This window comes from Salmo salar, chromosome ssa19, assembly GCF_905237065.1.
Source record: "Salmo salar chromosome ssa19, Ssal_v3.1, whole genome shotgun sequence".
Classification (NCBI taxonomy): domain Eukaryota; kingdom Metazoa; phylum Chordata; class Actinopteri; order Salmoniformes; family Salmonidae; genus Salmo; species Salmo salar.
The window spans coordinates 32232377-32366768 of NC_059460.1; the positions used below are offsets into that span (position 1 = coordinate 32232377).

Genomic DNA, 134392 nt, shown 5'->3' on the forward strand with positions numbered 1-134392 from the left:
TTTGGTCAGGACGTGGCAGGGGTATTTGTTTTATGTGGGTCGGGGTTTAATGGGATATGTATTTATGTAAGAGGGGTGTTTGATTTATGTGTTCCGGGGTTTTTGGGTAATGTTCTTGTTTTGTATTTCTATGTTTTTCTATGTTGTGTATTTCTTTGTTCGCCTGGTATGGCTCTCAATCAGGAACAGCTGTACATCGTTGTTGCTGATTGAGAGTCATACTTAAGTAGCCCTGTTTTCACCTGTCCCTTTGTGGGAAGTTGTTTGTGCATTGCTGTGTGTAGCCTGCATTACTGTGCGTTTGTGCGTTTTCTTGTTTTGTTTTGTTTGTGTTCTAAATTAAAAGTTAAAATGAGCACTCAACCCGCTGCGCCTTGGTCCACTTCCTACGACGTCCGTTACAGATAGGCTATGTACAGGTGCAGTGATCTGTGAGCTGCTCTGACAGCTGGTGCTTAAAGATAGTGAGGGAGATATGAGTCTCCAGCTTCAGTGATTTTTGCAGTTCGTTCCAGTCATTGGCAGCAAAGAACTGGAAGGAAAGGCGGCCAAAAGAGGAATTGGCTTTGGGGGTGACCAGTGATATATACCTGCTGGAGCGCATGCTACAGGTGGGTGCTGCTATGGTGACCAGTGAGCTGAGATAAGGCAGGGCTTTACCTAGCAAAGACTTGTAGATGACCTGGAGCCAGTGGGTTTGGCGATGAGTATGAAGCGAGGGCCAGCCAACGAGAGCGTACAGGTCGCAGTGGTGGGTAGTATATGGGGCTTTGGTGACAAAACGGATGGCACTGTGATAGACTGCATCCAGTTTGTTGAGTAGAGTGTGGGAGGCTATTTTGTAAATGACATCACCGAAATTGAGGATTGGTAGGATGGTCAGTTTTACGAAGGTATATTTGGCAGCATGAGTGAAGGATGCTTTGTTGCGAAATAGGAAGCCGATTCTAGATTTAATTTTGGATTGGAGATACTTAATGTGAGTCTGGAAGGAGAGTTTACAGTCTAACCAGACACCTAGGTATTTGTAGATGTCCACATATTCTAAGTCAGAACCGTCCAGAGTAGTGATGCTGGACGGGCGGTCAGGTGCGGGCAGCGATCGGTTGAAGAACATGCATTTAGTTTTACTTGCATTTAAGAGCAGTTGGAGGCCACGGAAGAAGAACTGTATGGCATTGAAGCTCGTCTGGAGGTTAGTTAACACAGTGTCCAAAGAAGGGCTATAAGTATACAGAATTGTGTCGTCTGCGTAGAGGTGGATCAGAGAATCACCAGCAGCAAGAGCGACATCATTGATGTATACAGAGAAGAGAGTCGGCCTGAGAATTGAACCCTGTGGCACCCCCATAGAGACTGCCAGAGGTCCGGACAACAGGCCCTCCGATTTGACATACTGAACTCTATCAGAGAAGTAGTTGGTGAATCAGGCGAGGCAGTCATTTGAGAAACCAAGGCTGTTGAGTCTGCCGATAAGAATGTGGTGATTGACAGAGTCGAAAGCCTTGGCCAGGTCGAGGAATACGGCTGCACAGTATTGTCTCTTAACGATGGCGGTTATGATATCGTTTAGGACCTTGAGCGTGGCTGAGGTGCAACCATGACCAGCTCTGAAACCCGATTGCATAGCGGAGAAGGTACGGTGGGATTTGAAATGGTCGGTAATCTGTTTGTTAACTTGGCTTTCGAAGACCTTAGAAAGGCAGGGTAGGAAAGATATAGGTTTGTAGCAGTTTGGGTCTGGAGTGTCTCCTCCTTTGAAGAGGGGGATGACCGTGTCAGCTTTCCAATCGTTGGGATTCTCAGAATCCTTTTTTTCCATTAACGAGTCTGACGAGCCCGATGCGAATGATATACTGCTTTCTCGGGCACAGGCCCAAATCCCCGTGATTTGCGTGAAGAGGAGGCGGAGAAAAAGGGGCAAAAGGGCGGGCTGCCTTCTGAGAATTCATAGGCGATCGAATAAACCACCACTTCCTTCCATTCTGCTAGCAAATGTGCAAACTTTGGAGAATAAAATAGATGACCTACGTGCAAGATTAAACTACTTCAAAACTGTAATATCTTGTGCTTCACGGAAGTCGTGGCTGAACGATGACACTATCAACATACAGCTGGCTGGTTATACGCTGTACCTGCAGGATAGAACAGCGACGTCTGGTGAGACAAGGGGCGGCGGGCTATGTATTTTTGTAAATAACAGCTGGTGCACAATATCTAAGGATGTCTCGAGTTATTGCTCGCCTGAGGTAGAGTATCTTATGATAAGCTGTAGACCACACTATATGCTGAGAGAGTTTTCATCTGCATTTTTCGCAGCTGTTCACATACCACCACAGTCAGAGGCTGGCACAAAAACAGCATTGAATGAGCTGTGTTCCGCCATAAGCAAACAAGAAAACGCTCACCCAAAGGCGGCGCTCCTAGTAGCAGGGGACTTTAATGCAGGGAAACTTAAACCAGTTTTACCAAATTTCTATCAGCATGTTAAATATGAAACCAGAGGAAAAAACTCTAGACCACATTTACTCCACACACAGAGACGCATACAAAGCTGTCCCTCGCCCTCCATTTGGCAAATCTGACCATAAATCTATTCTCCTGATTCCTGCTTACAAGCAAAAATTAAAGTAGGAATCACCAGTGACTAGATCAATAAAAAAAGTGGTCTGATAAAGCAGATGCTAAGCTACAGGACTGTTTTGCTAGCACAGATTGGAATATGTTCCGGGATTCCTCCGATGGCATTGAGGAGTACACTACATCAGTCATTGGCTTCATCAAAAAGTGCATCGATGACGTCGTCCCCACAGTGACCATACGTACATACCTCAACCAGAAGTCATGGATTACAGGCAACATCCGCACTGAGTTTAAGGCTTGAGCTGCCCCTTTCAAGGAGCGGGACTCTAACCTGGAAGCTTATAAGAAATCCTGCTATGCCCTCTGATGAACCATCAAACAGTCAAAGCATCAATACAGGACTAAGATCGAATCGTACTACACCGACTCTGACGCTCGTCGGATGTGGCAGGGCTTGCAAACCATTACAGACTACAAAGGTAAGCACAGCCAAGAGCTGCCCAGTGACACGAGCCTACCAGACGAGCTAAACTACTTCTATGCTCGCTTCGAGGCAAATAAACCTGAAACATGCATGAGAGCATCAGCTGTTCCGGAAGACTGTGTGATCACGCTCTCCGCAGCCGATGTGAGTAAGACCTTTAAACAGGTCAACATTCACAAGGCCTCAGGGCCAGACGGATTACCAGGACGTGTACTGCGAGCATGTACTGACCAACTGGAAAGTGTCTTCACTGACATTTTCAACCTCTCCCTGTCCTAGTCTGTAATACCAACATCTTTTAAGCAGACCACCTTAGTGCCTGTGCCCAGGAACACTAAGGTAACCTGCATAAATGACTACCGACCCATAGCACTCACGTATGTAGCCATGAAGTGCTTTGGTCATGGCTCACATCAACAGCATTATCCCAGAAACCCTAGACCCACTCCAATTTGCAAACTGCCCCAACAGATCCACGATGATGCAATCTCTATTGCATTACACACTGCCCTTTCCCACCTGGACAAAAGGAACAACTATGTGAGAATGCTATTCATTGACTATTCATTCAACACCATAGTGCCCTCAAAGCTCATTAATAAGCTATGGACCCTGGGACTAAACACCTCCCTCTGCAACTGGATCCTGGACTTCCTGACGGGCCGCCCCCAGGTGGTAAGGGTAACAACACATCCGCACACTGATCCTTAACACAGGTGCCCCTCAGGGGTGCGTGCTCAGCCCCCTCCTGTACTCCCTGTTCACTCAGGACTGCACGGCCAGGCACAACTCCAACACCATCATTAAGTTTGCCGATGACACAACAGTGGTTGGCCTGATCACCGACAATGATGAGACAGCCTATAGGGAGGAGGTCAGAGACCTGAATGTGTGGTGCCAGGACAACAACCTCTCCCTCAACGTAATCAAGACAAAGGAGATGATTGTGGACTCCAGGAAAAAGAGGACCGAGCACACCCCCATTTTCATTGATGGGGCTGCAGTGGAGCAGGTTGAGAGCTTCAAGTTCCTTGGTGTCCACATCACCAACAAACTAACATGGTCCAAGCACACCAAGACAGTCGTGAAGAGGGCACGACAAAACCTATTCCCCCTCAGGAGACTGAAAAGGTTTGGCATGGGTCCTCAGATCCTCAAAAGATTCTACAGCTGCACCATCGAGAGCATCCAGACCGGTTTTATCACTGCCTGGCATGGCAACTGCTCGGTCTCCGACCGCAAGGTACGACAGAGGGTAGTGTGAACGGCCCAGTACATCACTGGGGCCAAGTTCCCTGCCATCCAGGACCTCTATACCAGGTGGTGTCAGAGAAAGGCCCTAAAAATTGTCAAAGACTCCAGCCACCCTAGTCATAGACTGTTCTCTCTGCTACCGCACGGCAAGCGGTACCGGAGCACCAAGTCTAGGTCCAAGAGGCTTCTCAACAGCTTCTACCCCCAAGCCATAAGACTCCTGAACGCTTAATCAAATGGCTACCCAGACTATTTGCATTGCCCCCCCTCTTTTACACCGCTGCTACTCTCTGTTGTTATCATCTATGCATAGTCACTTTAATAACTCTACCTATTACCTCAACCAACCGGTGCCCCCGCACATTCATCCTGTACCAGTACCCTGTATATAGTCTTGCTATTGTTATTTTACTGCTGCTCTTTAATTTCTTGTTACTTTTATTTGTTATTCTTATCCGTATTTTTTTAACTGCATTGTTAGTTACGGGCTTGTAAATCAGCATTTCACTGTAAGGTCTACCTGTTGTATTCAGCATTTCACTGTAAGGTCTACCTACACCTGTTGTATTCAGCATTTCACTGTAAGGTCTACCTACACCTGTTGTATTCAGCATTTCACTGTAAGGTCTACCTACACCTGTTATATTCAGCATTTCACTGTAAGGTCTACTACACCTGTTGTATTCAGCATGTCACTGTAAGGTCTACTACACCTGTTGTATTTGGCGCGTGTGACTAATAAAATTTGATTTCATTTGGTGTTAAATTGTGATGTGTCATGACGTAACGTACAGCACGCATAATGCAACTCATTCTGTGTCATACAGCCTCTCTCCTCCAGGTGTAGCGCTTCTCTCACAGATTAAAACAAGAAAAGGACAGGGACAGGGTAAGTGTAATGGTTTTTTCTTAGAGAAGTAGAGGAGTCAGGCGCAGGACACAGGGATCAATGTAAACAAACGTGTTTACTTGAATATTCAATAAATCTTCTCAAAGAAAAATACATATCGCGGAGAAACACCTCCAACCACGCAAAACAGGAAACAATCACCGACAAGACAAACAGGAAATGCAGAGGTTTAAATAATGAACATAATTAGGGAAAATCAAAAACAGGTGTACACAATAAAGACAAAACCAAACAAACAGTGAAACATCGATCGGTGGCAACTAGTAAGCCGGTGACGTCGACCGCCGAACGCCGCCCGAACAAGGAGAGGAGCTGACTTCGGCAGGAGTCGTGACAGTAAGGGGGATACCTAGTCAACTGTACAACTGAATGCATTCATTTTTTGCATCATCACTGCATGCCATCATGACTCTCAAAAGCCGCGACAGCCGCTGTTTACTTCTGAAGATAACTTTTACGCCGCCCTAAAAACCTGATTCAAATTCGACACAAACCTTCAAATAGGTATGTAATGACACATTATATAAACTCTTTATAGTGTTTTATTTACATTTTAGAGGTGATAAGTTGGACAGATCGGGGGAAAAAAGTTGTTTCTCCACACGGCTTATCTCCCCCTTTCCCTATCACGCAGTTTTCACTTCCCCACCCATCATTTTTAAAAAGACCTGACTGAGCTCATTGCCTTCTTCAATCATGCAGAGACGGGCATCATGAAGGTCTTGTCATTGATTTTGCTGGAAAGGGGAGAAATTGCGCTTTACAATGGTATTCATATTACAGTTGACCTGGAAGAATTACGTTTTTTTTGGTCGCTAAAATAAGGTAAATTGTACGTACAGCGCAATGTACAAAACTGCGTTAGCTAACTATATTATGTATTATAATTATAAATTAAATATTGTCTATTGGAGAAATTTGACATTACAGTATTCAGACATAGCCTACAAACGTCAATGGAAAAGATAAACTGCGCTTCAGATCACATAAAGCAAAATACTTTACATAGTTTATCTATTTAGCCTACTACTACGAAGTGGGTCCAATTACATGAGAGATGAAAGAAATGGCAGCCTGTCCTAACTTGTAGCCCTACAGGCTATTTTGCGAGTAGCCTATGAAACCATCACAGTCAGAAAAGGAGAGGAATTTATTTAGCAATGATCATGGACATGAAATAAATAATAACAAATTGATGCCTATTTCTAATTATTTTAGAATGCAAAGATAAAACAAATCGATTCTCGCTCTTCTCACTAACGGTAAATGATTGGATCTTGTTATTATATTTAGCTACCTGTTTTTTTTGTTATGAATTAGAGTCTCTACATACAGTATTTTCCTGCACAAGGCTAGGCTAGTTTTGCCTTCTTGCCATGCAATACTTCAACCACTAGAAACTGTGCTACGCATGGTCCAAAGTATGTGGGAGGATAACCACATTCACGTCAAATTCAGATTTTATAAATGCCAACTTTTGGATGAAAACTGATGCAAATGTTACGATATATTTTGTATGTACGCAATGTTTCTAAATGTGGCCCCAGGTTTGTAGTGGATGGCCAGAACACCTGAATCAGCCTGTCAATTAACACAATAATAAAACCTGTCACTGTTATTATGACAGCTTGTCTGACATACCGTAAATCCCTCAGCACATGGCCCTGTTCGTGGGATAAATTGCAGGACTATAAAGCAGAGGCTCCTATCATCAGGTCATCAGCCCTCCCAGATATAGCAGCTGCCATAGAGGTCAAGGCTATTACCACAGCAGCAGTTAAACTGGACAACCTTCTATTCAACACCTTCTCATTTTCTATTCAACTCATTCACAGGCAGACAGGAACACTTCTCATTTTCCCCATGATTTAATTCCCCATGAACTGTTTCACATCTAGACATTGATCATTGGTGTCGGGCCATCTGGTGGATTGGGCTTCCACTTATCCTGACTCTTCCAAGCTTGTGTTCCAACAGCTGCAGCTGAAGGGAGGGTGTGGGATTCACAGTTTTATTGATGCTCTCTGTTATGGACTTTGTAACAGGTGTTACCAAGAAAACATACCAGGAAAACATTTATGAAACATTGCCCCTAAAATAATAGAAAATGTGAATATATGAAAATAATATGTTGAAGAATGTACTTGGCCAAGACTATGGTGGCATTCCCCTGCTTAGATGTTGCATGCATCTACCAATGGTTGCGTGCCACTTCATTGACTGTGCCGTGGGGAACCAGATTGCTAAAACACATGTGTGGCGGACTAGGGAAACCCTTCACATCATGACAATTTGAAAACTACAAAATGTAAAAAATCCAGATCTTTTTAAGTCACTGAGATATGTTTATCAGAACCAGAGCTATGAATATCTCTATATATTTCCTGATCTTTCTTACAGTATATATCGCTGAGATATAGGACAGACACTTTTTGGGGGGTACTATCTGTTGTTCCATGTCGTGAATCTGTTAAGGCCAAATTCAATGTTTCATCAAATCGTTTTTTTTTTTTTTTTACCATAAGGTGTCTTAAAATTCCAAATCAAAAAACTAAATGATCATTGGTTTGACCATCTTGAATTTGACTTCAGACAAAAAGTAAAATCTGAGAAAATTCCATTAGGTTTTTGTTCTAATTCCATTGAGAGAAAAACACCAAAACTCATCTTGAATGTTTTAAAAGAAATTGTCACTAGATGTATTATTCTTAAAACAGCATCTTCTGATATTGTTCACGTTAAATAATCACTACTATAAATAATTATTTGTCACGGTTGTCGAAAGGAGGAGCGGACCAAAGTGCAGCGTGTGTGTCGTTCCACATTTTATTTACACTGTGAAACTATGCAATACATATAAATAAACTGAATAACAAACACAACAAACCGTGACGCAGCGTAAACATACACGTACTCAAAAACAATCTCCCACAAACCCAGGAGGAAAAAACCCCTACTTAAGTATGATCTCCAATTAGAGACAACGAGGACCAGCTGCCTCTAATTGGAGATCATCCCAAACAAAACCCAACATAGAAATACAAAACTAGAACCTGACAACATAGAAAAACGAAACTAGAAAACCCCCCTGTCACGCCCTGACCTACTCTACCATAGAAAATAACAGCTTTCTAAGGTCAGGACGTGACATTATTATACTGTAAAATAAATTAACAAAATAATAAACAACACATTTTAAAAATTAACATATTAAAAGAAAGTTTGATTTGATCTGTTTGATCTCACTATACTGCACAAGAATACAGGTAACAATCAAAATAAAGGAAACACCAACGTAATGCATCTTAATAGGGTGGTGGGCCACCACGACCCAGAACAGCTTCAAATCTTAATAGGGTTGAGGGCCACCACGACCCAGAACAGCTTCAAATCTTAATAGGGTGGTGGGCCACGATGACCCAGAACAGCTTCAAATCTTAATAGGGTGGTGGGCCGGCCACGACCCAGAACAGCTTCAAATCTTAATAGGGTGGTGGGCCACCACGACCCAGAACAGCTTCAAATCTTAATAGGGTTGAGGGCCACCACGACCCAGAACAGCTTCAAATCTTAATAGGGTGGTGGGCCACCACGACCCAGAACAGCTTCAATGCACCTTAGCATAGATTCGACAAGTGTCTGGAACTCTATTGGAGGGACGTTATACCATTCTTCCACAAGAAATTCCATCATTTGGTGTTTTGTTGATGGTGGTGGAAAACGCTGTCTCAGGTGCCGCTTCAGAATCTCCCTTAAGTGTTCAATTGGGTTGAAATCTGGTGACTGAGACAGCCATGGCATATGGCTTACATCGTTTTCATGCTCATCAAACCATTCATTTACTCATGTGTTTCCTTTATTTTGGCAGTTACCTGTAGATCAATAGGTTTTGAATTGGCATGAATAGAATGCACATTTGATTTATGTAACAAGTTATGTTTTATGTGGTGGGGAGTTGGCCCCACGCACAACCCCCAACCTGGAGGGCCAGGGACTGTTTCCTCCTACTCTTTGACCTGTCCGGCTCAGTTGCACCTGCTGGGGATATATACCTCCTCCGGCCGGTTAAGCTATCAGGATCATTGGAGTGACAGTCCTAGAGGTCTTGTTTCCCATCGTTGCACGAACAGGTTCAGTCTCCCTCAGAGTACCCCACATCACCATGGCCAGGAGGATCTCATCCGCCAGGTTCCCAATCGTTTGACGCTGAGGTTCTTTAAAAAAAACATTGGGTCAAGTTATGTTACAAAATATAGAAATAAAAACAAACTCCTATATTATGCTTTCAATATACTTAATGGGGGACGGCATGTAACCTGGCGGTTCAGAGAGTTGGGCCAGTAACCGAAAGGTCGCTGGTAATGCCGAGCCGGCAAGGTGGAAAAATCTGCCATTCTGCTCTTGAATATATATATATATATATTAAAAATGCTCATTAAACATGTCAAGCAGTTTATTCTTGTCAGTCACATCCATTGAATTTGAGGTCAATTTCAGCGGAAGACCAGAGGAGTTTGTGTTAGCATTCATGGATTTAATGGTTTTCCATCATTTCGTCGGGTTATTGAGGTTTGCCTTGGTAGATTCGAAATAGAAGCTAGATTTACATTTCCGTATTAACAAGGTGCACTTATTTCTCAGTGCCCTGAATAACTGCCATTCAGCCTGGGAATTACCCTTTCTGGCTTTGGCCCATTGTGTATTTTGTTTATGGATCCAATCAGATAATTCCCCTGTAAACCAGGGATTGTCTCTACCTTTTACCTGGTACTTTTTAAGAGGGGCTTGTTTGTTACAGAGAGCAGAAAACATAGAATGAAAATAGGTGAATGCCTCTTCGATATCTGGAATAAGCACAATCCTATCCCAGTTGCATGCATAAAGTTCATGCAGGAATGTCTGCACACAGAACTGCGTAAAATTTCATTTGACTTTGAACCGACAGGGCACTTTGTGGATGTTGGTGTCTCTAATGCAAGCAACTGCACAATGATCACTTAAATCATTAGCGAAAATACCAACAGGCCGAGTATTTATGCAGATTGTTTGTTAGAATAACATCAATAAGTGTTGACTTAGAGATGTCTTTGGGATTGAGTCTGTGACCACATTTATAATTTTAGTAAAATGTAATGTATCGCACAGTTCTCTTATGGCCTCAGAGTTTGGAGTTTAAATCGCTCATAAGGGCCATTTAATTTCCCCCCCAACCACGTATCAGTTCAGCCAGATAATCCAGGGATTCTACTTTTGCAAATCTAAGTTCACAGCTTTCAATAACTGCAGCAGCAATGCTAAAAACTCAAACTCTTTTGGTTTAGATAAAGACCTTAGTTCAGTAACCACATATCTGTCTTTACTATAGATGTCTTGACTGTTCCTAAGGATTGCCTAAAACAAGTCCCCTGCTCCCACAGAAGCTTGTGTTCCAACAGCTGCAGCTGAAGGGAGGGTGTGGGATTCACAGTTTTATTGATGTTCTCTGTTATGGACTAACTGGACAGCATATTCTTGTGACCTTATTAGTTGACCACAAGGTTCTCAAAAAAAGATTTGCAAAGCTTGCTGAAAAACACACCAGCTGCCCATTTGATGCAAGTGTTTATCCTTGTAAATGTATGACATTAATATTACATTTAGCCCTCCATTGACTTCACACTGCACCCTGAAAAGACCTCATAATCTATACTGTGGACCACAGAGAGATCTTATGCAGGCCAGCACATTATTTTGACCTTATTAGTCGACCAGGATGTCCTGGCATTGCTGACATTGGCCCCTATAATAGATCTGCAGCCAGATATGTGACCTGGAAAACAAGCAGAGCTCAGCTGTTTAGTGGATCCATGCCAGAGCATGTGACATTAATTAACATTTTCACATTTAGTTTTAGATTTTAACTGGCTGTTAGCTGTATTGGTATCGTGTAACAAATCCTGACGTGAGCCAAGGCATTGGGTGGCAGACAAACTCCTGTCTGTGGTGATAAAACTATTTGGCGAGCAGAGACGGAGTCATTTAAGGCACTCTTAAATGTATTGAATCAAGTGTTACTGTCCAATCCTCCCAAGGCCCTGCCAAAATACTTCAAATATGTGCAATGACAGTTTTATAGTGACAGTTTACTCAACTGCTTAATGACATCCGGCAGTTATCAGAATATCAACCCGCCCAGAGTAAGTTTGGAGCTTAGAGAAACATGTCCCTCAAATACAAAAATGCAGATCGTATATCATGCAAGATCTTTGAAGATTAAAATAACTTCTCATAAACTCTTAGTCTGCATGGTGTGAATGTCTCTCCACCCACAAACATGTAAATATCTTCCGTATATGATAAATAACTACACATTGAACTGAAATGTAATGAGCTGTTAAACAGTTTAATGACCCTGTTTCACCAGGGTGACAAATCAAACTAAGCAAAGCACGAGGTGAGGGCCAACTCCTTCAGAAGTATGAGGTAAGGGCCAACTCCTTCAGAAGTATGAGGTGAGGACCAACTCCTTCAGAAGCATGAGGTGAGGACCAACTCCTTCAGAAGCATGAGGTGAGGGCCAACTCCTTCAGAAGTATGAGTTTAGGGCCAACTCCTTCAGAAGTATGAGGTAAGGGCCAACTCCTTCAGAAGTATGAGGTAAGGGCCAACTCCTTCAGAAGTATGAGGTAAGGGCCAATTCCTTCAGAAGTATGAGGTAAGGGCCAATTCCTTCAGAAGTATGAGGTAAGGGCCAATTCCTTCAGAAGTATGAGGTAAGGGCCAACTCCTTCAGAAGTATGAGGTAAGGGCCAACTCCTTCAGAAGTATGAGTTTAGGGCCAACTCCTTCAGAAGTATGAGGTAAGGGCCAACTCCTTCAGAAGTATGCGGTGAGGACCAACTCCTTCAGAAGCATGAGGTGAGGGCCAACTACTTTAGAAGTATGCGGTGAGGACCAACTCCTTCAGAAGTATGAGGTAAGGGCCAACTCCTTCAGAAGTATGAAGTGAGGGCCAACTCCTTCAGAAGTATGAGGTGAGGGCCAACTCCTTCAGAACTATGAGGTAAGGGCAAACTCCTTCAGAAGTATGAGGTGAGGATACAGTTCAGATGTGTTTACAAGCAAAATAATTATAACAAATGTGTGAAAAAGTATATTAAGTTGTTGACAAGGATTAATTCAACTAAAGTGTGTCACGACTTCCGCCGAAGTCAGCCCCTCTCCTTGTTCGGGCCCCTCTCGTTTTGTTTGCACTCATCCCTGTGTCCTGCGCCTGACTCAGATACTTCTCTAACAAAAGCAGTACAGAGGGATGAGTGCAAACAAAACGTGTTTACTCAAAACTTCAATAAACTTCTCCCACAGAAAAATAACATGGTAACAACCACAAAACAGGAAACAATCACGGACAAGGCAAACAGGGAAGGCAGAGGGTTAAATAATGAACATAATCAGGGAATCATAAACAGGTGTGTATAATTAAGACAAAACAAAACGAAAAGGGAAACATAGATCGGTGGTAACTAGTAAGCCGGTGACGTCGACCGCCGAACGCCGCCCGAACAAGGAGAGGGGCCGACTTCGGCGGAAGTCGTGACAAAATGCAATCAAATGAGGTAAAATTAGCGGACAGTAACCTCTGCCCAGATCAAGTTTGGAACTCAGAGAAGCATGTCCCTCAAATATAAAAACACCGGTCATACATCATGCAAGATCCTTGCACATTAAAATAACTTGAACGTCATAAACTCTTAGTTCCAGCCTCCTGCTCAACTAGTGCATCTGGCATTTCCCCCCTATGGGGCTTCTTGTATGTGCTGGGTGGACACTGCATCGGAAACAAACAGGGTGTGTTCATTGAGATGAAATGTTCTGAACTAATCCAATCATTTTAATTGGATTTATTGCACCCGTTACTGAAAAGATTGTTCCAGTTAAAATGGCTTAGGTAGTCTCCTTTATCAATGTTCCTAACCCTGACAGTCATTCTGAATGCAAGATGTGAGTGGCTGGATTAGCAATTACACATCACTTTGCAAGCCAGCATAATGTTACTTGCATGCCTGATTTGGCCTGTAAACCATGAGTGTCATGCCACTGTATTAGTGTAAAACTAGGCCTCAAAAATAAGATATATAATGTATTATCATAATATGTCCTAACAGACAGTCATATCCTTTCCTCACAATACATTTCTGTCGAACGTTCTGTAAGGTTTCACCTTATTGAACATGAATTTAGCATAGAACATTTAAACAACTATTTGAGGTTTGAAAACAGAAAATATATGATAGATCAAAGCAGAGTCGTTCTATGTCACTTCAGCCATGACACCCACCATGTCAGATCGTTCTGAAATCGTTTCTGTAGTTAGAAACAGATAAGATTAGCATTTCTACAACAGTATTTTGTTGAAATGTAATTTGATCTTTGAGAAATTAAACTAATTGATTGCACCCAAATTGTACTTTTTTATTAATAGGATTCACATATTAGATACATATAGTACCCAACACCCGATGTGGACCAGTACCCAACACCCGATTTGGACCAGTACCCAACACCCGATTTGGACCAGTACCCAACACCCGATTTGGACCAGTACCCAACACCCGATTTGGACCAAACTTCTTCCTACCATAAAAAAATGTATTATTAAAAAAAGCCACCCACGGACACCCGATGCCCCTCCCACTAAAACAACCAGTATACACCCGATGCCCCTCCCACTAAAACAACCAGTATACACCCGATGCCCCTCCCACTCAAACAACCAGTATACACCCGATGCCCCTCCCACTAAAACAACCAGTATACACCCGATGCCCCTCCCTCTAAAACAACCAGTATACACCCGATGCCCCTCCCACTAAAACAACCAGTATACACCCGATGCCCCTCCCACTAAAACAATTCGTTTTTAGGTCCTCTGAAGGGAGGGTCCCTTCAATTGAAACTTCGATGTCTAGGAAGCGGCTGATTGCTGAACAGCGTAAAGATGTTTCCCTCTGTCACGTCCTGACCAGTAAGGGGTCATTTTGTTATTATAGTATGGTCAGGACGTGGCAGGGGTGTGTTTGATTTATGTGTCTTGGGTTTTTGGGTAATGTTTTATGTTGTCTATTTCTATGTTTGAATGTCTATTTAGTCTATTTCTATGTTCAGGTTTGGTTTGGCCTTCAATTGGAAGCAGCTGTTCTTCGTTGCTTCTAATTGGAGGCCATATTTAAGTAGGGGGTTTTTGTCACTGTGTTTGTGGGTAGTTATTTTCTGTATAGCTGGTAAGCCTTATATAACTGTTTCGTCATTGTTTGTTATTTTTGTTAAGTGTTCACCTTTATCCAAATAAAATAAGGAAGATGAGCACGATACCCACTGCACCTTGGTCCGCTTTTTACGACGTTCCTGACACTCTCCCCTCTTTTTGCTGAGATAAATCCAGAGGAAGAGTTTGATGAAGTTTGTGTGGGTGACTTTGACATGGATGTTGCTCTAACGAGGATATGGTGTTCTCATGCCACTTCTGGTTCTGCTTTTGTGTTTAGCCAGTGTGTTGCCCTGGCTCACAATTTATTTTGACTGTACTTTTTGCCGTTTTGGAGATTGTTTTGCTTTGTTTGGGCTCGTTTCAAGGGGACAAGAGTCATAGAAAAATACATGAGTTTCTCAAAACTTCTGAGTTTGTCAACTTTGTAAAACAAAATATAATTGAATTTTTTTTTGAAAAGATGATACAATACAACAACAAAAAGCATATATATATATATATATACAGTACCAGTCAAAATCTCCACCTGTCTAATGTCCATTGCGCGTGTTTCTTGGCCCAAGCAAGTCTCTTCTTATTATTGGTGTCCTTTAGTTGTGGTTTCTTTGCAGCAATTTGACCATGAAGGCCTGATTCATGCAGTCTCCTCTGAACAGTTGATGTTGAGATGTATCTGTTACTTGAACTCTGAAGCATTTATTTGGGCTGCAATTTCTGAGGCTGGTAACTCTGATGAATTTATCGTCTACAGCAGAGGTAACTCTGGGTCTTACTTTCCTGTGGCGGTCCTCATGAGAGCCAGTTTCATCATTGCACTTGATGGGTTTTTGTGAGTGCACTTGAAGAAACATTTAAAGTTCTTGAAATATTCCGGATTGACTGACATTCATGTCTTGAAGTAATGATGGAGTGTTGTTTCTCTTTGCTTATTTGAGCTGTTCTTGCCATAATATAGACTTGGTATTTTACCAAATATCTTCTGTAGGTCTAGCTACCTTGTCACAACACAACTGATTAGCTCAAACACATTAAGAAGGAAAGAAATTCCACAAATTAACAAGGCACACCTGTTAATTGAAATGCTTCCAGGTGAATAACTCATGAAGCTGGTTGAGAGAATACCAAGAGTGTTTAAAGCTGCCATCAAGGCAAAGGGTGGCTACTTTGATTTGTTTAACTCTTTTTTGGGTTATTACATGATTCCATATGTGTTATTTCATAGTTGTGATGTCTTCACTATTATTCTACAATGTAGAAAATAGTACAAATAAAGAAAAGCCTTTGAATGAGTAGGTGTGTCCAAACGTTTGAATGGTACTGTACGCTGCTGCACTGTTTATTATCTAACTTTATACCACTTTATTATATGTGCATATATACCTCAATTACCTCATATCCTTGCGCATTGACTCAGTACTGGTACGTCTTGTATATAGCTATTATATTACCTCATACCCCTGCCCATTGACTCTGTACTGATAACCCTGGTACAGTATATTGCCATGTTATTACCTTGTACCCCTGCACATTGACTCTGTACTGGTACCCCTTGTATATAGCCATGTTATTACCTCGTACCCCTGCACATTGACTCTGTACTGGTAACACCTTGTGTATATAGTCATGTTATTACCTTGTACCCCTGCGCATTGACTCGGTACTGGTACCTCTTGTATATAGCTATGTTATTACCTGGTACCCCTGCACATTGCACGTCTTGCCTGGGTGAGGAAAAAAGGTGGGAGCTAGTGGGTACTGATAAAGCACACTTTGAGAAATGGCAGCATTAGGTGTCAACCACTGAATGTGCCATCGGAGCAGGTGGTAGCCACGATGAGTTAGCAGAAGATGAGGAGTAGGGTATAAAAGAGGCAGGATTTTTGGGAGAGGTACGACTCTCTTTGAGCTTGTTAGAAGAACCTGCTGCAGGAAGATGATTTTTGCTGTAGCTTTTTAGCTTAAGATATGTTTAGATTTTTATTATACTTATATATATATTTTTTATTTATTCTTAAAATATTATTAATATTATATATTAAATATTAAATATATATTAAATATTATTAATATTATTAATATATAATATTATTAATTCTAGGAGGAATCCTTGAGGTTACTATCATGTCTACTCCAGCTCCCCCTCTCCAGCATTCGACGTTTCTGGTTTACTAATCACTGGCTCTGACTACCATTATTACGCACACCTGGCACCATCGTTACGCGTACCTGCGCCTCATTATGAGACTCAACTGGACTCCATCACTTCACTGATTGCCTCCCCTATATCTGTCACTCCCTTTGGTTCATTACCCAGGCAGTATTTACGATGTGTTTCATGTCCAGATGCACCACTTGGCTTGTATTGGTCATTGTGTTATTAAACGCACCACCCAGCATCTCCGTTACAGTTACCTCATTGATAGAAGTGTTAAAGAAGTTGTTCATTTTTTTTAGACACCAACTGAGGGACGGATCATCCTGAGGGGGGAGACAAAAAGCTGTTTATAAGTTGTAGAAGGTAAGAACCTGTTTTTCTTATTAAATACTTTGCTTCTCATAAAATTGTAATAGACAAAAAAATATTTTATTGGCACACCCCAATGAGGGTTTAGTTAGGGGCGCTGGAGGTGTCTATCAATTTAATCCACAGTTGATTTTTGCTTATCATTGAATGGTGATATTGATTGATTGAACTGGCATTTTTTTTATGCCTGTTTCTGGAATTTTGAATGAACTTGCTTTATTGTTCTGTAACCCTGTGTCATCAAAGAGTCATACAAGTGCATGTCGTTTTACTCTAGGTTTCTGAGACTGACTTGATTCATTTAAGATTATTATTTATTAATTTTTTTAGCATCTGATTAATTAGTCATTGCCATGGCCGTTTTACATCCCAACTCAAGCAGAAACCTCAACGGCCCTCAAAAAATTTCACTGGACTTTATGCAAACTGGAAAACACATATCCTGAAGCTGCATTTTTTTTGTAGCTGGGGATTTTAACAAAGCAAATCTGAGGACTAGGATGCCGAAGTTCTATCAACATATTGACTGTACTACTCGCGCTACTAAGACTCTCGACCATTGCTAGTCAAACTCCTGGGATGCTTACAAGGCTCGCCCTCCTTTCGGCAAATCTGACCACGACTCCATCTTGCTCCTCCCGTCCTATAGGCAGAAACTCAAACTGGTAATATGGCAGAATATAAACAGTGTAGTTAATCACTCCGCAAGGCAATCAAACAAGCTAAATGTTAATGTAGAGATAAAGTGGAGTCGCAATTCAAAGACTCAGACATGAGACGTATGTGACATGGACTATAGACAATAACGGACTACAAAAGGAAAACCAGCCACGTCGCCGAGACCGTATTGCTTCCGGACTGGCACGATTTGAGGATAACACAGTGCCACCGACACGGCCCACTACCAAGGACTGTGGGCTCTCTTTCTCTGTGGCCGACGTGAGTAAAACATTTAAACGTGTTAATCCTCGCAAGGCTGCCGGCCCAGACGGCATCCCTAGCAGCATCCTCAGAGCATGCGCAGACCAGCTGGCTGGTGTGTTTACGGGCATATACAATCTCTCCCTATCCCAGTCTGACGACACAACAGTAGTAGGCTTGATTACCAACGATGACGAGACAGCCTACTGTGAGGAGTGTGGTGCCTGGAAAATAACCTCTCACTCAACGTCAACAAAACAAAGGAGATGATCGTGGACTTCACGAAACAGCAGAGGGTGCACCCCCCCAATGGGTATATGTTGTGTAATTTGTTATATATTATTGCACTGTTGGAGCTAGAAGCACAAGCATTATGCTACACCTGCAATAACATCTGCTAATCACGTGTTTGTGACCAATAAAAATGTATTTGATTAGTCTATCGGGAACACGAGTTGCCGGTATAAAGGAACCTGAGACCCAAACTATATGTACTGAGTGCATTGGTAGGAGTCATAGGAGGGGAGATTCTGGGCTAGGCCAACCCAGAAAGGAGCCTCTCATAGTGGGCTAAGGTTGAAGCCCTGGCCTGGACGATCCTGAGAAGGCTTCGGGTTTATAAGTGAAAGGGCGAGGAAGCAAAGGCACTAGACTCTGGGGATAGCCCACTTTACTGTAAGGCCCTGGGGATAGCCCACTTTACTGTAAGGCCCTGGGGATAGCTCACTTTACTGTAAGGCCCTGGGGATAGCCCACTTTACAGTAAGGCCCTGTTGAGTTTGAGGAACAGTCCCTAGCTCTAGAATAACTCGGTGGTAATGAAGAGTGGCATCTATCAGATCTGTAGGGGTTAACGAGAAAGAAAAACTGAACTGCCTTTGGGAAGCAGGGTCGAATTGAATTGATAATCCTGCAAGTGTCACGAGTGCTAGGAGTGGTGGTAGGAGTCAGGCGCAGAGAGAGCAGAGGTAGGTAACACAATGAGATTTATTTTCTCCAGTAACACGGTCCACGCCAACACATCCAAATAGCAAACTGACGATAAAATAATCCCGCACAAACCTTGGCGGGCTAAACAGGCTTAAATAACCAAAAATCAAGACACACAAAAAGAACAGGTGCAACCAATAAGACATACCAACAGAAAAGGAAAAAGGGAGCACCGCCCGAGCAGGCAGGGGAGCCGCCTTCGGTGGGATTCGTGACAGTACCCCCCCGTCTGACGCGCGGCTCCCGCAGCGCGCCGCCGCTGACCTCGAGGGCAACCCGGAGGACGAGGCGCAGGGCGATCCCCATGAAGGCGGTGGAAATCCCTCAGTAGTGGGGGGTCCAAAATGTCCTTCCTAGGTACCCAGCACCTCTCCTCCGCACCATACCCCTCCCAGTCGATGAGGTACTGTAGGCCCCCCACCCGACGTCTGGAGTCCAGAATGGCGCGTATCGCTTACGCCGGGGACCCCCCAATGTCCAGAGGCCTGAGGAAAGACACATGAAACGAGGGGTTAATACGGTAGTAAGATGGAAGTTCTAACTGGTAAGCTTCCGGCAGGGCAAGCGGAGGGGCAGGTTGGTGCAAACACAGGGGTCTCACTGCGGTGCTGGTCAGCGCTCTTCTTCTGCCGTCCACTCACCTTAGTGAGTGCGTCTTGGACGGCTCTCCAAGTGTCCTTCGAGCGCTGCTCCCACTCCTCCACCGCAGGAGCCTCGGTCTGGCTCTGGTGCCATGGAGCCAGGACCGGCTGGTAGCCCAACACGCACTGAAACGGTGACATATTGGTGCTTGAGAGACGGAGGGAGTTTTGGGCTACCTCTGCCCATGGAACGTATCTCGCCCACTCCCTGGGCCGGTCCCGGCAATACGTCCTTAGAAACCTACCCACCTCTTGGTTCACTCTCTCCACTTGCCCATTACTTTCGGGGTGGAAACCCGAGGTCAGGCTGACCGAGACCCACAACCGTTCCATGAACGCCTTCCAAACTCTGGACGTGAACTGGGGACCCCGATCAGAAACGATGTCCTCGGGCACCCCGTAGTGCCAGAAGACATGGGTAAACAGGGCCTCCGCAGTCTGCAGAGCCGTAGGGAGACCGGGCAACGGGATGAGACGGCAGGACTTCGAAAACCGATCCACAACGACCAGGATAGTGGTGTTCCCCTGAGATAAGGGAAGGTCGGTGAGGAAGTCCACTGACAAGTGCGACCACGGCCGCTGTGGAACGGGGAGGGGCTGTAATTTCCCTCTAGGCAGGTGTCGAGGAGCCTTGCTCTGAGCGCACACCGAGCAGGAGGAGACATAAAACCTCACGTCCTTAGCCAATGTGGGCCACCAGTACTTTCCCCTCAGGTTCCGCACTGTCCTCTCGATCCCAGGGTGACCCGAAGAGGGGAGATTATGGGCCCATCGAACCAATCGATCACGGACACCAAGCGGCACGTACTGAACACCTGCTGGACACTGAGATGGTGCAGGTTCCAACCGTAACGCCCGCTCGATCTCCGCGTCCACCTCCCATACCACCGGTGCTACCAAGCACGACGCTGGGAGGATGGGAGTTGGATCGATGGCCCTCTCCTCGGTGTCATATAGGCGGGACAGTGCGTCGGCCTTCGTGTTAAGTGAACCTGGCCGATAGGAGATCGTGAACCGGAAACGGGTAAAGAACATGGCCCACCTGGCCTGACGTGGATTCAGTCTCCTAGCTGCCCGGATGTACTCGAGATTACGGTGGTCAGTCCAGATGAGGAAAGGGTGCTTAGCCCCCTCAAGCCACTGTCTCCACACTTTCAGAGCCTTGACTACAGCTAACAACTCCCGGTCCCCCACGTCATAGTTCTGCTCCGCCGGAGCGAGCTTCCTAGAAAAGAAAGCGCACGGGCGGAGTTTTGGTGGCGTGCACCGCCCGAGCAGGCAGGGGAGCCGCCTTTGGTGGGATTCGTGACAGCAAGGGTGTTATTTTAGCTTTTACAAAAGGTATTGGGAAGTTCAGAATATCATCAGGCAATAATGTTGTATGATCTTCTGTGTAGAAAATAACATAATCCTTCATGTTCCCCCCCCTTCCCCCCAGTCTGATTTAGTGCCTGGTCTTGTCCACTCTGTTCTAATGAGTCCTGTGTGGCTTGTAGAGGGAATCAGAAGACACATACGTGTTCCTTAGAGTCGTATCTTTCAGTGATGTGGTCATAATATTTGGTACCGTTCAAAAGATGGAGCCACATTTGTCGGAAGAAAACAGAAACAGCTCTGTTTATTACAACCGCATCTGAAGTAACCCCTGGTTCTAAATCAAATCAAAGTTTATTTGTCATGGGCGCCATATACAGTTGTAGACCTTCTGGTGAGATGCTTACTTACAAGCCCTTAACCAACAGTGCAGTTTTGGCATAGTCTGGGTAGCCATTTGATAAGCTGTTGAGAAGCCTTTTGGTCCTAGACTTGGTGCTCCGATACCGCTTGCCATGCGGTAGTAGAGAGAACAGTCTATGACTGGGGTGGCTGGAGTCTTTGACAATTTTTAGGGCCTTCCTCTGACACCGCCTGATATGGAGGTACTGGATGGCAGGAAGCTTGGCCCCAGTGATGTACTGGGCCGTTCGCAATACCCTATGTAGTGCCTTGCGGTCAGAGACCGAGCAGTTGCTATACCAGGCAGTGATGCAACCCGTCAGGATGCTCTCGATCGTGCAGCTGTAAAACCTTTTGAGGATCTGAGGACCCATGCCAAATCTTTTCAGTCTCCTGAGGGGGAATAGGTTTTGTCGTGCCCTCTTCACGATTGTCTTGGTGTGTTTGGACCATGTTAGTTTGTTGGTGAAGTGGATGCCAAGGAACTTGAAGCTCTCAACCTGCTCCACTGCAGCCCTGTCGATGAGAATGGGGACTTGCTCGGTCCTCCTTTTCCTGTAGTCCACAATCATCTCCTTTGTTTTGATCACATTGAGGGAGAGGTTGTTGTCCTGGCACCAAACTGCCAGGTCTCTGACCTCCTTCCAATAGGCTGTCTCGTCATTGTCAGTGATCAGGCCTACCACTGTTGTGTTATCAGCAAACTTAATGATGGTGTTGGAGTTGTGCCTGGCCGTGCAGTCATGAGTCAACAGGGAGTTCCCGAGGGGGCTGAGCACGCACCACTGAGGGCCCCCCGTGTTGAGGATCAGCGTGGCGGATGTGTTGTTACCTACCCTTACCACCTAGGGGCGGCCCGTCAGGAAGAAGTGCTAGGACGCTCAACTGAAAGGATACCGTACGTTTACAGTGTACTAAAATGAACTAATAGTATGTAGTTTATACTCATTAAATATGTAGTATGGGTATTTGAACACAGCTACTGTGCAGCCCCAGCCTCCCACCTACTGTGCTAGTGGGGGGCGACCCGTAGACCTTGTCCTTCGCCCCCGCCTTTCAGGCACGGGTTTTCTCTGGTGCATAGCAGGCGGAAGCGACACTGTGTGCTAACTAGCAAGCTAACACACGGCAAACTAGCATTAGTCGCCCCATGTTCCCGCCTGCTGTGCTAGCGGGAGGTGGGAGCGACAGATAGACATGCCTTCCTGACTGGCCAGAGTACATAGAGATCAAAGACCAGGAGTAGATCCAGGGCCTGACGAGAGCCTGCCAGCTAGCAAGACAAATACGGTTGCTGGCCGGACGCAGTCTTAAGGTTGGCATGACGACAGATGAGAGATTTCATCGTCCACCAGGAGACGATTCGTCACAACGCATACCCTTCCCCTCCTGAGATATGGGGGTTCCCCCAAATCAGTCTGCACCTCGGTCAATAACGTGGTCTGCCATGGCATACCTGACACCCGGCAACTACAAGATGGAGACATTATCAACGTTGACGTGACCTGGTATAACCCACTCCAATGGTTTCCAAGCCATGTCCCTACTTTATTGGACATGGCATAGGCTCCTACTTCCATGGCCACCCAGACATCTTGCACCACGAGCCTATATTGATGGAGGGATCGTTAGAGTTGAGAATCCTGAAGGACAAGTGGACAGCGGTGTCTGCTGACGACAAGAGGTAGGCCACTTACAGCCCACATAGGGCTGAGAGTTACGCCCTAAAAGGCTGGAGAGTTACAGCCTACAAAGTGCCACTGATATCCTTGTAACCTGTGTGCGCGTGTCTGTCTGTGTGTGCGCGTGTCTTTAGGTTGGATATCATAAGGTGAATACACCAATTTGTAAGTCGCTCTGGATAAGAGCGTCTGCTAAATGACTTAAATGTAAATGTAAATGTAAAAGTCCAGGATCCAGTTGCAGTGTTTAGTCCCAGGGTCCTTAGCTTAGTGATGAGCTTTGAGGGCACTATCGTGTTGAACGCTGAGCTGTAGTCCACAAAAGCTACATTCTGAGAGAGGAAGAACAACAAAACAGAGCCCCGCCACTTCATGTATACAGCTGAGGAAGGGGGCAAGGGAAAGGTAACCCCTGTTAAATTCATTGACAGTGCTCTATATGCAAGGACTGACAGGTCATGCTAAGCTCATGAGGCATTTTATATTCTTCAAGGATCAGTGGGTAAATACAACACATTTAAATGACAATTGAACAGCTTTCCAAATCCTAAACTGCAGCTTTAATAGAACATTATAAGACGTACTTTCTCATTCTGAACAACTCGCAGCATATACAGTATGGAATCATAATTCCTTACATACAGGTGGTTCATAGGAAGCTTTGCCAAGATGTCTACTATTCCTCACCTCGTCTCCATCATCTTGGTGAACTCTCTCCTCATGAGGAATCCACGGCTGAGAGCCTGGACCATGCCGACCAGAGAGGCCAGCTTCTCATCTCTCATCTCCTCCAGGACCCCCAGCAGACCGGCTTTGAAGAACACCTTAGCCACAGGTAAATATGGTCAATGGAACCACAGTCAGATGGTAACAGATAGAAAGGCTTGGATCAACAGAGGGGAACAACACCACAGACCATGGGATAGTGTGTTCATAAGTTAGTTGTAAGGTTTTGTCCAGTTGCAGAGGATTTAATGTAAACTGATACAGAACTGCAGCCATACCACTGTAACACGTGGTAGGAGAATCAGAATGAGCTAATTAACATAGATAATTAGATAATCTGCATAATATGCTTATGGTTGAACTCTTGTCATTAGAATGTCTCCTTTCAGACTCTGTCACGTCCTGACCAGTATAAGGGGTTATTTGTTATTGTAGTTTGGTCAGGGCGTGGCAGGGGTGTGTTTGTTTTGTGTTGTCTGGGTTTTTGGGTATTGTTCTATGTTTTGTATTTCTATGTTCTTTCTATGTTGTGTATTTCTTTGTGTTGGCCTGGTATGGCTCTCAATCAGGACCAGCTGTACATTGTTGCTGATTGGGAGCCATACTTAGGTAGCCCTTTTTCCACCTGTCTTTTGTGGGAAGTTGTTTTTGCACTGCTATGGTTAGCCTGCAGAACTATTTAGCTGTCGTTCGTTTTTTTCATTTTGTGTCAAGTTCTCAATAAAGTAAATATGAGCATTCACGTACCCGCTGCATTTTGGTCTACTCACTACAATGGCCTGGTGTTGGCAGCTGCACTTCCTCCCTCATATGAGCCTCAGTCACCTTGGGTCCAGAGAGGGGAGAAGTCAGGCTTGTCTACCACATGTCCCTGTTGCTATGCATAATATCAGAAATAGAAGAGGGCAAAGGAGGTCAGAAGGGAACATTGTTTCCATATGTGAATATGTGTCTTTACCTATTGCAAACCATGTGAAGGGATGGCATGAGTAACGGGGAACCAATCAGTTGTCTGCACAGCGTCAGTCACCCCCTCCTTTTAGCAAGGTGGACACTAAGTAACGAAAGGTGTTCTTAGTACTGAACAAACAAGTTCTTTGTACTGGAGGCCAAGTGCTGGCTGTGTGGGGATGGTGTTTGGAACCACATCATCTCTGAGGTTGCACCTATCCTGAGACGGTATATAACCCAGAGGCTCACTCAGTGGGCGCTCTCTATCCATTTTTGTGTGGGTATTGTGACCAGCTCTCTTATCGTTTAAGTTATTTTAATAAAGTTAATATCCTGATTGGTGAGTTACCTTGTCTCTCCTCATTATTGGTAATTTAAAATATGCACAGGTTAATAAATTGAGTTTCTCTTCTTTACCTGTGATGTATGACTTTGAAGAAAAAAACAGCAGAATGTTTCTCTACCTTTTTTATATTAGCTTAATGAAGAAGAAAGTATAACAGGATGATTGACTGAGAACACATTCTCATCAACAACCTGGGGATCCGTTACAGGAGATCAGATAGAGCCGATTAGGTGGCCATGACAGTATGAGTGCCAGATCAGACATTTAGCCAGGAGACCAGGGTTAATAACACTCTTACATTATACACTATGGGATTTTTAAGGACATCTGTTTAACTGCCCTGGCACATTGGGATCGCCTTTGACCAGAGGAAAGAGTGCCACCTACTGGCCCTCCGACACCACTTCCAGCAGCATCTGATCTCCCATCCAGGGCCCAACCAGGACTGACCCTGCTTAGTTTTAGAGAGAGAGAGACTTCCTTCAGATCCTGATACCCTCTGTTACACCTGAGCTGGTGAATAACCAGGAAGTTCCCCAGCAGACCTGGAAAAACAAACCAAGTCTCTTTAATACTCAAAAACAGGTTCAAGATTTGGCTCGTTAAGGTCACTGATACTTTACTGAATACATACACTACCGGTCAAAACCTCGTTTAAGGGTTTTTATTTTTACTATTTTCTACATTGTAAAATAATAGTGACGATGTCAAAACTATGAAATACCACATGTAGTAACCAAAAAAGTGTTAAACAAATCAAAATATATTTTATATTCTTCAAATAGCCAACATTTGCCTTGAACACTCTTGGCATTTTCTCAATCAGCATCTTTTTTAAATGGGCAAGGCAGTTAAGAACAAATTCTTATTTACTATGACAGCCTACCCCAACGACACTGGGCCAATTGTGCACCGCCCTATGGGACTCCCAATCACAGCCAGATGTGGTGCAGCCTGGATTCGAACCAGGGACTGCAGTGTGTTAGACCACTGTGCCACTTGGGAGCTTCATGAGGTAGTCACCTGGAATGTATTTCAATTAACAGGTGTGCCTTTATAAAAGTTCATTTATGGAATTCCTTTCCTTCGAAAAGCGTTTGAGCCAATCAGTTGGGTTGTGACAAGGTGGGGGGGTATACAGAAGATAACCCTATTTGGTAAAAGACCAAGTCCATATTATGTCAAGAAAAGCTCAAATAAGCAAAGAGAAATGACAGTTCATCATTATTTTAAGACATGAAGGGCAGTCAATCTGGAACATTTCAAGAACTTTGAAAGTTTCTTCAAGTGCAGTTGCAAAACCCATCAAGGATGCATTCATATGAGTTACCAGCCTCAGAAATTGCAGGTCAAATAAATGCTTCACAGAGTTCAAGTAACAGACACATCTCAACATCAATTGTTCAGAGGAGACTGTGTGAATCAGGACTTTATGGTTGAATTTCTGCAAAGAAACCACTACTAAAGGACACCAATAAGAAGAGACTTGCTTGGGCCAAGAAACATGAGCAATGGACATTAGACCGGTGGAAATTTGTCCTTTGGTCTGGAGTCCAAATTGGAGATTTATGGTTCCAACCACCGTGTCTTTGTGAGACGCAGTGTGGGTGAATGGATGATCTCCACATGTATATTTCCCACCGTAAAGCATGGAGGAGGTGTTATGGTGTGGGGGTGCATTGCTGGTGACACTGTCTGTGATTTATTTAGAATTCAAGGCACACTTAACCAGCATGGCTACCACAGCATTCTGCAGCAATATGCCATCCCATCTGGTTTGGGCTTAGTGGGACTATCATTTGTTTTTCAACAGGACAATGACCCAACACACCTCCAGGCTGTGTAAGGGCTATTTTACCAATTAGGAGAGTGATGGAGTGCTGCATCAGATGACCTGTTCTCCACAATCACCCGACCTCAACCAAATGGAGATGGTTTGGGATGAGTCGGACCGCAGAGTGAAGGAAAAGCAGCCACAAGTGCTCAGCACATGTGGGAACTCCTTCAAGACTGTTGGAAAAGCATTCCAGGTGAAGCTGGTTGAGAGAATGCCAAGAGTGTGCAAAGCTGTCATCAAGGAAAAGGGTGGCTATTTGAAGAATCTCAAATATAAAATATGTTTTAATTTGTTAAGGATCCGTCCCTTTTTTTTCCAATTTTCGCCTAAAATGACATACCTAAATCTAACTGCCTGAAGGTTGTACCATTTGCAAGGAAACACTTTGATGTTTGTGGAAATGTGAAAGGAATGTAGGAGAATATAACACATTAGATCTGGTAAAAGATGCAAGAGAAAGGGCAGAATGAATTGTTCTAGCCCAGACGCAATTTAGACTTTGGCCACTAGATGGAAGCACCGTATGTGCAAAGTTTTAGACTGATCCAGTGAAATTTTGCATATCTATTCAAAATGTTGTATCAAGACTGCCCAAATGTGCCTAATTGTTTTATTCATACATTTTCAAGTTCATAATTGTGCACTCTCCTCAAACAATAGCATGGTATACTTTCACTCTAATAGCTACTGTAAAATGGACAGTGCAGTTAGATTAACAATAATTTAAGCTTTCTGCCCATATCAGATATGTTTGTCCTGGGATTTTTTTTGGTTTCTTACAACCTCATGCTAATCACATTAGCCTACGTTAGCTCAACCGTCCCATGGACGGGACACTGATCCTGAATAAGTTGTTAACACTTTTTTTGGTTACTACATGATTCCAAATGTGTTATTTCATAGTTTTGATGTCTTCACTATTATTCTACAATGTAGAAAATAGTTTAAAAAAAAAAAAAAAAACCTTTGAATGAGTGTGTGTTCTAAAATTTTTGACCCGTAGTGTATAATATTTAACTCAATATTTATTGTACCTGGAGTCTTTGACTCGTTGGGGATCAGGCAGCGCACAAAGTGAGGATGAGTGCTCTCCAAGTTAGTCATCAGCTTGCCCAAGTTCTCCTGTAAGAGGATGACAAACCAATTTTATATTAAATCATCTATGATAATCAATCCATCTTTTGAAGGACTGAATATACACATTTCAAAAGATCACCCTGAACTGCGAGGACACAGTCTGCATGGAACCACCCTTCTTCTTGCCTCCTTTCTTGCTTGTATCTGTTAAAACGAGGAAAAGTAAGAGATCCTTATAAACAAGACAAGGTTTGTAGTGACATCGCTAGTGCTGAGATGCAGTGCCTTAGACTGCTGCGCCACTCTAGAGCACCAACATTAGCACAACTGAAGAATTTCTGCACAAACTGTCAGAAACCGTCTCAGGGAAGCTCATCTGCGTGCTCGTCGTCCTCACCAGGGTCTTGACCTGACTACAGTTCAGCAACGTAACCAACTTCAGTGAGGAAATACTCACCTTCAATGGCCACTAGCACGCTGAAGAAGAGTGCTCTTCATGGATTAATCCCGGTTTCAACTGTACCAGGCAGATGGCAGACAGCATGTATGGCGTCATGTGGGCAAGCGCTTTGTTGATGTCAACGTTGTGAACAGAGTGCTCCATGGTGGCAGTGGGTTATTGTATGGGCAGGCATAAGCTATAGACAATGAACACAATTGCATTTTATCGATGGCAAATTGAATGCACAGAGAAACTGTGAGATCCTGTGGCCCACTGAAGATGAAAATGTCTCAGTTCTTCCATGGCCTGCATACTCACCTGACATGTCACCCATTGAGCATGTTTGGGATGCTCTGGATCGACGTGTACGACAGCGTGTTCCTGGTGCCGCCAATATCCATCCACTTCGTACTGCCATTGAAGAGGAGTGGGACAAGGCCCCTACCTTTTTTAAGGTATCTGTGACCAACATTCCCAGTCATGTGAAATCCATAGATTAGGGCCTAATGAATTAATTTAAATGGACTGATTTCCCTATATGAACTGTAATTTAGTAAAATCTTTGAAATTATTGCATGTTGCATTTTATGTTTGTTCAGTTTATATTGTTTTGTTCACAAGCTCTGTTGTTTTCAATGTTAGTTTGAGTCTGCTGCTTCAATTTATAGAGAAGAGACGCCCTAGTCAGATCCCAAATTTCTCACACACACACACACACACACACACACGACATTACTCGTTACCACGGTAGCTTCACGATTTTAAAGGGGCAGCTGAACATTTTGTTTCTGATATTTTGATTAAAAGACTTGGGGTAACCATAAAGTTAATGAAATGTAGAAATATACCACATTACTTCTTACTAATACATTTCCTGTTTTAGAAACATTACAAAGCACAGTCATCTGTTTTTTGTGTTTTTTGACTTGTAAGAAATCTGAGTGGCTGGTAGATTTCTTTTATTTTAATCTTCCTGCCACAGTGGCTGGTGGACCAAAAAGTTAATTTTAGGCCCTGGCAGTAACCTACAAACAACAGTTTGTTTATGAGGGTTTAATATGTATCTAGATATGTCTAGCTACTTTGATAAGTTATCATTGCTAATAATGGACCAAATGGTCTGTCTGCTTGTGATAACGTTGCCTACCTAGCTAACGTTAGCTAGCTAACTAGCTACTGTGTGCATCTCATAGCTAACAATGTTACAACACTAGCCAGCAATAGCACCACATAGCCCGTAGCGTCTCTTAAACTACAGTATTCATTGTTGAAAGTCGTGAGCCACCTGAAGTTATTTCATCCCACAACTCCACTCGATTCCGCTTGCCCTTCAGCTAACACGTTAAATTGCACAATATTGACGTCAGAAGCTTCTTCTTCTGTGGTGTTCATTGAGTGTGTCAACCTACTTTAATGGCTCATTACCGTCACCTACTTGGCTAGTGTACTCACCAGAGCCAAGGGAGGTCAAAGGCTGAGTTTCTTTCTAAACACGGATGATAACATGTATTTACTTACACAGTTTTTACTAAACTAATGCTGTTGATCATGTAGTGGTTCTACTGAGTTCTGTTGATGAGGGTTGATCAGGGTAGATCAGTGTGGACAACATTGTTATCAGAGCACATCTCCTTGATACCTCCAATTTGTAGAAGGAAGGTCCTGATATGGAGACAGCAGCCTATCTATCAGTAGGAGAAAGGTCCTGATATGGAGAGAGCAGCTTACTCAGCTGTTTAGGTCCAACAGTCCTTTGGATTAGGAGGAAGGGTGTGCTGGAGAGCAAAGGAGTATTGGAGTCACAGAAGACAGAGGGAACGATTGGTAATGTACTCTCTAGTGTAACTGACTGGTAATGTACTGGTAATGTGCTCCCTAGTTTAACTGAATGGCAATGTATTTGTAATGTACATTAGTTTATCTGGCTGGTAATATAATGGTAATGTGCTCTCTGTTTTAACTAACTGGTAATGTACTGGTAATGTACTCTCTACCAATACATTACCAGTCATTTAAACTAGAGATTAAACTACCAATACATTGCCAGTCAGTTAAACGAATGTACTCTCTAGTTTAACTGACTGGTAATGTACTGGTAATGTACTCTCTAGTTTAACTGACTGGTAATATACTGGTAATGTACTCTCTAGTTTAACTGACTGGTAAAGTACTGGTAATGTACTGGTAATATACTCTCTCGTTTAACTGACTGGTAATATACTGGTAATGTACTCTCTAGTTTAACTGACTGGTAAAGTACTGGTAATGTACTGGTAATATACTCTCTCGTTTAACTGACTGGTAATATACTGGTAATGTACTATAGTTTAACTGACTGGTAATATACTGGTAATGTACTCTCTAGTTTAACTGACTGGTAATATACTGGTAATGTACTCTCTAGTTTAACTGACTGGTAATGTACTGGTAATGTACTCTCTAGTTTAACTGACTGGTAATATACTGGTAATGTACTCTCTAGTTTAACTGACTGGTAATATACTGGTAATGTACTCTCTAGTTTAACTGACTGGTAATGGACTCTCTAGATTAACTGGCTGGTAATATACTGGTAATGTATTCTCTAGTTTAACTGATTGACAATTTACTGGTAATGTACTCTATAGTTTAACTGGCTGGTAATGTACTGGTAATGTACTCTCTAGTTTAACTGACTGGTAATGTACTGGTAATGTACTCACTAGTTTAACTGGCTGGTAATGTACTGGTAATGTACTATAGTTTAACTAACTGGTAATTAACTAGTAACGTACTCTCTAGCATAACTGACTGGTAAAGTACTGGTAATGTACTGGTAATGTACTCTCTAGTTTAACTGACTGGTAATATACTGGTAATGTACTATCTAGTTTAACTGACTGGTAAAGTACTGGTAATGTACTATAGTTTAACTGACTGGTACTATACTGGTAATGTACTCTCTAGTTTAACTGACTGGTAATGTACTGGTAATGTACTCTCTAGTTTAACTGACTGGTAATGTACTGGTAATGTACTATTGTTTAACTGACTGGTAATATACTGGTAATGTACCCTCTAGTTTAACTGACTGGTAATGTACTGGTAATGTACTCTCTAGTTTAACTGACTGGTAATGTACTGGTAATGTACTAAGTAGTTTAACTGGCTGGTAATGTACTCTCTAGTTTAACTGGCTGGTAATATACTGGTAATGTACTCTCTAGTTTAACTGATAGACAATGTACTGGTAATATACTCTATAGTTTAACTGGCTGGTAATGTACTATAGTTTAACTGTCTGGTAATGTACTATTGTTTAACTGACTGGTAATGTACTCTATGGTGTCACTGACTGGTAATGTACCGGTAATGTACTCTCTGTGTCACACCCTGACCGGAGTGAGACGGTTTATTTCTCTATTTTGTTAGGTCAGGGTGTGGGGTGGGCATTCTATGGTTTATATTTCTATGTTTTGGCCAGGTATGGTTTCCAATCAGAGGCAGCTGCCTATCGTTGTCTCTGATTGGGAACCATACTTAGGCAGCCCTTTTCTCTCCTTGAGTTGTGGGATCTTATTTTTGTAGTGCTTTCTAAAGCCTGCAAGATGTGACAGTTGTTTTCCATGGTTTATGTGTTCAGAGTTTAAATAAATATCAAAATTAACACATACCACGCTGCACCTTGGTCTACAAGCAGTGTATCACGACGACACACTGGGCGTAAATATATATTGATTGCAATTAATCCCGAATGAATGAGCGTTCATGTGCAAAGGATTAGCATTTCAATTAATATAATTATCAACTGTGTAGTGAGCCCTCTGTTCTTTCCCGCCTGTTCTCAGTCCACACCCACTTCCCTTTGTCCACCAAGCTGTCATATCGGCTTAGCCCACTAGGGAACCTCCCCTATCATTTCCTTGTAACCATATGTACTGGGTTGTTTGTTTATGCATTTCTGTGATTATTTAGTTAGTAAATAAATGATTAAGACAATTGGTGTATGGATGATTCATAGTAAACGCTGGGTTCATGCAGATAACCAACAATTTACGATGTTTGGAATGAGACTAATGTGAGGTAAAGAATAATTCATTAATTAGAAGACTAATTGATCAGATATTAAAATTATAACTTTGTAATCTGAAGATTTTCCTTGGTGACTTCCTAGTTAATTACATTTACATGATTATTTTAATCATGTAATAATAATTACAGAGAATTGATTTGATAAAATAACAGTCTTCACTTTAATGATGCCAAAGACACGACAGTATAATAAAATAATTTAATAAAAAAATATCACATTTACATAACTTTTCAGACCCTTTACTCAGTACTTTATTGAAGCACCTTTGGCAGTGATTACAGCCTCGAGTCTTCTTGGGTATGAAGCTTCAAGATTGGCACACCTGTATTTGGGGAGTTTCTCCCATTCTTCTCTTCAGATCCTCTTAAGCTCTGTCGGATTGGATGGGGAGCGTCGCTGCACAGCTATTTTCAAGTCTCTCCAGAGACGTCCGATCAGGTTCAAGATCGGGCACTCAAGGACATTCAGAAATTTGTGCCGAAGCCACACCTCCGTTGTCTTGGCTGTGTGCTTAGTGTTGTTGTCCTGTTGGAAGGTGAACCTTTGCCCAGGCCTAAGTTCCTGAGCACTCTGGAGCAGGTTTTCATCAAGGATCTCTCTGTACTATGCTCCGTTCATCTTTCCATCGATCCTGACAGCATGATGCTGCCACCACCATGCTTCACCATAGGGATGGTGCCAGGTTTCCTCCAGACGTGACGCTTGGCATTCAGGCCAAAGAGTTCAATCCTGGTTTCATCAGACCAGAGAATCTTGTTTCTCATGGTCTGAGACTCATTTAGGTGCCTTTTGGCAAACTCCAAGCGGGCTGTCATGTGCCTTTTACTGAGGAGTGGCTTTCGTCTGGCCACTCTACCATAAACACCTGATTGGTGGAGTGCTGCAGAGATGGTTGTCCTTCTAGAAGGTTCTCCTATCTCCACAGAGGAACTCTGGAGCTCTGTCAAAGTGACCATCGGGTTCTTGGTCACCTCCCTGACCAAGGCTCTTCTCCCCTGATTGCTCAGTTTGACCAGGCTGCCAGCTCTAGGAAAAGTCTTGGTGGATCCAAACTTTTTCCATTTAAGAAAGATGGAGGCCACTCTGTTCTTGGGGACCTTCAATGCAGAATTGTTTTGGTAAAATTCCCCAGATCTGTGCCATGACACAATCCTGTCTCGGAGCTTGGTTTTGCTCTGACATGCAATGTCAACTGTGGGACATTATACAGACAGGTGTATGCCTTTCCAAATGATGTCCAATCAATTGAATGTACCACAGGTGGACTCCAATCAAGTTGTAGAAACATCTCACGGATGGTCAATGGAAACAGGATGCACCTGGGCTCAATTTCGTGTCTCATAGCAAAGGGTCTGAATACTTTTGTAAATAATTGTTTATTTTATTGCAAATATTTCGAAAAACCTGTTTTCAGTTGATCATTATGAGGTTTTGTGTGTAGATTGATGAGGAAAACATGTATTTAATAATTTCTAGAATAAGACTAACGTAACAAAATGTGGAAAACTGAAGGGGTCTGAATACTTTCCGAATGCACTGCAAGCAGACAATGAAAGCTCTTACAATATTCAATGATTACATTTCTCTATAACAGGCTATAGGCTACATGTGCAGCACCAAATCAGAACAAATTATTAGGGTGAGGATCATGGGCTTACTACACAACATACACTTAGTATTACTTTCTTAGCTACAGTATACATATATCCCTGGCATATTACATCATTTATGCAGCAGCATATAAGACATGTTTGGACTCACCTTGTTGTGCTGTGCTCACTTGAACAGGAAGGTGGCGCAGCGGTCCTTCGTGGGCAAATTTCATCATCAACCTTTGTCATCAAAGTCTGGCATTCTCTGGATTTATGGTGCTTTCAAGACAACTGGGAACTAAAAGAAACAAGTTTGAATCATGACGTCAGTGATCCTCAGGTCAGAGCTCTAGAAAGAGGCCCGAGTTCGTTTTTTTCTGAGTTCCCAGTTGTCTTGAACTCACTGAAGTCAGATTTCCCAATTCCGAATTTCCAGTTGTTTTGAGCGCGGCAGAAGTCCTGTGGGATTGACAGCATGGCCAATGTTGAATGTTTATCTTTTTTAAGCTTGGAAAAGAGACCCTTAAACCCAGACTTGGGACCAAAGACCCACTCCACTGAATAGCAGCCTAGTGATTACTTTGCAATGCTTGCAGTTAGCCACTGATTCCTTCCAAACCACTCATTGTTGAATTAGCGATTTCCAACTTGTTGTGTAATGTTTATGTCCAATGGCCGATGAGCACTGATACGTTTTATCTATAATTTCTCTTCATATGACAAGGATTAAAAAGTATTTGCCAGTAGATTGTCGACTTGATTCATGATGATGACTGCTAGCTTTTGAAAGTATGATGTTGACATGATTAGTACAATAGAAGCTAGTGTAGATATAACGTGATTTGACGTCATTTTATCTGTGGCCAATGATCTTGAGCCTTCTTGGATGGGCACTTGTAATGTAACTTAATGGCAGCACCCAAGGGGGCTTGAATGTTCAAGCTCTACCCTTTCGAATTTGGTGGTGACGTAGTGTCCCCATGAGTGACAGAACACTGAGCCAATCACGGCGCAACTAGAGAACATTACCAACCCCTAGGCTCCATATTTTCCACTGGCTGCCTCACCACAACAGAAAGCACTGAGCTAGGCTGAAACACCTGCATTTTGGAGCTTAACCCAACGTCAACAGTGAAGAGGCGACTCCGGGATGCTGGCCTTCTAGGCGGAGTTCCTCTGTCCAGTGTCTTTGTTCTTTTGCCCAGCTTCATCTTTTATTTTTATTGGCCAGTCAGAGATATTGCTTTTTCTTTGAAACTCTGCCTAGAAGGCCAGCATCCCGGAGTCGCCTCTTGTTGACGTTGAGACTGGTGTTTTGCGGGTACTATTTAATGAAGCTGCCAGTTGAGGACTTGTGAGGCATCTGTTTCTCAAACTAGACACTCTACTGTACTTGTCCTCTTGCTCAGTTGTGCACCGGGGCCTCCCACTCCTCTTTCTATTCTGGTTAGAGCCAGTTTGCGCTGTTCTGTGAAGGGAGTAGTACACAGCGTTGTACGAGATCTTCAGTTTCTTGGAAATTTCTCACATGGAATAGCCGTCATTTCTCAGAACAAGAATAGACTGACAAGTTTCAGAAGAAAGTTCTTTGTTTCTGGCCATTTTGAGCCTGCAATTGAACCCACAAATGCTGATGCTCCAGATACTCAACTAGTCTAAAGAAGGCCAGTTTTATTGCTTCTTTTATCAGGACAACAGTTTTCAGCTTTGCTAACATAATTGCAAAAGGGTTTTCTAATGATCAATTAGCCTTTTAAAATTATAAACTTGGATTAGCTAACACAACGTGCCATTGGAACACAGGAGTGATGGTTGCTGATAATGGGCCCCTGAACGTCTATGTAGATATTCCATTAAAAAAATCAGCCGTTTCCAGCTACAATAGTCATTTACAACATTAACAATGTCTACACTGTATTTCTGATCAATTTCATGTTAATTTAATGGACAAAATGTTTTTGGTTTTTTTTAAACAAGGACATTTCTAAGTGACCCCAAACTTTTGAATTGTAGTACATACTTTATATATATATATATATATGATGGGATGTATAGACATTATAGACTGTATGTGGATATAATATGTTGTATATCTGTAGAATATGTAGGACAGAATAGTATATGTACAGCAATAGTTAAATAGAATGGCCTTGACTAGAATACAGTGTATACATATGAAAAGAGTACAACAGTATGTAAACATTCTTAAAGTGACTAGTGTTCCATGACTATATAGGGCAGCAGCCATGGTAGAGTAACCAGGTGGTAGCCGGCTAGTGACAGTAACTAAGTTCAGGGCGGAGTACTGGGCAGAGGCTGGCTAGTGGTGACTATTAACAGTCTGATGGCCTTGAGATAGCAGCTGTTTTTCAGTCTCTCAGTATCATTATGCATGTTTACTGACTACTTGTACTGTCTAGTTTGAATGGAGCTGGTGGTCTAAGCCAATAATGAGTATATAGTGTATGTGGTCTATCTGTGTTCTGATTGGCCTCTGTGACTTAATGCTGTCTTCCCAGAACAAACTATAAGGTCTCTTATTACATTGCCTTTGTGTTACCACTGTATTAACACTGTCTCTCTCTCTCCCTCTCTCTCTCTCTCTCTCTCTCTCTCTCTCTCTCTCTCTCTCTCTCGCTCTCAGAGGGAGGTATGCTATGGCGGTGTCTCAGAGTAGTGTTAGTACTTGGAGCAGTAAGCAGGTGTCTGGCTGGCTGAAGCAGGAGGGGTTTGGACAGTATGTGGAGCTGCTGTGTTCTAAACACCGTGTGGATGGCCCCAGCCTGCTGACTCTAGGGGAGGCTGACCTGCGTGAACCCCCTCTGGGCCTCACTGTGCTGGGGGACATCAAGAGGCTGGCCCTGGCCCTGCGGAGGCTCCAAAGACAGAACCAGGAGCAACTAGAGGAGCTGGGGATAGGGTTAGGGGGATTAGGGGCTGCTGCTGGGGGACACAGGGCCTGTCACAGGGATGACTCGGGGGATCACAGGGCTGACAGGCGGTGTAACGGAGGGGAACGTGTGTGTAACGGGGCAGGGCGCTGTCAGGTGGACTGTGGGGTCTCAGAGTTATGGTCAGGGTCACGACCCCGGTCAGGGACGGAGTTAGAAGAAGACCAGTGCCACATTCACTCCACTGGGGACAGGAAGTGCCTTCTAGGGCGTCTGGACCCGGAGCTGTGGAAGACAGTAGTCAGCTCTGTTTACGTCATGCTCGTCTTCGGATTTACCTCCTTCGTCATGGTGATCGTCCACGACCGCGTTCCCGATATGACAATTTACCCGCCACTGCCCGACATCTTCCTGGACAGGTGAGTCTGACCTTTAACCTTTAACCCCTGACCTCTAATCCCACTGCCAGACATTTCCTGAATAGGTGAGCTTGACCTCTAACCCCTGGCCTCATTATTATTCCAACATTATTATTCCCTTTTTCTCTGACAGTGTACCCAGAATCCCTTGGGCTTTTGCAATGGCGGAGGCTTGTGGTCTAATCCTAGTTTACATCTTCCTGTTGGTGCTACTACTACACAAACACAGGTACTACTGCACTACTACTACTACTACTATTACTACTACTAGACAAACACGTGTACTACTGCAATACTACTGCAATACTATTACTACTACTACTGCTACTACTACAACTCCTACTACGACTAGACAAACACATGTACAACTACAATACTACTGCAATACTACTACTACTACTACTAATATGACTAGACAAGCATGTGTACTACTGCAATACTACTACTAATACTACTACTACTACTATAGGTACTACTACTACTACTACTGCTACCACCACTATTACTACTACTACCACCACTACTACTACTACCACCACTACTAATACTACTACTACTACCACTACCACTACAACTACCACTACCACTACCACTACTACTACTACTACTACTACTACTACCACTACTACTACCAATACCACTTATACTACTACCACTACTACTAAAACCACTACTACTAAAACCATTACCACAACCACTAAAACCACTACCACAACAACTACCACTACTACTACTACTAATACTACTAACACTACTACTACTACCACTAATACCACTACCACTACTACTACCACTACTACCACTACTACTACTAAAACCACTACCACTACTACCACTACCACTACTAAAACCACTACTACTACTACTACTACTACTACTAGTACTACTATACCTGCTACCACTACTAAAACCACTACCGCTACTACTATTACTACTACTACTACCACTACTACTACTACTACGACTATCACTACTAAAACTACTACCACTACTAATACCACTAATAAAACTACTACCAATACTACTACCACTACTGCTACTACTACCACTACTACTAAAACCAGTACCGCTACTATTATTACCACTACTACTACTACTACTCCTACCACCATTACCACTACTACTACTAAAACCACTACCACTACTACCACTACCACTACTAAAACCACTACTACTACTACTACTACTACTACTACTACTACTACTACTACTACTAGTACTACTATACCTGCTACCACTACTAAAACCACTACCGCTACTACTATTACTACTACACCTGCTACCACTACTAAAACCACTACCGCTACTACCACTACCGCTACTACCACTACCACTATTAAAACTACTACCACTACTACTAAAACTACTACCACTACTACTACCACTACTACCACTACTACTACTGCCACCACCACCACTACTACTATCACTACTACTCCTACTACTACTACCACTACTACTATCAATACCACTACTACTACTACCACTACTACTACTAAAACCACTACTACTACTACTACTACTACTACTACTAGTACTACTATACCTGCTACCACTACTAAAACCACTACCGCTACTACTATTACTACTACTACTACAACTATCACTACTAAAACTACTACCACTACTAATACCACTAATAAAACTACTACCAATACTACTACCACTACTGCTACTACTACCACTACTACTAAAACCAGTACCGCTACTATTATTACCACTACTACTACTACTACTCCTACCACCACTACTACTACTACTACTAAAACCACTACTATTACTACTACACCTGCTACCACTACTAAAACCACTACCGCTACTACCACTACCGCTACTACCACTACCACTATTAAAACTACTACCACTACTACTAAAACTACTACCACTACTACTACCACTACTACCACTACTACTACTGCCACCACCACCACTACTACTATCACTACTACTCCTACTACTACTACCACTACTACTATCAATACCACTACTACTACTACCACTACTACTACTGCTACTACTACTACTACTAAAACCACTACTACTACTAAAACCACTACCACAACCACCAAAACCATTACCACAACCACTAAAGCCACTACCGCAACCACTACCACTACTACTACTACTACTACTACTACTACCACTATTACCACTACTACCACTACTACTACTACTCCTACTAATCCTACTACCACTACTACGACTACTACCACTACTACTACTAAAACAACTACCACTACTACCACTACCACTACTAAAACCACTACTACTACTAGTACTACTACACCTGCTACCACTACTAAAACCACTACCGCTTCAACTATTACCACTACTACTACCACTACTAAAACTACTACCACTACTACAACCACTACTAAAACTACTACCAATACTACTACCACTATTGCTACTACTACTACTACTACTACTACTAAAACCAGTACCGCTACTATTATTACCACTACTACTACTACTCCTACCACCACTACTACTACTACTACTACTACTACTACTTCTCCTACCACTACTAAAACCACTACTACTACTCCTACTACTCCTACTAACACTACTGCCACTACTACCACTACTGCTACTACTACCACTACTACTACCACTACTGCTACTACTACTACTACTACTAAAACTACTACCACTACTACCACTATCACTACTACTACTACTACTACTACTACTACTACTACTACTACTACTACTAAAACCACTACCAAAACCACTACTGCTACTACTACTGCTGCTACTACTACTACTACCACTAATACCACTACTACTACTTCCACTACTACTACTACCACTACTACTGTAACCGATGTGAAATGGCTAGTAGTTAGTGGTGGTGCGCGCTAATAGCGTTTCAATCGGTGACATCACTCGCTCTGAGACCTGAAGTAGGGTTTCCCCTTGCGTTGCAAGGGCCGCGGCATTTGTGGCGCGATGGGTAATGATGCTTCGTGGGGTGTCAGTTGTTGATGCGTGCAAGGGTCCCTGGTTCAAGCCCGGGTTGGGGTGAAGAGAGGGACGGAACCTACACTGTTACATTGATGCTGTTGACCCGGATCATTGGTTGCTGCGGAAAAGGAGGAGGTCAAAAGGGGGGTGAGTGTAACCGATGTGAAATGGCTACTACTACTACTACTACTACTTCTCCTACTAAAACTACTACCAATACTACTACCACTATTACTACTACTACTACTACTACTAAAACCAGTACCGCTACTATTATTACCACTACTACTACTACTCCTACTACTACTACTACTACTTCTCCTACCACTACTAAAACCACTACTACTACTCCTACTACCACTACTACTACTACTACTAAAACTACTACCACTACTACCACTATCACTACTACTACTACTACTACTACTAAAACCACTACCACAACCACTACTGCTGCTACTACTACTACTACCACTAATACCACTACTACTACTTCCACTACTACTACTACCACTATTACTGTAACCGATGTAACCGATGTTACATTGATGCTGTTGACCCGGATCATTGGTTGCTGCGGAAAAGGAGGAGGTCAAAAGGGGGGTGAGTGTAACCGATGTGAAATGGCTAGTTAGTTAGCGGTGGTGCGTGCTAATAGCGTTTCAATCAGTGACGTCACTCGCTCTGAGACTTGAAGTAGGGTTTCCCCTTGCGTTGCAAGGGCTGCGGCTTTTGTGGCACGATGTGTAACGATGCTTCGTGGGTGTCAGTTGTTGATGTGTGCAAGGGTCCCTGGTTCGAGCCCAGGTTGGGGCGAAGAGAGGGACGGAACCTACACTGTTACACTACCACCACTACCACTACTACTACTACTATTAATGCCAATTCCTCCTTTGGCCGTCTCTCCTTCCAGTTCTCTGCTGCCAATGACTGGAACGAACTACAAAAATCTCTGAAACTGGAAACACTTATCTCCCTCACTAGCTTTAAGCACCAGCTGTCAGAGCAGCTCACAGATCACTGCACCTGTACATAGCCCATCTATAATTTAGCCCATACAACTACCGCTTCCCCTACTGTATTTATTTATTTATTTTCCTCCTTTGCACCCCATTATTTCTATTTCTACTTTGCACTTTCTTCCACTGCAAATCTACAATTCCAGTGTTTTACTTGCTATATTGTATTTAAGCCTAACCCTACCTGAGTGTGTGTGTGTGTGTGTGTGTGTGTGTCTGCTGCGTGGAACCCTGACACTATCTAAAGCCTGTGCTCCGTTATCTCTCTCTCTCTCTCTCTCTCTCTCTCTCTCTCTCTCTCTCTCTTTAGGTCTTTAATATGTCTCTCTCTCTCTCTCTCTCTAGGTCTATCATATTGCGGCGTCTGTGTTCTCTGATTGGAACAGTGTTTCTGCTGCGTTGCGTCACCATGTTTGTTACCTCCCTCTCTGTGCCTGGACAACATCTACAGTGCTCCAGTAAGGTGGGACACACATACTAACACACCCAAACTAGTGACTAGTTGATTAAAGGACAGAGTCTGATGACTGGGTGATCAAAGGACAGAGTCCAATGACTGGGTGATTAAAGGGCAGAGTCTGACTGGATGATTATAGGGCAGAATCCAATGACTGGGTGATTAAAGGGCAGAGTCTGACTGGGTGATTAAAGGACAGAGTCTGACTGGGTGATTAAAGGGCAGAGTCTGACTGGGTGATTAAAGGACAGAGTCTGACTGGGTGATTAAAGGGCAGAGTCTGACTGGGTGATTAAAGGACAGAGTCTGACTGGGTGATTAAAGGACAGAGTCTGACTGGGTGATTAAAGGGCAGAGTCTGACTGGGTGATTAAAGGACAGAGTCTGATGATTGGGTGATTAAAGGGCAGTCTGATAACTAGTTGATTAAAGGGCAGAGTCTGATGACTGGGTGATTAAAGGGCAGAGTCTGATGACTGGGTGATTAAAGGGCAGAGTCTGATGACTGGGTGATTAAAGGGCAGAGTCTGATGACTGGGTGATTAAAGGACAGAGTCTGATAACTAGTTGATTAAAGAGCAGATTCTGATGACTGGGTGATTAAAGGACAGAGTCTGATGACTGGGGGATTAAAGGACAGAGTCTGATGACTGGATGATTAAAGGGCAGAGACTAATGACTGGGTGATTAAAGAGCAGAGTCTGACTGGGTGATTAAAGGGCAGAGTCTGATAACTAGTTGATTAAAGGACATAGTCTGACTGGGTGATTAAAGGGCAGAGTCTGATGACTGGGTGATTAAAGGGCAGAGTCTGATTGGGTGATTAAAGGACGAAGTCTGATGACTGGGTGATTAAAGGACAGAGTCTAACTGGGTGATTAAAGGGCAGAGTCTGACTGGGTGATTAAAGGACAGAGTCTGATGACTGGGTGATTAAAGGGCAGAGTCTGATGACTGGGTGATTAAAGGGCAGAGTCTGATGACTGGGTGATTAAAGGGCAGAGTCTGATGACTGGGTGATTAAAGGGCAGAGTCTGACTGGGTGATTAAAGGGCAGAGTCTGACTGGGTGATTAAAGGACAAAGTCTGATGACTGGGTGATTAAAGGGCAGAGTCTGACTGGGTGATTAAAGGGCAGAGTCTGACTGGGTGATTAAAGGACAAAGTCTGACTGGGTGATTAAAGGACAAAGTCTGACTGCGTGATTAAAGGACAGAGTCTGACTGGGTGATTAAAGGACAGAGTCTGACTGGGTGGTAAAAGGACAGATTCTGACTGAGTGGTTAAAGGGCAGAGTCTGATGACTGGGTGACTAAAGGGCAGAGTCTGATGACTGGGTGATTAAAGGGAAAAGTCTGATGACTGGGTGATTAAAGGGCAGAGTCTGACTGGGTGATTAAAGGACAAATTCTGACTGAGTGGTTAAAGGGCAGAGTCTGATGACTGGGTGATTAAAGGGCAGAGTCTGATGACTGGTTGATTAAAGGGCAGAGTCTAACTGGGTGATTAAAGGGCAGAGTCTGACTGGGTGATTAAAGGACAGAGTCTGACTGGGTGATTAAAGGACAGAGTCTGATGACTGGATGATTAAAGGGCAGAGTCTAATGACTGGGTGATTAAAGAGCAGAGATTGACTGGGTGATTATAGGGCAGAGTTTGATGACTGGGTGATTATAGGACAGTCTGATGTTTTGGTGATTAAAGGGCAGTCTGATGACTGGGTGATTAAAGGACAGAGTCTGATGACTGGGTGAATAAAGGGCAGAGTCTGACTGGGTGATTAAAGGGCAGAGTCTGATGACTGGGTAATTAAAGGACAGAGTCTGACTGGGTGATTAAAGGGCAGAGTCTGATGACTGGGTGATTAAAGGACAGAGTCTGACTGGGTGATTAAAGGACAGAGTCTGACTGGGTGATTAAAGGACAGAGTCTGATGACTGGATGATTAAAGGGCAGAGTCTAATGACTGGGTGATTAAAGAGCAGAGTCTGACTGGGTGATTATAGGGCAGAGTCTGACTGGGTGATTAAAGGGCAGAGTCTGACTGGGTGATTAAAGGACAGAGTCTGATGACTGGATGATTAAAGGGCAGAGTCTAATGACTGGGTGATTAAAGAGCAGAGTCTGACTGGGTGATTATAGGGCAGAGTCTGACTGGGTGATTAAAGGGCAGAGTCTGATGACTGGGTGATTAAAGGGCAGAGTCTGATGACTGGGTGATTAAAGGGCAAAGATTGATGACTGGGTGATTAAAGGGCAGAGTCTGACTGGGTGATTAAAGGGCAGAGTCTGATGACTGGGTGATTAAAGGGCAGAGTCTGACTGGATGATTAAAGGGCAGAGTCTAATGAATGGGAGATTAAAGAGCAGAGTCTGATGACTGGCTGATTAAAGGGCAGAGTCTGATAACTAGTTGATTAAAGGACATCGTCTGGCTGGGTGATTAAAGTGCAGAGTCTGATGACTGGGGGATTAAAGGGCAGAGTCTAATGACTGGGTGATTAAAGAGCAGAGTCTGACTGGGTGATTATAGGGCAGAGTCTCATGAATGGGTGATTAAAGAGCAGAGTCTGATAACTGGGTGATTAAAGGGCAGAGTCTGATAACTAGTTGATTAAAGGACATAGTCTGACTGGGTGATTAAAGGGCAGAGTCTGATGACTGGGTGATTAAAGAGCAGAGTCTGACTGGGTGATTATAGGGCAGAGTCTGACTGGGTGATTAAAGGGCAGAGTCTGACTGGGTGATTAAAGGGCAGAGTCTGATGACTGGGTGATTAAAGGACAGAGTCTGACTGGGTGATTAAAGGACAGAGTCTGACTGGGTGATTAAAGGACAGAGTCTGATGACTGGGTGATTAAAGGACAGAGTCTGACTGGGTGGTAAAAGGACAGATTCTGACTGAGTGGTTAAAGGGCAGAGTCTGATGACTGGGTAACTACAGGGCAGAGTCTGATGACTGGGTGATTAAAGGGAAAAGTCTGATGACTGGGTGATTAAAGTGGCAGAGTCTGACTGGGTGATTAAAGGGCAGAGTCTGACTGGGTGATTAAAGGACAGAGTCTGACTGGGTGATTAAAGGACAGAGTCTGATGACTGGATGATTAAAGGGCAGAGTCTAATGACTGGGTGATTAAAGAGCAGAGTTTGACTGGGTGATTATAGGGCAGAGTCTGATGACTGGGTGATTATAGGACAGTCTGATGTTTTGGTGATTAAAGGGCAGTCTGATGACTGGGTGATTAAAGGACAGAGTCTGATGACTGGGTGAATAAAGGGCAGATTCTGACTGGATGATTAAAGGGCAGAGTCTGATGACTGGGTAATTAAAGGACAGAGTCTGACTGGGTAATTAAAGGACAGAGTCTGACTGGGTGATTAAAGGACAGAGTCTGATGACTGGATGATTAAAGGGCAGAGTCTAATGACTGGGTGATTAAAGAGCAGAGTCTGACTGGGTGATTATAGGGCAGAGTCTGACTGGGTGATTAAAGGGCAGAGTCTGACTGGGTGATTAAAGGACAGAGTCTGATGACTGGATGATTAAAGGGCAGAGTCTAATGACTGGGTGATTAAAGAGCAGAGTCTGACTGGGTGATTATAGGGCAGAGTCTGACTGGGTGATTAAAGGGCAGAGTCTGATGACTGGGTGATTAAAGGGCAGAGTCTGATGACTGGGTGATTAAAGGGCAAAGATTGATGACTGGGTGATTAAAGGGCAGAGTCTGACTGGGTGATTAAAGGGCAGAGTCTGATGACTGGGTGATTAAAGGGCAGAGTCTGACTGGGTGATTAAAGGGCAGAGTCTGACTGGGTGATTAAAGGACAAAGTCTGATGACTGGGTGATTAAAGGCCAGAGTCTGACTGGGTGATTAAAGGGCAGAGTCTGACTGGGTGATTAAAGGACAAAGTCTGACTAGGTGGTTAAAGGGCAGAGTCTGATGACTGGGTGATTAACGGGCAGAGTCTGATAACTAGTTGATTAAAGGACATAGTCTGACTGGGTGATTAAAGGGCAGAGTCTGATGACTGGGGGATTAAAGGACAGAGTCTGATGACTGGATGATTAAAGGGCAGAGTCTAATGAATGGGAGATTAAAGGGCAGAGTCTGATGACTGGCTGATTAAAGGGCAGAGACTGATAACTAGTTGATTAAAGGACATCGTCTGACTGGGTGATTAAAGGGCAGAGTCTGATGACTGGGTGATTAAAGGGCAGAGTCTGATGACTGGGTGATTAAAGAGCAGAGTCTGACTGGGTGATTATAGGGCAGAGTCTGACTGGGTGATTAAAGGGCAGAGTCTGACTGGGTGATTAAAGGACAGAGTCTGACTGGGTGATTAAAGGACAGAGTCTGACTGGGTGATTAAAGGACAGAGTCTGATGACTGGGTGATTAAAGGACAGAGTCTGATGACTGGGTGATTAAAGGGCAGAGTCTGACTGGGTGATTATAGGACAGAGTCTGATGACTGGGTGATTATAGGACAGTCTGATGACTTGGTGATTAAAGGGCAGAGTCTGATGACTGGGTGATTAAAGGACAGAGTCTGATGACTGGGTGAATAAAGGGCAGAGTGTGACTGGGTGATTAAAGGGCAGAGTCTGATGACTGGGTAATTAAAGGACAGTCTGACTTGGTGATTAAAGGGCAGAGTCTGATGACTGGGTGATTAAAGGACAGAGTCTGACTGTGTGATTAAAGGACAGTGTCTGACTGGGTGATTAAAGGACAGAGTCTGACTGGGTGATTAAAGGACAAATTCTGACTGGGTGATTAAAGGACAGAGTCTTATGACTGGGTGATTAAAGGACAGAGTCTGATAACTAGTTGATTAAAGGACATAGTCTGACTGGGTGATTAAAGGGCAGAGTCTAATTACTGGGTGATTAAAGAGCAGAGGCTGACTGGGTGATTAAAGGGCAGAGTCTAACTGGGTGATTAAAGGGCAGAGTCTGACTGGGTGATTAAAGGACAGAGTCTGACTGGATGTTTAAAGGGCAGAGTCTAATGACTGGGTGATTAAAGAGCAGAGTCTGACTGGGTGATTATAGGGCAGAGTCTGATGACTGGGTGATTAAAGGACAGAGTCTGACTGGGTGATTAAAGGGCAGAGTCTGATGACTTGGTGATTAAAGGACAGAGTCTGATGACTGGGTGATTAAAGGGCAGAGTCTGATGACTGGGTGATTAAAGGACAGAGTCTGACTGGGTGATTAAAGGACAGAGTCTGATGACTGGGTGATTATAGGGCAGAGTCTGATGACTGGATGATTAAAGGACAGAGTCTGACTGGGTGATTAAAGGGCAGAGTCTGATGACTGGGTGATTAAAGGGCAGAGTCTGATAACTAGTTGATTAAAGGACTTAGTCTGACTGGGTGATTAAAGGGCAGAGTCTGATGACTGGGTGATTAAAGGGCAGAGTCTGATGACTGGGTGATTAAAGAGCAGAGTCTAACTGGGTGATTATAGGGCAGAGTCTGACTGGGTGATTAAAGGGCAGAGTCTGACTGGGTGATTAAAGGGCAGAGTCTGATGACTGGGTGATTAAAGGACAGAGTCTGACTGGGTGATTAAAGGACAGAGTCTGACTGGGTGATTAAAGGACAGAGTCTGATGACTGGGTGATTAAAGGACAGAGTCTGATGACTGGGTGATTAAAGGACAGAGTCTGACTGGGTGATTAAAGGACAGAGTCTGACTGGGTGATTAAAGGACAGAGTCTGACTGGGTGATTAAAGGACAGAGTCTGATGACTGGGTGATTAAAGGACAGAGTCTGATAACTAGTTGATTAAAGGACATAGTCTGACTGGGTGATTAAAGGGCAGAGTCTAATTACTGGGTGATTAAAGAGCAGAGTCTGACTGGGTGATTAAAGGGCAGAGTCTAACTGGGTGATTAAAGGGCAGAGTCTGACTGGGTGATTAAAGGACAGAGTCTGACTGGGTGATTAAAGGACAGAGTCTGATGACTGGATGATTAAAGGGCAGAGTCTAATGACTGGGTGATTAAAGAGCAGAGTCTGACTGGGTGATTATAGGGCAGAGTCTGATGACTGGGTGATTAAAGGACAGAGTCTGACAGGGTGATTAAAGGGCAGAGTCTGATGACTTGGTGATTAAAGGACAGAGTCTGATGACTGGGTGATTAAAGGGCAGAGTCTGATGACTGGATGATTAAAGGGCAGAGTCTGATGACTGGGTGATTAAAGGACAGAGTCTGACTGGGTGATTAAAAACCAGAGTTTGATGACTGGGTGATTATAGGACAGTCTGATGACTTGGTGATTAAAGGGCAGAGTCTGACTGGGTGATTAAAGGACAGAGTCTGACTGGGTGGTAAAAGGACAGATTCTGACTGAGTGGTTAAAGGGCAGAGTCTGATGACTGGGTAACTACAGGGCAGAGTCTGATGACTGGGTGATTAAAGGGAAAAGTCTGATGACTGGGTCATTAAAGGGCAGAGTCTGACTGGGTGATTAAAGGGCAGAGTCTGACTGGGTGATTAAAGGACAGAGTCTGACTGGGTGATTAAAGGACAGAGTCTGATGACTGGATGATTAAAGGGCAGAGTCTAATGACTGGGTGATTAAAGAGCAGAGTTTGACTGGGTGATTATAGGGCAGAGTCTGATGACTGGGTGATTATAGGACAGTCTGATGTTTTGGTGATTAAAGGGCAGTCTGATGACTGGGTGATTAAAGGACAGAGTCTGATGACTGGGTGAATAAAGGGCAGAGTCTGACTGGGTGATTAAAGGGCAGAGTCTGATGACTGGGTAATTAAAGGACAGAGTCTGACTGGGTGATTAAAGGGCAGAGTCTGATGACTGGGTGATTAAAGGACAGAGTCTGACTGGGTGATTAAAGGACAGAGTCTGACTGGGTGATTAAAGGACAGAGTCTGATGACTGGATGATTAAAGGGCAGAGTCTAATGACTGGGTGATTAAAGAGCAGAGTCTTACTGGGTGATTATAGGGCAGAGTCTTACTGGGTGATTATAGGGCAGAGTCTGACTGGGTGATTAAAGGGCAGAGTCTGACTGGGTGATTAAAGGACAGAGTCTGATGACTGGATGATTAAAGGGCAGAGTCTAATGACTTGGTGATTAAAGAACAGAGTCTGACTGGGTGATTATAGGGCAGAGTCTGACTGGGTGATTAAAGGGCAGAGTCTGATGACTGGGTGATTAAAGGGCAGAGTCTGATGACTGGGTGATTAAAGGGCAGAGTCTGACTGGGTGATTAAAGGGCAGAGTCTGACTGGGTGATTAAAGGACAAAGTCTGATGACTGGGTGATTAAAGGGCAGAGTCTGATAACTAGTTGATTAAAGGACATAGTCTGACTGGGTGATTAAAGGGCAGAGTCTGATGACTGGGGGATTAAAGGACAGAGTCTGATGACTGGATGATTAAAGGGCAGATTCTAATGAATGGGAGATTAAAGAGCAGAGTCTGATGACTGGCTGATTAAAGGACAGAGTCTGATAACTAGTTGATTAAAGGACATAGTCTGACTGGGTGATTAAAGGGCAGAGTCTAATTACTGGGTGATTAAAGAGCAGAGGCTGACTGGGTTATTAAAGGGCAGAGTCTAATTACTGGGTGATTAAAGAGCAGAGGCTGACTGGGTTATTAAAGGGCAGAGTCTAACTGGGTGATTAAAGGGCAGAGTCTGACTGGGTGATTAAAGGACAGAGTCTGACTGGATGATTAAAGGGCAGAGTCTAATGACTGGGTGATTAAAGAGCAGAGTCTGACTGGGTGATTATAGGGCAGAGTCTGATGACTGGGTGATTAAAGGACAGAGTCTGACTGGGTGATTAAAGGGCAGAGTCTGATGACTGGGTGATTAAAGGGCAGAGTCTGATGACTGGGTGATTAAAGAGCAGAGTCTGACTGGGTGATTATAGGGCAGAGTCTGACTGGGTGATTAAAGGGCAGAGTCTGACTGGGTGATTAAAGGGCAGAGTCTGATGACTGGGTGATTAAAGGACAGAGTCTGACTGGGTGATTAAAGGACAGAGTCTGACTGGGTGATTAAAGGGCAGAGTCTGATGACTGGGTGATTAAAGGACAGAGTCTGTGACTGGGTGATTAAAGGGCAGAGTCTGACTGGGTGATTATAGGGCAGAGTCTGATGACTGGGTGATTAAAGGACAGTCTGATGACTGGGTGATTAAAGGGCAGAGTCTGATGACTGGGTGATTAAAGGGCAGAGTCTGATGACTGGGTGATTAAAGGGCAGAGTGTGACTGGGTGATTAAAGGGCAGAGTCTGATGACTGGGTGATTAAAGGGCAGAGTCTGACTGGGTGATTAAAGGACAGAGTCTGATGACTGGGTGATTAAAGGACAGAGTCTGATGACTGGGTGATTAAAGGACAGAGTCTGATGACTGAGTGATTAAAGGGCAGAGTCTGACTGGGTGATTATAGGACAGAGTCTGATGACTGGGTGATTATAGGACAGTCTGATGACTTGGTGATTAAAGGGCAGAGTCTGATGACTGGGTGATTAAAGGACAGAGTCTGATGACTGGGTGAATAAAGGGCAGAGTGTGACTGGGTGATTAAAGGGCAGAGTCTGATGACTGTGTAATTAAAGGACAGTCTGACTTGGTGATTAAAGGTCAGAGTCTGATGAATGGGTGATTAAAGGACAGAGTCTGACTGGGTGATTAAAGGACAGAGTCTGACTGGGTGATTAAAGGACAGAGTCTGACTGGGTGATTAAAGGACAAATTCTGACTGGGTGATTAAAGGACAGAGTCTGATGACTGGGTGATTAAAGGACAGAGTCTGATAACTAGTTGATTAAAGGACATAGTCTGACTGGGTGATTAAAGGGCAGAGTCTAGTTACTGGGTGATTAAAGAGCAGAGTCTGACTGGGTGATTAAAGGGCAGAGTCTAACTGGGTGATTAAAGGGCAGAGTCTAATGACTGGGTGATTAAAGAGCAGAGTCTGACTGGATGATTAAAGGGCAGAGTCTAATGACTGGGTGATTAAAGAGCAGAGTCTGACTGGGTGATTATAGGGCAGAGTCTGATGACTGGGTGATTAAAGGACAGAGTCTGACTGGGTGATTAAAGGGCAGAGTCTGATGACTGGGTGATTAAAGGGCAGAGTCTGATGACTGGGTGATTAAAGAGCAGAGTCTGACTGGGTGATTATAGGGCAGAGTCTGACTGGGTGATTAAAGGGCAGAGTCTGACTGGGTGATTAAAGGGCAGAGTCTGATGACTGGGTGATTAAAGGACAGAGTCTGACTGGGTGATTAAAGGACAGAGTCTGACTGGGTGATTAAAGGACAGAGTCTGATGACTGGGTGATTAAAGGACAGAGTCTGATGACTGGGTGATTAAAGGGCAGAGTCTGACTGGGTGATTATAGGACAGAGTCTGATGACTGGGTGATTATAGGACAGTCTGATGACTTGGTGATTAAAGGGCAGAGTCTGATGACTGGGTGATTAAAGGACAGAGTCTGATGACTGGGTGAATAAAGGGCAGAGTGTGACTGGGTGATTAAAGGGCAGAGTCTGATGACTGGGTAATTAAAGGACAGTCTGACTTGGTGATTAAAGGGCAGAGTCTGATGACTGGGTGATTAAAGGACAGATTCTGACTGGATGATTAAAGGGCAGAGTCTAATGACTGGGTGATTAAAGAGCAGAGTCTGACTGGGTGATTATAGGGCAGAGTCTGATGACTGGGTGATTAAAGGACAGAGTCTGACTGGGTGATTAAAGGGCAGAGTCTGATGACTTGGTGATTAAAGGACAGAGTCTGATGACTGGGTGATTAAAGGGCAGAGTCTGATGACTGGATGATTAAAGGGCAGAGTCTGATGACTGGGTGATTAAAGGACAGAGTCTGACTTGGTGATTAAAGGACAGAGTCTGATGACTGGGTGATTATAGGGCAGAGTCTGATGACTGGATGATTAAAGGACAGAGTCTGACTGGGTGATTAAAGGGCAGAGTCTGATGACTGGGTGATTAAAGGGCAGAGTCTGATAACTAGTTGATTAAAGGACATAGTCTGACTGGGTGATTAAAGGGCAGAGTCTGATGACTGGGTGATTAAAGGGCAGAGTCTGATGACTGGGTGATTAAAGAGCAGAGTCTGACTGGGTGATTATAGGGCAGAGTCTGACTGGGTGATTAAAGGGCAGAGTCTGACTGGGTGATTAAAGGGCAGAGTCTGATGACTGGGTGATTAAAGGACAGAATCTGACTGGGTGATTAAAGGACAGAGTCTGACTGGGTGATTAAAGGACAGAGTCTGATGACTGGGTGATTAAAGGACAGAGTCTGATGACTGAGTGATTAAAGGGCAGAGTCTGACTGGGTGATTATAGGACAGAGTCTGATGACTGGGTGATTATAGGACAGTCTGATGACTTGGTGATTAAAGGGCAGAGTCTGATGACTGGGTGATTAAAGGACAGAGTCTGATGACTGGGTGAATAAAGGGCAGAGTGTGACTGGGTGATTAAAGGGCAGAGTCTGATGACTGTGTAATTAAAGGACAGTCTGACTTGGTGATTAAAGGTCAGAGTCTGATGAATGGGTGATTAAAGGACAGAGTCTGACTGGGTGATTAAAGGACAGAGTCTGACTGGGTGATTAAAGGACAGAGTCTGACTGGGTGATTAAAGGACAAATTCTGACTGGGTGATTAAAGGACAGAGTCTGATGACTGGGTGATTAAAGGACAGAGTCTGATAACTAGTTGATTAAAGGACATAGTCTGACTGGGTGATTAAAGGGCAGAGTCTAGTTACTGGGTGATTAAAGAGCAGAGTCTGACTGGGTGATTAAAGGGCAGAGTCTAACTGGGTGATTAAAGGGCAGAGTCTGACTGGGTGATTAAAGAGCAGAGTCTGATGACTGGATGATTAAAGGGCAGAGTCTAATGACTGGGTGATTAAAGAATACAGTCTGACTGGGTGATTATAGGGCAGAGTCTGATGACTGGGTGATTAAAGGACAGAGTCTGACTGGGTGATTAAAGGACAGAGTCTGATGACTGGATGATTAAAGGGCAGAGTCTGATGACTGGGTGATTAAAGGACAGAGTCTGACTGGGTGATTAAAGGACAGATTTTGATGACTGGGTGATTATAGGACAGTCTGATGACTTGGTGATTAAAGGGCAGAGTCTGACTGGGTCATTAAAGGGCAGAGTCTGATGACTGGGTGATTAAAGGGCAGAGTCTGATAACTAGTTGATTAAAGGACATAGTCTGACTGGGTGATTAAAGGGAAGAGTCTGATGACTGGGTGATTAAAGGGCAGAGTCTGATGACTGGGTGATTAAAGGACAGAGTCTGATGACTGGTTGATTAAAGGGCAGAGTCTGATGACTGGGTGATTAAAGGGCAGAGTCTTATGACTGAGTGATTAAAGGACAGAGTCTGGTGACTGGGTGATTAAAGGGCAGAGTCTGACTGGGTGATTAAAGGACAGAGTCTGATGACTGGGTGATTAAATGGCAGAGTCTGACTGGGTAATTAAAGGACATAGTCTGACTGGGTGATTAAAGGGCAGAGTCTGATGGCTGGGTGATTAAAGGACAGAGTCTGACTTTGGTGATTAAAGGACAGAGTCTGACTGGGTGATTAAAGGACAGAGTCTGACTGGGTGATTATAGGACAAATTCTGGCTGGGTGATTAAAGGACAGAGTCTGATGACTGGATGATTAAAGACCAGGGTCTGACTGGGTGATTAAAGGGCATAGTCTGACTGGGTGATTAAAGGACAGAGTCTGACTGGGTGATTAAAGGACAGAGTCTGATTACTGGATGATTAAAGGGCAGAGTCTAATGACTGGGTGATTAAAGAGCAGAGTCTGACTGGGTGATTATAGGGCAGAGTCTGATGACTGGGTGATTAAAGGGCAGAGTCTGACTGGGTGATTAAAGGGCAGAGTCTGATGACTTGGTGATTAAAGGGCAGAGTCTGATGACTGGATGATTAAAGGGCAGAGTGTGATGACTGGGTGATTAAAGGACAGAGTCTGACTGCGTGATTAAAGGACAGTGTCTGATGACTGCGTGATTAAAGGGCAGAGTCTGATGACTGGATGATTAAAGGGCAGAGTGTGATGACTGGGTGATTAAAGGACAGAGTCTGACTGGGTGAATAAAGGACAGTGTCTGATGACTGGGTGATTATAGGACAGTCTGATGACTTGGTGATTAAAGGACAGAGTCTGATGACTGGGTGATTAAAGGACAGAGTCTGATGACTGGGTGATTAAAGGACAGAGTCTGATGACTGGGTGATTAAAGGGCAGAGTCTGATAACTAGTTGATTAAAGGACATAGTCTGACTGGGTGATTAAAGGGCAGAGTCTGATGACTGGGTGATTAAAGGACAGAGTCTGATGACTGGGTGATTAAAGGACAGAGTCTGATGACTGGGTGATTAAAGGGCAGAGTCTGATAACTAGTTGATTAAAGGACATAGTCTGAATTGGGTGATTAAAGGGCAGAATCTGATGACTGGGTGATTAAAGGGCAGAGTCTGATGACTGGGTGATTAAAGGACAGAGTCTGATGACTGGTTGATTAAAGGGCAGAGTCTGATGACTGGGTGATTAAAGGGCAGAGTCTTATGACTGAGTGATTAAAGGACAGAGTCTGATGACTGGGTGATTAAAGGGCAGAGTCTGATGGGTGATTAAAGGGCAGAGTCTGACTGGGTCATTAAAGGGCAGAGTCTGATGACTGGGTGATTAAAGGACAGAGTCTGATGACTGGATGATTAAAGGGCAGAGTGTGATGACTGGGTGATTAAAGGACAGAGTCTGACTGGGTGAATAAAGGACAGTGTCTGATGACTGGGTGATTATAGGACAGTCTGATGACTTGGTGATTAAAGGACAGAGTCTGATGACTGGGTGATTAAAGGACAGAGTCTGATGACTGGGTGATTAAAGGACAGAGTCTGATGACTGGGTGATTAAAGGGCAGAGTCTGATAACTAGTTGATTAAAGGACATAGTCCGACTGGGTGATTAAAGGGCAGAGTCTGATGACTGGGTGATTAAAGGACAGAGTCTGATGACTGGGTGATTAAAGGACAGAGTCTGATGACTGGGTGATTAAAGGGCAGAGTCTGATAACTAGTTGATTAAAGGACATAGTCTGAATTGGGTGATTAAAGGGCAGAATCTGATGACTGGGTGATTAAAGGGCAGAGTCTGATGACTGGGTGATTAAAGGACAGAGTCTGATGACTGGTTGATTAAAGGGCAGAGTCTGATGACTGGGTGATTAAAGGGCAGAGTCTTATGACTGAGTGATTAAAGGACAGAGTCTGATGACTGGGTGATTAAAGGGCAGAGTCTGATGGGTGATTAAAGGGCAGAGTCTGACTAGGTCATTAAAGGGCAGAGTCTGATGACTGGGTGATTAAAGGACAGAGTCTGATGACTGGGTGAATAAAGGGCAGAGTGTGACTGGGTGATTAAAGGGCAGAGTCTGATGACTGTGTAATTAAAGGACAGTCTGACTTGGTGATTAAAGGTCAGAGTCTGATGACTGGGTGATTAAAGGACAGAGTCTGACTGGGTGATTAAAGGACAGAGTCTGACTGGGTGATTAAAGGACAGAGTCTGACTGGGTGATTAAAGGACAAATTCTGACTGGGTGATTAAAGGACAGAGTCTGATGACTGGGTGATTAAAGGACAGAGTCTGATAACTAGTTGATTAAAGGACATAGTCTGACTGGGTGATTAAAGGGCAGAGTCTAATTACTGGGTGATTAAAGAGCAGAGTCTGACTGGGTGATTAAAGGGCAGAGTCTGACTGGGTGATTAAAGGACAGAGTCTGATGACTGGATGATTAAAGGGCAGAGTCTCATGACTGGGTGATTAAAGAGCAGAGTCTGACTGGGTGATTATAGGGCAGAGTCTGACTGGGTGATTAAAGGGCAGAGTCTGACTGGGTGATTAAAGGACAGAGTCTGACTGGGTGATTAAAGGACAGAGTCTGATGACTGGGTGATTAAAGGACAGAGTCTGATGACTGAGTGATTAAAGGGCAGAGTCTGACTGGGTGATTATAGGACAGAGTCTGATGACTGGGTGATTATAGGACAGTCTGATGACTTGGTGATTAAAGGGCAGAGTCTGATGACTGGGTGATTAAAGGACAGAGTCTGATGACTGGGTGAATAAAGGGCAGAGTGTGACTGGGTGATTAAAGGGCAGAGTCTGATGACTGTGTAATTAAAGGACAGTCTGACTTGGTGATTAAAGGTCAGAGTCTGATGAATGGGTGATTAAAGGACAGAGTCTGACTGGGTGATTAAAGGACAGAGTCTGACTGGGTGATTAAAGGACAGAGTCTGACTGGGTGATTAAAGGACAAATTCTGACTGGGTGATTAAAGGACAGAGTCTGATGACTGGGTGATTAAAGGACAGAGTCTGATAACTAGTTGATTAAAGGACATAGTCTGACTGGGTGATTAAAGGGCAGAGTCTAGTTACTGGGTGATTAAAGAGCAGAGTCTGACTGGGTGATTAAAGGGCAGAGTCTAACTGGGTGATTAAAGGGCAGAGTCTAATGACTGGGTGATTAAAGAGCAGAGTCTGACTGGATGATTAAAGGGCAGAGTCTAATGACTGGGTGATTAAAGAGCAGAGTCTGACTGGGTGATTATAGGGCAGAGTCTGATGACTGGGTGATTAAAGGACAGAGTCTGACTGGGTGATTAAAGGGCAGAGTCTGATGACTGGGTGATTAAAGGGCAGAGTCTGATGACTGGGTGATTAAAGAGCAGAGTCTGACTGGGTGATTATAGGGCAGAGTCTGACTGGGTGATTAAAGGGCAGAGTCTGACTGGGTGATTAAAGGGCAGAGTCTGATGACTGGGTGATTAAAGGACAGAGTCTGACTGGGTGATTAAAGGACAGAGTCTGACTGGGTGATTAAAGGACAGAGTCTGATGACTGGGTGATTAAAGGACAGAGTCTGATGACTGGGTGATTAAAGGGCAGAGTCTGACTGGGTGATTATAGGACAGAGTCTGATGACTGGGTGATTATAGGACAGTCTGATGACTTGGTGATTAAAGGGCAGAGTCTGATGACTGGGTGATTAAAGGACAGAGTCTGATGACTGGGTGAATAAAGGGCAGAGTGTGACTGGGTGATTAAAGGGCAGAGTCTGATGACTGGGTAATTAAAGGACAGTCTGACTTGGTGATTAAAGGGCAGAGTCTGATGACTGGGTGATTAAAGGACAGATTCTGACTGGATGATTAAAGGGCAGAGTCTAATGACTGGGTGATTAAAGAGCAGAGTCTGACTGGGTGATTATAGGGCAGAGTCTGATGACTGGGTGATTAAAGGACAGAGTCTGACTGGGTGATTAAAGGGCAGAGTCTGATGACTTGGTGATTAAAGGACAGAGTCTGATGACTGGGTGATTAAAGGGCAGAGTCTGATGACTGGATGATTAAAGGGCAGAGTCTGATGACTGGGTGATTAAAGGACAGAGTCTGACTTGGTGATTAAAGGACAGAGTCTGATGACTGGGTGATTATAGGGCAGAGTCTGATGACTGGATGATTAAAGGACAGAGTCTGACTGGGTGATTAAAGGGCAGAGTCTGATGACTGGGTGATTAAAGGGCAGAGTCTGATAACTAGTTGATTAAAGGACATAGTCTGACTGGGTGATTAAAGGGCAGAGTCTGATGACTGGGTGATTAAAGGGCAGAGTCTGATGACTGGGTGATTAAAGAGCAGAGTCTGACTGGGTGATTATAGGGCAGAGTCTGACTGGGTGATTAAAGGGCAGAGTCTGACTGGGTGATTAAAGGGCAGAGTCTGATGACTGGGTGATTAAAGGACAGAATCTGACTGGGTGATTAAAGGACAGAGTCTGACTGGGTGATTAAAGGACAGAGTCTGATGACTGGGTGATTAAAGGACAGAGTCTGATGACTGAGTGATTAAAGGGCAGAGTCTGACTGGGTGATTATAGGACAGAGTCTGATGACTGGGTGATTATAGGACAGTCTGATGACTTGGTGATTAAAGGGCAGAGTCTGATGACTGGGTGATTAAAGGACAGAGTCTGATGACTGGGTGAATAAAGGGCAGAGTGTGACTGGGTGATTAAAGGGCAGAGTCTGATGACTGTGTAATTAAAGGACAGTCTGACTTGGTGATTAAAGGTCAGAGTCTGATGAATGGGTGATTAAAGGACAGAGTCTGACTGGGTGATTAAAGGACAGAGTCTGACTGGGTGATTAAAGGACAGAGTCTGACTGGGTGATTAAAGGACAAATTCTGACTGGGTGATTAAAGGACAGAGTCTGATGACTGGGTGATTAAAGGACAGAGTCTGATAACTAGTTGATTAAAGGACATAGTCTGACTGGGTGATTAAAGGGCAGAGTCTAGTTACTGGGTGATTAAAGAGCAGAGTCTGACTGGGTGATTAAAGGGCAGAGTCTAACTGGGTGATTAAAGGGCAGAGTCTGACTGGGTGATTAAAGAACAGAGTCTGATGACTGGATGATTAAAGGGCAGAGTCTAATGACTGGGTGATTAAAGAATACAGTCTGACTGGGTGATTATAGGGCAGAGTCTGATGACTGGGTGATTAAAGGACAGAGTCTGACTGGGTGATTAAAGGACAGAGTCTGATGACTGGATGATTAAAGGGCAGAGTCTGATGACTGGGTGATTAAAGGACAGAGTCTGACTGGGTGATTAAAGGACAGATTTTGATGACTGGGTGATTATAGGACAGTCTGATGACTTGGTGATTAAAGGGCAGAGTCTGACTGGGTCATTAAAGGGCAGAGTCTGATGACTGGGTGATTAAAGGGCAGAGTCTGATAACTAGTTGATTAAAGGACATAGTCTGACTGGGTGATTAAAGGGAAGAGTCTGATGACTGGGTGATTAAAGGGCAGAGTCTGATGACTGGGTGATTAAAGGACAGAGTCTGATGACTGGTTGATTAAAGGGCAGAGTCTGATGACTGGGTGATTAAAGGGCAGAGTCTTATGACTGAGTGATTAAAGGACAGAGTCTGGTGACTGGGTGATTAAAGGGCAGAGTCTGACTGGGTGATTAAAGGACAGAGTCTGATGACTGGGTGATTAAATGGCAGAGTCTGACTGGGTAATTAAAGGACATAGTCTGACTGGGTGATTAAAGGGCAGAGTCTGATGGCTGGGTGATTAAAGGACAGAGTCTGACTTTGGTGATTAAAGGACAGAGTCTGACTGGGTGATTAAAGGACAGAGTCTGACTGGGTGATTATAGGACAAATTCTGGCTGGGTGATTAAAGGACAGAGTCTGATGACTGGATGATTAAAGACCAGGGTCTGACTGGGTGATTAAAGGGCATAGTCTGACTGGGTGATTAAAGGACAGAGTCTGACTGGGTGATTAAAGGACAGAGTCTGATTACTGGATGATTAAAGGGCAGAGTCTAATGACTGGGTGATTAAAGAGCAGAGTCTGACTGGGTGATTATAGGGCAGAGTCTGATGACTGGGTGATTAAAGGGCAGAGTCTGACTGGGTGATTAAAGGGCAGAGTCTGATGACTTGGTGATTAAAGGGCAGAGTCTGATGACTGGATGATTAAAGGGCAGAGTGTGATGACTGGGTGATTAAAGGACAGAGTCTGACTGCGTGATTAAAGGACAGTGTCTGATGACTGCGTGATTAAAGGGCAGAGTCTGATGACTGGATGATTAAAGGGCAGAGTGTGATGACTGGGTGATTAAAGGACAGAGTCTGACTGGGTGAATAAAGGACAGTGTCTGATGACTGGGTGATTATAGGACAGTCTGATGACTTGGTGATTAAAGGACAGAGTCTGATGACTGGGTGATTAAAGGACAGAGTCTGATGACTGGGTGATTAAAGGACAGAGTCTGATGACTGGGTGATTAAAGGGCAGAGTCTGATAACTAGTTGATTAAAGGACATAGTCTGACTGGGTGATTAAAGGGCAGAGTCTGATGACTGGGTGATTAAAGGACAGAGTCTGATGACTGGGTGATTAAAGGACAGAGTCTGATGACTGGGTGATTAAAGGGCAGAGTCTGATAACTAGTTGATTAAAGGACATAGTCTGAATTGGGTGATTAAAGGGCAGAATCTGATGACTGGGTGATTAAAGGGCAGAGTCTGATGACTGGGTGATTAAAGGACAGAGTCTGATGACTGGTTGATTAAAGGGCAGAGTCTGATGACTGGGTGATTAAAGGGCAGAGTCTTATGACTGAGTGATTAAAGGACAGAGTCTGATGACTGGGTGATTAAAGGGCAGAGTCTGATGGGTGATTAAAGGGCAGAGTCTGACTGGGTCATTAAAGGGCAGAGTCTGATGACTGGGTGATTAAAGGACAGAGTCTGATGACTGGATGATTAAAGGGCAGAGTGTGATGACTGGGTGATTAAAGGACAGAGTCTGACTGGGTGAATAAAGGACAGTGTCTGATGACTGGGTGATTATAGGACAGTCTGATGACTTGGTGATTAAAGGACAGAGTCTGATGACTGGGTGATTAAAGGACAGAGTCTGATGACTGGGTGATTAAAGGACAGAGTCTGATGACTGGGTGATTAAAGGGCAGAGTCTGATAACTAGTTGATTAAAGGACATAGTCCGACTGGGTGATTAAAGGGCAGAGTCTGATGACTGGGTGATTAAAGGACAGAGTCTGATGACTGGGTGATTAAAGGACAGAGTCTGATGACTGGGTGATTAAAGGGCAGAGTCTGATAACTAGTTGATTAAAGGACATAGTCTGAATTGGGTGATTAAAGGGCAGAATCTGATGACTGGGTGATTAAAGGGCAGAGTCTGATGACTGGGTGATTAAAGGACAGAGTCTGATGACTGGTTGATTAAAGGGCAGAGTCTGATGACTGGGTGATTAAAGGGCAGAGTCTTATGACTGAGTGATTAAAGGACAGAGTCTGATGACTGGGTGATTAAAGGGCAGAGTCTGATGGGTGATTAAAGGGCAGAGTCTGACTAGGTCATTAAAGGGCAGAGTCTGATGACTGGGTGATTAAAGGACAGAGTCTGATGACTGGGTGAATAAAGGGCAGAGTGTGACTGGGTGATTAAAGGGCAGAGTCTGATGACTGTGTAATTAAAGGACAGTCTGACTTGGTGATTAAAGGTCAGAGTCTGATGACTGGGTGATTAAAGGACAGAGTCTGACTGGGTGATTAAAGGACAGAGTCTGACTGGGTGATTAAAGGACAGAGTCTGACTGGGTGATTAAAGGACAAATTCTGACTGGGTGATTAAAGGACAGAGTCTGATGACTGGGTGATTAAAGGACAGAGTCTGATAACTAGTTGATTAAAGGACATAGTCTGACTGGGTGATTAAAGGGCAGAGTCTAATTACTGGGTGATTAAAGAGCAGAGTCTGACTGGGTGATTAAAGGGCAGAGTCTGACTGGGTGATTAAAGGACAGAGTCTGATGACTGGATGATTAAAGGGCAGAGTCTCATGACTGGGTGATTAAAGAGCAGAGTCTGACTGGGTGATTATAGGGCAGAGTCTGATGACTGGGTGATTAAAGGACAGAGTCTGATGACTGGGTGATTAAAGGGCAGAGTCTGATGGGTGATTAAAGGGCAGAGTCTGACTGGGTCATTAAAGGGCAGAGTCTGATGACTGGGTGATTAAAGGACAGAGTCTGATGACTGGGTGAATAAAGGGCAGAGTGTGACTGGGTGATTAAAGGGCAGAGTCTGATGACTGTGTAATTAAAGGACAGTCTGACTTGGTGATTAAAGGTCAGAGTCTGATGACTGGGTGATTAAAGGACAGAGTCTGACTGGGTGATTAAAGGACAGAGTCTGACTGGGTGATTAAAGGACAGAGTCTGACTGGGTGATTAAAGGACAAATTCTGACTGGGTGATTAAAGGACAGAGTCTGATGACTGGGTGATTAAAGGACAGAGTCTGATAACTAGTTGATTAAAGGACATAGTCTGACTGGGTGATTAAAGGGCAGAGTCTAATTACTGGGTGATTAAAGAGCAGAGTCTGACTGGGTGATTAAAGGGCAGAGTCTGACTGGGTGATTAAAGGACAGAGTCTGATGACTGGATGATTAAAGGGCAGTGTCTCATGACTGGGTGATTAAAGAGCAGAGTCTGACTGGATGATTATAGGACAGAGTCTGATGACTGGGTGATTAAAGGACAGAGTCTGACTGGGTGATTAAAGGACAGAGTCTGATGACTGGGTGATTAAAGAGCAGAGTCTGATGACTGGATGATTAAAGGGCAGAGTCTGATGACTTGGTGATTAAAGGACAGAGTCTGACTGGGTGATTAAAGGACAGAGTTTGATGACTGGGTGATTATAGGACAGTTTGATGACTTGGTTATTAAAGGGCAGAGTCTGACTGGGTCATTAAAGGGCAGAGTCTGATGACTGGGTGATTAAAGGGCAGAGTCTGATAACTAGTTGATTAAAGGACATAGTCTGACTGGGTGATTAAAGGGAAGAGTCTGATGACTGGGTGATTAAAGGGCAGAGTCTGATGACTGGGTGATTAAAGGACAGAGTCTGATGACTGGTTGATTAAAGGGCAGAGTCTGATGACTGGGTGATTAAAGGGCAGAGTCTTATGACTGAGTGATTAATGGACAGAGTCTGGTGACTGGGTGATTAAAGGGCAGAGTCTGACTGGGTGATTAAAGGACAGAGTCTGATGACTGGGTGATTAAAGGGCAGAGTCTGACTGGGTATTTAAAGGACATAGTCTGACTGGGTGATTAAAGGGCAGAGTCTGATGGCTGGGTGATTAAAGGACAGAGTCTGACTTGGTGATTAAAGGACAGAGTCTGACTGGGTGATTAAAGGACATAGTCTGACTGGGTGATTATAGGACAAATTCTGGCTGGGTGATTAAAGGACAGAGTCTGATGACTGGGTGATTAAAGGGCAGAGTCTGACTGGGTGATTAAAGGGCAGAGTCTAATGTCTGGATGATTAAAGAGCAGGGTCTGACTGGGTTATTAAAGGGCATAGTCTGACTGGGTGATTAAAGGACAGAGTCTGACTGGGTGATTAAAGGACAGAGTCTGATGACTGGATGATTAAAGGGCAGAGTCTAATGACTGGGTGATTAAAGAGCAGAGTCTGACTGGGTGATTATAGGGCAGAGTCTGATGACTGGGTGATTAAAGGGCAGAGTCTGATGACTTGGTGATTAAAGGACAGAGTCTGATGACTTGGTGATTAAAGGACAGAGTCTGATGACTGCGTGATTAAAGGGCAGAGTCTGATGACTGGATGATTAAAGGGCAGAGTGTGATGACTGGGTGATTAAAGGACAGAGTCTGACTGGGTGACTAAAGGACAGAGTCTGATGACTGGGTGATTATAGGACAGTCTGATGACTTGGTGATTAAAGGACAGAGTCTGATGACTGGGTGATTAAAGCGCAGAGTGTGACTGGGTCATTAAAGGGCAGAGTCTGATGACTGGGTGATTAAAGGACAGAGTCTGATGACTGGGTGATTAAAGGGCAGAGTCTGATAACTAGTTGATTAAAGGACATAGTCTGACTGGGTGATTAAAGGGCAGAGTCTGATGACTGGGGGATTAAAGGACAGAGTCTGATGACTGGATGATTAAAGGGAAGAGTCTAATGACTGGGTGATTAAAGAGCAGAGTCTGACTGGGTGATTATAGGAAGAGTCTCATGACTGGGTGATTAAAGGGCAGAGTCTGATGACTGGGTGATTAAAGGGCAGAGTCTGATAACTAGTTGATTAAAGGACATAGTCTGAATTGGGTGATTAAAGGGCAGAATCTGATGACTGGGTGATTAAAGGGCAGAGTCTGATGACTGGGTGATTAAAGGACAGAGTCTGATGACTGGTTGATTAAAGGGCAGAGTCTGATAACTAGTTGATTAAAGGACATAGTCTGACTGGGTGATTATAGGGCAGAGTCTGACTGGGTGATTAAAGGGCAGAGTCTGACTGGGTGATTAAAGGGCAGAGTCTTATGACTGAGTGATTAAAGGACAGAGTCTGATGACTGGGTGATTAAAGGGCAGAGTCTGACTGGGTGATTAAAGGGCAGAGTCTGACTGGGTCATTAAAGGGCAGAGTCTGATGACTGGGTGATTAAAGGACAGAGTCTGATGACTGGGTGAATAAAGGGCAGAGTGTGACTGGGTGATTAAAGGGCAGAGTCTGATGACTGTGTAATTAAAGGACAGTCTGACTTGGTGATTAAAGGTCAGAGTCTGATGACTGGGTGATTAAAGGACAGAGTCTGACTGGGTGATTAAAGGACAGAGTCTGACTGGGTGATTAAAGGACAGAGTCTGACTGGGTGATTAAAGGACAAATTCTGACTGGGTTATTAAAGGACAGAGTCTGATGACTGGGTGATTAAAGGACAGAGTCTGATAACTAGTTGATTAAAGGACATAGTCTGACTGGGTGATTAAAGGGCAGAGTCTAATTACTGGGTGATTAAAGAGCAGAGTCTGACTGGGTGATTAAATGGCAGAGTCTAACTGGGTGATTAAAGGGCAGAGTCTGACTGGGTGATTAAAGGACAGAGTCTGATGACTGGATGATTAAAGGGCAGAGTCTAATGACTGGTTGATTAAAGAGCAGAGTCTGACTGGGTGATTATAGGGCAGAGTGTGATGACTGGGTGATTAAAGGACAGAGTCTGACTGGGTGATTAAAGGACAGAGTCTGATGACTGGGTGATTAAAGGGCAGAGTCTGATGACTGGATGATTAAAGGGCAGAGTCTGATGACTGGGTGATTAAAGGACAGAGTCTGACTGGGTGATTAAAGGACAGAGTTTGATGACTGGGTGATTATAGGACAGTTTGATGACTTGGTGATTAAAGGGCAGAGTCTGACTGGGTCATTAAAGGGCAGAGTCTGATGACTGGGTGATTAAAGGACAGAGTCTGATAACTAGTTGATTAAAGGACATAGTCTGACTGGGTGATTAAAGGGCAGAGTCTAATTACTGGGTGATTAAAGAGCAGAGTCTTACTGGGTGATTAAAGGGCAGAGTCTAACTGGGTGATTAAAGGGCAGAGTCTGACTGGGTGATTAAAGGACAGAGTCTGATGACTGGATGATTAAAGGGCAGAGTCTCATGACTGGGTGATTAAAGAGCAGAGTCTGACTGGGTGATTATAGGGCAGAGTCTGATGACTGGGTGATTAAAGGACAGAGTCTGACTGGGTGATTAAAGGACAGAGTCTGATGACTGGGTGATTAAAGGGCAGAGTCTGATGACTGGATGATTAAAGGGCAGAGTCTGATGACTTGGTGATTAAAGGACAGAGTCTGACTGGGTGATTAAAGGACAGAGTTTGATGACTGGGTGATTATAGGACAGTTTGATGACTTGGTGATTAAAGGGCAGAGTCTGACTGGGTCATTAAAGGGCAGAGTCTGATGACTGGGTGATTAAAGGGCAGAGTCTGATAACTAGTTGATTAAAGGACATAGTCTGACTGGGTGATTAAAGGGAAGAGTCTGATTGACTGGGTGATTAAAGGGCAGAGTCTGATGACTGGGTGATTAAAGGACAGAGTCTGATGACTGGTTGATTAAAGGGCAGAGTCTGATGACTGGGTGATTAAAGGGCAGAGTCTTATGACTGAGTGATTAATGGACAGAGTCTGGTGACTGGGTGATTAAAGGGCAGAGTCTGACTGGGTGATTAAAGGACAGAGTCTGATGACTGGGTGATTAAAGGGCAGAGTCTGACTGGGTAATTAAAGGACATAGTCTGACTGGGTGATTAAAGGGCAGAGACTGATGGCTGGGTGATTAAAGGACAGAGTCTGACTTGGTGATTAAAGGACAGAGTCTGACTGGGTGATTAAAGGACATAGTCTGACTGGGTGATTATAGGACAAATTCTGGCTGGGTGATTAAAGGACAGAGTCTGATGACTGGGTGATTAAAGGGCAGAGTCTGACTGGGTGATTAAAGGGCAGAGTCTAATGACTGGATGATTAAAGAGCAGGGTCTGACTGGGTGATTAAAGGGCATAGTCTGACTGGGTGATTAAAGGACAGAGTCTGACTGGGTGATTAAAGGACAGAGTCTGATGACTGGATGATTAAAGGGCAGAGTCTAATGACTGGGTGATTAAAGAGCAGAGTCTGACTGGGTGATTATAGGGCAGAGTCTGATGACTGGGTGATTAAAGGGCAGAGTCTGACTGGGTGATTAAAGGGCAGAGTCTGATGACTTGGTGATTAAAGGACAGAGTCTGATGACTGCGTGATTAAAGGGCAGAGTCTGATGACTGGATGATTAAAGGGCAGAGTGTGATGACTGGGTGATTAAAGGACAGAGTCTGACTGGGTGACTAAAGGACAGAGTCTGATGACTGGGTGATTATAGGACAGTCTGATGACTTGGTGATTAAAGGACAGAGTCTGATGACTGGGTGATTAAAGCGCAGAGTGTGACTGGGTCATTAAAGGGCAGAGTCTGATGACTGGGTGATTAAAGGACAGAGTCTGATGACTGGGTGATTAAAGGGCAGAGTCTGATAACTAGTTGATTAAAGGACATAGTCTGACTGGGTGAATAAAGGGCAGAGTCTGATGACTGGGGGATTAAAGGACAGAGTCTGATGACTGGATGATTAAAGGGCAGAGTCTGCCTGGGTGATTAAAGGGCAGAGTCTGACTGGGTGATTAAAGGACAAAGTCTGATGACTGGGTGATTAAAGGGCAGAGTCTGACTGGGTGGTTAAAGGGCAGAGTCTTATGACTGAGTGATTAAAGGACAGAGTCTGATGACTGGGTGATTAAAGGGCAGAGTCTGATGACTGGGTGATTAAAGGGCAGAGTCTGATGACTGGGTGATTAAAGTGCAGAGTCTGCCTGGGTGATTAAAGGGCAGAGTCTGACTGGGTGATTAAAGGACAAAGTCTGATGACTGGGTGATTAAAGGGCAGAGTCTGACTGGGTGGTTAAAGGGCAGAGTCTGATGACTGGGTGATTAAAGGGCAGAGTCTGATGACTGGGTGATTAAAGGGCAAAGTCTGATGACTGGGTGATTAAAGGGCAGAGTCTGACTGGGTGATTAAAGGGCAGAGTCTGACTAGGTGATTAAAGGACAGAGTCTGATGACTGGTTGATTAAAGGGCATAGTCTGATGACTGGTTGATTAAAGGGCAGAGTCTAACTGTGTGATTAAAGGGCAGAGTCTGACTGGGTGATTAAAGGACAGAGTCTGACTGGGTGATTAAAGGACAGAGTCTGATGACTGGATGATTAAAGGGCAGAGTCTAATGACCTCGTGATTAAAGAGCAGAGTCTGACTGGGTGATTATAGGGCAGAGTCTGACTGGGTGATTAAAGGGCAGAGTCTGACTGGGTGATTAAAGGGCAGCGTCTGATGACTGGGTGATTAAAGGACAGAGTCTGACTGTGTGATTAAAGGGCAGAGTCTGATGACTAGGTGATTAAAGGACAGAGTCTGATGACTGGGTGATTAAAGGGCAGAGTCTGATTGGGTGATTATAGGACAGAGTCTGATGACTGGGTGATTATAGGACAGTCTGATGACTTGGTGATAAAAGGGCAAGGTTCTGATGACTAGGTGATTAAAGGACAGAGTCTGATGACTGGGTGATTAAAGGGCAGAGTCTGACTGGGTGATGAAAGGGCAGAGTCTGATGACTGGGAAATTAAAGGACAGAGTCTGACTGGGTGATTAAAGGGCAGAGTCTGATGACTGGGTGATTAAAGGGCAGAGTCTGATGACTGGGTGATTAAAGGACAGAGTCTGACTGGGTGATTAAAGGGCAGAGTCTGACTGGGTGATTAAAGGACAAAGTCTGACTGGGTGATTAAAGGACAAAGTCTGACTGGGTGATTAAAGGACAGAGTCTGACTGGGTGATTAAAGGACAGAGTCTGACTGGGTGATTAAAGGACAAATTCTGACTGGGTGGTTAAAGGGCAGAGTCTGATGACTGTGTGATTAAAGGGCAGAGTCTGATGACTGTGTGATTAAAGGGCAAAGTCTGATGACTGGGTGATTAAAGGGCAGAGTCTGACTGGGTGATTAAAGGGCAGAGTCTGACTGGGTGATTAAAGGACAGAGTCTGATGCCTGGGTTATTAAAGGGCAGAGTCTGATGACTGGTTGATTAAAGGGCATAGTCTAACTGGGTGATTAAAGGGCAGAGTATGACTGGGTGATTAAAGTACAGAGTCTGACTGGGTGATTAAAGGACAGAGTCTGATGACTGGATGATTAAAGGGCAGAGTCTAATGACTGGATGATTAAAGAGCAGAGTCTGACTGGGTGATTATAGGGCAGAGTCTGACTGGGTGATTAAAGGGCAGAGTCTGACTGGGTGATTAAAGGACAGAGTCTGACTGGGTGATTAAAGGGCAGAGTCTGATGACTGGGTGATTAAAGGACAGAGTCTGATGACTGGGTTATTAAAGGGCAGAGTCTGACTGGGTGATTATAGGACAGAGTCTGATGACTGGGTGATTATAGGACAGTCTGATGACTTGGTGATTAAAGGGCAGAGTCTGATGACTAGGTGAATAAAGGACAGAGTCTGATGACTGGGTGATTAAAGGGCAGAGTCTGACTGGGTGATGAAAGGGCAGAGTCTGATGACTGGGGAATTAAAGGACAGAGTCTGTCTGGGTGATTAAAGGGCAGAGTCTGATGACTGGGTGATTAAAGGACAGAGTCTGACTGGGTGATTAAAGGACAGAGGCTAACTGGGTGATTAAAGTACAGAGTCTGATTGGGTGATTAAAGGACAAAGTCTGACTGGGTGGTCAAAGGGCAAAGTCTGATGACTGGGTGATTAAAGGGCAAAGTCTGATGACTGGGTGATTAAAGGACAGAGTCTGATGACTGGGTGATTAAAGGGCAGAGTCTGACTGGGTGATTAAAGGGCAGAGTCTGACTGGGTGATTAAAGGACAAAGTCTGATGACTGGGTGATTAAAGGACAGAGTCTGATGACTAGGTGATTAAAGGACAGAGTCTGACTGGGTGATTAAAGGGCAGAGTCTGATGACTGGGTGATTAAAGGGCAAAGTCTGATGACTGGGTGATTAAAGGACAGAGTCTGATGACTGGGTTATTATAGGACAGAGTCTGATGACTGGGTGATTAAAGGGCAGAGTCTGACTGGGTGATTAAAGGGCAGAGTCTGATGACTGGGTGATTATAGGACAGTCTGATGACTTGGTGATTAAAGGGCAGAGTCTGATGACTAGGTGATTAAAGGACAGAGTCTGATGACTGGGTGATTAAAGGGCAGAGTCTGACTGGGTGATGAAAGGGCAGAGTCTGATGACTGGGAAATTAAAGGACAGAGTCTGACTGGGTGATTAAAGGGCAGAGTCTGATGACTGGGTGATTAAAGGACAGAGTCTGACTGGGTGATTAAAGGACAGAGTCTGACTGTGTGATTAAAGTACAGAGTCTGATTGGGTGATTAAAGGACAAAGTCTGACTGGGTGGTTAAAGGGCAAAGTCTGATGACTGGGTGATTAAAGGGCAAGGTCTGATGACTGGGTGATTAAAGGACAGAGTCTGATGACTGGGTGATTAATGGGCAGAGTCTGACTGGGTGATTAAAGGGCAGAGTCTGACTGGGTGATTAAAGGACAAAGTCTGATGACTGGGTGATTAAAGGACAGAGTCTGATGACTAGGTGATTAAAGGGCAGAGTCTGATGACTGGGTGATTAAAGGACAGCGTCTGACTGGGTGATTAAAGTACAGAGTCTGACTTGGTGATTAAAGGACAAAGTCTGACTGGGTGGTTAAAGGGCAGAGTCTGATGACTGGGTGATTAAAGGGCAAAGTCTGATGACTGGGTGATTAAAGGACAGAGTCTGATGACTGGGTTATTATAGGACAGAGTCTGATGACTGGGTGATTAAAGGGCAGAGTCTGACTGGGTGATTAAAGGGCAGAGTCTGACTGGGTGATTAAAGGACAGAGTCTGATGACTGGGTGATTAAAGGGCAGAGTATGATGACTGGTTGATTAAAGGGCAGAGTCTAACTGGGTGATTAAAGGGCAGAGTCTGACTGGGTGATTAAAGGACAGAGTCTGACTGGGTGGTTAAAGGGCAGAGTCTGATGACTGTGTGATTAAAGGGCAGTGTCTGATGACTGTGTGATTAAAGGGCAAAGTCTGGTGACTGGGTGATTAAAGGGCAGAGTCTGACTGGGTGATTAAAGGGCAGAGTCTGACTGGGTGATTAAAGGACAGAGTCTGATGACTGGGTTATTAAAGGGCAGAGTCTGATGACTGGTTGATTAAAGGGCAGAGTCTAACTGGGTGATTAAAGGGCAGAGTCTGATGACTAGGTGATTAAAGGACAGAGTCTGATGACTGGGTGATTAAAGGGCAGAGTCCAATTTGGTGATTATAGGACAGTGTCTGATGACTGGGTGATTATAGGACAGTCTGATGACTTGGTGATAAAAGGGCAAGGTTCTGATGACTAGGTGATTAAAGGACAGAGTCTGATGACTGGGTGATTAAAGGGCAGAGTCTGACTGGGTGATGAAAGGGCAGAGTCTGATGACTGGGAAATTAAAGGACAGAGTCTGACTGGGTGATTAAAGGGCAGAGTCTGATGACTGGGTGATTAAAGGGCAGAGTCTGATGACTGGGTGATTAAAGGACAGAGTCTGACTGGGTGATTAAAGGGCAGAGTCTGACTGGGTGATTAAAGGACAAAGTCTGACTGGGTGATTAAAGGACAAAGTCTGACTGGGTGATTAAAGGACAGAGTCTGACTGGGTGATTAAAGGACAGAGTCTGACTGGGTGATTAAAGGACAAATTCTGACTGGGTGGTTAAAGGGCAGAGTCTGATGACTGGGTGATTAAAGGACAGAGTCTGATGACTGGGTGATTAAAGGGCAGAGTCTGATAACTAGTTGATTAAAGGACATAGTCTGACTGGGTGATTAAAGGGCAGAGTCTGATGACTGGGGATTAAAGGACAGAGTCTGATGACTGGATGATTAAAGGGCAGAGTCTGCCTGGGTGATTAAAGGGCAGAGTCTGACTGGGTGATTAAAGGACAAAGTCTGATGACTGGGTGATTAAAGGGCAGAGTCTGACTGGGTGGTTAAAGGGCAGAGTCTTATGACTGAGTGATTAAAGGACAGAGTCTGATGACTGGGTGATTAAAGGGCAGAGTCTGATGACTGGGTGATTAAAGGGCAGAGTCTGATGACTGGGTGATTAAAGTGCAGAGTCTGCCTGGGTGATTAAAGGGCAGAGTCTGACTGGGTGATTAAAGGACAAAGTCTGATGACTGGGTGATTAAAGGGCAGAGTCTGACTGGGTGGTTAAAGGGCAGAGTCTGATGACTGGGTGATTAAAGGGCAGAGTCTGATGACTGGGTGATTAAAGGGCAAAGTCTGATGACTGGGTGATTAAAGGGCAGAGTCTGACTGGGTGATTAAAGGGATGAGTCTGACTAGGTGATTAAAGGACAGAGTCTGATGACTGGTTGATTAAAGGGCAGAGTCTGATGACTGGTTGATTAAAGGGCAGAGTCTAACTGGGTGATTAAAGGGCAGAGTCTGACTGGGTGATTAAAGGACAGAGTCTGACTGGGTGATTAAAGGACAGAGTCTGATGACTGGGTGATTAAAGGACAGAGTCTGACTGGGTGATTAAAGGACAGAGTCTGATGACTGGGTGATTAAAGGGCAGAGTCTGATGACTGGATGATTAAAGGGCAGAGTCTGATGACTTGGTGATTAAAGGACAGAGTCTGACTGGGTGATTAAAGGACAGAGTTTGATGACTGGGTGATTATAGGACAGTTTGATGACTTGGTGATTAAAGGGCAGAGTCTGACTGGGTCATTAAAGGGCAGAGTCTGATGACTGGGTGATTAAAGGGCAGAGTCTGATAACTAGTTGATTAAAGGACATAGTCTGACTGGGTGATTAAAGGGAAGAGTCTGATTGACTGGGTGATTAAAGGGCAGAGTCTGATGACTGGGTGATTAAAGGACAGAGTCTGATGACTGGTTGATTAAAGGGCAGAGTCTGATGACTGGGTGATTAAAGGGCAGAGTCTTATGACTGAGTGATTAATGGACAGAGTCTGGTGACTGGGTGATTAAAGGGCAGAGTCTGACTGGGTGATTAAAGGACAGAGTCTGATGACTGGGTGATTAAAGGGCAGAGTCTGACTGGGTAATTAAAGGACATAGTCTGACTGGGTGATTAAAGGGCAGAGACTGATGGCTGGGTGATTAAAGGACAGAGTCTGACTTGGTGATTAAAGGACAGAGTCTGACTGGGTGATTAAAGGACATAGTCTGACTGGGTGATTATAGGACAAATTCTGGCTGGGTGATTAAAGGACAGAGTCTGATGACTGGGTGATTAAAGGGCAGAGTCTGACTGGGTGATTAAAGGGCAGAGTCTAATGACTGGATGATTAAAGAGCAGGGTCTGACTGGGTGATTAAAGGGCATAGTCTGACTGGGTGATTAAAGGACAGAGTCTGACTGGGTGATTAAAGGACAGAGTCTGATGACTGGATGATTAAAGGGCAGAGTCTAATGACTGGGTGATTAAAGAGCAGAGTCTGACTGGGTGATTATAGGGCAGAGTCTGATGACTGGGTGATTAAAGGGCAGAGTCTGACTGGGTGATTAAAGGGCAGAGTGTGATGACTTGGTGATTAAAGGACAGAGTCTGATGACTGCGTGATTAAAGGGCAGAGTCTGATGACTGGATGATTAAAGGGCAGAGTGTGATGACTGGGTGATTAAAGGACAGAGTCTGACTGGGTGACTAAAGGACAGAGTCTGATGACTGGGTGATTATAGGACAGTCTGATGACTTGGTGATTAAAGGACAGAGTCTGATGACTGGGTGATTAAAGCGCAGATTGTGACTGGGTCATTAAAGGGCAGAGTCTGATGACTGGGTGATTAAAGGACAGAGTCTGATGACTGGGTGATTAAAGGGCAGAGTCTGATAACTAGTTGATTAAAGGACATAGTCTGACTGGGTGAATAAAGGGCAGAGTCTGCCTGGGTGATTAAAGGGCAGAGTCTGACTGGGTGATTAAAGGACAAAGTCTGATGACTGGGTGATTAAAGGGCAGAGTCTGACTGGGTGGTTAAAGGGCAGAGTCTGATGACTGGGTGATTAAAGGGCAGAGTCTGATGACTGGGTGATTAAAGGGCAAAGTCTGATGACTGGGTGATTAAAGGGCAGAGTCTGACTGGGTGATTAAAGGGCAGAGTCTGACTAGGTGATTAAAGGACAGAGTCTGATGACTGGTTGATTAAAGGGCAGAGTCTGATGACTGGTTGATTAAAGGGCAGAGTCTAACTGGGTGATTAAAGGGCAGAGTCTGACTGGGTGATTAAAGGACAGAGTCTGACTGGGTGATTAAAGGACAGAGTCTGATGACTGGATGATTAAAGGGCAGAGTCTAATGACCTCGTGATTAAAGAGCAGAGTCTGACTGGGTGATTATAGGGCAGAGTCTGACTGGGTGATTAAAGGGCAGAGTCTGACTGGGTGATTAAAGGGCAGCGTCTGAAGACTGGGTGATTAAAGGACAGAGTCTGACTGTGTGATTAAAGGGCAGAGTCTGATGACTAGGTGATTAAAGGACAGAGTCTGATGACTGGGTGATTAAAGGGCAGAGTCTGATTGGGTGATTATAGGACAGAGTCTGATGACTGGGTGATTATAGGACAGTCTGATGACTTGGTGATAAAAGGGCAAGGTTCTGATGACTAGGTGATTAAAGGACAGAGTCTGATGACTGGGTGATTAAAGGGCAGAGTCTGACTGGGTGATGAAAGGGCAGAGTCTGATGACTGGGAAATTAAAGGACAGAGTCTGACTGGGTGATTAAAGGGCAGAGTCTGATGACTGGGTGATTAAAGGGCAGAGTCTGATGACTGGGTGATTAAAGGACAGAGTCTGACTGGGTGATTAAAGGGCAGAGTCTGACTGGGTGATTAAAGGACAAAGTCTGACTGGGTGATTAAAGGACAAAGTCTGACTGGGTGATTAAAGGACAGAGTCTGACTGGGTGATTAAAGGACAGAGTCTGACTGGGTGATTAAAGGACAAATTCTGACTGGGTGGTTAAAGGGCAGAGTCTGATGACTGTGTGATTAAAGGGCAGAGTCTGATGACTGTGTGATTAAAGGGCAAAGTCTGATGACTGGGTGATTAAAGGGCAGAGTCTGACTGGGTGATTAAAGGGCAGAGTCTGACTGGGTGATTAAAGGACAGAGTCTGATGACTGGGTTATTAAAGGGCAGAGTCTGATGACTGGTTGATTAAAGGGCATAGTCTAACTGGGTGATTAAAGGGCAGAGTATGACTGGGTGATTAAAGTACAGAGTCTGCCTGGGTGATTAAAGGACAGAGTCTGATGACTGGATGATTAAAGGGCAGAGTCTAATGACTGGATGATTAAAGAGCAGAGTCTGACTGGGTGATTATAGGGCAGAGTCTGACTGGGTGATTAAAGGGCAGAGTCTGACTGGGTGATTAAAGGACAGAGTCTGACTGGGTGATTAAAGGGCAGAGTCTGATGACTGGGTGATTAAAGGACAGAGTCTGATGACTGGGTTATTAAAGGGCAGAGTCTGACTGGGTGATTATAGGACAGAGTCTGATGACTGGGTGATTATAGGACAGTCTGATGACTTGGTGATTAAAGGGCAGAGTCTGATGACTAGGTGAATAAAGGACAGAGTCTGATGACTGGGTGATTAAAGGGCAGAGTCTGACTGGGTGATGAAAGGGCAGAGTCTGATGACTGGGGAATTAAAGGACAGAGTCTGTCTGGGTGATTAAAGGGCAGAGTCTGATGACTGGGTGATTAAAGGACAGAGTCTGACTGGGTGATTAAAGGACAGAGGCTAACTGGGTGATTAAAGTACAGAGTCTGATTGGGTGATTAAAGGACAAAGTCTGACTGGGTGGTCAAAGGGCAAAGTCTGATGACTGGGTGATTAAAGGGCAAAGTCTGATGACTGGGTGATTAAAGGACAGAGTCTGATGACTGGGTGATTAAAGGGCAGAGTCTGACTGGGTGATTAAAGGGCAGAGTCTGACTGGGTGATTAAAGGACAAAGTCTGATGACTGGGTGATTAAAGGACAGAGTCTGATGACTAGGTGATTAAAGGACAGAGTCTGACTGGGTGATTAAAGGGCAGAGTCTGATGACTGGGTGATTAAAGGGCAAAGTCTGATGACTGGGTGATTAAAGGACAGAGTCTGATGACTGGGTTATTATAGGACAGAGTCTGATGACTGGGTGATTAAAGGGCAGAGTCTGACTGGGTGATTAAAGGGCAGAGTCTGATGACTGGGTGATTATAGGACAGTCTGATGACTTGGTGATTAAAGGGCAGAGTCTGATGACTAGGTGATTAAAGGACAGAGTCTGATGACTGGGTGATTAAAGGGCAGAGTCTGACTGGGTGATGAAAGGGCAGAGTCTGATGACTGGGAAATTAAAGGACAGAGTCTGACTGGGTGATTAAAGGGCAGAGTCTGATGACTGGGTGATTAAAGGACAGAGTCTGACTGGGTGATTAAAGGACAGAGTCTGACTGTGTGATTAAAGTACAGAGTCTGATTGGGTGATTAAAGGACAAAGTCTGACTGGGTGGTTAAAGGGCAAAGTCTGATGACTGGGTGATTAAAGGGCAAGGTCTGATGACTGGGTGATTAAAGGACAGAGTCTGATGACTGGGTGATTAATGGGCAGAGTCTGACTGGGTGATTAAAGGGCAGAGTCTGACTGGGTGATTAAAGGACAAAGTCTGATGACTGGGTGATTAAAGGACAGAGTCTGATGACTAGGTGATTAAAGGGCAGAGTCTGATGACTGGGTGATTAAAGGACAGCGTCTGACTGGGTGATTAAAGTACAGAGTCTGACTTGGTGATTAAAGGACAAAGTCTGACTGGGTGGTTAAAGGGTAGAGTCTGATGACTGGGTGATTAAAGGGCAAAGTCTGATGACTGGGTGATTAAAGGACAGAGTCTGATGACTGGGTTATTATAGGACAGAGTCTGATGACTGGGTGATTAAAGGGCAGAGTCTGACTGGGTGATTAAAGGGCAGAGTCTGACTGGGTGATTAAAGGACAGAGTCTGATGACTGGGTGATTAAAGGGCAGAGTATGATGACTGGTTGATTAAAGGGCAGAGTCTAACTGGGTGATTAAAGGGCAGAGTCTGACTGGGTGATTAAAGGACAGAGTCTGACTGGGTGGTTAAAGGGCAGAGTCTGATGACTGTGTGATTAAAGGGCAGAGTCTGATGACTGTGTGATTAAAGGGCAATGTCTGGTGACTGGGTGATTAAAGGGCAGAGTCTGACTGGGTGATTAAAGGGCAGAGTCTGACTGGGTGATTAAAGGACAGAGTCTGATGACTGGGTTATTAAAGGGCAGAGTCTGATGACTGGTTGATTAAAGGACAGAGTCTGACTGGGTGATTAAAGGACAGAGTCTGACTGGGTGATTAAAGGACAAATTCTGACTGGGTGGTTAAAGGGCAGAGTCTGATGACTGTGTGATTAAAGGGCAGAGTCTGATGACTGTGTGATTAAAGGGCAAAGTCTGATGACTGGGTGATTAAAGGGCAGAGTCTGACTGGGTGATTAAAGGGCAGAGTCTGACTGGGTGATTAAAGGACAGAGTCTGATGACTGGGTTATTAAAGGGCAGAGTCTGATGACTGGTTGATTAAAGGGCAGAGTCTAACTGGGTGATTAAAGGGCAGAGTATGACTGGGTGATTAAAGGACAGAGTCTGACTGGGTGATTAAAGGACAGAGTCTGATGACTGGATGATTAAAGGGCAGAGTCTAATGACTGGATGATTAAAGAGCAGAGTCTGACTGGGTGATTATAGGGCAGAGTCTGACTGGGTGATTAAAGGGCAGAGTCTGACTGGGTGATTAAAGGGCAGAGTCTAATGACTGGGTGATTAAAGGACAGAGTCTGACTGGGTGATTAAAGGGCAGAGTCTGATGACTGGGTGATTAAAGGACAGAGTCTGATGACTGGGTGATTAAAGGGCAGAGTCTGACTGGGTGATTATAGGACAGAGTCTGATGACTGGGTGATTATAGGACAGTCTGATGACTTGGTGATTAAAGGGCAGAGTCTGATGACTAGGTGAATAAAGGACAGAGTCTGATGACTGGGTGATTAAAGGGCAGAGTCTGACTGGGTGATGAAAGGGCAGAGTCTGATGACTGGGGAATTAAAGGACAGAGTCTGTCTGGGTGATTAAAGGGCAGAGTCTGATGACTGGGTGATTAAAGGGCAGAGTCTGATGACTGGGTGATTAAAGGACAGAGTCTGACTGGGTGATTAAAGGGCAGAGTCTGACTGGGTGATTAAAGGACAAAGTCTGACTGGGTGATTAAAGGACAAAGTCTGACTGGGTGATTAAAGGACAGAGTCTGACTGGGTGATTAAAGGACAGAGTCTGACTGGGTGATTAAAGGACAAATTCTGACTGGGTGGTTAAAGGGCAGAGTCTGATGACTGGGTGATTAAAGGACAGAGTCTGATGACTGGGTGATTAAAGGGCAGAGTCTGATAACTAGTTGATTAAAGGACATAGTCTGACTGGGTGATTAAAGGGCAGAGTCTGATGACTGGGGATTAAAGGACAGAGTCTGATGACTGGATGATTAAAGGGCAGAGTCTGCCTGGGTGATTAAAGGGCAGAGTCTGACTGGGTGATTAAAGGACAAAGTCTGATGACTGGGTGATTAAAGGGCAGAGTCTGACTGGGTGGTTAAAGGGCAGAGTCTTATGACTGAGTGATTAAAGGACAGAGTCTGATGACTGGGTGATTAAAGGGCAGAGTCTGATGACTGGGTGATTAAAGGGCAGAGTCTGATGACTGGGTGATTAAAGTGCAGAGTCTGCCTGGGTGATTAAAGGGCAGAGTCTGACTGGTTGATTAAAGGACAAAGTCTGATGACTGGGTGATTAAAGGGCAGAGTCTGACTGGGTGGTTAAAGGGCAGAGTCTGATGACTGGGTGATTAAAGGGCAGAGTCTGATGACTGGGTGATTAAAGGGCAAAGTCTGATGACTGGGTGATTAAAGGGCAGAGTCTGACTGGGTGATTAAAGGGCAGAGTCTGACTAGGTGATTAAAGGACAGAGTCTGATGACTGGTTGATTAAAGGGCAGAGTCTGATGACTGGTTGATTAAAGGGCAGAGTCTAACTGGGTGATTAAAGGGCAGAGTCTGACTGGGTGATTAAAGGACAGAGTCTGACTGGGTGATTAAAGGGCAGAGTCTAATGACTGGGTGATTAAAGGACAGAGTCTGACTGGGTGATTAAAGGGCAGAGTCTGATGACTGGGTGATTAAAGGACAGAGTCTGATGACTGGGTGATTAAAGGGCAGAGTCTGACTGGGTGATTATAGGACAGAGTCTGATGACTGGGTGATTATAGGACAGTCTGATGACTTGGTGATTAAAGGGCAGAGTCTGATGACTAGGTGAATAAAGGACAGAGTCTGATGACTGGGTGATTAAAGGGCAGAGTCTGACTGGGTGATGAAAGGGCAGAGTCTGATGACTGGGGAATTAAAGGACAGAGTCTGTCTGGGTGATTAAAGGGCAGAGTCTGATGACTGGGTGATTAAAGGACAGAGTCTGACTGGGTGATTAAAGGACAGAGGCTAACTGGGTGATTAAAGTACAGAGTCTGATTGGGTGATTAAAGGACAAAGTCTGACTGGGTGGTCAAAGGGCAAAGTCCTATGACTGGGTGATTAAAGGGCAAAGTCTGATGACTGGGTGATTAAAGGACAGAGTCTGATGACTGGGTGATTAAAGGGCAGAGTCTGACTGGGTGATTAAAGGGCAGAGTCTGACTGGGTGATTAAAGGACAAAGTCTGATGACTGGGTGATTAAAGGACAGAGTCTGATGACTAGGTGATTAAAGGACAGAGTCTGACTGGGTGATTAAAGGGCAGAGTCTGATGACTGGGTGATTAAAGGGCAAAGTCTGATGACTGGGTGATTAAAGGACAGAGTCTGATGACTGGGTTATTATAGGACAGAGTCTGATGACTGGGTGATTAAAGGGCAGAGTCTGACTGGGTGATTAAAGGGCAGAGTCTGATGACTGGGTGATTATAGGACAGTCTGATGACTTGGTGATTAAAGGGCAGAGTCTGATGACTAGGTGATTAAAGGACAGAGTCTGACTGGGTGATTAAAGGGCAGAGTCTGACTGGGTGATGAAAGGGCAGAGTCTGATGACTGGGAAATTAAAGGACAGAGTCTGACTGGGTGATTAAAGGGCAGAGTCTGATGACTGGGTGATTAAAGGACAGAGTCTGACTGGGTGATTAAAGGACAGAGTCTGACTGTGTGATTAAAGTACAGAGTCTGATTGGGTGATTAAAGGACAAAGTCTGACTGGGTGGTTAAAGGGCAAAGTCTGATGACTGGGTGATTAAAGGACAGAGTATGATGACTGGTTGATTAAAGGGCAGAGTCTAACTGGGTGATTAAAGGACAGAGTCTGACTGGGTGGTTAAAGGGCAGAGTCTGATGACTGTGTGATTAAAGGGCAGAGTCTGATGACTGTGTGATTAAAGGGCAAAGTCTGGTGACTGGGTGATTAAAGGGCAGAGTCTGACTGGGTGATTAAAGGGCAGAGTCTGACTGGGTGATTAAAGGACAGAGTCTGATGACTGGGTTATTAAAGGGCAGAGTCTGATGACTGGTTGATTAAAGGGCAGAGTCTAACTGGGTGATTAAAGGGCAGAGTCTGATGACTAGGTGATTAAAGGACAGAGTCTGATGACTGGGTGATTAAAGGGCAGAGTCTGATTGGGTGATTATAGGACAGAGTCTGATGACTGGGTGATTATAGGACAGTCTGATGACTTGGTGATAAAAGGGCAAGGTTCTGATGACTAGGTGATTAAAGGACAGAGTCTGATGACTGGGTGATTAAAGGGCAGAGTCTGACTGGGTGATGAAAGGGCAGAGTCTGATGACTGGGAAATTAAAGGACAGAGTCTGACTGGGTGATTAAAGGGCAGAGTCTGATGACTGGGTGATTAAAGGGCAGAGTCTGATGACTGGGTGATTAAAGGACAGAGTCTGACTGGGTGATTAAAGGGCAGAGTCTGACTGGGTGATTAAAGGACAAAGTCTGACTGGGTGATTAAAGGACAAAGTCTGACTGGGTGATTAAAGGACAGAGTCTGACTGGGTGATTAAAGGACAGAGTCTGACTGGGTGATTAAAGGACAAATTCTGACTGGGTGGTTAAAGGGCAAAGTCTGATGACTGGGTGATTAAAGGACAGAGTCTGATGACTGGGTGATTAAAGGGCAGAGTCTGATAACTAGTTGATTAAAGGACATAGTCTGACTGGGTGATTAAAGGGCAGAGTCTGATGACTGGGGATTAAAGGACAGAGTCTGATGACTGGATGATTAAAGGGCAGAGTCTGCCTGGGTGATTAAAGGGCAGAGTCTGACTGGGTGATTAAAGGACAAAGTCTGATGACTGGGTGATTAAAGGGCAGAGTCTGACTGGGTGGTTAAAGGGCAGAGTCTTATGACTGAGTGATTAAAGGACAGAGTCTGATGACTGGGGGATTAAAGGGCAGAGTCTGATGACTGGGTGATTAAAGGGCAGAGTCTGATGACTGGGTGATTAAAGTGCAGAGTCTGCCTGGGTGATTAAAGGGCAGAGTCTGACTGGGTGATTAAAGGACAAAGTCTGATGACTGGGTGATTAAAGGGCAGAGTCTGACTGGGTGGTTAAAGGGCAGAGTCTGATGACTGGGTGATTAAAGGGCAGAGTCTGATGACTGGGTGATTAAAGGGCAAAGTCTGATGACTGGGTGATTAAAGGGCAGAGTCTGACTGGGTGATTAAAGGGCAGAGTCTGACTAGGTGATTAAAGGACAGAGTCTGATGACTGGTTGATTAAAGGGCAGAGTCTGATGACTGGTTGATTAAAGGGCAGAGTCTAACTGGGTGATTAAAGGGCAGAGTCTGACTGGGTGATTAAAGGACAGAGTCTGACTGGGTGATTAAAGGACAGAGTCTGATGACTGGATGATTAAAGGGCAGAGTCTAATGACCTCGTGATTAAAGAGCAGAGTCTGACTGGGTGATTATAGGGCAGAGTCTGACTGGGTGATTAAAGGGCAGAGTCTGACTGGGTGATTAAAGGGCAGCGTCTGATGACTGGGTGATTAAAGGACAGAGTCTGACTGTGTGATTAAAGGGCAGAGTCTGATGACTAGGTGATTAAAGGACAGAGTCTGATGACTGGGTGATTAAAGGGCAGAGTCTGATTGGGTGATTATAGGACAGAGTCTGATGACTGGGTGATTATAGGACAGTCTGATGACTTGGTGATAAAAGGGCAAGGTTCTGATGACTAGGTGATTAAAGGACAGAGTCTGATGACTGGGTGATTAAAGGGCAGAGTCTGACTGGGTGATGAAAGGGCAGAGTCTGATGACTGGGAAATTAAAGGACAGAGTCTGACTGGGTGATTAAAGGGCAGAGTCTGATGACTGGGTGATTAAAGGGCAGAGTCTGATGACTGGGTGATTAAAGGACAGAGTCTGACTGGGTGATTAAAGGGCAGAGTCTGACTGGGTGATTAAAGGACAAAGTCTGACTGGGTGATTAAAGGACAAAGTCTGACTGGGTGATTAAAGGACAGAGTCTGACTGGGTGATTAAAGGACAGAGTCTGACTGGGTGATTAAAGGACAAATTCTGACTGGGTGGTTAAAGGGCAGAGTCTGATGACTGTGTGATTAAAGGGCAGAGTCTGATGACTGTGTGATTAAAGGGCAAAGTCTGATGACTGGGTGATTAAAGGGCAGAGTCTGACTGGGTGATTAAAGGGCAGAGTCTGACTGGGTGATTAAAGGACAGAGTCTGATGACTGGGTTATTAAAGGGCAGAGTCTGATGACTGGTTGATTAAAGGGCAGAGTCTAACTGGGTGATTAAAGGGCAGAGTATGACTGGGTGATTAAAGGACAGAGTCTGACTGGGTGATTAAAGGACAGAGTCTGATGACTGGATGATTAAAGGGCAGAGTCTAATGACTGGATGATTAAAGAGCAGAGTCTGACTGGGTGATTATAGGGCAGAGTCTGACTGGGTGATTAAAGGGCAGAGTCTGACTGGGTGATTAAAGGGCAGAGTCTAATGACTGGGTGATTAAAGGACAGAGTCTGACTGGGTGATTAAAGGGCAGAGTCTGATGACTGGGTGATTAAAGGGCAGAGTCTGATTGGGTGATTATAGGACAGAGTCTGATGACTGGGTGATTATAGGACAGTCTGATGACTTGGTGATAAAAGGGCAAGGTTCTGATGACTAGGTGATTAAAGGACAGAGTCTGATGACTGGGTGATTAAAGGGCAGAGTCTGACTGGGTGATGAAAGGGCAGAGTCTGATGACTGGGAAATTAAAGGACAGAGTCTGACTGGGTGATTAAAGGGCAGAGTCTGATGACTGGGTGATTAAAGGGCAGAGTCTGATGACTGGGTGATTAAAGGACAGAGTCTGACTGGGTGATTAAAGGGCAGAGTCTGACTGGGTGATTAAAGGACAAAGTCTGACTGGTTGATTAAAGGACAAAGTCTGACTGGGTGATTAAAGGGCAGAGTCTGACTGGGTGATTAAAGGACAAAGTCTGATGACTGGGTGATTAAAGGGCAGAGTCTGACTGGGTGGTTAAAGGGCAGAGTCTTATGACTGAGTGATTAAAGGACAGAGTCTGATGACTGGGTGATTAAAGGGCAGAGTCTGATGACTGGGTGATTAAAGGGCAGAGTCTGATGACTGGGTGATTAAAGTGCAGAGTCTGCCTGGGTGATTAAAGGGCAGAGTCTGACTGGGTGATTAAAGGACAAAGTCTGATGACTGGGTGATTAAAGGGCAGAGTCTGACTGGGTGGTTAAAGGGCAGAGTCTGATGACTGGGTGATTAAAGGGCAGAGTCTGATGACTGGGTGATTAAAGGGCAAAGTCTGATGACTGGGTGATTAAAGGGCAGAGTCTGACTGGGTGATTAAAGGGATGAGTCTGACTAGGTGATTAAAGGACAGAGTCTGATGACTGGTTGATTAAAGGGCAGAGTCTGATGACTGGTTGATTAAAGGGCAGAGTCTAACTGGGTGATTAAAGGGCAGAGTCTGACTGGGTGATTAAAGGACAGAGTCTGACTGGGTGATTAAAGGACAGAGTCTGATGACTGGGTGATTAAAGGACAGAGTCTGACTGGGTGATTAAAGGACAGAGTCTGATGACTGGGTGATTAAAGGGCAGAGTCTGATGACTGGATGATTAAAGGGCAGAGTCTGATGACTTGGTGATTAAAGGACAGAGTCTGACTGGGTGATTAAAGGACAGAGTTTGATGACTGGGTGATTATAGGACAGTTTGATGACTTGGTGATTAAAGGGCAGAGTCTGACTGGGTCATTAAAGGGCAGAGTCTGATGACTGGGTGATTAAAGGGCAGAGTCTGATAACTAGTTGATTAAAGGACATAGTCTGACTGGGTGATTAAAGGGAAGAGTCTGATTGACTGGGTGATTAAAGGGCAGAGTCTGATGACTGGGTGATTAAAGGACAGAGTCTGATGACTGGTTGATTAAAGGGCAGAGTCTGATGACTGGGTGATTAAAGGGCAGAGTCTTATGACTGAGTGATTAATGGACAGAGTCTGGTGACTGGGTGATTAAAGGGCAGAGTCTGACTGGGTGATTAAAGGACAGAGTCTGATGACTGGGTGATTAAAGGGCAGAGTCTGACTGGGTAATTAAAGGACATAGTCTGACTGGGTGATTAAAGGGCAGAGACTGATGGCTGGGTGATTAAAGGACAGAGTCTGACTTGGTGATTAAAGGACAGAGTCTGACTGGGTGATTAAAGGACATAGTCTGACTGGGTGATTATAGGACAAATTCTGGCTGGGTGATTAAAGGACAGAGTCTGATGACTGGGTGATTAAAGGGCAGAGTCTGACTGGGTGATTAAAGGGCAGAGTCTAATGACTGGATGATTAAAGAGCAGGGTCTGACTGGGTGATTAAAGGGCATAGTCTGACTGGGTGATTAAAGGACAGAGTCTGACTGGGTGATTAAAGGACAGAGTCTGATGACTGGATGATTAAAGGGCAGAGTCTAATGACTGGGTGATTAAAGAGCAGAGTCTGACTGGGTGATTATAGGGCAGAGTCTGATGACTGGGTGATTAAAGGGCAGAGTCTGACTGGGTGATTAAAGGGCAGAGTGTGATGACTTGGTGATTAAAGGACAGAGTCTGATGACTGCGTGATTAAAGGGCAGAGTCTGATGACTGGATGATTAAAGGGCAGAGTGTGATGACTGGGTGATTAAAGGACAGAGTCTGACTGGGTGACTAAAGGACAGAGTCTGATGACTGGGTGATTATAGGACAGTCTGATGACTTGGTGATTAAAGGACAGAGTCTGATGACTGGGTGATTAAAGCGCAGATTGTGACTGGGTCATTAAAGGGCAGAGTCTGATGACTGGGTGATTAAAGGACAGAGTCTGATGACTGGGTGATTAAAGGGCAGAGTCTGATAACTAGTTGATTAAAGGACATAGTCTGACTGGGTGAATAAAGGGCAGAGTCTGCCTGGGTGATTAAAGGGCAGAGTCTGACTGGGTGATTAAAGGACAAAGTCTGATGACTGGGTGATTAAAGGGCAGAGTCTGACTGGGTGGTTAAAGGGCAGAGTCTGATGACTGGGTGATTAAAGGGCAGAGTCTGATGACTGGGTGATTAAAGGGCAAAGTCTGATGACTGGGTGATTAAAGGGCAGAGTCTGACTGGGTGATTAAAGGGCAGAGTCTGACTAGGTGATTAAAGGACAGAGTCTGATGACTGGTTGATTAAAGGGCAGAGTCTGATGACTGGTTGATTAAAGGGCAGAGTCTAACTGGGTGATTAAAGGGCAGAGTCTGACTGGGTGATTAAAGGACAGAGTCTGACTGGGTGATTAAAGGACAGAGTCTGATGACTGGATGATTAAAGGGCAGAGTCTAATGACCTCGTGATTAAAGAGCAGAGTCTGACTGGGTGATTATAGGGCAGAGTCTGACTGGGTGATTAAAGGGCAGAGTCTGACTGGGTGATTAAAGGGCAGCGTCTGAAGACTGGGTGATTAAAGGACAGAGTCTGACTGTGTGATTAAAGGGCAGAGTCTGATGACTAGGTGATTAAAGGACAGAGTCTGATGACTGGGTGATTAAAGGGCAGAGTCTGATTGGGTGATTATAGGACAGAGTCTGATGACTGGGTGATTATAGGACAGTCTGATGACTTGGTGATAAAAGGGCAAGGTTCTGATGACTAGGTGATTAAAGGACAGAGTCTGATGACTGGGTGATTAAAGGGCAGAGTCTGACTGGGTGATGAAAGGGCAGAGTCTGATGACTGGGAAATTAAAGGACAGAGTCTGACTGGGTGATTAAAGGGCAGAGTCTGATGACTGGGTGATTAAAGGGCAGAGTCTGATGACTGGGTGATTAAAGGACAGAGTCTGACTGGGTGATTAAAGGGCAGAGTCTGACTGGGTGATTAAAGGACAAAGTCTGACTGGGTGATTAAAGGACAAAGTCTGACTGGGTGATTAAAGGACAGAGTCTGACTGGGTGATTAAAGGACAGAGTCTGACTGGGTGATTAAAGGACAAATTCTGACTGGGTGGTTAAAGGGCAGAGTCTGATGACTGTGTGATTAAAGGGCAGAGTCTGATGACTGTGTGATTAAAGGGCAAAGTCTGATGACTGGGTGATTAAAGGGCAGAGTCTGACTGGGTGATTAAAGGGCAGAGTCTGACTGGGTGATTAAAGGACAGAGTCTGATGACTGGGTTATTAAAGGGCAGAGTCTGATGACTGGTTGATTAAAGGGCATAGTCTAACTGGGTGATTAAAGGGCAGAGTATGACTGGGTGATTAAAGTACAGAGTCTGCCTGGGTGATTAAAGGACAGAGTCTGATGACTGGATGATTAAAGGGCAGAGTCTAATGACTGGATGATTAAAGAGCAGAGTCTGACTGGGTGATTATAGGGCAGAGTCTGACTGGGTGATTAAAGGGCAGAGTCTGACTGGGTGATTAAAGGACAGAGTCTGACTGGGTGATTAAAGGGCAGAGTCTGATGACTGGGTGATTAAAGGACAGAGTCTGATGACTGGGTTATTAAAGGGCAGAGTCTGACTGGGTGATTATAGGACAGAGTCTGATGACTGGGTGATTATAGGACAGTCTGATGACTTGGTGATTAAAGGGCAGAGTCTGATGACTAGGTGAATAAAGGACAGAGTCTGATGACTGGGTGATTAAAGGGCAGAGTCTGACTGGGTGATGAAAGGGCAGAGTCTGATGACTGGGGAATTAAAGGACAGAGTCTGTCTGGGTGATTAAAGGGCAGAGTCTGATGACTGGGTGATTAAAGGACAGAGTCTGACTGGGTGATTAAAGGACAGAGGCTAACTGGGTGATTAAAGTACAGAGTCTGATTGGGTGATTAAAGGACAAAGTCTGACTGGGTGGTCAAAGGGCAAAGTCTGATGACTGGGTGATTAAAGGGCAAAGTCTGATGACTGGGTGATTAAAGGACAGAGTCTGATGACTGGGTGATTAAAGGGCAGAGTCTGACTGGGTGATTAAAGGGCAGAGTCTGACTGGGTGATTAAAGGACAAAGTCTGATGACTGGGTGATTAAAGGACAGAGTCTGATGACTAGGTGATTAAAGGACAGAGTCTGACTGGGTGATTAAAGGGCAGAGTCTGATGACTGGGTGATTAAAGGGCAAAGTCTGATGACTGGGTGATTAAAGGACAGAGTCTGATGACTGGGTTATTATAGGACAGAGTCTGATGACTGGGTGATTAAAGGGCAGAGTCTGACTGGGTGATTAAAGGGCAGAGTCTGATGACTGGGTGATTATAGGACAGTCTGATGACTTGGTGATTAAAGGGCAGAGTCTGATGACTAGGTGATTAAAGGACAGAGTCTGATGACTGGGTGATTAAAGGGCAGAGTCTGACTGGGTGATGAAAGGGCAGAGTCTGATGACTGGGAAATTAAAGGACAGAGTCTGACTGGGTGATTAAAGGGCAGAGTCTGATGACTGGGTGATTAAAGGACAGAGTCTGACTGGGTGATTAAAGGACAGAGTCTGACTGTGTGATTAAAGTACAGAGTCTGATTGGGTGATTAAAGGACAAAGTCTGACTGGGTGGTTAAAGGGCAAAGTCTGATGACTGGGTGATTAAAGGGCAAGGTCTGATGACTGGGTGATTAAAGGACAGAGTCTGATGACTGGGTGATTAATGGGCAGAGTCTGACTGGGTGATTAAAGGGCAGAGTCTGACTGGGTGATTAAAGGACAAAGTCTGATGACTGGGTGATTAAAGGACAGAGTCTGATGACTAGGTGATTAAAGGGCAGAGTCTGATGACTGGGTGATTAAAGGACAGCGTCTGACTGGGTGATTAAAGTACAGAGTCTGACTTGGTGGTTAAAGGGTAGAGTCTGATGACTGGGTGATTAAAGGGCAAAGTCTGATGACTGGGTGATTAAAGGACAGAGTCTGATGACTGGGTTATTATAGGACAGAGTCTGATGACTGGGTGATTAAAGGGCAGAGTCTGACTGGGTGATTAAAGGGCAGAGTCTGACTGGGTGATTAAAGGACAGAGTCTGATGACTGGGTGATTAAAGGGCAGAGTATGATGACTGGTTGATTAAAGGGCAGAGTCTAACTGGGTGATTAAAGGGCAGAGTCTGACTGGGTGATTAAAGGACAGAGTCTGACTGGGTGGTTAAAGGGCAGAGTCTGATGACTGTGTGATTAAAGGGCAGAGTCTGATGACTGTGTGATTAAAGGGCAATGTCTGGTGACTGGGTGATTAAAGGGCAGAGTCTGACTGGGTGATTAAAGGGCAGAGTCTGACTGGGTGATTAAAGGACAGAGTCTGATGACTGGGTTATTAAAGGGCAGAGTCTGATGACTGGTTGATTAAAGGACAGAGTCTGACTGGGTGATTAAAGGACAGAGTCTGACTGGGTGATTAAAGGACAAATTCTGACTGGGTGGTTAAAGGGCAGAGTCTGATGACTGTGTGATTAAAGGGCAGAGTCTGATGACTGTGTGATTAAAGGGCAAAGTCTGATGACTGGGTGATTAAAGGGCAGAGTCTGACTGGGTGATTAAAGGGCAGAGTCTGACTGGGTGATTAAAGGACAGAGTCTGATGACTGGGTTATTAAAGGGCAGAGTCTGATGACTGGTTGATTAAAGGGCAGAGTCTAACTGGGTGATTAAAGGGCAGAGTATGACTGGGTGATTAAAGGACAGAGTCTGACTGGGTGATTAAAGGACAGAGTCTGATGACTGGATGATTAAAGGGCAGAGTCTAATGACTGGATGATTAAAGAGCAGAGTCTGACTGGGTGATTATAGGGCAGAGTCTGACTGGGTGATTAAAGGGCAGAGTCTGACTGGGTGATTAAAGGGCAGAGTCTAATGACTGGGTGATTAAAGGACAGAGTCTGACTGGGTGATTAAAGGGCAGAGTCTGATGACTGGGTGATTAAAGGACAGAGTCTGATGACTGGGTGATTAAAGGGCAGAGTCTGACTGGGTGATTATAGGACAGAGTCTGATGACTGGGTGATTATAGGACAGTCTGATGACTTGGTGATTAAAGGGCAGAGTCTGATGACTAGGTGAATAAAGGACAGAGTCTGATGACTGGGTGATTAAAGGGCAGAGTCTGACTGGGTGATGAAAGGGCAGAGTCTGATGACTGGGGAATTAAAGGACAGAGTCTGTCTGGGTGATTAAAGGGCAGAGTCTGATGACTGGGTGATTAAAGGGCAGAGTCTGATGACTGGGTGATTAAAGGACAGAGTCTGACTGGGTGATTAAAGGGCAGAGTCTGACTGGGTGATTAAAGGACAAAGTCTGACTGGGTGATTAAAGGACAAAGTCTGACTGGGTGATTAAAGGACAGAGTCTGACTGGGTGATTAAAGGACAGAGTCTGACTGGGTGATTAAAGGACAAATTCTGACTGGGTGGTTAAAGGGCAGAGTCTGATGACTGGGTGATTAAAGGACAGAGTCTGATGACTGGGTGATTAAAGGGCAGAGTCTGATAACTAGTTGATTAAAGGACATAGTCTGACTGGGTGATTAAAGGGCAGAGTCTGATGACTGGGGATTAAAGGACAGAGTCTGATGACTGGATGATTAAAGGGCAGAGTCTGCCTGGGTGATTAAAGGGCAGAGTCTGACTGGGTGATTAAAGGACAAAGTCTGATGACTGGGTGATTAAAGGGCAGAGTCTGACTGGGTGGTTAAAGGGCAGAGTCTTATGACTGAGTGATTAAAGGACAGAGTCTGATGACTGGGTGATTAAAGGGCAGAGTCTGATGACTGGGTGATTAAAGGGCAGAGTCTGATGACTGGGTGATTAAAGTGCAGAGTCTGCCTGGGTGATTAAAGGGCAGAGTCTGACTGGTTGATTAAAGGACAAAGTCTGATGACTGGGTGATTAAAGGGCAGAGTCTGACTGGGTGGTTAAAGGGCAGAGTCTGATGACTGGGTGATTAAAGGGCAGAGTCTGATGACTGGGTGATTAAAGGGCAAAGTCTGATGACTGGGTGATTAAAGGGCAGAGTCTGACTGGGTGATTAAAGGGCAGAGTCTGACTAGGTGATTAAAGGACAGAGTCTGATGACTGGTTGATTAAAGGGCAGAGTCTGATGACTGGTTGATTAAAGGGCAGAGTCTAACTGGGTGATTAAAGGGCAGAGTCTGACTGGGTGATTAAAGGACAGAGTCTGACTGGGTGATTAAAGGGCAGAGTCTAATGACTGGGTGATTAAAGGACAGAGTCTGACTGGGTGATTAAAGGGCAGAGTCTGATGACTGGGTGATTAAAGGACAGAGTCTGATGACTGGGTGATTAAAGGGCAGAGTCTGACTGGGTGATTATAGGACAGAGTCTGATGACTGGGTGATTATAGGACAGTCTGATGACTTGGTGATTAAAGGGCAGAGTCTGATGACTAGGTGAATAAAGGACAGAGTCTGATGACTGGGTGATTAAAGGGCAGAGTCTGACTGGGTGATGAAAGGGCAGAGTCTGATGACTGGGGAATTAAAGGACAGAGTCTGTCTGGGTGATTAAAGGGCAGAGTCTGATGACTGGGTGATTAAAGGACAGAGTCTGACTGGGTGATTAAAGGACAGAGGCTAACTGGGTGATTAAAGTACAGAGTCTGATTGGGTGATTAAAGGACAAAGTCTGACTGGGTGGTCAAAGGGCAAAGTCCTATGACTGGGTGATTAAAGGGCAAAGTCTGATGACTGGGTGATTAAAGGACAGAGTCTGATGACTGGGTGATTAAAGGGCAGAGTCTGACTGGGTGATTAAAGGGCAGAGTCTGACTGGGTGATTAAAGGACAAAGTCTGATGACTGGGTGATTAAAGGACAGAGTCTGATGACTAGGTGATTAAAGGACAGAGTCTGACTGGGTGATTAAAGGGCAGAGTCTGATGACTGGGTGATTAAAGGGCAAAGTCTGATGACTGGGTGATTAAAGGACAGAGTCTGATGACTGGGTTATTATAGGACAGAGTCTGATGACTGGGTGATTAAAGGGCAGAGTCTGACTGGGTGATTAAAGGGCAGAGTCTGATGACTGGGTGATTATAGGACAGTCTGATGACTTGGTGATTAAAGGGCAGAGTCTGATGACTAGGTGATTAAAGGACAGAGTCTGACTGGGTGATTAAAGGGCAGAGTCTGACTGGGTGATGAAAGGGCAGAGTCTGATGACTGGGAAATTAAAGGACAGAGTCTGACTGGGTGATTAAAGGGCAGAGTCTGATGACTGGGTGATTAAAGGACAGAGTCTGACTGGGTGATTAAAGGACAGAGTCTGACTGTGTGATTAAAGTACAGAGTCTGATTGGGTGATTAAAGGACAAAGTCTGACTGGGTGGTTAAAGGGCAAAGTCTGATGACTGGGTGATTAAAGGACAGAGTATGATGACTGGTTGATTAAAGGGCAGAGTCTAACTGGGTGATTAAAGGACAGAGTCTGACTGGGTGGTTAAAGGGCAGAGTCTGATGACTGTGTGATTAAAGGGCAGAGTCTGATGACTGTGTGATTAAAGGGCAAAGTCTGGTGACTGGGTGATTAAAGGGCAGAGTCTGACTGGGTGATTAAAGGGCAGAGTCTGACTGGGTGATTAAAGGACAGAGTCTGATGACTGGGTTATTAAAGGGCAGAGTCTGATGACTGGTTGATTAAAGGGCAGAGTCTAACTGGGTGATTAAAGGGCAGAGTCTGATGACTAGGTGATTAAAGGACAGAGTCTGATGACTGGGTGATTAAAGGGCAGAGTCTGATTGGGTGATTATAGGACAGAGTCTGATGACTGGGTGATTATAGGACAGTCTGATGACTTGGTGATAAAAGGGCAAGGTTCTGATGACTAGGTGATTAAAGGACAGAGTCTGATGACTGGGTGATTAAAGGGCAGAGTCTGACTGGGTGATGAAAGGGCAGAGTCTGATGACTGGGAAATTAAAGGACAGAGTCTGACTGGGTGATTAAAGGGCAGAGTCTGATGACTGGGTGATTAAAGGGCAGAGTCTGATGACTGGGTGATTAAAGGACAGAGTCTGACTGGGTGATTAAAGGGCAGAGTCTGACTGGGTGATTAAAGGACAAAGTCTGACTGGGTGATTAAAGGACAAAGTCTGACTGGGTGATTAAAGGACAGAGTCTGACTGGGTGATTAAAGGACAGAGTCTGACTGGGTGATTAAAGGACAAATTCTGACTGGGTGGTTAAAGGGCAAAGTCTGATGACTGGGTGATTAAAGGACAGAGTCTGATGACTGGGTGATTAAAGGGCAGAGTCTGATAACTAGTTGATTAAAGGACATAGTCTGACTGGGTGATTAAAGGGCAGAGTCTGATGACTGGGGATTAAAGGACAGAGTCTGATGACTGGATGATTAAAGGGCAGAGTCTGCCTGGGTGATTAAAGGGCAGAGTCTGACTGGGTGATTAAAGGACAAAGTCTGATGACTGGGTGATTAAAGGGCAGAGTCTGACTGGGTGGTTAAAGGGCAGAGTCTTATGACTGAGTGATTAAAGGACAGAGTCTGATGACTGGGGGATTAAAGGGCAGAGTCTGATGACTGGGTGATTAAAGGGCAGAGTCTGATGACTGGGTGATTAAAGTGCAGAGTCTGCCTGGGTGATTAAAGGGCAGAGTCTGACTGGGTGATTAAAGGACAAAGTCTGATGACTGGGTGATTAAAGGGCAGAGTCTGACTGGGTGGTTAAAGGGCAGAGTCTGATGACTGGGTGATTAAAGGGCAGAGTCTGATGACTGGGTGATTAAAGGGCAAAGTCTGATGACTGGGTGATTAAAGGGCAGAGTCTGACTGGGTGATTAAAGGGCAGAGTCTGACTAGGTGATTAAAGGACAGAGTCTGATGACTGGTTGATTAAAGGGCAGAGTCTGATGACTGGTTGATTAAAGGGCAGAGTCTAACTGGGTGATTAAAGGGCAGAGTCTGACTGGGTGATTAAAGGACAGAGTCTGACTGGGTGATTAAAGGACAGAGTCTGATGACTGGATGATTAAAGGGCAGAGTCTAATGACCTCGTGATTAAAGAGCAGAGTCTGACTGGGTGATTATAGGGCAGAGTCTGACTGGGTGATTAAAGGGCAGAGTCTGACTGGGTGATTAAAGGGCAGCGTCTGATGACTGGGTGATTAAAGGACAGAGTCTGACTGTGTGATTAAAGGGCAGAGTCTGATGACTAGGTGATTAAAGGACAGAGTCTGATGACTGGGTGATTAAAGGGCAGAGTCTGATTGGGTGATTATAGGACAGAGTCTGATGACTGGGTGATTATAGGACAGTCTGATGACTTGGTGATAAAAGGGCAAGGTTCTGATGACTAGGTGATTAAAGGACAGAGTCTGATGACTGGGTGATTAAAGGGCAGAGTCTGACTGGGTGATGAAAGGGCAGAGTCTGATGACTGGGAAATTAAAGGACAGAGTCTGACTGGGTGATTAAAGGGCAGAGTCTGATGACTGGGTGATTAAAGGGCAGAGTCTGATGACTGGGTGATTAAAGGACAGAGTCTGACTGGGTGATTAAAGGGCAGAGTCTGACTGGGTGATTAAAGGACAAAGTCTGACTGGGTGATTAAAGGACAAAGTCTGACTGGGTGATTAAAGGACAGAGTCTGACTGGGTGATTAAAGGACAGAGTCTGACTGGGTGATTAAAGGACAAATTCTGACTGGGTGGTTAAAGGGCAGAGTCTGATGACTGTGTGATTAAAGGGCAGAGTCTGATGACTGTGTGATTAAAGGGCAAAGTCTGATGACTGGGTGATTAAAGGGCAGAGTCTGACTGGGTGATTAAAGGGCAGAGTCTGACTGGGTGATTAAAGGACAGAGTCTGATGACTGGGTTATTAAAGGGCAGAGTCTGATGACTGGTTGATTAAAGGGCAGAGTCTAACTGGGTGATTAAAGGGCAGAGTATGACTGGGTGATTAAAGGACAGAGTCTGACTGGGTGATTAAAGGACAGAGTCTGATGACTGGATGATTAAAGGGCAGAGTCTAATGACTGGATGATTAAAGAGCAGAGTCTGACTGGGTGATTATAGGGCAGAGTCTGACTGGGTGATTAAAGGGCAGAGTCTGACTGGGTGATTAAAGGGCAGAGTCTAATGACTGGGTGATTAAAGGACAGAGTCTGACTGGGTGATTAAAGGGCAGAGTCTGATGACTGGGTGATTAAAGGGCAGAGTCTGATTGGGTGATTATAGGACAGAGTCTGATGACTGGGTGATTATAGGACAGTCTGATGACTTGGTGATAAAAGGGCAAGGTTCTGATGACTAGGTGATTAAAGGACAGAGTCTGATGACTGGGTGATTAAAGGGCAGAGTCTGACTGGGTGATGAAAGGGCAGAGTCTGATGACTGGGAAATTAAAGGACAGAGTCTGACTGGGTGATTAAAGGGCAGAGTCTGATGACTGGGTGATTAAAGGGCAGAGTCTGATGACTGGGTGATTAAAGGACAGAGTCTGACTGGGTGATTAAAGGGCAGAGTCTGACTGGGTGATTAAAGGACAAAGTCTGACTGGTTGATTAAAGGACAAAGTCTGACTGGGTGATTAAAGGACAGAGTCTGACTGGGTGATTAAAGGACAGAGTCTGACTGGGTGATTAAAGGACAAATTCTGACTGGGTGGTTAAAGGGCAGAGTCTGATGACTGTGTGATTAAAGGGCAGAGTCTGATGACTGTGTGATTAAAGGGCAAAGTCTGATGACTGGGTGATTAAAGGGCAGAGTCTGACTGGGTGATTAAAGGGCAGAGTCTGACTGGGTGATTAAAGGACAGAGTCTGATGACTGGGTTATTAAAGGGCAGAGTCTGATGACTGGTTGATTAAAGGGCAGAGTCTAACTGGCTGATTAAAGGGCAGAGTATGACTGGGTGATTAAAGGACAGAGTCTGACTGGGTGATTAAAGGACAGAGTCTGATGACTGGATGATTAAAGGGCAGAGTCTAATGACTGGATGATTAAAGAGCAGAGTCTGACTGGGTGATTATAGGGCAGAGTCTGACTGGGTGATTAAAGGGCAGAGTCTGACTGGGTGATTAAAGGGCAGAGTCTAATGACTGGGTGATTAAAGGACAGAGTCTGACTGGGTGATTAAAGGGCAGAGTCTGATGACTGGGTGATTAAAGGACAGAGTCTGATGACTGGGTGATTAAAGGGCAGAGTCTGACTGGGTGATTATAGGACAGAGTCTGATGACTGGGTGATTATAGGACAGTCTGATGACTTGGTGATTAAAGGGCAGAGTCTGATGACTAGGTGAATAAAGGACAGAGTCTGAGGACTGGGTGATTAAAGGGCAGAGTCTGACTGGGTGATGAAAGGGCAGAGTCTGATGACTGGGGAATTAAAGGACAGAGTCTGTCTGGGTGATTAAAGGGCAGAGTCTGATGACTGGGTGATTAAAGGACAGAGTCTGACTGGGTGATTAAAGGACAGAGGCTAACTGGGTGATTAAAGTACAGAGTCTGATTGGGTGATTAAAGGACAAAGTCTGACTGGGTGGTCAAAGGGCAAAGTCTGATGACTGGGTGATTAAAGGGCAAAGTCTGATGACTGGGTGATTAAAGGACAGAGTCTGATGACTGGGTGATTAAAGGGCAGAGTCTGACTGGGTGATTAAAGGGCAGAGTCTGACTGGGTGATTAAAGGACAAAGTCTGATGACTGGGTGATTAAAGGACAGAGTCTGATGACTAGGTGATTAAAGGACAGAGTCTGACTGGGTGATTAAAGGGCAGAGTCTGATGACTGGGTGATTAAAGGGCAAAGTCTGATGACTGGGTGATTAAAGGACAGAGTCTGATGACTGGGTTATTATAGGACAGAGTCTGATGACTGGGTGATTAAAGGGCAGAGTCTGACTGGGTGATTAAAGGGCAGAGTCTGATGACTGGGTGATTATAGGACAGTCTGATGACTTGGTGATTAAAGGGCAGAGTCTGATGACTATGTGATTAAAGGACAGAGTCTGATGACTGGGTGATTAAAGTGCAGAGTCTGACTGGGTGATGAAAGGGCAGAGTCTGATGACTGGGAAATTAAAGGACAGAGTCTGACTGGGTGATTAAAGGGCAGAGTCTGATGACTGGGTGATTAAAGGACAGAGTCTGACTGGGTGATTAAAGGACAGAGTCTGACTGTGTGATTAAAGTACAGAGTCTGATTGGGTGATTAAAGGACAAAGTCTGACTGGGTGGTTAAAGGGCAAAGTCTGATGACTGGGTGATTAAAGGGCAAGGTCTAATGACTGGGTGATTAAAGGACAGAGTCTGATGACTGGGTGATTAATGGGCAGAGTCTGACTGGGTGATTAAAGGGCAGAGTCTAATGACTGGGTGATTAAAGGACAGAGTCTGACTGGGTGATTAAAGGGCAGAGTCTGATGACTGGGTGATTAAAGGACAGAGTCTGATGACTGGGTGATTAAAGGGCAGAGTCTGACTGGGTGATTATAGGACAGAGTCTGATGACTGGGTGATTATAGGACAGTCTGATGACTTGGTGATTAAAGGGCAGAGTCTGATGACTAGGTGAATAAAGGACAGAGTCTGAGGACTGGGTGATTAAAGGGCAGAGTCTGACTGGGTGATGAAAGGGCAGAGTCTGATGACTGGGGAATTAAAGGACAGAGTCTGTCTGGGTGATTAAAGGGCAGAGTCTGATGACTGGGTGATTAAAGGACAGAGTCTGACTGGGTGATTAAAGGACAGAGGCTAACTGGGTGATTAAAGTACAGAGTCTGATTGGGTGATTAAAGGACAAAGTCTGACTGGGTGGTCAAAGGGCAAAGTCTGATGACTGGGTGATTAAAGGGCAAAGTCTGATGACTGGGTGATTAAAGGACAGAGTCTGATGACTGGGTGATTAAAGGGCAGAGTCTGACTGGGTGATTAAAGGGCAGAGTCTGACTGGGTGATTAAAGGACAAAGTCTGATGACTGGGTGATTAAAGGACAGAGTCTGATGACTAGGTGATTAAAGGACAGAGTCTGACTGGGTGATTAAAGGGCAGAGTCTGATGACTGGGTGATTAAAGGGCAAAGTCTGATGACTGGGTGATTAAAGGACAGAGTCTGATGACTGGGTTATTATAGGACAGAGTCTGATGACTGGGTGATTAAAGGGCAGAGTCTGACTGGGTGATTAAAGGGCAGAGTCTGATGACTGGGTGATTATAGGACAGTCTGATGACTTGGTGATTAAAGGGCAGAGTCTGATGACTAGGTGATTAAAGGACAGAGTCTGATGACTGGGTGATTAAAGGGCAGAGTCTGACTGGGTGATGAAAGGGCAGAGTCTGATGACTGGGAAATTAAAGGACAGAGTCTGACTGGGTGATTAAAGGGCAGAGTCTGATGACTGGGTGATTAAAGGACAGAGTCTGACTGGGTGATTAAAGGACAGAGTCTGACTGTGTGATTAAAGTACAGAGTCTGATTGGGTGATTAAAGGACAAAGTCTGACTGGGTGGTTAAAGGGCAAAGTCTGATGACTGGGTGATTAAAGGGCAAGGTCTGATGACTGGGTGATTAAAGGACAGAGTCTGATGACTGGGTGATTAATGGGCAGAGTCTGACTGGGTGATTAAAGGGCAGAGTCTGACTGGGTGATTAAAGGACAAAGTCTGATGACTGGGTGATTAAAGGACAGAGTCTGATGACTAGGTGATTAAAGGGCAGAGTCTGATGACTGGGTGATTAAAGGACAGCGTCTGACTGGGTGATTAAAGTACAGAGTCTGACTTGGTGATTAAAGGACAAAGTCTGACTGGGTGGTTAAAGGGCAGAGTCTGATGACTGGGTGATTAAAGGGCAAAGTCTGATGACTGGGTGATTAAAGGACAGAGTCTGATGACTGGGTTATTATAGGACAGAGTCTGATGACTGGGTGATTAAAGGGCAGAGTCTGACTGGGTGATTAAAGGGCAGAGTCTGACTGGGTGATTAAAGGACAGAGTCTGATGACTGGGTTATTAAAGGGCAGAGTCTGATGACTGGTTGATTAAAGGGCAGAGTCTAACTGGGTGATTAAAGGGCAGAGTATGACTGGGTGATTAAAGGACAGAGTCTGACTGGGTGATTAAAGGACAGAGTCTGATGACTGGATGATTAAAGGGCAGAGTCTAATGACTCGATGATTAAAGAGCAGAGTCTGACTGGGTGATTATAGGGCAGAGTCTGACTGGGTGATTAAAGGGCAGAGTCTAATGACTGGGTGATTAAAGGACAGAGTCTGACTGGGTGATTAAAGGGCAGAGTCTGATGACTGGGTGATTAAAGGACAGAGTCTGATGACTGGGTGATTAAAGGGCAGAGTCTGACTGGGTGATTATAGGACAGAGTCTGATGACTGGGTGATTATAGGACAGTCTGATGACTTGGTGATTAAAGGGCAGAGTCTGATGACTAGGTGAATAAAGGACAGAGTCTGATGACTGGGTGATTAAAGGGCAGAGTCTGACTGGGTGATGAAAGGGCAGAGTCTGATGACTGGGGAATTAAAGGACAGAGTCTGTCTGGGTGATTAAAGGGCAGAGTCTGATGACTGGGTGATTAAAGGACAGAGTCTGACTGGGTGATTAAAGGACAGAGGCTAACTGGGTGATTAAAGTACAGAGTCTGATTGGGTGATTAAAGGACAAAGTCTGACTGGGTGGTCAAAGGGCAAAGTCTGATGACTGGGTGATTAAAGGGCAAAGTCTGATGACTGGGTGATTAAAGGGCAGAGTCTGACTGGGTGATTAAAGGGCAGAGTCTGACTGGGTGATTAAAGGACAAAGTCTGATGACTGGGTGATTAAAGGACAGAGTCTGATGACTAGGTGATTAAAGGACAGAGTCTGACTGGGTGATTAAAGGGCAGAGTCTGATGACTGGGTGATTAAAGGGCAAAGTCTGATGACTGGGTGATTAATGGACAGAGTCTGATGACTGGGTTATTATAGGACAGAGTCTGATGACTGGGTGATTAAAGGGCAGAGTCTGACTGGGTGATTAAAGGGCAGAGTCTGATGACTGGGTGATTATAGGACAGTCTGATGACTTGGTGATTAAAGGGCAGAGTCTGATGACTAGGTGATTAAAGGACAGAGTCTGATGACTGGGTGATTAAAGGGCAGAGTCTGACTGGGTGATGAAAGGGCAGAGTCTGATGACTGGGAAATTAAAGGACAGAGTCTGACTGGGTGATTAAAGGGCAGAGTCTGATGACTGGGTGATTAAAGGACAGAGTCTGACTGGGTGATTAAAGGACAGAGTCTGACTGTGTGATTAAAGTACAGAGTCTGATTGGGTGATTAAAGGACAAAGTCTGACTGGGTGGTTAAAGGGCAAAGTCTGATGACTGGGTGATTAAAGGGCAAGGTCTGATGACTGGGTGATTAAAGGACAGAGTATGATGACTGGTTGATTAAAGGGCAGAGTCTAACTGGGTGATTAAAGGGCAGAGTCTGACTGGGTGATTAAAGGACAGAGTCTGACTGGGTGGTTAAAGGGCAGAGTCTGATGACTGTGTGATTAAAGGGCAGAGTCTGATGACTGTGTGATTAAAGGGCAAAGTCTGGTGACTGGGTGATTAAAGGGCAGAGTCTGACTGGGTGATTAAAGGGCAGAGTCTGACTGGGTGATTAAAGGACAGAGTCTGATGACTGGGTTATTAAAGGGCAGAGTCTGATGACTGGTTGATTAAAGGGCAGAGTCTAACTGGGTGATTAAAGGGCAGAGTCTGATGACTAGGTGATTAAAGGACAGAGTCTGATGACTGGGTGATTAAAGGGCAGAGTCTGATTGGGTGATTATAGGACAGAGTCTGATGACTGGGTGATTATAGGACAGTCTGATGACTTGGTGATAAAAGGGCAAGGTTCTGATGACTAGGTGATTAAAGGACAGAGTCTGATGACTGGGTGATTAAAGGGCAGAGTCTGACTGGGTGATGAAAGGGCAGAGTCTGATGACTGGGAAATTAAAGGACAGAGTCTGACTGGGTGATTAAAGGGCAGAGTCTGATGACTGGGTGATTTAAGGGCAGAGTCTGATGACTGGGTGATTAAAGGACAGAGTCTGACTGGGTGATTAAAGGGCAGAGTCTGACTGGGTGATTAAAGGACAAAGTCTGACTGGGTGATTAAAGGACAAAGTCTGACTGGGTGATTAAAGGACAGAGTCTGACTGGGTGATTAAAGGACAGAGTCTGACTGGGTGATTAAAGGACAAATTCTGACTGGGTGGTTAAAGGGCAGAGTCTGATGACTGGGTGATTAAAGGACAGAGTCTGATGACTGGGTGATTAAAGGGCAGAGTCTGATAACTAGTTGATTAAAGGACATAGTCTGACTGGGTGATTAAAGGGCAGAGTCTGATGACTGGGGATTAAAGGACAGAGTCTGATGACTGGATGATTAAAGGGCAGAGTCTGCCTGGGTGATTAAAGGGCAGAGTCTGACTGGGTGATTAAAGGACAAAGTCTGATGACTGGGTGATTAAAGGGCAGAGTCTGACTGGGTGGTTAAAGGGCAGAGTCTTATGACTGAGCGATTAAAGGACAGAGTCTGATGACTGGGTGATTAAAGGGCAGAGTCTGATGACTGGGTGATTAAAGGGCAGAGTCTGATGACTGGGTGATTAAAGTGCAGAGTCTGCCTGGGTGATTAAAGGGCAGAGTCTGACTGGGTGATTAAAGGACAAAGTCTGATGACTGGGTGATTAAAGGGCAGAGTCTGACTGGGTGGTTAAAGGGCAGAGTCTGATGACTGGGTGATTAAAGGGCAGAGTCTGATGACTGGGTGATTAAAGGGCAAAGTCTGATGACTGGGTGATTAAAGGGCAGAGTCTGACTGGGTGATTAAAGGGCAGAGTCTGACTAGGTGATTAAAGGACAGAGTCTGATGACTGGTTGATTAAAGGGCAGAGTCTGATGACTGGTTGATTAAAGGGCAGAGTCTAACTGGGTGATTAAAGGGCAGAGTCTGACTGGGTGATTAAAGGACAGAGTCTGACTGGGTGATTAAAGGACAGAGTCTGATGACTGGATGATTAAAGGGCAGAGTCTAATGACCTCGTGATTAAAGAGCAGAGTCTGACTGGGTGATTATAGGGCAGAGTCTGACTGGGTGATTAAAGGGCAGAGTCTGACTGGGTGATTAAAGGGCAGCGTCTGATGACTGGGTGATTAAAGGACAGAGTCTGACTGTGTGATTAAAGGGCAGAGTCTGATGACTAGGTGATTAAAGGACAGAGTCTGATGACTGGGTGATTAAAGGGCAGAGTCTGATTGGGTGATTATAGGACAGAGTCTGATGACTGGGTGATTATAGGACAGTCTGATGACTTGGTGATAAAAGGGCAAGGTTCTGATGACTAGGTGATTAAAGGACAGAGTCTGATGACTGGGTGATTAAAGGGCAGAGTCTGACTGGGTGATGAAAGGGCAGAGTCTGATGACTGGGAAATTAAAGGACAGAGTCTGACTGGGTGATTAAAGGGCAGAGTCTGATGACTGGGTGATTAAAGGGCAGAGTCTGATGACTGGGTGATTAAAGGACAGAGTCTGACTGGGTGATTAAAGGGCAGAGTCTGACTGGGTGATTAAAGGACAAAGTCTGACTGGGTGATTAAAGGACAGAGGCTAACTGGGTGATTAAAGTACAGAGTCTGATTGGGTGATTAAAGGACAAAGTCTGACTGGGTGGTCAAAGGGCAAAGTCTGATGACTGGGTGATTAAAGGGCAAAGTCTGATGACTGGGTGATTAAAGGACAGAGTCTGATGACTGGGTGATTAAAGGGCAGAGTCTGACTGGGTGATTAAAGGGCAGAGTCTCACTGGGTGATTAAAGGACAAAGTCTGATGACTGGGTGATTAAAGGACAGAGTCTGATGACTAGGTGATTAAAGGACAGAGTCTGACTGGGTGATTAAAGGGCAGAGTCTGATGACTGGGTGATTAAAGGGCAAAGTCTGATGACTGGGTGATTAAAGGACAGAGTCTGATGACTGGGTTATTATAGGACAGAGTCTGATGACTGGGTGATTAAAGGGCAGAGTCTGACTGGGTGATTAAAGGGCAGAGTCTGATGACTGGGTGATTATAGGACAGTCTGATGACTTGGTGATTAAAGGGCAGAGTCTGATGACTAGGTGATTAAAGGACAGAGTCTGATGACTGGGTGATTAAAGGGCAGAGTCTGACTGGGTGATGAAAGGGCAGAGTCTGATGACTGGGAAATTAAAGGACAGAGTCTGACTGGGTGATTAAAGGGCAGAGTCTGATGACTGGGTGATTAAAGGACAGAGTCTGACTGGGTGATTAAAGGACATAGTCTGACTGTGTGATTAAAGTACAGTGTCTGATTGGGTGATTAAAGGACAAAGTCTGACTGGGTGGTTAAAGGGCAAAGTCTGATGACTCGGTGATTAAAGGGCAAGGTCTGATGACTGGGTGATTAAAGGACAGAGTCTGATGACTGGGTGATTAATGGGCAGAGTCTGACTGGGTGATTAAAGGGCAGAGTCTGACTGGGTGATTAAAGGACAAAGTCTGATGACTGGGTGATTAAAGGACAGAGTCTGATGACTAGGTGATTAAAGGGCAGAGTCTGATGACTGGGTGATTAAAGGACAGCGTCTGACTGGGTGATTAAAGTACAGAGTCTGACTTGGTGATTAAAGGACAAAGTCTGACTGGGTGGTTAAAGGGCAGAGTCTGATGACTGGGTGATTAAAGGGCAAAGTCTGATGACTGGGTGATTAAAGGACAGAGTCTGATGACTGGGTTATTATAGGACAGAGTCTGATGACTGGGTGATTAAAGGGCAGAGTCTGACTGGGTGATTAAAGGACAGAGTCTGACTGGGTGATTAAAGGACAGAGTCTGATGACTGGGTGATTAAAGGGCAGAGTATGATGACTGGTTGATTAAAGGGCAGAGTCTAACTGGGTGATTAAAGGGCAGAGTCTGACTGGGTGATTAAAGGACAGAGTCTGACTGGGTGATTAAAGGACAGAGTATGATGACTGGATGATTAAAGGGGAGAGTCTAATGACTGGGTGATTAAAGAGCAGAGTCTGACTGGTTGATTATAGGGCAGAGTCTGACTGGGTGATGAAAGGGCAGAGTCTGATGACTGGGGAATTAAAGGACAGAGTCTGTCTGGGTGATTAAAGGGCAGAGTCTGATGACTGGGTGATTAAAGGACAGAGTCTGACTGGGTGATTAAAGGACAGAGGCTAACTGGGTGATTAAAGTACAGAGTCTGATTGGGTGATTAAAGGACAAAGTCTGACTGGGTGGTCAAAGGGCAAAGTCTGATGACTGGGTGATTAAAGGGCAAAGTCTGATGACTGGGTGATTAAAGGACAGAGTCTGATGACTGGGTGATTAAAGGGCAGAGTCTGACTGGGTGATTAAAGGGCAGAGTCTGACTGGGTGATTAAAGGACAAAGTCTGATGACTGGGTGATTAAAGGACAGAGTCTGATGACTAGGTGATTAAAGGACAGAGTCTGACTGGGTGATTAAAGGGCAGAGTCTGATGACTGGGTGATTAAAGGGCAAAGTCTGATGACTGGGTGATTAAAGGACAGAGTCTGATGACTGGGTTATTATAGGACAGAGTCTGATGACTGGGTGATTAAAGGGCAGAGTCTGACTGGGTGATTAAAGGGCAGAGTCTGATGACTGGGTGATTATAGGACAGTCTGATGACTTGGTGATTAAAGGGCAGAGTCTGATGACTAGGTGATTAAAGGACAGAGTCTGATGACTGGGTGATTAAAGGGCAGAGTCTGACTGGGTGATGAAAGGGCAGAGTCTGATGACTGGGAAATTAAAGGACAGAGTCTGACTGGGTGATTAAAGGGCAGAGTCTGATGACTGGGTGATTAAAGGACAGAGTCTGACTGGGTGATTAAAGGACAGAGTCTGACTGTGTGATTAAAGTACAGAGTCTGATTGGGTGATTAAAGGACAAAGTCTGACTGGGTGGTTAAAGGGCAAAGTCTGATGACTGGGTGATTAAAGGGCAAGGTCTGATGACTGGGTGATTAAAGGACAGAGTCTGATGACTGGGTGATTAATGGGCAGAGTCTGACTGGGTGATTAAAGGGCAGAGTCTGACTGGGTGATTAAAGGACAAAGTCTGATGACTGGGTGATTAAAGGACAGAGTCTGATGACTAGGTGATTAAAGGGCAGAGTCTGATGACTGGGTGATTAAAGGACAGCATCTGACTGGGTGATTAAAGTACAGAGTCTGACTTGGTGATTAAAGGACAAAGTCTGACTGGGTGGTTAAAGGGCAGAGTCTGATGACTGGGTGATTAAAGGGCAAAGTCTGATGACTGGGTGATTAAAGGACAGAGTCTGATGACTGGGTTATTATAGGACAGAGTCTGATGACTGGGTGATTAAAGGGCAGAGTCTGACTGGGTGATTAAAGGGCAGAGTCTGACTGGGTGATTAAAGGACAGAGTCTGATGACTGGGTGATTAAAGGGCAGAGTATGATGACTGGTTGATTAAAGGGCAGAGTCTAACTGGGTGATTAAAGGGCAGAGTCTGACTGGGTGATTAAAGGACAGAGTCTGACTGGATGATTAAAGGACAGAGTATGATGACTGGATGATTAAAGGGGAGAGTCTAATGACTGGGTGATTAAAGAGCAGAGTCTGACTGGGTGATTAAAGGGCAGAGTCTGACTGTGTGATTAAAGGGCAGAGTCTGATGACTGGGTGATTGAAGGACAGAGTCTGACTGGGTGATTAAAGGGCAGAGTCTGATGACTGGGTGATTAAAGGACAGAGTCTGATGACTGGGTGATTAAAGGACAGAGTCTGACTGGGTGATTAAAGGACAGAGTCTGACTGGGTGATTAAAGGACAAATTCTGACTGGGTGGTTAAAGGGCAGACTCTGATGACTGTGTGATTAAAGGGCAGAGTCTGATGACTGGGTGATTAAAGGGCAAAGTCTGATGACTGGGTGATTAAAGGGCAGAGTCTGACTGGGTGATTAAAGGGCAGAGTCTGACTGGGTGATTAAAGGACAGAGTCTGATGACTGGATGATTAAAGGGCAGAGTCTAACTGGGTGATTAAAGGACAGAGTCTGACTGGGTGATTAAAGGACAGAGTCTGATGACTGGATGATTAAAGGGCAGAGTCTGATGACTGGGTGATTAAAGAGCAGAGTCTGACTGGGTGATTATAGGGCAGAGTCTGACTGGGTGATTAAAGGGCAGAGTCTGACTGGGTGATTAAAGGGCAGAGTCTAATGACTGGGTGATTAAAGGACAGAGTCTGACTGGGTGATTAAAGGGCAGAGTCTGATGACTGGGTGATTAAAGGACAGAGTCTGATGACTGGGTGATTAAAGGGCAGAGTCTGACTGGGTGATTATAGGACAGAGTCTGATGACTGGGTGATTATAGGACAGTCTGATGACTTGGTGATTAAAGGGCAGAGTCTGATGACTAGGTGAATAAAGGACAGAGTCTGATGACTGGGTGATTAAAGGGCAGAGTCTGATGACTGGGGAATTAAAGGACAGAGTCTGTCTGGGTGATTAAAGGGCAGAGTCTGATGACTGGGTGATTAAAGGACAGAGTCTGACTGGGTGATTAAAGGACAGAGGCTAACTGGGTGATTAAAGTACAGAGTCTGATTGGGTGATTAAAGGACAAAGTCTGACTGGGTGGTCAAAGGGCAAAGTCTGATGACTGGGTGATTAAAGGGCAAAGTCTGATGACTGGGTGATTAAAGGACAGAGTCTGATGACTGGGTGATTAAAGGGCAGAGTCTGACTGGGTGATTAAAGGACAAAGTCTGATGACTGGGTGATTAAAGGACAGAGTCTGATGACTAGGTGATTAAAGGACAGAGTCTGACTGGGTGATTAAAGGGCAGAGTCTTATGACTGGGTGATTAAAGGGCAGAATCTGACTGGGTGATTAAAGGGCAGAGTCTGATGACTGGGTGATTAAAGGGCAAAGTCTGATGACTGGGTGATTAAAGGACAGAGTCTGATGACTGGGTTATTATAGGACAGAGTCTGATGACTGGGTGATTAAAGGGCAGAGTCTGACTGGGTGATTAAAGGGCAGAGTCTGATGACTGGGTGATTATAGGACAGTCTGATGACTTGGTGATTAAAGGGCAGAGTCTGATGACTAGGTGATTAAAGGACAGAGTCTGATGACTGGGTGATTAAAGGGCAGAGTCTGACTGGGTGATGAAAGGGCAGAGTCTGATGACTGGGAAATTAAAGGACAGAGTCTGACTGGGTGATTAAAGGGCAGAGTCTGATGACTGGGTGATTAAAGGACAGAGTCTGAATGGGTGATTAAAGGACAGAGTCTGACTGTGTGATTAAAGTACAGAGTCTGATTGGGTGATTAAAGGACAAAGTCTGACAGGGTGGTTAAAGGGCAAAGTCTGATGACTGGGTGATTAAAGGGCAAGGTCTGATGACTGGGTGATTAAAGGACAGAGTCTGATGACTGGGTGATTAATGGGCAGAGTCTGACTGGGTGATTAAAGGGCAGAGTCTGACTGGGTGATTAAAGGACAAAGTCTGATGACTGGGTGATTAAAGGACAGAGTCTGATGACTAGGTGATTAAAGGGCAGAGTCTGATGACTGGGTGATTAAAGGACAGCGTCTGACTGGGTGATTAAAGTACAGAGTCTGACTTGGTGATTAAAGGACAAAGTCTGACTGGGTGGTTAAAGGGCAGAGTCTGATGACTGGGTGATTAAAGGGCAAAGTCTGATGACTGGGTGATTAAAGGACAGAGTCTGATGACTGGGTTATTATAGGACAGAGTCTGATGACTGGGTGATTAAAGGGCAGAGTCTGAATGGGTGATTAAAGGGCAGAGTCTGACTGGGTGATTAAAGGACAGAGTCTGATGACTGGGTGATTAAAGGGCAGAGTCTGATGACTGGTTGATTAAAGGGCAGAGTCTAACTGGGTGATTAAAGGGCAGAGTCTGACTGGGTGATTAAAGGACAGAGTCTGACTGGGTGATTAAAGGACAGAGTATGATGACTGGATGATTAAAGGGGAGAGTCTAATGACTGGGTGATTAAAGAGCAGAGTCTGACTGGGTGATTAAAGGGCAGAGTCTGACTGGGTGATTAAAGGGCAGAGTCTGACTGTGTGATTAAAGGGCAGAGTCTGATGACTGGGTGATTAAAGGAAAGAGTCTGACTGGGTGATTAAAGGGCAGAGTCTGATGACTGGGTGATTAAAGGACAGAGTCTGATGACTGGGTGATTAAAGGACAGAGTCTGACTGGGTGATTAAAGGACAGAGTCTGACTGGGTGATTAAAGGACAAATTCTGACTGGGTGGTTAAAGGGCAGACTCTGATGACTGTGTGATTAAAGGGCAGAGTCTGATGACTGGGTGATTAAAGGGCAAAGTCTGATGACTGGGTGATTAAAGGGCAGAGTCTGACTGGGTGATTAAAGGGCAGAGTCTGACTGGGTGATTAAAGGACAGAGTCTGATGACTGGATGATTAAAGGGCAGAGTCTAACTGGGTGATTAAAGGGCAGAGTCTGACTGGGTGATTAAAGGACAGAGTCTGACTGGGTGATTAAAGGACAGAGTCTGATGACTGGATGATTAAAGGGCAGAGTCTAATGACTGGGTGATTAAAGAGCAGAGTCTGACTGGGTGATTATAGGGCAGAGTCTGACTGGGTGATTAAAGGGCAGAGTCTGACTGGGTGATTAAAGGGCAGAGTCTAATGACTGGGTGATTAAAGGACAGAGTCTGACTGGGTGATTAAAGGACAGAGTCTGATGACTGGGTGATTAAAGGGCAGAGTCTGACTGGGTGATTATAGGACAGAGTCTGATGACTGGGTGATTATAGGACAGTCTGATGACTTGGTGATTAAAGGGCAGAGTCTGATGACTAGGTGAATAAAGGACAGAGTCTGATGACTGGGTGATTAAAGGGCAGAGTCTGACTGGGTGATGAAAGGGCAGAGTCTGATGACTGGGGAATTAAAGGACAGAGTCTGTCTGGGTGATTAAAGGGCAGAGTCTGATGACTGGGTGATTAAAGGACAGAGTCTGACTGGGTGATTAAAGGACAGAGGCTAACTGGGTGATTAAAGTACAGAGTCTGATTGGGTGATTAAAGGACAAAGTCTGACTGGGTGGTCAAAGGGCAAAGTCTGATGACTGGGTGATTAAAGGGCAAAGTCTGATGACTGGGTGATTAAAGGACAGAGTCTGATGACTGGGTGATTAAAGGGCAGAGTCTGACTGGGTGATTAAAGGGCAGAGTCTGACTGGGTGATTAAAGGACAAAGTCTGATGACTGGGTGATTAAAGGACAGAGTCTGATGACTAGGTGATTAAAACACAGAGTCTGACTGGGTGATTAAAGGGCAGAGTCTTATGACTGGGTGATTAAAGGACAGCGTCTGACTGGGTGATTAAAGTACAGTATCTGACTTGGTGATTAAAGGACAAAGTCTGACTGGGTGGTTAAAGGGCAGAGTCTGATGACTGGGTGATTAAAGGGCAAAGTCTGATGACTGGGTGATTAAAGGACAGAGTCTGATGACTGGGTTATTATAGGACAGAGTCTGATGACTGGGTGATTAAAGGGCAGAGTCTGACTGGGTGATTAAAGGGCAGAGTCTGACTGGGTGATTAAAGGACAGAGTCTGATGACTGGGTGATTAAAGGGCAGAGTCTGATGACTGGTTGATTAAAGGGCAGAGTCTAACTTTGTGATTAAAGGGCAGAGTCTGACTGGGTGATTAAAGGACAGAGTCTGACTGGGTGATTAAAGGACAGAGTATGATGACTGGATGATTAAAGGGGAGAGTCTAATGACTGGGTGATTAAAGAGCAGAGTCTGACTGGGTGATTATAGGGCAGAGTCTGACTGGGTGATTAAAGGGCAGAGTCTGACTGTGTGATTAAAGGGCAGAGTCTGATGACTGGGTGATTAAAAGACAGAGTCTGACTGGGTGATTAAAGGGCAGAGTCTGATGACTGGGTGATTAAAGGACAGAGTCTGATGACTGGGTGATTAAAGGGCAGAGTCTGACTGGGTGATTATAGGACAGAGTCTGATGACTGGGTGATTATAGGACAGTCTGATGACTTGGTGATTAAAGGGCAGAGTCTGATGACTAGGTGATTAAAGGACAGAGTCTGATGACTGGGTGATTAAAGGGCAGAGTCTGACTGGGTGATGAAAGGGCAGAGTCTGATGACTGGGAAATTAAAGGACAGAGTCTGACTGGGTGATTAAAGGGCAGAGTCTGATGACTGGGTGATTAAAGGACAGGGTCTGACTGGGTGATTAAAGGACAGAGTCTGACTGTGTGATTAAAGTACAGAGTCTGATTGGGTGATTAAAGGACAAAGTCTGACTGGGTGGTTAAAGGGCAAAGTCTGATGACTGGGTGATTAAAGGGCAAGGTCTGATGACTGGGTGATTAAAGGACAGAGTCTGATGACTGGGTGATTAATGGGCAGAGTCTGACTGGGTGATTAAAGGGCAGAGTCTGACTGGGTGATTAAAGGACAAAGTCTGATGACTGGGTGATTAAAGGACAGAGTCTGATGACTAGGTGATTAAAGGGCAGAGTCTGATGACTGGGTGATTAAAGGACAGCGTCTGACTGGGTGATTAAAGTACAGAGTCTGACTTGGTGATTAAAGGACAAAGTCTGACTGGGTGGTTAAAGGGCAGAGTCTGATGACTGGGTGATTAAAGGGCAAAGTCTGATGACTGGGTGATTAAAGGACAGAGTCTGATGACTGGGTTATTATAGGACAGAGTCTGATGACTGGGTGATTAAAGGGCAGAGTCTGACTGGGTGATTAAAGGGCAGAGTCTGACTGGGTGATTAAAGGACAGAGTCTGATGACTGGGTGATTAAAGGGCAGAGTCTGATGACTGGTTGATTAAAGGGCAGAGTCTTACTGGGTGATTAAAGGGCAGAGTCTGACTGGGTGATTAAAGGACAGAGTATGATGACTGGATGATTAAAGGGGAGAGTCTAATGACTGGGTGATTAAAGAGCAGAGTCTGACTGGGTGATTATAGGGCAGAGTCTGACTGGGTGATTAAAGGGCAGAGTCTGACTGTGTGATTAAAGGGCAGAGTCTGATGACTGGGTGATTAAAGGACAGAGTCTGACTGGGTGATTAAAGGGCAGAGTCTGATGACTGGGTGATTAAAGGACAGAGTCTGATGACTGGGTGATTAAAGGGCAGAGTCTGACTGGGTGATTATAGGACAGAGTCTGATGACTGGGTGATTATAGGACAGTCTGATGACTTGGTGATTAAAGGGCAGAGTCTGATGACTAGGTGATTAAAGGACAGAGTCTGATGACTGGGTGATTAAAGGGCAGAGTCTGACTGGGTGATGAAAGGGCAGAGTCTGATGACTGGGAAATTAAAGGACATAGTCTGACTGGGTGATTAAAGGGCAGAGTCTGATGACTGGGTGATTAAAGGACAGAGTCTGACTGGGTGATTAAAGGACAGAGTCTGACTGTGTGATTAAAGTACAGAGTCTGATTGGGTGATTAAAGGACAAAGTCTGACTGGGTGGTTAAAGGGCAAAGTCTGATGACTGGGTGATTAAAGGGCAAGGTCTGATGACTGGGTGATTAAAGGACAGAGTCTGATGACTTGGTGATTAATGTTCAGAGTCTGACAGGGTGATTAAAGGGCAGAGTCTGACTGGGAGATTAAAGGGCCGAGTCTGACTGGGTGATTAAAGGACAAAGTCTGACTGGGTGATTAAAGGACAAAGTCTCACTGGGTGATTAAAGGGCAGAGTCTGACTGGGTGATTGAAGGACAGAGTCTGATGACTGGGTGATTAAAGGACAGAGTCTGATGACTGGGTTATTATAGGACAGAGTCTGACTGGACGATTAAAGGGCAGAGTCTGATGACTGGGTGATTAAAGGACAGAGTCTGACTGGGTGATTAAAGGACAGAATCTGACTGCGTGATTAAAGGACAGACTCTGATAACTGGGTGATTAAAGGACAGAGTCTGATGACTGGGTGATTAAAGGGCAGATTCTGACTGGGTGATTATAGGACAGAGTCTGATGACTGGGTGATTATAGGACAGTCTGATGACTTGGTGATTAAAGGGCAGAGTCTGATGACTGGGTGATTAAAGGACAGAGTCTGATGACTGGGTGATTAAAGGACAGAGTCTGATGACTGGGTGATTAAAGGACAGAGTCTGATGACTGGGTGATTAAAGGACAGAGTCTGATGACTGGGTAATTAAAGGACAGAGTCTGACTGGGTGATTAAAGGGCAGAGTCTGATGACTGGGTGATTAAAGGACAGAGTCTGATGACTGGGTGATTAAAGGGCAGAGTCTGACTGGGTGATTATAGGACAGAGTCTGATGACTGGGTGATTAAAGGGCAGAGTCTGACTGGGTGATTAAAGGACAGAGTCTGATGACTGGGTGATTAAAGGGCAGAGTCTGATGACTGGGTGACTAAAGGACAGAGTCTGATGACTGGGTGATTAAAGGACAGAGTCTGATGACTGGGTGATTAAAGGGCAGAGTCTGATGACTGGGTGACTAAAGTACAGAGTCTGATGACTGGGTGATCAAAGGGCAGAGTCTGACTGGTTGATTACTGGACACATTGTTCAGATCATTGCTAACTGTGTGTGTGTGTGTGTGTGTGTGTGTGTGTGTGTGTGTGTGTGTGTGTGTGTGTGTGTGTGTGTGTGTGTGTGTGTGTGTCTGTGTGTGTGTGTGTGTGTCTGTGTGTGTGTATAGATGTATGGTGATACGTGGTCTAAGGTCCAGAGGGTGTTAGCTATATGGAGTGGCTTTGGCATGACGCTGAATGGAGTGGATACCTGTGGAGATTACATGTTCTCTGGTCACACTGTGGTACTCACCATACTCAACTTCTTCATCACAGAGTGTGAGTCGTACTGTGTGTGTGTGTGTGTGTGTGTGTGTGTAACAAAAACATTTGTCACAAGTGCTGATTGACATCGTGCCCTACTAGAGATCAGAGAGTGATATTATAATGTCTGACTACATATTGTATATTTCCTGTAGATACTCCTCGTAGCTGGCATCTGATCCATACCATCTCCTGGGTCCTGAATCTGTTTGGCATCTTCTTCATCCTGGCGGCTCATGAGCACTACTCCATAGACGTGTTCATTGCTTTCTACATCACCACCAGACTGTTCCTGTACTACCACACTCTGGCCAACACCAGGGCCTTCCAACACAGCCGTCGCGCTCGGATCTGGTTTCCCATGTTCTCCTTCTTCGAGTGTAACGTCAACGGTCCTGTTCATAACCAGTACAACTGGCCCTTCAGTGGGCCTGCCTGTATGAAGTCACTGATTGGATAATGCAACGCAGCACACACACACACACAGGTAGGGTTAGGCTTTAGTGAGTGTCAGGGTTCCACGCAGCGCACACACACACACACACACACACACACACACACACACACACACACACACACACACACACACACACACACACACACACACACACACACACACACACACACACACACACACACACACACACACAGGTAGGGTTAGGCTTTAGTGAGTGTCAGGGTTCCACGCAGCGCACACACACACACACACACACACACACACACACACACACACACACACACACACACACACACACACACACACACACACACACACACACACACACACACACAGGTAGGGTTAGGCTTTAGTGAGTGTCAGGGTTCCACGCAGCGCACACACACACACACACACACACACACACACACACACACACACACACACACACAGGTAGGGTTAGGCTTTAGTGAGTGTCAGGGTTCCACGCAGCACACACACACACACAGGTAGGGTTAGGCTTTAGTTAGTGTCAGGGTTCCACACACACACACACACAGGTAGGGGGAGGCTTTAGTGAGTCTCAGGGATCCACGCAGCACACACACACACACACAGGTAGGGGGGGCTTTAGTGAGTCTCAGGAATCCACGCAGCACACACACACACACACACACACAGGTAGGGGGAGGCTTTAGTTAGTCTCAGGGATCCACGCAGCACACACACACACACACACACAGGTAGGGGGAGGCTTTAGTGAGTCTCAGGGATCCACGCTGCACACACATACACACAGGTAGGGGGAGGCTTTAGATAGTGTCAGGGTTCCATTGGCCAGATTTTAACTCCAACCTGGGGAATTAACTATGTTCTACATTCTAAAAAATTGCATATTTTACTTTCAGTATTATACAGATAATGTATGGATAGCAGTAGATATTGATCTGTGTATAATGTATGTTGTTTATTGATGAGTTAAATCAGTTAGTTGTGTGTTAGGGTATGTAGCTGGCCATATTTAACATATTGGAATCTGTGCTTCATTAACATCATGTATGTACACTGAGTGTACTAGACATTAGGACTGTTTCCACGACATAGACTGACCAGGTGAATCAAGGTGAAAGTTATGATCCCTTATTGATGTTACTTGTTAAATCCACTTCAATCAATGTAGATGATGGGGAGGAGACAGGTTAAACAAGGATTTTTAAGCCTTGAGACAATAGAGACATGGATTGTGTATGTGTGCCATTCAGAGGGTGAATGGACAAGACAAAATATTTAAGTGCCTTTGAACAGGGTATGGTAGTAGGTGCCAGGCGTACCGGTTTGAGTGTGTCAAGAACTGCAACGCTGCTGGGTTTTCACACTTAACAGTCCTACCACCCAAAGAACATCCAGCCAATGGGTCATTGATGAAACAGGACAGAGAAAGCTGTGCAGAGCAACAGATGGGCTACAGTTAGTCACCTGACAGTCCAGTACAACATTGCTGCCCAAAGACCCATAAAATAATGCACAACTCATCGTAACCTTGACACGAATGGGGTTAGGCAGTTGACTACCTTACAGAGTTCCACTTCTTTCAGCGAAAAACTAAAAACTGTGGTTGCAGTGAGCTAAGGACCGAAAACGCTGGACACTGGAGAATTGGAAAAACATTTTCTGGTCTGATGAATCCTGGTTCCTGCTGTTTCACTCTGATGGGAGCACTAGGGTATGGAGAATACCATGAGTACATGTATCCATCATGTTGTGATGGGAGGACTAGGGTATGGAGAATACCATGAGTACATGTATCCATCATGTTGTGATGGGAGGACTAGGGTATGGAGAATACCATGAGTACATGTATCCATCATGTTGTGATGGGAGGACTAGGGTATGGAGAATACCATGAGTACATGTATCCATCATGTTGTGATGGGAGGACTAGGGTATGGAGAATACCATGAGTACATGTATCCATCATGTTGTGATGGGAGGACTAGGGTATGGAGAATACCATGAGTACATGTATCCATCATGTTGTGATGGGAGGACTAGGGTATGGAGAATACCATGAGTACATGTATCCATCATGTTGTGATGGGAGGACTAGGGTATGGAGGATACCATGAGTACATGTATCCATCATGTTGTGATGGAGCACTAGGGTATGGAGGATACCATGAGTACATGTATCCATCATGTCGCGTGCCAACATTGCAGCTTGTTGGTATGATGGTGTGGGGTGTGTTTTCATGGCACACATTGGACCCCTTGATAAATGTGGAGCAACGTTTAAATGTCACAGGATATCTGAACATCATTGCCAGTCAGGTACATCCCTTCATGGCAGCATTGTATCCATCTGCAAGTTGATTTTTTTCAGCCCCATGCCACAAGGCTAGGATTGTCAAGGAATGGTTCCACAAACATGACAGTGAATTCAGCTCACTGCAGTGGCCTGCCCAGTCGCCAGATGTCAATCCAACTGAGCATCTGTGGGATGAGATGGAACGAGCTATTCAGAGTAGAGATCCAAACCCGCCAACTTAACACAACTATGGGAAGCACTGGAGATAACATGGGCCAGCATCCCTGTGGTGGGGAAAAAAGTGGATGCAAATCAATATTGGGAAGGTATCCCTAATGTTTTGTGCACTCAGTGTATGTTTTAGTTCATTTATTGATTTTTAAAACCAGATATTTTTTATTTAACTAGGCAAGTCAGTTAAGAACAAATTCTTATTTACAATGATGGCCTACCCCGGCCAAACCCGGTGTAACAAGTGCGCTGAGAGTCGGGAAGCAAGTTTAGGGAGTGAGTGTTTTACTAAATAAAAGAAAAAATGAACACGAAACACAAACAATGCACCGACATGAAAACAGAGTCAATAACACCTGAGGAAAGAACCAAGGGGAGTGACAGATATAGGGAAGATAATCACGGAGGTGATGGAGTCCAGGTGAGGGTCATGAGGCGCTGATGCACGTGATAATGGTGACAGGTGTGTGGGATAATCAGATAATCTGTTCTGTTGTTCTATTGGACTCTAGATCCTGTTCTGTTGTTCTATTGGACACTAGATCCTGTTCTGCAGTTCTATTGGACACTAGATGCTGTTCTGTTGTTCTATTGGAGAGTAGAATCAGTTGTGTATAAATGTTTTTGAACTAAAAACGGTTTGTGACTTGCTTGTGAATGTGTATGTATAGCTATTTAATTAAACACTTGCTCAGCTGTGCAAAAGTTCATCAGTTGAAACAGCCTTCCGTATTTGCATGATATTTACTGTTACAGCTCTGCCTCAGAGATTGATGGAAATAACAATTATGAGGAAGTTCATTATGTATAACAGAGACAAGGTGAAATGCACTATGTATACAGAGACAAGGTGAAATTCACTATTTATAGAGACAAGGTGAAATTCACTATTTATAGAGACAAGGTGAAATTCACTATTTATAGAGACAAGGTAAAATTCACTATGTATAACAGAGACAAGGTGAAATTCACTATTTATAGAGACAAGGTGAAATTCACTATTTATAGAGACAAGGTAAAATTCACAATGTATAACAGAGACAAGGTGAAATTCCCTATGTATAGAGACCAGGTGAAATTCAGTATTTATATAGACAAGGTGAAATTCACTATGTTTAACAGAGACAAGGTGAAATTCACTATTTATAGAGACAAGGTGAAATTCACTATTTATATAGACAAGGTGAAATTCACTATTTATAACAGAGACAAGGTGAAATTCACTATGTATTAGGGGTGAAACGGTTCACAAAACTCACGGTTCGGTACGATACAGTACAGTGGTGTCACAGTTCAGTACGGTTTCGATAAATCGACAAAATAAATTACTGAGAAATATGTAATTTATATTTATATTTTTCATTTATTATAATAGTAAACATATGGAAACAAAGGGACAACAAAACAGCAGTGCCTGCCTTATAACATGAAATAAAATAGTCATTTAAAACAGAACTTCAACAAGAGTGCATAGTCCAGCAGCATACAGTTGAAGTCGGAAGTTTACATACACTTAGGTTGGAGTCATTAAAACTCATTTTTCAACCACTCCACAAATTTCTTGTTAATTAACAAACTATAGTTTTGGCAAGTCGGTTAGGACATCTACTTTGTGGATGACACAAGTAATTTTTCCAACAATTGTTTACAGACAGATTATTTCACTTATAATTCACCCTATCATAATTCCAGTGGGTCAGAAGTTTACATACACTAAATTGACTGTGCCTTTAAACAGCTTGGAAAAGTCCAGAAAATGTAATGGCTTTAGAAGCTTCTGATAGGCTAATTGACATCATTTGAGTCAATCGGTGGTGTACCTGTGGATGTATTTCAAGTCCTACCTTCAAAACTCAGTGCCTCTTTGCTTGACATCATGGGAAAAACAAAATAAATCAGCCAAGACCTCAGAAAGAAATTGTAGACCTCCACAAGTCTGGTTCATCCTTGGGAGCAATTTCCAAACGCCTGAAGGTACCACGTTCATCTGTACAAACAATAGTACACAAGTATAAACACTGTGGGACCACGCAGCTGTCATACCGCTCAGGAAGGAGACGCGTTCTGTCTCCTAGAGATGAACATACTTTGGTGTGAAAAGTGCAAATCAATCCCAGAACAACAGCAAAGGACCTTGTGAAGATGCTGGAGGAAACAGGTACAAAAGTATCTATATCCACAGTAAAACGAGTCCTATATCAACATAACCTGAAAGGCCGCTCAGCAAGGAAGAAGCCACTGCTCCAAAACCGCCATAAAAAAGCTAGACTACGGTTTGCAACTGCACATGGGGACAAATATCGTACTTTTTGGAGAAAAGTCCTCTGGTCTGATGAAACAAAAATAGAACTGTTTGGCCATAATGACCATCGTTATGTTTGGAGGAAAAAGGGATGCTTGCAAGCTGAAGAATAACTGTGAACCACGGGGGTGGTGGCAGCATCATATTGTGGGGGTGCTTTGCTGCAGGAGGGACTGGTGCACTTCACAAAATAGATGGCACCATGAGGAACAAAAAGTATATGGATATATTGAAGCATCATCTCAAGACATCAGTCAGGAAAATGGACAATGACCCCAAGCATACTTCCAAAGTTCTGGCAAAATGGCTTAAGGACAACATAGTCAAGGTATTGGAGTGGCCAGCACAAGCCCTCACCTCAATCCTGTAGAAAATTTGTGGGCAGAACTGAAAAAGTGCGTGCGAGCAAGAGGCCTACAAACCTGTCTCAGTTACACCAGCTCTGTCAGGAGGAAGGGGCCAAAATTCACCCAACTTATTGTGGAAAGCTTGTGGAAGGCTAACCGAAACGTTTGACACAAGTAAAAAAATTTAAAGGCAATGCTACCAAATACTAATTGAGTGTATGTAAACTTCTGACCCACTGGGAATGTGATGAAAGAAATAAAAGCTGAAATAAATCATTCTCTCTACTATTATTCTGACATTTCACATTCTTAAAATAAAGTGGTGCTCCTAACTGACCTAAGACGGAATTTTTACTAGGATTAAATGTCAGGAATTGTGAAAAACTGTGTTTAAATGTATTTGCCTAAGGTGTATGCAAACTTCCGACTTCAACTGTATGAGAGGTATTGATATGTTGAATGCACCGAGCTGTCTGTCTAAACTACTGGCACACAGCTCGGACACCCATGCATACCCCACGAGACATGCCACGAGGTCTCTTCACAGTCTCCAAGTCCAGAACAGACTATGGGAGGCACACAGTACCACATAAAGCCATGACCACATGGAACTCTATTCCACATCAAGTAACTGACTCAAGCAGTAAAATTAGATTTAAAAACAGATAAAAAAACACCTTATGGAACAGCGAGGACTGTGAAGCAACGCAAACATTGGCACAGACACATGCATATACCACACAGACACACATACACACACACACACACACACATGGATTTAGTACTGTAGATATGTGGTAGTGGTGGAGTAGGGGCCCGGGGGCACACAGTGTGCTGTGAAATCTGCCAAGGCAGCAGCTAATGGGGATCCATAATAAATACAAAAACCTTCATACCTGATAGTGAAAGAATGAAGGCTACCCAACAGGCTTACCATTGAACTCGTCATCTTTCTTCTTAAATTCGGAGGACATAAAACAATATAGAGTTAAGCTAGATATCGATTTTGAGACATGTAGTATTTTCACATTTTGGTACGGTGTTCATATTATTGTGGAAATTCTGTTCTTTTTCAGACTTCTCACAAAAACAAGCGTAACTCTGTGAAATGTCAACGGAGCACTGAGTGTCCCCAAGTTTTTTTCAAAGTATTTTACGTTTAATTTAACTTGTGTCATGCTAATTTTGCTATTCACGACCAATGATATATAAACCCTGGATTGCTGACGCTATGTTTTGGACATGGAGAGGTTTTGAAGCCACTGGTCGGCCATATTGTCACTCAGAAAAGTAGTCCTCAATAGAGTACCACAGTATGAGTATGACCCATAAAACCGAGCGGGCTAACAAACGTTTCCAATTATTTTTCCACCTTAATTTTTTATGGGATTTTAGAAACACTTAAAATAAGGGCTGTGTTTCATGTAGGCTTACTTAGCGTGACATTTTGAAAACCATGTAAATCTCTCTAGGAAAAAGTGACTTTCATCAATACATTCGCCTGCATTCACCCCCCCCCCACCCCCCAGAATGAAATGCTAATTAGCTGCTAATGTGGCTATCATACAGAACTACATGTAGCGTAGCTCGTTCTGCGTTGTGTTCTTTTAATGAGGACACGGCCACAACTGGAGGTCTGTTGGTTGGATTCTTTTAATGAGGACACTGCCACAACTGGAGGTCTGTTGGTTGGATTCTTTGAAAGAGGACACTGCCACAACTGGACGTCTGTTGGTTGGATTCTTTTAATGAGGACACTGCCACAACTGGAGGCCTGTTGGTTGGATTCTTTTAATGAGGACACTGCCACAACTGGAGGTCTGTTGTTTGGATTCTTTTAATGAGGACACTGCCACAACTGCAGGTCTGTTGGTTGGATTCTTTTAATGAGGACACTGCCACAACTGGAGGTCTGTTGGTTGGATTATTTTAATGAGGGCACTGCCACAACTGGAGGTCTGTTGGTTGGATTATTTTAATGAGGACACTGCCACAACTGGAGGTCTGTTGGTTGGCTTCTTTTTATTTTCCCTGCACACGAAGAGACAACACACAATATGTTTAGCCCTTCGCGCAGTCACAGCTCTCAGGCACCTGCGCAAGCACATGGACACTCACTTAAACACTGTCCCAAGTACTCACAAGTTACAATAGGTACCCTAGTTAGCGAGCTCGGTGAAACTTGTTAACATAAATCGTTATATTGTCCACATTATAACAAAATGTATGGCTGCATAACAGCACATTGTGTAACATTACCAGGGTTTTATATTGAACAATAGCGGAGCCAAGGACAACATACCTCGCTAGCTGAAGGTCAGACAAGAGAGAACAATAAGGGGGTACGGAAATACAGACAACCCGCGATGGGCCAAACCAAAATATACACAACTTTTACAATCACGTGTATGTACAATATTGATATGAAAAAGTGTTTGTACACCAAAGAACAATATTAGCTATGCAGCTGTAATTAAATTTTAAAAAACACATTGAATTATTATTATCATTATCAAATGATTAACGTCCCCTCTTGACCTGGCCTATTTGAACTGGTCCTTGTGTGCAACTTGGTGCGTAATCTAGGGGAACAACATCACACTGCTACATACACATGACATGATGATCTGGATTAGACTGCTGAATTGAGGCAAAGGTAAGAATCTCCGGATTAACTAACTAATGTTAGCTCAATTTCGTAATGAATAAATTGGCAAAAAATATGTTTTATTGACAGTTCTGTGAACGTTCTTGTGCAAGTTTTAAGTTGACACAGTACCTGTTAGCAAAGGTGTCAGCACACTTTAATAATGGAACACTAGTGACTGTACGTACATACTACCTGTCACGCTCTGACCTAGGAGAGCTGTGTTTTCTCTGTTTAGCTAGGCCAGGGTGTGATAGGTGGGTGGGTATTCTATGTTTTGTGTTCTATGTTTTGGCCGGGTATGGTTTCCAATCAGAGGCAGGTGTCTATCGTTGTCTCTGATTGGAAGCCATACTTAGGCAGCCTGTTTTTCCTTTGTTTTTTGTGGGTAGTTGTTTTCCATTTTAGTTGTAAGTACCTTACGGAACTGTCTGCTGTCATTTTTGTTTATTTGTAAAGTGTTCATTCTTTTTTCATTAAACTACAAGATTAACATTTTCCACTCTGCACCTTGGTCTACTCATTTTGACGCATGTGACACTACCTCAACTAACCGGTGCCCCCGCACATTGACTCTGTACCGGCACCCCCCTGTATATATTGTTATTTTTTTTACTGCTGCTCTTTAATTCCTTGTTACTTTTATCTCTTATTCTTATCCATATTTTTTTTGAAACTGCATTGTTGGTTAAGGGCTTGTAAATAAGCATTTCACTGTAAGGTCTACACTGTATTTGGAGCGTGTGACTAATAACATTTGATTAGATTTTTAATAATGTTTACATACTGCTTTACTCATCTCATATGTGTATATACTGTATTCTATTCTACTGTATTTTAGTCAATGCCACTCTGACATTGCTCATCCTAATATATATATATTTCTTAATTCCATTCGTTTACTTTTAGATGTGTGTATTGTTAGATACCACTGCACTGTTGGAGCTACGAACACAAGCATTTCGCTACAGCCACAATAGCATCTGCTAAATATGTGTGTGACCAATACAATTTGATTTGATTTAGAGATGACATACAGGAGCTTGCAGGGATTTGTAGTTTAACATTTTATTTTTTTTTCACCTTTATTTAACCAAGTAGGCTAGTTGAGAACAAGTTCTCATTTACAACTACGACCTGGCCAAGATAAAGCAAAGTAGTGCGACACAAATAACAAGACAGAGTTACACATGGAATAAACAAACGTACAGTCAATAACACAATAGGAAACATCTATATACAGTGTATGCAAATGAGGTAAGATTAGGGAGGTGAGGCAATAAATAGGCCGTAGTGGCGAAGTAATTACAATTTAGCATTTAAACACTGGAGTGATAGATGTGCAAGTAGAGATACCGGGGTGCAAAGGTGCAACAAACAAAAAAATATGGGGATGAGGTAGTTGGATGGGCTATTTACAGATGGGTTATGTACAGGTGCAATGATCTGTGAGCTGCTCTGACAGCTAAAGTTAGTGATGAAGATATGAGAATCCAGCTTCAGCGATTTTTGCAGTTCATTCCAGTCATTGGCAGCAGAGAACTGGAAGGAAAGGCGGCCAAAGTAGGAATTGGCTTTTGGGGTGAGCAGTGAAATATACCTGCTGGAGCGCGTGCTACGGGTGGGTGCTGCTATGGTGACCAGTGAGCTGAGATAAGGCGGAGCTTTACCTAGCAAAGACTTATAAATGACCTGGCGCCAGTGGGTTTGGCGACGAATATGAAGCGAGGGCCAGCCAACGAGAGCATACAGGTCGCAGTGGTGGGTAGTATATGGAGCTTTGGTGACAAAACGGATGGCACTGTGATAGACTACATCCAATTTGCTGAGTAGAGTGCTGGAGGCTATTTTGTAAATGACATCGCCGAAGTCGAGGATCGGTAGGATGGTCAGTTTCACGAGGGTATGTTTGGCAGCATGAGTGAAGGATGCTTTGTTGTGAAATAGAAAGCTGATTCTAGATTTAATTTTGGATTGGAGATGCTTAATGTGAGTCTGGAAGGAGAGTTTACAGTCTAACGAGACACCCAGGTATTTATAGTTGTCCACATATTCTAAGTCAGAACCGTCCAGAGTAGTGATGCTGGACGGGCGGGCAGGTGCGGGCAGCGATCGGTTGAAGAGCATGCATTTAGTTTTACTTGTATTTAAGAGCAGTTGGAGGCCACGGAAGGAATGTTGTAATGGCATTGAAGCTCGTCTGGAGGTTAGTTAACACAGTGTTTAAAGAAGGGCCAGATGTATACAGAATGATGTCTACCATGATGCTAATTAGCATTTCCGAATATATTGAGAGTCACCTTGTCTGAGAGAGATTTACATGGTTATGAAAACATCAAGCCAGGCTAAGCCTACATGAAACACAGCTCTTATGTTGAGTGTTTCTACAATTCCCTATGGGAAAAATGAATGGTGTAAAAACTATTGGAGCCATTTCCCTGTTTGACCGCAAGGTTTTATGGGTATTATAACACCTTCATTCTATAGGAATGAATGGAATTCTACAGCATTTCATTTAAAAGTTTCAATGACAAAATGACATGTTTTTAAGTTGTTTTTTTTTGTAGTAGGGACAGTAACATTAGAATTAAAAAATATAAATACTTTATGGAAAATGTTTGTATATTTTTTTTTATGTTTAGCTCACGTAATATAATTTTAAATTAATAAGGTGTCTGTAATATAATGAACGTGGTGAAAACAATTGTATACATTAGTAAATGCATTTCTATATCTCCCAATGCTGGGGGAACGCAAAGATGAAGGCGCGGTGGCTTCAAAACAGCGCCCTCTGCACATCATCTAGTGTATATATAAATCATTATTTGCGACCCGTGGAAACAGTTTGGAAGACGATGACCACAAATGTAAAATCCTCAAAAGTTTCAGCGGTAAAGCAGCACTGCTCTGTCAACAGAACTCGGTGCTTATTATCGGATGTATTAGGTAAGAAATCCGACTTTTTGTATATAATGTTAATATGTTTGAGAAAGACCCCACTGAGCGATTCAGAACATGGATAATTCTATTTGTATTGATAAAATGTATTTTATAACATAAGGAAGTGAAATGTCATCACCAAAGCGCGTTTTCACCCAGCAGAGTGGGTGGCCACCCTAAGTACTGTAGTACCAGTATATTGTATTTCCATTTGGTTTCACTCATCTACTTCAAAGTGTTTGTGTCGCCTACTGAAATAACAAACGAAGTAAGTTGATTTGAAACTTCGCCTTACTTCCTTTCCTAATGAAATAACAAACAAATTAAGTTGATTTGAAACTTGGCCTTACCTCCTTGGCCAAAAAAGGAGGGATTGATGCACAAGTCGTGTAGAAATGTTTGCTGGGCTGGCATAGAGGAGTTTATTAAACTCACAACAGATTTGTTTCAACACTTTAGCAAGGGACACAGCCTGTGATTTACTCTTTCTATTAATGCTGTTTTGAATGCTTTGCAGTAACATGCCTATAGGTCAGCCATAGCTAATCGCAGTAAGACACCTACAGTTTGGACCAGAGAGCAATAGACTTGATTCAAACAGAGAACCCTTGAACCCAGTATGGCGCTCTGAGTTTGAACTCTGACACCATCTAGCGGTTAAACATGGGACTAACCGCTGTTATGTTCAGACCGCTGCCAAGTTAGGACAGAGAATAGAGTTAGTGGTTGGCTCTGACTGTGGTCCAAACAAACTCTTTGTCCTCTCAAAAGCTGTCAATAGAAACCAAAGTGACACAGTGTGGAGCTGTAGTGACAAGGTGAGAGAGAGCTGCAGTACAGTGTGGAGCTGCAGTGACAAGGTGAGGGAGAGCTGCAGTACAGTGACAAGGTGAGGGAGAGCTGCAGTACAGTGAGCAGCTACAGTGACAAGGTGAGGGAGAGCTGCAGTACAGTGTGGAGCTACAGTGACAAGGTGAGGGAGAGCTGCAGTACAGTGTGGAGCTACAGTGACAAGGTGAGGGAGAGCTGCAGTACAGTGACAAGGTGAGGGAGAGTTGCAGTACAGTGAGCAACCTACAGTGACAAGGTGAGGGAGAGCTGCAGTACAGTGTGGAGTTACAGTGACAAGGTGAGGGAGAGCTGCAGTACAGTGTGGAGCTACAGTGACAAGGTGAGGGAGAGCTGCAGTACAGTGTGGAGTTATAGTGACAAGGTGAGGGAGAGCTGCAGTACAGTGTGGAGTTACAGTGACAAGGTGAGGGAGAGCTGCAGTACAGTGTGGAGTTACAGTGACAAGGTGAGGGAGAGCTGCAGTACAGTAAGCAGCTACAGTGACACGGTGAGGGAGAGCTGCAGTACAGTGTGGAGTTAGTGACAAGGTGAGGGAGAGCTGCAGTACAGTGTGGAGGAGTTACAGTGACAAGGTGAGGGAGAGCTGCAGTACAGTGACAAGGTGAGGGAGAGCTGCAGTACAGTGTGGAGCTACAGTGACAAGGTGAGGGAGAGCTGCAGTACAGTGAGCAGCTTCAGTGACAAGGTGAGGGAGAGCTGCAGTATAGTGTGGAGTTACAGTGACAAGGTGAGGGAGAGCTGCAGTACAGTGTGGAGCTACAGTGACAAGGTGAGGGAGAGCTGCAGTACAGTGACAAGGTGAGGGAGAGCTTGTAATACCCAAGCTAATACCCATAGCTACCCATGGCTCCATAGTCAACACAATATTAGTAGTAGACATGTCTACTGGAGGCCACAGGCAGCAAGATATTAGTAATAGACAGCTATACTACAATACAAATAATATGTCAAGTCTCATGTCAGCAGCTTTCAGTCCGTCCTTCACCTCGGGACTAACAACTCCCCCTAGAAGTGACAATATATGGTATGAATGACAGTTTCTCTGCCATTAGCACTACATTAGTCGAAGTTAATTAGTGGAGGTGCAGCCTTTTGATATACGTAAAAGTCTGGTCGTGTATATTAGGCTACTACACAGCTCTCAGTAAACTGGTTAAATACATGTTGGTGGTGCAACTCTACTGCGTTCAAATTGTCCCTTTTTATTTATTTACAGAGCCGATGCATATCAGCAGCAACCTTCAGGTACACGGACCTTCCTCAGGCCACACGCAAAGAGCAGAGAACGTTTTTCTCCTTCTTTCCTGTAGAACGAGACAAACACAAGTGTCCCTCATTGGCATTTAGCAATCAAAGATCATTCATTAGCTATGTTTACATTAACTTGTCCAATTATTTCTTTGTCGACATTTAGAACATTTGCATAGAAAATAGATGCAACGATTGCCTGCTTCTTCTTCTTCTGTGGTATAATGGTGTTTGATACAGTTATGTGCATTCTGCCACCTGTGGGGTGGATAATAAAGATCCCCAAAATGAAGTAATGCAGGGTAATACTTTTTTTGTGTATATCCATACAAACTATCAATAACAACATTTTAATGACACTAAATCAGCCTAACAACATTCTAATCAGGTCCCTACACAGGCTCAGAAGGATCCTGCGAGGGCGGGACATTTCCTGGCGACAGTAGTCCTAGCAGTGTTTCTGCTGCTAAGTCTTGGAGGCCCGAAAACTTCTCAGCTGCAGATATAATGATATCCAGCTTCTTGGACTTCCTGGACACTTGTGCAGTACAATTAATAACTGTGGCTATAAATGCTACAAAATCCACCTTCACAATAAGTGTATCCAGGTCACTTGATTGACGTACAACATTTGCAACTGGTTGCGGTGCATCCACCTCCATATCTTCTTCAGCACTGTGGCCTCTTGCCCCTTCAACTCTCTTCACCGCCTCCACATACAATTGCCTGCTAGGGTGCGTTACCATTTAACTATCTTGTGTTGATAAAAACAGCTGAACGTAAAACCTACAGCATCCAATAAAAAGGTAGTGGTTGAAGTGTTTCCATTACCCATTTAGACAAATTGTGCTGTAAAGTGCTGTACTCAAAGTGCTGTACAGAAACCCAGCCTAAAACCCCAAACAGCAAGCAATGCAGGTGTAGAAGCACGGTGGCTAGGAAAAACTCCCTAGAAAGGCCAAAACCTAGGAAGAAACCTTCTAGTTACTTCATTAGATCTGATTGGATGGTGAAACTTTCCAGCCAACCAGAAAAGCAAGGCGAAGCCATTCAGGCATTCTTGAAAGTCAATCTTTGTCCTGTAAAGAAACATTATTTTGTATAGTTGAAAAACAAACATTTAGCAAGCATTGGAGCTTATGATGACATCATGTGCCCCGAGTACATTCAAAACTATTCGGCAATCATCATTTATTCTGAAAACACAGTATCCATCATTATTTGTCGCAATAAAGTTAGACAAAAGGAAAACCCACCCCCGTCGAACGGATAAAAATGTTTTTGATCTTTAGAAATGTCTCTATCTGCCGTTTCCATTACACATGTCTCATCTATCTGCTGTTTCCATTACACATGTCTCCTCTATCTGCCGTTTCCATTACACGTCTCCTCTATCTGCCGTTTCCATTACACGTCTCCTCTATCTGCCGTTTCCATTACACATGTCTCCTCTATCTGCCGTTTCCATTACACATGTCTCCTCTATCTGCCGTTTCCATTGCACGTCTCCTCTATCTGCCGTTTCCATTACACGTCTCCTCTATCTGCCGTTTCCATTACACATGTCTTCTCTATCTGCCGTTTCCATTACATATGTCTCCTCTATCTGCCATTTCTATTACATATGTCTCCTCTATCTGCCGTTTCCATTACATGTGTTTTTTTTGCGACACTGATTTTGTGGAATAAACCTGGGCCAATGGAAACCTGCCTCCTGATGGGCCCAGGCAAGCACATTCATAGGGCTTTGTCAGGACAAGATCAGCTTTAAAACACATCTCTGTCTGTTCTTCTCATACAGCTAGTTATTGTGATCATTACATTTACATTTACATTTAAGTCATTTAGCAGACGCTCTTATCCAGAGCGACTTACAAAATGGTGCATTCACCTTATGATATCCAGTGGAACAACCACTTTACAATAGTGCATCTAAATATTTTAAGGGGGGGGGGGGGGGGGGTTAGAAGGATTACTTTATCCTATCCTAGGTATTCCTTAAAGAGGTGGGGTTTCAGGTGTCTCCGGAAGGTGGTGATTGACTCCGCTGTCCTGGCGTCGTGAGGGAGCTTGTTCCACCATTGGGGTGCCAGAGCAGCGAACAGTTTTGACTGGGCTGAGCGGGAACTGTGCTTCCTCAGAGGTAGGGGGGCCAGCAGGCCAGTGGTGGATGAACGCAGTGCCCTTGTTTGGGTCATATCATATCTTGTAGCTTTTTTATTTTCTCATAACTAAGATATCACAATCATATTTTATGCGTTTTAATAACTTTCACTGCAAAATTAGAAAACCAATTGCAAAAAGACTTTGCTTTTGTACAATTACATCCAACCAAGCAGCATTTTATCAACACAACATATGTATTCAAGACTAATGTCCTGAATAACGGTTACCAATGGTTTCAAACAAGAGTTTTCAGTAGCACAAATAGTAGACAAACACTGGAATGAAGCAATACGTATAACAGTCATCTCTACCAATAAATACACTCGCTTACTAAACAGTAGTTTCAGGCTGGGAATGAATGTAGTGGCATTATTGAGGTAGTTACTTCATTTTCTTTTTAACACCTATGGATGTTTCTCACATGGAACCCAATATCCCCATAGGGCTCTGGTCATAAGTAGTGCACTATACAGGGAAAAGTGTTACATAGGGCTCTGGTCTAAAGTAGTGCACTATACAGGGAATAGTGTGTGATTTGGGTTGCATATTAGAATCTACTATTCTGCTTCAACCTCCTCTGGAGCACCACGTCACGACCCTGTGTGACATTATCGCAAACAGCTCAAACATCCAGAAAGTGCTCAGTAGTAAATCATCCTCATGGTCCCTCAACATTCACATAAACATCAATTCTACATATCTGATCATCAGTTTTCTAGATGTAAACAGTACAGTACCATGCTACCAGAATCAGGACAACATCATCATCAACACAGATGGTGAATTACAGCAGTCAACAGGTAACAATATAGTTAATACAAAATAGTAACAAGCTCCTCAGCAGTTTGGTCCACTGGACGAGGTTCACTTACTCTCATCACAATTTAATTTACAAAAATAAGAGATACTTGGGAAACATGTTCCCTTGAAAAGTACCAACTACTAAATATTGTAGAAGTCTTTAAAAAGTCTTCATTTTGGACTCTGGCTGGAAGACTTGGTTGGTTGTCATGACAATATGCCATACGAGGGTTAGTACTGAAAGGCTATTTAGACTAGTATCAGTACATGGATTCTTCAACAAGCCCATCTGAAATAGAATGGGAAAGTCATGTGTCATTTCAACAATCATTTCAAGGATTTACTCAAATAAGAGTCAGTCAGACAACACACATGACTCTTCCCCCGCAACCACAACTACCATGTTAAAATAATTCCTGTCATTATTGGTATTAATAAATGTATGTTATTATATATGTGTATAATGTGTTATAATCCCCTTGCTGGAGGTTGAGCTGTGTATAATGTGTTATAATCCCCTTGCTGGAGGTTGAGCTGTGTATAATGTGTTATAATCCCCTTGCTGGAGGTTGAGCTGTGTATAATGTGTTATAATCACCTTGCTGGAGGTTGAGCTGTGTATAATGTGTTATAATCCCCTTGCTGGAGGTTGAGCTGTGTATAATGTGTTATAATCCCCTTGCTGGAGGTTGAGCTGTGTATAATGTGTTCTAATCCCCTTGCTGGAGGTTGAGCTGTGTATAATGTGTTCTAATCCCCTTGCTGGAGGTTGAGCTGTGTATAATGTGTTATAATCCCCTTGCTGGAGGTTGAGGTGTGTATAATGTGTTATAATCACCTTGATGGAGACTGTGGGGCAGGTTGAGTTGATGCAACTCAGAGGTCTGATTATGACAGCTTGTCCTCAGAGAGAAGGGATCCAGGTTAGCTAGGTGGAATGGGTCCAGGGGGAAGGAGAGAGAGAGGGAGGAGGGGTGTTGCAGGGGGAGGGAGAGAGAGAGGGATGACTGCTCCATGGGTAGAGGGTCGGCGAGAGAGGACAGAGCCAGGGTTGAAGGGTCCTGAGGTTGGTAGCAGTGAGACAGACTCCCAGGTCCCTGAACCATGCTCAGATCCTTCAGGAGACTATCAAACACTCCCTCATCCAGGACCAACTCCGGCTTGATGTGGAGGGGGACAGTGGAGGGACCTGGGAGCTGTGCCCAGGGAAGGGGTTCTGAGCTGGGCTGGGGCTGAGGTGGGGTCTGGATGGGGCTCAGGGTGTTGAACAGGTCGAAGCTGGAGGCCAGAGAGGAGATCTGCTGGGCTAGGATACTGATCTCTACCTTGTCTCTGTCACTGTAGAGGAAGGAGAGGTTGGAAGTCGGGGAGGGGTTAGGGGTCAGCAGGCCTCCAATAGGAGGAGAGACAGTCTGAGGTATATGGTGGCTCTGGTATGGACTGGTGGCACCACCTTGTGGCTGAACTGAGAGGCTGTATGGACTGGTGGCACCACCTTGTGGCTGAACTGAGAGGCTGTATGGACTGGTGGCACCACCTTGTGGCTGAACTGAGAGGCTGTATGGACTGGTGGCTCCACCTTGTGGCTGAACTGAGAGGCTGAATGGACTGGTGGCTCCACCTTGTGGCTGAACTGAGAGGCTGTATGGACTGGTGGCTCCACCTTGTGGCTGAACTGAGAGGCTGAATGGACTGGTGGCTCCACCTTGTGGCTGAACTGAGAGGCTGTATGGACTGGTGGCTCCACCTTGTGGCTGAACTGAGAGGCTGAATGGACTGGTGGCTCCACCTTGTGGCTGAACTGAGAGGCTGTATGGACTGGTGGCTCCACCTTGTGGCTGAACTGAGAGGCTGAATGGACTGGTGGCTCCACCTTGTGGCTGAACTGAGAGGCTGTATGGACTGGTGGCTCCACCTTGTGGCTGAACTGAGAGGCTGTAGTCTTGGATGGTGATGGGGCAGTCTGCTGAACTCTCTAACAGGTCTGATACAGATAGACAGTCAGGGACCAGCCGGGCATCAGCAGGGCATGCTGAGCAATCATACTGGGGAGAAGAAGGGCAGGACTGAGGAGAGAATGCATCAGTCTGGCTGAAGACACCCTGGTGGAAGGACTGCTCCGAGCCGGGCTGGAAGGACCTAGAGGGGGACAGGAGGCAGGAAGGCCCAGTCCCTACCTCAGTCCCTCCCTCGGGGCAATGGTAGTAGGAGGTTAAGTTCTCTGTGTAGCCATACACATCCAACAGAGAGTCAGAGCTGGTGTCGTCCTGCTGTGTCGGAGAGTGGGAGGAGGAGCTGTAGTGGGAGGAGGTGGGGCTATAGGGAGGCGTGGAGAAGGCGGCGATAGGTGAGGCCTGGGAGGAGGAGCTACATGATGTGACGTAGAACACAGCATTAGACTCTGCTCTCTGTCTCTTGCTGGTCTTAGACCTGTTCTCAGTTTCAGATATACTACTGGACTGGCTGAATGCTCTCTGTCTCTTTAGGTCCCTGGTGGGGCAACAGCTCTGGGTCAGCTGGGGGCTGGGAGAGGGGCAGTAGGGCTGAGGAGGAGAGGCTCTAAAAGCATCGCTGTGGATCTTTTTCCTCAGATACATGGCTTCTGTTTCACTGTGAAGGAAAGAATACACGTTACTCCAGTCTCTCAGAGAAAAGTTACTCAATACAGGCAGCTACAATTATTACTACATATCTCTTTTTATTATTTCATTTTTCTTGTTTCAAGACAAAACAATAATCAAACTCTACATATACAGACATATTCTGAAGACTGCAGTTAAAATCATGAAAGCATTCAGAGCATCTAGTACCTGATAATGTAGTTACAGCAGCTCACTTCCTGGTTCCCAGAATTCTTAGCGGCTCTAGTGTAGATCCAGGACCATGAGAGGTCGCTGTGTTGGAGCCTCAGAACCATCTCCATCTGCCTACCCTCGTCTGCCTGCACTGGGTGAGGAGAGGAGAGAACGCCATTACTATCATGTCCACTATATATCTCTAGCATCTTACACTAAGGAAGACTACTGTTCATACATAACAACGTGAGATGCTTCCATTTGGGTTCGTCATTGTTATTTGTTATAATATGTTAGAATATAGTATAACAGGTATAATGTAGTATTATGTAAACTCAGCAAAAAAAGAAACGTCCCTTTTTCAGGACCCTGTCTTTCAAAGATAATTCGTAAAAATCCAAATAACTTTACAGATCTTAATTGTAAAGGGTTTAAAGACTGTTTCCCATGCTTGTTCAATGAACCATGAACAATTAATGAACATGCAACTGTGGAACGGTCGTTAAGACACTAACAGCTTACAGACGGTAGGCAATTAAGGTCACAGTTATGAAAACTTAGGACACTAAAGAGGCCTTTCTACTGACTCTGAAAAACACCAAGAGAAAGATGCCCAGGGTCCCTGCTCATATGCGTGAACGTGCCTTAGGCATGCTGTTAGGAGGCATGACGACTGCAGATGTGGCCAGGGCAATAAATTGCAATGTCCGTACTGTGAGATGCCTAACACAGCGCTACAGGGAGACAGGACGGACAGCTGATCGTCCTCGCAGTGGCAGACCACGTGTAACAATACCTGCACAGGATCCGTACATTCGAACATCACACCTGCGGGACAGGTACAGGATGGCAACAACTGCCCGAGTTACACCAGGAACGCACAATCCCTCCATCAGTGCTCAGACTGTCCGCAATAGGCTGAGAGAGGCTGGACTGAGGGCTTGTAGGCCTGTTGTAAGGCAGGTCCTCACCAGACATCGCTGGCAACAACGTTGCCTATGGGCACAGACCCACCGTCGGTGGACCAGACAGGACTGGCAAAAAGTGCTCTTCACTGACGAGTCGCGGTTTTGTCTCACCAGGGGTGATGGTCGGATTCGCGTTTATTGTCGAAGGAATGAGCGTTACGCCGAGGCCTGTACTCTGGAGCGGGATCGATTTGGAGGTGGAGGGTCCATCATGGTCTGGGACGGTGTGTCGCAGCATCATCGGATTGAGCTTGTTGTCATTGCAGGCAATCTCAACGCTGTGCGTTACAGGGAAGACATCCTCCTCCCTCATGTGGTACCCTTCCTGCAGGCTCATCCTGACATGACCCTCCAGCATGACAATGCCACCAGCCATACTGCTCGTTCTGTGCGTGATTTCCTGCAAGACAGGAATGTCAGTGTTCTACCATGGCCAGCGAAGAGCCCAGATCTCAATCCCACTGAGCACGTCTGGGACCTGTTGGATCGGAGGGTGAGGGCTAGGGCCATTCCCCTCAGAAATGTCTGGGAACTTGCAGGTGCCTTGGTTGAAGAGTGGGGTAACATCTCACAGCAAGAACTGGCAAATCTGGTGCAGTCCATGAGGAGGAGATGCACTGCAGTACTTAATGCAGCTGGTGGCCACACCAGATACTGACTGTTACTTTTGATTTTGACCCCCCCCCTTTGTTCAGGGACACATTATTCAATTTCTGTTAGTCACATGTCTGTGGAGCTTGTTCAGTTTATGTGTCAGTTGTTGAATCTTGTTATGTTCATACAAATATTTACACATGTTAAGTTTGCTGAAAATAAACGCAGTTGACAGTGAGAGGATGTTTCTTTTTTTGCTGAGTTTAGTATCAAGGGAAGTTTTAATGTTTTTCTACTTACTCAGACTCTTATGTGAGTAGGTACTCAAGGAGAGGTCTTCAGGGTGGAGGAGGCTGTACCACGATCGACCAATCAGCTCCTCCGATGAGTAGCCCAAGTAAAACACAACACTTTCGTCCAGGTGACTGAAGCTCATATCTGGTCTGTGGAGGCTGGTGAAGGAGGAGGAGCAGGAGGAGAAGATGCTGTTGCCCAGGTGGTTCACTGTGGGTGTGCAGAGAGCCAAGAACACCCTCTCCACAGGGGGGCCAGATTGGCTATGGTCTGGGGAGGATGTGGGGGTGGACTGAGGGGATTGTGGGAGGGTCTGATAGCGTCCTCGGACCATTATAGAACAGCAGTTACCATACTCTAGTCTGAAGGCCTTGGAGGTGTGCATCCGACACACAAAACTCCTCTCTGCAGGGGAAAACAGAACAATAACATGAGATCAGTCCCTTCATTTGGTTTTTCATGAGCTCTTAAATCTATTCATTTGAGTTGATTTTCTTTTAGATAGTATAGTGTCTTACCAGTTGACGTTGTATTGTCTGTCTCCAGGTTAGATCTAACCGTCTCCACATCCTGATTCTCCACCAGGTCATAGAAGGTGTCTCCCTGAAGAACATCAACCTATAAGAGAGAAGAAGAAAGGATCAACTTTAGTGACTAACATCCTGCTCTACACAGCAGATGTGATGTTACAGAAGCACAGAATAACATCCTGCCCTACACAGCAGATGTGATGTTACAGAACCACAGAATAACAATGTTCTATTTCCATATATTTTGGATGCCAGGTCTTCATCAAGTTGGTACTCACCATGGAGAGCCCCAGGTAATCAGAGACGTTCTCGGAGACGTAGACCAGCCTGCCCTGGGAGGAGAGGATCAGAATGAAACCATGCACGGCTGGGAGGAAGGTCTCGTACAGAGGATAGGAGGAGGAAGAGGAGAGACAACTCTGATCAGCTGATAATCCTGGAAGAGGAAGAAATACAACTCAGGATTAGCTTCATCTCAACATCACAGAGAACTCAGCAGGTATGGATCCATCACCACATCACAGAGAACTCAACAGGTATGGGTCCATCACAACATCACAGAGAACTCAGCAGGTATGGATCCATCACAACATTACAGAGAACTCAGCAGGTATGGGTCCATCACAACATCACAGAGAACTCAGCAGGTATGGGTCCATCACCACATCACAGAGAACTCAGTAGGTATGGATCCATCACAACATCACAGAGAACTCAGTAGGTATGGGTCCATCACCACATCACAGAGAACTCAGTAGGTATGGGTCCATCACCACATCACAGAGAACTCAGCAGGTATGGATCCATCTCAACATCACAGAGAACTCAGTAGGTATGGGTCCATCACCACATTACAGAGAACTCAGCAGGTATGGATCCATCACAAGATCACAGAGAACTCAGCAGGTATGGGTCCATCACAACATCAAATAAAATGTTATTAGTCACAATGCAGTTTAAGAAATAGAGTTAAGAAAATATTTACTAAATAAACTAAAGTAAAAAATTATAAAAAGTAACAAAATATAATAACAAGGAGGCTATATACAGGGGGTACCGGTACAGAGTCAATGTGGAGGCTATATACAGGGGGTACCGGTACAGAGTCAATGTGGAGGCTATATACAGGGTGTTACGGTACAGAGTCAATGTGGAGGCTATATACAGGGGGTACCGGTACAGAGTCAATGTGGAGGCTATATACAGGGGGTACCGGTACAGAGTCAATGTGGAGGCTATATACAGGTGGTACCGGTACAGAGTCAATGTGGAGGCTATATACAGGGGGTACCGGTACAGAGTCAATGTGGAGACTATATACAGGGTGTTACGGTACAGGGTCTATGTGGAGGCTATATACAGGGGGTACCGGTACAGAGTCAATGTGGAGGCTATATACAGGGGGGTACCGGTACCGAGTCAATGTGGAGGCTATATACAGGGTGTTAC

At 44.5% G+C, this 134392-nt stretch overlaps 2 protein-coding genes across 6 annotated transcripts in view; one reads left to right on the forward strand and one right to left on the reverse strand.

The window, feature by feature from the left end:
- Positions 1-5625: 5625 nt before the first annotated feature.
- LOC106578741 (sphingomyelin synthase-related protein 1) lies at positions 5626-115183 on the forward strand. 5 transcript variants are annotated; one of them, XM_045702229.1, is made up of 7 exons: positions 5626-5735; positions 16933-16996; positions 36640-37305; positions 37439-37534; positions 41637-41754; positions 111352-111502; positions 111643-115183. In XM_045702229.1, the coding sequence occupies exons 3-7, from the start codon at positions 36653-36655 to the stop codon at positions 111945-111947; spliced, it is 1323 nt and encodes a 440-aa protein (XP_045558185.1). In that variant the 5' UTR covers positions 5626-5735; positions 16933-16996; positions 36640-36652; the 3' UTR covers positions 111948-115183. The 5 variants fall into 5 exon arrangements, with proteins under 5 accessions (XP_045558185.1, XP_045558188.1, XP_045558186.1 ...); XM_045702231.1 differs by lacking the exons at positions 5626-5735; positions 16933-16996 and adding an exon at positions 29847-30155 and having other exon boundaries at positions 111643-111979; positions 112144-115183; XM_045702230.1 differs by lacking the exons at positions 5626-5735; positions 16933-16996 and adding an exon at positions 29846-30183.
- An 11857-nt stretch (positions 115184-127040) lies between these two features.
- The window catches only part of npas4l (neuronal PAS domain protein 4 like), an 11599-nt gene continuing 4247 nt past the window's right edge, over positions 127041-134392 (reverse strand). The window contains exons 4-9 of the mRNA XM_014182295.2: positions 133222-133379; positions 132932-133031; positions 132420-132818; positions 130573-130708; positions 128601-130372; positions 127041-128051 (exon numbers count right to left, since the gene is read on the reverse strand). Coding sequence (XP_014037770.1) covers positions 128023-128051; positions 128601-130372; positions 130573-130708; positions 132420-132818; positions 132932-133031; positions 133222-133379 — 2594 coding nt within the window. The 3' untranslated portion in view covers positions 127041-128022. The remainder of the gene's footprint in view (positions 128052-128600; positions 130373-130572; positions 130709-132419; positions 132819-132931; positions 133032-133221; positions 133380-134392) is intronic.

Bases quoted from the DNA above. Each gene is read 5' to 3' on its own strand.
- LOC106578741 (XM_045702229.1), top strand. From the start codon at position 36,653: ATGGCGGTGTCTCAGAGTAGTGTTAGTACTTGGAGCAGTAAGCAGGTG. The intron at 37,535-41,636 runs GTACTACTGCAC...CTCTCTCTCTAG, and splicing joins CTACTACTACACAAACACAG to GTCTATCATATTGCGGCGTC. The intron at 111,503-111,642 runs GTGAGTCGTACT...TATTTCCTGTAG, and splicing joins CAACTTCTTCATCACAGAGT to ATACTCCTCGTAGCTGGCAT.